This window comes from Lichenostomus cassidix, chromosome 1 (genome assembly GCF_008360975.1).
Source record: "Lichenostomus cassidix isolate B80296 chromosome 1, HeHo_3.0, whole genome shotgun sequence".
Classification (NCBI taxonomy): Eukaryota; Metazoa; Chordata; class Aves; order Passeriformes; family Meliphagidae; genus Lichenostomus; species Lichenostomus cassidix.
This window is the reverse complement of record NC_139479.1, coordinates 2,840,569-2,959,295: the sequence shown is the minus strand read 5'-3', so window position 1 is coordinate 2,959,295 and position 118,727 is coordinate 2,840,569. Positions and strand designations below refer to the sequence as shown.

The following is a 118,727-nucleotide window of genomic DNA, read 5'->3' as shown; positions in this document are numbered from 1 at the left end:
ATGCAGAAAATACATGTGAAATAGAATAGGATCTACTTCATTTATACGCTTTTGCCAGAGGTTTCATTTGGGGAGAAAGAATAAATAACTTCCTGTCCAGTGACAGCATTTTAGCTCACTTTAAAAATAATATATGAATTCAACTAGCAGACCTCCAGCCTGTGTGCAGACACATACCTAAGCACATACCTGCTATGCCAAGGCATATTAGGCTGATTTATTGAATTATTTTGTTATTTTTGTGCTGGCTGCAAAGTGTCAATTTTAAAATTATTCTCTTCCTAGAGAAACAGAAAGCCAATATTTGAAATTATTGTTGCTGTCTTCCTGCTTCAATTCCCTTCAGTGCTGGTGAAATCAGGAAGAATTTATTTTTGCCCAAATGATCCAAGTTTGGGCACTCAAGGATCACATGGATGTGGCTGTAATTTTCTCACACCACACAGGCAAACCAATCCTGCACCTGGTGAGTGAATTTTCTGGTGGGCATGAAGAATGAACTCTGAGTTGAAGTGGCAAAAGGGAACTTTCAGCACCAGGTTTTGTCCTTCTGGGCTTGGATGGGGTGTTGGCACCTCCAGATGTTGGCTGAGCTCAGGACTTCTGGCTGTTGCTTTTCCACGTGTGGTGAGAGCTTTGGAGTGAAACCTCTGTGAGCAGAGACCACGGCAGGCTGTGGCACAATAAAGCTGTCTGGGGAAATGGGAAATTTATGCACAGGACTTAGAGAGAGACCAGAAGTCCATTAAAATCTCAGGGTGCAGACAGAGCAGGGGAGATGGGGAGATGCAGCACAGCAGTTGGATTTTCTGGGGCATTTCAAGGGCATTTTGAGCCAGAATAAGGTCTATTGGGAAGGGGAAGATCCACAGCTGAGCTTCAGAGGTGCTGGAGTGTCCAGAGAAGGGAATGAAGCTGGGAAGGGTCTGGAATATGTGAGGAATGGCTGAGGGAGCTGGGGGAGCTCAGTGTGGAGCAGAGGAGCTCAGGGGAACCTCATTGCTCTGCACAACTCTGACAGGAGGGGCAGTGAGGGGGTCAGGCTGTGCTGAGTGTCCCAAGGGAAAGGAGGAGAGGAAATGGCCTCAGATTGCACCTGGGGAGGCTCAGGTTGGATATTGGGAAAGAAAATTTCCCTGTCAGAGTGGTGAGGCCTTGGAATGAACTGCCCAGGGAGGTCTGCAGTCCCTGTCTCTGGCAGTGTTCAGGAGGAGTCTGGATGTGGCCCTTGGGGACATGGTTTGGGTGATGCTGGTGCTGCTGGGGTGGCACTGGGTGATTCTTAAGGGCTTTTCCAGCCTTGATGATTGTGATATTCCCTGTTAGTGCTGCAGGCACTGCCTTTCCCCACAGACCCTCAGAAGAGATTGTTCATTTTCCTCTGGCTGTGTCCCACAGTTTTCAAGTCCCTGTGTTAACCCCACCATTCCCTATTCCCCAAGGGCTTCCCCTTCTCCCTTGGCTGCTGTTTGATGCCAGAACAGTCTGAACACCTCCCTGACACTTTGTCATGCTGAAGAGGATGTGTGGCTCCACAGAGCTGGAGGAGCAACTCCTGAAGGAAAATGTGTGGTCTAAGCTCTGGCAGGTGGCACTTGGTGTTTGTGTAGCTCTTCCATATTCAGCACACTGGAATAAAACACAAATTCTGTGTCTCCTTCCCATGAAGGTCCTGCCAACAATAAATGCCCAGAGAAGCTGTGGCTGCCCCTGGATCCCTGGCAGTGTCCAAGGCCAGGCTGGACATTGGGCTTGAAGCAGCCTAGGACAGTGGAAGGTGTCCCTGCTCATGGCAGGAGGGGTTTGGAGCTCACAGGCTCTCTGAGGGCTTTGCTGTATTTTCTGTGTGTTCTATTTGGTGTGACCAGCACTGGGCCCATGGGCTGTAAAAACTTCAATGGAAATAATGTGTTCCACACTGCTGGCTATTATTTTTTGGTGCCTAACAAACACTATTTTGAACAGCAGCAGTATTTTTGAAAGTGTGTATGAAGTAGGGTGGAGAGACACCTCGTTTTAGGGCTTTAAATTTGACTTTCTATATAGAAAGAAGAACAAACAGCTCCACCTTGCAGCTGTGGAGGGTGGTGGATGGAGGAGATGTCCCTGCCCGTGGTAGTGTGGTTGGAATTTTAAGATCCCTTTCAACCCAAACCATTCTGGGATTCTGGGAAATGGACAACATGTCCAAAGGGCTTCATCACTCAGAAAAAGGAAAAACACACTATAAGAAAGTGAAAGAGGAAACCAAGCAGTCAATTTGTGTAATGAATATAAAATATAATCTATAAAATAATAGAATCAATGAATGGTTTCTTGGAGGCTGATGAGTGGTTTTAAAACATGCAAAATCACCATCTCAAAATCCTGCACATTCCCTCAACAGGAAAATTTTTATTTTACTGATAGATCTTCTCACTCAAGGATTCCAAAGGCCCTACACTGAACCCAGGTGAGGGACTGAGATAATCCTTTTCATAATAATTTTCATTCTTCTCAGTTATGCAGTATTATAGTGGGCTTTGTTAAAACTCCAGTTCTTACTCTCAGTTCTTCTAAGGCGTGACCTCATCTTGTGCTTCTGCAAAGTCACAGAAGCAGCACAAAATTCATATAATCCCAGGATCATTGAGGGTGGAAAAAGAGCTCCAAGCCCATTGAGTCCCAGCTGTGCCCAATGGCCACCTTGTCCCCAGCCCAGAGCACTGAGTGCCACAGCCAGGCCTTCCTGGGACACCTGCAGGGATGGGGACTGCAAACCTCCCTGGGCAGCTCCTGCCAAGGCCTGAGCACCCCAAAATTGTTCCTAATTCAGTCAAAATCAGCCTCCAAAGGGGATGTCAATTCCATGTGATGTTGTGCCTCCAACCCTCCTGCCTTTTAATTGTTAACAAATTGCTTTTTTGGAGGTTATTTTAGGAGGCTCAGTATTTGGGTACATGATGGAGGAACAGAATTTGCCATGCAAGCACAAACGCTGGGGGAGAGCAAACAACGTGCTGTAGACTGGCTGATTATTTGTCACACAAGCAAATCTGTTTTTAGAGAGCTCCACAAAAAATACAGTTTCCATAGTGAAAAGTGAGAACACCCACCAGCGTTAGGCAGTTGGGAACAACCAGTTTATGTTGCAAGGAGGAGAAACATAAAGAATACCCTTCAGTTTTCCTGAGCACTGTTTTCCTTGGACCACTGAACATTCCTGGGAAAACTGGAAACCTTCTCCAGTGTGCTGAAGAATTCAGATCCACGTCTTTCATTGTCACTGGCTGAGTGAATATATTTACTCGCAGGGCACTTTTACACAGTGTGATGGAGACATCAAGCTGGAGCCTGGGCCAGTATTCTGAAAATAACTCACCATTTGGGAGGAGAATAAAGGGTGTTAATCTCAGCTCCTTGGCTGGAGCTCCAAATAAAGTTTTTACTTCTCCACTGCCCAAGAATAGGCGCAGTGTTCCACAAGAAATAATTCATATTCAGAGTGTTACGCCGTATATAAAATTTCAGCGCACAAGTAATCCTTAGAAGGAAAAGTTGCCCTCAAAAATCCAGCCAGCTCCGCAATGCTTCATGGACACGGACTTGAACGATAGGCAAAATGTTGAAAGAATTAAGTTAAATGTAATTTTTGGGGCAGGGGGGGAACATGAGGGAAAATCTTGGGCAAATCTTTTGCAGATGGCAGACAGCTTAATTGCTGTGGTAAGCTTGTCTGAGATTTCTGGAAAAATTTGGGTGCTGCAGTAATCCGTGGAACCCAACAGGCCCAGGTTTCAGTGGCTCAAAACAAAGATGTGCACGTCTTCAGCTTAGCTGGGTTGCTAAAGTTTCACCCAGGGTTTTGGGAGTGGGTTTTTCCTGCCTTTATTTATTTTTTTTTCCATTTGACTACTTCTAACCAATTAAAAAGTTGTGCACGTATTATTTGAGCAGGAAAGCAACAGAGGCCTTAAATGAAACAAACAAAATTGTAGAATTCCTCTCTTCCAAATGTTTCCCTGGAAAGTTTTATGCTGTCCACAGCTGGACAAAAATAGGAATTTTTTTTTTTCCATGGAGCATTGTGAAGGGCTCAACACTAACCACAGGAGCACTTTGGGGGCAGTGGAAGGGGTCTTGTGGGACTTTTTGGTCCACACTCACCAGTTTGGAGACCAGATTGGCATCAAGTACCATTCATGTCATTCCCGTAATCTCACTACAGGGCAGTGATCACAGCCCCAAGGCTGCCAGAGTTCAAGAAGAGCTTGGAGAACATCCCCAGGCACAGGATGAGATTCCTGGGGTGTCCTGTGCAGGGCCAGGAGTTGGACTTGATGATCCCTGTGGTTCCCTACCTCTTAAAAAAAGAAACATCTCTTATTTTTTGTTTGTCTCAAACATACCTTGCTTTTAAAAGCTGATCAAATGGTGAGTGTGATGTTCTTTTACAGGTGGGGCTTGGTCTGCTCTCTCTCACTGCACATTTTTCCCCTTTCAGGACAACCTTCCTAGAAGTGAGCAATTCCTCAAAGGATATTATGATTTCAAGACAAAAATAAACCTGTCAGGGAGGCTAGGACAAGGTTATGGAGCAGTGTTATTCCTCCAAGTATTAAAAATACCCCAATCCTTGAACATTTAATGAACTATCCAGGTGAACCCCCTAAGAGGTGGCATATTTAGGGTTTTCTTCTGCAGGGTGAGGAATTTGCAGATCAGTGCTTCTTCCACAAGCCATCAAACTGGGGGAATTTTCAGCATCCAAGGTGGATGCTGCATCCCAGAGAAGGGGAATCCATGCTGGGGCACCCCAGGAAAGAGTCTGTGCTACTTTTTGATTTTTTTAATGAAGTTTTGCAGGAGTCCCAGGGGGGCAGGTGTGGTGAGGGAGCTCTGTGGGATCACTGAGGAGGACATGGTGGGGAAGGGGTGATGCCTGAACAGGACTTACCTAAAACAGAATCTAGACAAAGTTAGGAGAATAAAAAAGCAGATTTATTAAAGACCTTCAAGGTGCATTCAGGGCAGACAAAGCCTGCTTGAAAGACTACACCCAAAAGCATGTGGAGTCACGAGTTTGTCATATTTTATAAGTTCTGTCCATTAACATATTGAGCCTGAATCCTCCAGTTACACCTTCAGGTGATGATGTCAATTACCTCAAGCTTGCTCCCCCCAGTTCACTATTATTTACATATCTTGGCGCTCTGAGGCAGTGAAATGTCCTCATTTCTCGAGTTTTAAAGGAATTGTTTTGTCTAAAAATACTGAGAAGAGGAGTTTTAGCACTCTATATGAAGTCCAGAGCCACACTAAAACTACAGACACACAAAAAATATAGCAGCTAAAATCTTAAGGCATCAGGGGCAGCAGAGCTGGTCAGATGTGTCAGGGGGAAACCCATTATCTTGGGGGCAAGGCAGTGGGAAATCCCAGTGTGGGATGGGTTCAGGAGCTTTGGGAGTTCAGGCTGAGGAGGAAAAAGGGCTGCCCAGGGGACCTTGTGACATCCTGCGTCAGCATGGCTATGGTTTCTGGAAAGGACCAAGGTGGGTCACCTTCTCTCTGTGCCTCAGAGTGAGTGAGGGGCTGAACTGCCAGAGAAAGGCAAGCTGGACAATGGGACCAGCACTGGGAAGGGTCATTTCCCACCAGAATCCATGATTATCCCAAGGAAATCCCCCTGAGGTGATTTAGCTATGGCACACTCTGAGCTCAGCTGATGTTTCTGTCTTCAAAAAGCTGAGAAAATTAACAACCCAACAATGATTCCAGACAGGTGCTGCCACCAGTTGCTTTCCGGTTCAGCTGGGAGCAGAATATGAGAAGTTTTTGCTGTCTCCCCTTGCTTTCCCTGCCTCTGCACTCACACTGCTGCCAAAGGCACTGATTTGGGCTTCCCTGCACACTGAACCTGCTTTTCCCCACAGAGTGCACCTGGAGGAGGCAGAGGGTTGTGTTTGCCAAGTGAAGTTAGTTTTCTCTTTACGAACAATCTCAAATAACCGGCACCTTTCTGGGTGTGTTTTTTAACTCCCTAACAGCCTGCTGATACATCTGCTGGTGTGTTTTCAAATGCTCCTTGCCAGGCTAATGAGTTGCAGCTCCTTGTGAGGAGAACAGACCTGGAGAGTTTTGTGGTCCTGTGGGAAACAGGTGTTTCTGTTTCAAAATGCACTTTTTGTCGTTGTTGTTTGCATTTTATCCCCAAGCACGAAGCACAGCCTTCTGCAGAGCAGCTGACAGGGCCACATTCCAGAGCTCAGGCACCTGGAATAGCTGCTCCTGCTGGAGCTTTCCTGCTGCCAGAGGGAGGTGTGTGCTCTCCAGAGGAAATTGGGATTCCTGCACGGTTGTTGTGATTAGCTACAACCCTGAAAAAGGCTGTGTGAGCAGAGCAGGCATTTCTTGTGCTCCTCTTGCTTTTCTTCCATCAGGATCTCTATCCAACGGTGGAGGAGCTCTTTTGGTTGGCATTTCCTTCTCTTCAGACAGCTGAGTTCATGGGTGTGTTGGAAAATATACCAGTTTAAAAATTTTGTATGTTTTTAGTCAAAGGGTTTTGTTTGTCTTTACCCTGAGAAAAGGAATTTTAATTTTCTTTCCAGGCCATTGTTCTACCAGGTGAGGTCTGGTGGACTCAACATATCAACAGACTGGAGGAACCCAAAGCTAAAGAGCTCTCAGCAGAACATCAGCAGCCAGCAGTGGCTATCTACAAACAGCTACCTCAGAGCACCTCCAGCAGGGGTGAAGACATCTGGTCAGGAAAGGACTGAGAGGAAAATTGGAGAATGAAAAATCTAATTAACATCAGAGGCGAGGAGATTCAGATCCAATGGGAAACTGAATACTGGGGGTTTGCTCAGCTTTGGACCAATGAACACTGACCCAATACTTTTGTATACATTTTGACTGTATAAAAATATCTAAAATATCCATGTGTCATGGAATGATTCTCCCTGCACACCTGGGCTTTGTGTGGATGATTGATTTCTGTGGTACATCCTGGCCAGCACAACATCCTGGCCAGATAATAAAGTAATGCCTTGACTCTCTGACATTAAAAATGTTGGAGGATTTTTGTTTTTCCCATAATTTTGGTGACAGGTGCTGCGAGCACCACACAGCCTCCCCAGAGAGGAAGTTCTGGGGAGAGTGGGATGGGAAGTGCAGATTATACCCAAAAAAGGATGAGGAAAGTGCCTCTCTGGCCATCAGGAACTGCTTGATGAGCAACTCTGACTCAGCTGGAGCCCCACAGCAGCTCCTGCAGAAGTCATCCATCCTTTTGGCCTGGCTGTGACACAAACACACATTTTCCATAGCAACACTGGGGGAAACCCTCTCTAGCCACCACATTAAACGGGGTTTTGGTGATGTCCTCACTGGGACTGAGCTGTCACAACAAAAAGCTGTTGTTTACTGTGATGTCTCACATGAAAGCCTTTCTCAAATAAATGGGAAGAGCCAGGAACTTCCAGAGAGTGATTCCCTGCCCATGGTAGGGGGATTAGAACTTGATTTTCTTTCAGGGCCAACCCAGGCCATTTTATTATTCTGCATTCCTAACAGCAAGGAATTCATGGCATTAATTGTGCTGAAACCTATAACAATTTACCCATGTTTAAGGCCTTGTGGGAGAGATTGAATTCTTTACTTATTGTGTGTGTGTGAGATGAATTTGATTTAATAACTAGCAGATTATGGACAGGTGGAAACCAGCACAGAATCCATTGTCATTTACAAATAAAAATACAAATACAGTGTTCTTCATTTATCAAGGGAGGTCAAAATAGCACATCTCTGAATGTATTTCTGTTCCAGGGCCTCTTAAAAGGAAGAAACAAAATCAAAACAGCAAAGCAGAAGATAGTGGCAGCAGATCCAAGTTCTCTGTTGCTTTTTCCTTTGGTGCTAAGCTCTCTGTGGTCTCCAGTCAACCTCACTCTGCTCTACTGGCAACTTGCAAACCAATAATTCTTTGCTATTCACCTGACTATAAAAAACTTTTTAATTTTTTTTTAAAAATATGCACTTCCCAGGCATTTTTGACTACTGGAGTGAGTAGGAGCTTTGTAAAAGGAAATACAATATGATTCAGCTCTCAAAGGTGTGGAAATATCATCCTCAGACAATCAGCAGAAAATGCTCCAAGTTGTTTTTTCCTATGAATTCAGGTCACATTTAATTGACAGCTAATGTTTCTAGCCAGATAATGAGTGTATTTCCCAGAAATTGGACACAGAGGATTTTTTATGGGTTTTCTTCCATCCCTTCTGCTTTTTGCAGTTGCATGTAATTCACAGTACTTCTCTCTCCACAACAATGATGCAGCAGGTGTTCAGTTGAACTGAATGATTGTCAAATGGTTTTAATGGGTAGAGCTGAGAGAAAACATTTTAGGGGTGATTCAGAAAAAAAAAGTTATTTCAAAACAATGGGAGCTTGCTTTGAATGGGGGTCAAATGCTATTGGATTCAATAGAAGAAACACAATGTTTTCATGGAATAATGGAAAAACTGTTCTGTTTATAGAAACTTGAAATATATTTATGTGTTATTAGTACTGCTTTGGACAAAACCAATGGGTGGGTTTGTGTTTAAAAAAAACCCTTTTTCTGCTTTTTGTGAACTTTTTTGTGGACTTTTTATGAACTTTTCTCCACAAAGTGATGAAGTCTGTTTTTATCCCAGGTCAGTTCTTCAGTCTACAACAGCAAAAGGATTGATCAAAATAAACTATTAAATTTTATAAAGGTTACAATGTCTTAAAATCTATCAGTAGAAGAGCTCTTTATTTTCCCCCCTCTTTTTACCCATCACATTTTTATTAGACTTTTCCCTTTCCTTCCTGGTTTCATTCTCCTGGTTTGTGGGGTCAGTGGAGCTGTAGAAAGCAATGCTCCCTTCAGTGGAAAAACTGATGTTTAGTTTTGTACAGACATTTTTATTGTCTTCTTAGTGAGGCTGTTGATCTTTTAAAAAAGCTGTGACAGAAAAAATTCCCCATCAGTTCTCAGATGTGTCCATCTGGTTTTTTGAGCAAAATACTCTGTGCTGGCCTTTCTTAACAAAAGGGAAATTCTTTGTGAAGTTTGAGCAGAGAGAAAACAACTTATCCTTTCTGTTTGTGGTGAAGAGGTGGGAAGTTATTCTCTGTGTGAATATCACTTAAAATCTTCAGGCAGAAACATCATTCTCACCTTATTTTGTGATCATCAAATCTGTGGTCAAGATGGCAGATCTATCCAGAAACTCTAATTTAAAGTTTTGAGTGTTTAAATGGGGCAAGTTTTTCAGTCTCTCTTAGGGCTGGGTGTGTCCTGTTGACTCACAACGTACACAAGAAATTACAGCATGAGGTAAAATGCTGAGCAGGTCCTTGCATTAAATGGGTTTTAACAGAGGATGATGCAATGATTTACCCCAAGGATTTGGGATCAGAGCCAGGGGGGAGGCAACTCCTGTGGTGTTGTGGTTGCCAGAGCAGATATTTAAGAAAAAAAACGTGTGGTTTGGTCAGAGTGGGGTGGGAAAAAGCAACCTTAGTGCTCCCAGCAGGGCCTGAAGAAGTGGCTGGACTGGAAGAAGGGGTGAATCCTCAAGGATGGGAGCAGAAAGCCACAGTGTGAAACTCAGGCCCAAATTTACCAGGAGAAAGAAGAGCAGCTCTGACTGAAGGTGTGGTGAGTCACGAGGAATAGTAGAAGGAAATTTGTGCATTAATTGAATTGCAATTGAAGGATGTGCTCCAAGTGGCAAATCAGTGAAATTAGGTATCTGGTGCATTTGGAGGACGAATAATGGCCCTGAGAGTCCCATGTCACCCATGGGTGGCAGCTCCAACCACTCACCTTAAATTATCTGAAGACTAAGCCTGCACTAGGCAGAAAAGAGTGCAAACTATGAGTGCTGGTATTCCTTAGAAAATGCCCTTCAAATTACTTTGTTGGTTTTTCAGTGGTCCCTTTCAAATTTAAATGGCATCTTCATAAAAAGCTTGACTTCATCTCTAACATTTCTGGGCACCTAAAGCCATGGATGGATGAGAAGGTGAGGAACCTTCCTAAGGCCACCTACATATCAGATAATTTTGCAGAGGCTTTGAGGAAGGAAATTCAGGTTTCTCAGTTCTCCACAGTGATCCCCATCTGCTCTGTCCCGGCCATCTCTTTAGATCAAGCTGATGTGGTCTCTTAGGAGAAACTGGAGAGGCCAGGAGAGGTTTGTGGTGAAAATCCAAAGGTGTTTGATCAAGCAAGGCTGATACTCACAGTCCCAGCTGGTTTTGACAGGGACTCTACCAAAAAATCCCTCTCCCTACAACACCTAGTGAAGTACCTGACCTCATCCTTATAAACCAGAGCCTTTAGGATCACACATTAGGAGACACCTCTTACCAGGTGGGAAGAGCTCTGTGCATGCATTAGAAAAGACAGCAAAGCCCTGTGAGGGTTGTGGTGTGGTCTGATCTCAGTGGGTCAGATATGAAATGAGATTTTGAGTCAGTTTAGCGTGACTGGAAGTTTTATGGTTGTGGTTGCTCTCAGCACATCTTGCTTGCCCTGAGGATGGTGCCATCATCTCATAGTTCATGGGTCTGGAGAGAATTAATCTTGTAACACACAGGACAAGGTGAAGAGGCAGGACCAACTTCATGTACGAAATTATTTGGATTGGATTCACCTGGGAAAGGTTAGCCAACCAAAATGTTACCTCCAGATAATAAATGTGTAAAGAGGACTTGCTGTGAAGTAACAAAATACTCGGAATACAGCCCCAAAGAAACTGCTGCTGAATTGGCACATTTAGCACCTCAGCAAGTTGAATCTTTCAGATTTCTGAGGGCTGGTGAAGGTGTAGAAACAGGATTTCTTTATCTGGGTTGCAGTGGATTCTTTCAATGTTCTAGAACTGAACCAATGAGTTGTTATCCCAGCTGGTGGGATGCTTGGGGCATCAAAGTGTTCCAAATGATGGGAATAAATGTGGACAGTCAATTACAGCTGCTGTCAAACCATGGAGATGACACTGTGCTGTGCTGGTTTTATTGAGAACCCAATGCAAATACAGTGTGTTGGGGAGAATTTCTCTCATTTTAGGAATCTAAGCTTAAAAATTACTGTGTTTCCGGATGTTAACAATGGTACTGCCAAAAATTCCCCAGGTTTTGACAGAATGCTGATTTGACATGGTGGCTGCCTTTTCCCACAAGGAACTTGGGTTCCTGGGTTGGATTAGATCTGGAAGAGCAATGAGTTTTGCAGTCTCATCTTCAGATCTGTAGGTCTTGTCCCTCACCTGCCATGTAACAGACTGTTAAATTTCACCCAGCTAAGGGCTGGAGACTGTAAACATTTCCCCCCAATACAGTGTTTTTTCCCTACTTCTTCCTGCCTGTCTGACTGAGCAACCTGCCACAGTTCACCAGCACTGTGGAAAAGAAGGTGCTGTGTCACCGAGGTAAAGGAGATTTCTTTATTAAACCTTTTAGCAAGCAGCCCTGCCCTCCCTTGGGTGCTGACATGAGAGAAGGGCATGGATGAAGAGCTGAAATCAATTCAGAGCTGTGGCAGGGGGGTCAGGTGGCTGTCCCATCCTTTCTTGCTGCATCGGAGGCACCGAAGCGCTGGCTCTTTGTGAAGAGTGCAATAGTAAGTTCTGTATGCTAACTTAAAACCTAATGTGTTATTCCTGGCTTTTATATACCTGGTTAGCCATGGATAAAGCTATATGATATTTATTACAGCAGGGCAAGACTGCTTTGTAATCTGAATATGCTGCATTCACACCAGCGAGTCGAACAAAGTGTTTCTTCATTTCTCCGGCCATTAATGGTTTTCTCATAAGAAACCATGAAGTCAGTTTTGTTGTGTTTGTCAGCTGGGTTTTTGACTGCGTGTATTTTGTTCCACAAAGGGGTTATTCAAAACCTCCCCTTCAGTCTTAATTAATTGCAGGCCCGGTGGAAGGCGAGCCCAGTGGGGCTGGAGAGGTTCCCGTCTGGTTTCCATTTCGCCCGCGGGCTGTGTGTGGAATCGCGGCTGGCTCCCGGCATGGACCTGGGCTGCTGGGCCCTGAGAGCGCTGGGATTGACAGGCACTGATTGTTTATTTATTTCATTAGTTATTTCTTGGCTTTGATCAGCCTCCAGCCTGCACCCAGGGTGATCACCGGGGGCAGAAAGTGGCTTTGTGCTGGAGAAAGATGATGAAGATGCCAAACAACCCCACCACCTCCACATTATCTCCTTTGGATAAAGGACTGTGGGACTCTTTGGGAGACAAACTCCCTATTCACAGCACTTAAACCCCGTGCTTTTTAGCTGTGCCTGCTTTCAGCTCTCGCTCTGTTCCAGGATTTCTCCTCTGCCAAGGTCTCCTACCAGGGAACCACTCAAAGCGAAGGCATTTCAAAATGCCACCGTGTATTTTACTACAGCTGGGAAAGTCAGACATGGAACAGCAACATTCCCTGTGAAAAAACAACCCCATCCTTAATAAATGTGCGTAGTGTCTGAGTACCCTGGCTGGCTTCAACTCCTCAGAGCCTCTACCTACCCTTTTAATTTATGCATTTCATCTGCCTGCTGTAAATATACCCAGAGCCCGGAGAATGCTCCTGTTTCCCCTGGAGAATATTTTCTATTGAGCTTGGCTGTGCTGAGCTCTCTTTGGCAGATGAGTTATGAAGAGCAGACTCATAAAAGCAGGAGGCTCTTCCAAGCATTGCACAAGGGTTGGGATGAAAGGTGGGCCCACGGTCACACTGCCCTCACAAAAAATCCACCTCGTTGCAAAGCACTAGAATTTAAAAAAAGTCCTGCAGGAACTCTTCCAAAGGAGAGTTCTGTGGAAATGCCACCTCCCCTGCTGGGTAGTACCTGTGGGGAGAGCAAGGTATGGAGACCCACATACTCCAAAACCTGGTGGGAAATCCAATTCCCACCACACACAGCCCCTCAAGGGCTCGTGCTGGGTCAGGTTCCAGGCTAAGAAACAAGGAAAAATATGCTTTCTGCTTCAAGCAGCCTTCAGTGCTGTAAATTAAAAGTCAGACATAAAAAAATGCCTCAGGAAATGCCAGGGATGGCCTGGGCATGGCACAGTACAACAATGTGCTGTTTGGCATTTTGGTGCCTTCTGAACAGACAGACAGGAGGATTTCTGAACGTTGTCCAAAAACTAAATGCTGTAAGAAGGATGAGACAACAGAAAGGACTAGAAATTACCCCAGCAGGTGAGGGACAGCAGAGGCAGAGCACAGAGCTGAGGCAGGATTTACCAAGTGCTAAATTTGATGATGATGTTGTGATATGACATTCCAGGTGAAAACACTTATTCCAGCACCTTCCTCTCACCACAGGCTGTTACACAGGAACACTGCCCATGCTGGGTTGGAGATCTCACAGCCTCCCATCTCACCAAGGGCTGCCCAGCTGCCCAGCTGCCCCAAGGCAGTGAAAGCTGTAAAAAAGCTGTATCCTACTGCAAAGGACCTAGGAAGACCAGCTCGTTCTGGGGGAAGGCAAACAGGAGATTATTCCTGCCACGTGGCTGAGGGGAGCTGAGAGGCTTTTGGAGAGCTGTGCCTGCACATTGCTGCTGAGCAAGAATGGAGCAGAGCTAAAGGAGCTGAGGAAAGGATGTTCAGCAGTGCGTTGGTGTCAGGTGGAGTTCACCAAGATCCATCACATAAAGGTGATGCTGCAAAAAAACTGTGTTGACATCATGTGTAAAAAAGGCATTTCTGTGACCAGGACATGCAAGATGGGTCAGGCTGCTTGGGCTTGGTCTAAGAATATTTTTATGCACATCTCTCGATGGCATCCAGACTGCTCTGAGTGAAATTTCAGTGTTGTCATTCATGGAAAACCTCTTTGTGTCAACGTCTGGGCTCTAATAATAGCCCCAGCTGCTTGCTGGTGTTGGCAGGTGTGGTTCTGGGAGGGATGGTTCTCTGAGAGGGTGATTATTTCACACTCTGTAGCTCCCTTTTCTCCTCTTTTTGCTCCATCAGCACTCAAGATAATGAAATTACAAGTTTCTACTTTGACAGTTCAGAGCTCTCTTGGTTTATTTCTTGTTTCTCAGTGATGTTTCTTGTACCCCAGGTGTGCTGCTGAAGGAATTTGGGTCCCATCATGCTGATGCTGCATGAAAAGCTGCTCCCTGATCTGTTGGATTTTGAGGTGAAAGGAGTTTCCAAGAAAAATGGACTCTCCATGTGTTGTCTACTTAAATTACTAAGCAGCTCTAATTTATTATTAAGCAACCAAACACAAAATTATTAAGCACAAACACCTATTATCGCAACCTGGTGAAAAATGAAATCTTTCAATTAAAATTCTTCTAAAAAGAAAAAACAATACAGTCCCTCTGTACAAAAAGTGAGTGAAGTTCTAAAAAACCATGGCAGGAACAAGAGGCAGCAAAAAATGGGGAAAACCAAGCAGGACAAATGGCAGTCTTCAGCAGAAGAGTGCAGTTTGCCTTCTACACATGCTGCAGAAAAATATTCAATATCCAAATGAAATTACTAAATCCAGAGGGGAAAAGAAGCCTCCAGCCTACTCCTGTTTTCCAGAAATTCAGAGTTCAGGCACTTGAGATCTGCTGATTCCACCGGGTGATTTTGGGAGTTGAGGCGTTTGAGGATCATTTAAAGGTAAAAATTCTGCCTTGGTCAGCCCTGTGGGTGTGCAGACATGGTGACCAATCCAGGATACACAGAACTAAATCCTCTGTGTGCTTGAAAGGTTGGTTCTGTATTGAGGCTTTTGCTGTCATAAAAATGTTGTAACAACAACAGCAAAAAAATCCCATCAGCTAAAGCTGACCACAATTATTAAAGAAAAGCTTAATTGTGGCCATTCAGTTAAAAAAGCACAAAAACCAAACCATGTCTCACAGCCTCAGCATCAGTTTTTGGGATGTGAAAGAATTGTGGCAGGTGAGTTGCAAGTCAGAAAAGCTCAGGGGTTTGTTGTGAGAGTCAAGAAAAAGGAGAAGAAAGGATGGAATGATGCTTTTTAGTGAAATAAAAAATACCTTCACCATCCCAAGTCTTTAGGAGTGATTAATAAAAACCTTACCTCCAGTTTTTAGGAGTTTTTCCAGTTGTTATGTGGTGTATCTTGTACTGAATCAGGACAGGCATGAGGGGCCTCTCACTCAGCTGGGCTGGAATTGTTGGGGCAATTAATTACAATAATTAGCAACTTCTGAAAGCTCTCTTCCCATGAGTTTTCCCCCTTATTGGTAACAGCCTTGAACAGTTGTTGCCATGCAGCCACAGAAGAAGAAATATTTTCTACCTGAGAGGCATTTAATCAGGCTTGGGGCACTGCTCTAATCAGAGCTATTTAGTCTGTGGTTGCAGAGAAAGAGAAAAGCTGCAGCTTACAAATTCTTCTAAAAATCAGATGAAGTTTCTCCCAAGCAGGGCAAAAAAGTAGCTCAAGCCTGAAAGAGATTGCCTGAGGAAAGGAAAAATAACTCCAGAATACACCTGAAAAGACCTTAAAGTAGATGTTGAAGTGATAATATTTCAAAAAGGACATTAAGTCCATGTCCTGTTAACTTCCAATAGGTATGGGCTAAGCTTTTACTGCAAACCACAACACCCAGCACAGAGCTCAGAGGAATTCTCACAAAACAGACAGATAGCCTCAGTGAACTTTAGTTTCAAGGAAGAAAAAAATCCCAGCTAGAAAACAGATAAAGCAGAAGAGTCACATGGAAATAGGACACCCCAGGGTATCAAAAACAATTAACCCAAATTTCTGTAATTATGACTGGAGGATGTTTTCTCAAGGTAGTAGAAGAGGGAACAGAATTATGCTTTCAGGCCTGTGTTTTAGACCACAGAACCACTGAGTGTTCAGCTGGAGGAAGAAAAAACCTGATAGAGCTGAGATGCTGAGGAAAAATGCCTCATCCATCTGCCCAGTGATCAGTGCAGGATTTGGCCTCTAATGCCTGACAAGTGTCAGCACAAGCTGAACCTGAAGACTGAGTGATGTTTTTCTTGACAAGCTGTGTTAACATCACCTCCTCTCAGACACATTTAGTTGTGTTCCCAAAACAGAGATGCTGAAAGCCTGCAGGAGGTTTCTGAACCTCCCCTGAACTGGAGCTGCTCTGTGCAATGGCACCAGGACTTTCTCAGAAGATGATGGGATATGGGAACCCTCAGCTGCTCTGAAATTCAGAGATTTTCACAGAGCCAGAGCAGTCACAGAGTTCCCTTTATGGCTGTGCTGGTCATTGCTGATTTTTTTTTTGTGGGAGTATTTGTGTGTAAACTCAATTTGTCATGCCAGACCTCTCCTCCCAGCAGCAGCTTTTGTGATGGTGTCACCTGCAGAGCAAATTGTGCAGGTAAAATCCAGCAGAGGGATAAGTCTGGATAAGAAAAGAGATTTTGTTTCCAAACAAATCCTTCGGAAAGAAGAAATGATGGATGGAAAAAAAAAAAGAAAAACCCAAACCATGCTCAGGACTTAAGGAAAAAAATATATTTCAAAGTTTGCCAGAGTGTGGCAGTGGTCCTTTAGCAAAGGGAAACACAGTTGAGTTTCAGGCTTCACTGTGGAGGTCAGCTTGGAAGAAAACCCAGACAGCACCTCACAGGGCACACTCAGGATTCAAAACAATCATCCAGACAGCAATTAAATAAAAACACTTTAAACCTCAAAAAATCACTGCAAGATCTACAGTAGCTTGACCTGAGGTGTGACAGAAATGAATTGCTAATAAAACCTTCCAAGGAGGAGCAGTTTAAAGGATGCTTTTGACACTTTTCACAATAAAATAGTTTTCATCAACACCTCATATATCTCCCAGGCTGCTTCGGATGTGCTGCTGCTGAGTGATTCTGCAGTCATTAATGGATTGCAAACCCTCCCTGCCCACTGCAACCAGTGCTGAATAATTAACAACTCAGTACCTTTCCAGGACAATCCCCTTTTTTGAAACATGCCTTGGAATGCACCAGGTTGGAGTAATGGGCAGAGCTGAAAGCCACAAAGGGTTGGGAACCTCACTGCCTTTTGGACCTGGGGAAATTCCTGTGGGAAATCTGCTTTGTTTAAAACTCCAGCTCTCCACTGCAGGGGCACTGCTGTGGCAGCAGCCTCTAAAGCTGGGAGGCAAACACAGGGAAAAGATCCATCTGAGGGCTAAGTTTGAAGCTGTGACCTTGGAAATGTCCATTCAGCTTCTGCCTCAGCCTCTGCCTGCCTCCAGAAGTTTTTGAATGTAAAATGGAGAGATGCTGAGATTCCTTTGTCTGTGTGACTGTCCTAACCCCTGGGACATGGAGAGGGGAGGAGAAATAGAGAGATCAAGCTGTTTGGAAAAGCTGCTGGAAATCAAGATAAAGATTTGCTGGGAGAATAAGACAAAAGGGTGAAAAGCAAGTGGTTACCTTGGCATTGGGGTGGGATGTGCCTGGAAGAGACTCTGTCCACATTTAAAATATTTAAAGGTGGTATGACTTAAACCACCTCTTTTTTTTTTAGGGTGAAAACCCAGTGGAGAACTTTCCTAAGAAGGAAATATCTGAAATGCTTCTGCTGGAACCCCTGGCCTCCCCAGATGGGAAGGACAGCATGTACCTGTCAGCACCTAAGCCCCACTCCCTGCTGGTGGGATCTGGGAGAGAAATGGAAAAGTAAAAGTAGAAAACTTGTGGGTTGAGATGAGGACAGTTTAACAGGTATAGCAAAAGCCACATTCACAAGCAAAGCAAATCCTAGAATCCATTCCCCACTTCCCCTGGGCAGGCAGGTCTTCAGCCATCCCCAAAAAAGCTGGATCTATCACATTTAACAGTGACTTGGGGAGACAAATGCCATCACCACAAACATCCCTCTTTCCTTCTTCTTCTCCCATGTCCATACTCTGACACCATATGGGGTGGGACATCCCTGGGGACAGATGGGTCAGCTGTCCTGGCTGTGTCCCCTCCCAAATCCATGTGCACCCCAGTCTCCTCACCAGTGGGGTGGACTGAGGAGTAGAAAAGGCCTCAGCTCTGTGTAGTTTCTGCTCAGCAAAACATCCCTGAATTATCAACACTGACTCCAGCACAAATCCAAGCCACAGCCCCACACCAGCTACTGCAAAGAAAATTAACTCCACCCCAGCCAAAACCAGCACAAGCAATGATTCCTTTATCACATCATTTTATTGCAGTGATCCAAGTTCAACTGTAAGAAGGACAGAAAGGAAAATATCTAGACTTCCAAAATAGAGACACCTAGCCCTGCAGTGCCTGGCACTTTAGAAAAGAGAACATGAAACCACAGTACTTTAAAAAGCAAGTGGTGAGAAGGGCAGTGGTGTGAGAAAAAAAAATGCACTTGGGTGTCTCTTGGTTTTGAGGAATGAGAGGCTGATTCTCCTGCCAGCTACAGCCAGAGCTCCCTTGGTTGTTTATTCTGAGCTTTACCTCCATGGATCAAGCTGTTCTGTTTCCCTCTTGCAGGGGGGCAGACACAGAGCCTCCTGGATCTTCTCTGATGGTGGTTGAGGCATTGGAATGGCAACCACAGCATTAATGGGACTGGAAACTTTGCCAACCCCAATGTGAGCACAACCCAAGAGCTGTGTCCAGTTCTGGTCCTGCAGGAGAGCCCTGGAGGGGCTGCAGAGTGTCCAGGGCAGGGAACAGAGCTGGGAAGGGGCTGGAAAACTGCTGAGGGAGCTGGGAAAGAGCTGAGGCTGGAGCAAAGGAGGCTCAGGGGAACCTTGTGGCTCTGCACAGCTGCTGCCAGGAGGGGACAGCCGGGGGGTCAGGCTGTGCTCCAGGGAACAGGGACAGCAGGGAGGGAACAGCCTCAGGCTGGGCCAGGGGAGGCTCAGCTTGGGCAGCAGCAGGAATTTCTGCATGGAAAGGGTGCTCAGGCCTTGGCAGGAGCTGCCCAGGGAGGTTTGCAGTCCCCATCCCTGCAGGTGTCCCAGGAAGGCCTGGCTGTGGCACTCAGGGCTCTGGGAAAGGTGGGGACAAGGTGGGGATCAAAGTTTGGATGCAATTCTCCTGGAGGTCTTTTCCAACCTTAATAACTCTGTAATTCTGGGAAGGTGCCCCACACAGTGTCACCCCCATGCTCCATGGCTGTGCTCAGTGCAGGGACACCTGTGGCTGAGAATTGAGCTGAGAATGGAAATATCTCGCTGGGAAATTTGGGGGCTGATGGAGCACTCAGTGAACACGAGCTGTGTCTGAACATAGATGGCGCAAAAGTTTCAGCAATCGCCGAGCTGTGAGTTCCAGCGCTGAGCATCCCGAGCTGCTCTCCTTGAATTTGGTGTCTGCACAGGCACAGCCACCCCGGTTTGAAAAGTGTCAAGGTCACCTCTAAATCCACAGCAGGTCCAGCCACAGCAGCTTGTGTGACCAAGCCTTAAGACCCGAGGCTCTGCCTGACCACAAGCCTGTTGATCCATCCTGCTCCTGCCAACGCAGGAGTGAATTAGTGTTTAAAATCCAGCGAGAGTTTGCCAGAACCCTCAAAACCTTCTCATTCCTCACGGCAATTAAGTGATTTTGCCTTCATCCTCACCCTGTGATAGGGAAAGCATGCGTTCTGCTTTTACCCACTGTAAACAGATCTATGGGATTAAGTGACTGGAACAAGGTCGTGCAGGAAGCTGTGGTGGGACTGGGAATTTTGGGGTGGGTCTGAGAGCCCTGGCCTGCCTCCCTAGTCATGGGCAGACTGCCTGCCCCAACAAATAAGCAAATTTGCATCTTCCAAGGGCCTATCACATTACTGAGCTCGGGGATTTGCATTGCTGTCTCGAGTTCCTGATTTCTATTATTGGGCCTGTTATATATTTCTGTGTGTTCAATTTGCCATAATAGGAGATAATAAAAGATATAAAGAGATGGTGTTGTATCCCCAGATACTATTTCAACAAGACTGTGACAATAAGGGTATGAAAACTGTGCTTAAACCAGACTATTATTTTAACATATCTACTTTAAGAAGCTCTAAAATCCAGAAAGGAGCTATAACTAGAGCTGCCTGCAGTACATATCTGAGTTTCACTGTCAATGAATTGGGAGAAAATTGGGTAGGAACATGGCTGAACGAACAGGGAGATAACAGTGTTGGGTAATTCAATTTTGATTTCCTCCCATTTGGTGGATGTGTGTTCCTTCAGTTGCGCGTGTCAACATTGGGTATTTCACAAGGTGGTTCTTCACGGCTGGGCATGCAGATCTTCCTCCTTGGATAGCACCACACCAGGGGCTTGTTTGGAGAGTGTCTCATCTGAACGAGGAAGAGGATGCCACAAGCTCTCACTTGTTGGTCACACAGAAAATGTCACTCTGCCGAGGTGGGGCATGGCAGAAGAAACGAGGGCATGGGGGCATGCTGATCACTCATCCTGAGGTGTTTATCTGAAGGGAATTCGTGCTGCAAGGCACACCTCTTCCCCTGAGAAAACAGAGATATTTCCTCTATAGTGGTGTTTAACTCTTAAGATTCCCCTCCATGGTTTTCTATAGGAAATATCCAGGAAAATTTGCCCATTTTACCAAGGTAATCAGGATGGTTCTGTTGCACACCAGGCATCCCTTCTGATGCAAAAGCAAATGTGTTTCACTATCCATTCTGCTTTTGCAGAAATTTTCTTCCTTTGCAATCTCTGATTTCATTAATGTGGCTGCTGCCCCTGTTTTAGAGGGAATTTTCAGCTTAGGTCTTTCACAGCTGAATGTTAAATGGGTTAAATTTACAGCTGAAGGTTAAAATGTTTGGCTAAGAAAATTGTGCAAAACAAATCGCAAGGGAAAAGGCAGACCCATCCTAAACAAACTTTGCCGAACAGGAGATTAGATTTCAAGCAGTAACAGAGTTTATAATAGAGAGTATTTGCTCTCAGGGTTGCCAAGGATAAGTCATTTCAGGAAGGAGAAAAGCTCACTAGGTAGCTGAATGAATAGAGGAGATCTTGGGAATATGGGAAGAAAAGGAAAGCACCATGAGATGAAGCTGAACAAAGAAAGGGAACACAAATATAGGAAAGCAGGCTAACAACTGTGATAGAGAACTGGGTGAAGAGTATTAAACCAAAAATCCACTCATACTTGGGCATATAATTGAGGAAATTTGCTGAGTCCTTCTTGCCTTCTATTTGCATGTGCCAGTCGTGAGTGTTTGGCCAACGGAGCCATAATGCCACCAACACTGCAGGTACCCCTATCTGCAAAAACAAATGGAAAAATCAGTGTTAATATTAGCACTGGATAGACTTGCCTTTTCCTCCAGCCAGGAAATGGAAACAAAGGCACAGAACTTTATGTGACCAACAAAAACTTCATTGCCAGCAGCAAACAGTCCCAGGGAACAGTTTGAGAACAATTGATGGATGCTAACTGGGGAGATTGCATCACTTTGAGTCACGAAGGCGTCGATGGAAATAGACCTGTTGCTGGTTATTCCAAGGATAGAAAGTCATGGTGTCACTGGATAAGCTGACATAAACAGGCAAACACCTTCAGCTGGGGGGAAATGGGGTTAATGGTGATGTGGAGGGGAGAAGAACCAGGATCTGAAGTATACTGTGAAGGCAAAATGATTGATGGTGGAGGGAAACCAGGCAATTTGGTAATCTGATAAGAAAACTGGCATCACACTTCTGGCTGTGCTCTTTTTAACCATAGAAGTGCTTGGAAATTGGATAGCCTGTTGTTTCACCAGTGCTAGGATAGCTGGCCTGCCCCCTCCTCTCCCATGGATGAACTTTTTATGGTGTTTACTCCTTTCCAGCACTGCTAGCAGCATCACTGCATCATTTTCTCTGCCTCCTCAGACGACGGGTGACTAAAGATAGGAACTCTTTCCTATGCAGTTCCTTGGCAGCTGGCAGTGATGACCCCTGTCCCTGCAGATGTATTTTTGGTTCAGTTATTCCGTCATTTGTGTTTCACTAATCCTAAGTCCTATTATCTCCCAGGCTCCTGCTCCCTTCACCTGTGCAGTGACTGTAACTGCCCAGGGTTTCCCTCATTCCAACAGTTTCCAAGACCTGAATTCTTAGAGAGTTCTTGTGCTTTTTTCTCTCTCCTCACTCCACTACTTTAATTTCTGTGTATTTCCACTGGATTTCTAAGGTCTTTGAAAAACCCTTCTTTGTGATCTGCCCTGCAGCACTCCTTGCCAGCCCTGCTTTGGAGGTGAGGGACAGAAATGCTGCTCCTGGGGTGTTTTTTGGATTGATTCTCAATGAAAGCTTCAAGAACACCTGGCAAGTGTAGCCAAAATAGTGCTGTTTATTGGTGGGGCAGTGCATACCAGCAAAACACGTGTGACAGTGGCTGAAAAAAGGAAAACCACTTTGATGGAGTATTAAAAGGTTGGTTTACTTTTACAGATTCCACAAAAAAACCCCTTCTCTGCAGCCAGAAACTAAAATACCACTCTGTCCACAATGGCAGGATTGACTCTGTTTGACTTCAGGCGTGGAACGGAGGCACTTTGGCTCACACCACCCTCCTTCTGGGTCTCTTTCTTGACTATATAGGGAATTTGGTCAGCTAACTTTGGTCTTGAATCACACCCACAGCAGATGAGTAATGCTGCCCTAAACAGAGATTTGTAGTATAAACCCTCATCTTTTCCACTGAATGAACCTAGTGCTTTTTCCCGGGCAGATGTGGTGCTGGCGTTACCCAGAGCCATAATTCAGGTGACCTTGGCCAGGTGAGTGTCCCCTCCCTGTCACCCCTGCCACTGGCCTGGGACAGCACAGCTGGCCAGGCAGCTGCAATCCTAACCACTTCTCTCCGTGGATTATTTACTGCTACACTCCCTGCTCAGGTGGATGGTGCTTGTGGGAGCTACAGCATGCTCCTGGGGTTTTTTGGGAGACCAAATGGGGCAGAGCAGCTGGAGAGGCTGGAGACAGGGATGGGAAGGCCTTCAGAGATCTCTGAGGCTTCCCCCCAATCTGGGAACCCCCTAAGGTGGACAGTGCCACCTTACCTAGGTTTTACCCCAGGTTTCCTCAACATCCACCTTGGAGTTTGCATTTTCCTTGTGTGCAGATCTTTTACTTATTTGTCCATTTTTCCATAACAAGCTTGTGGAGTCCCAGCCTCGGAGGTGGGAGGATGGACACAGCCCTGCCCAAGCCCTCATCACCCCTTTTCAAGCCCTGGGCACATTTCCTAGAGAGGAACAAAGTGGGAAAAGGGATAATGGATGGACAGCACAACTGAGGTGTCCACTCAGCGCTGAGGCTGCCCAGGAGGAGGTATTTCATCAGCAAAGATCCCTGAGCAGCCAAGGGTGTGTTCCAGTCACTTCTGGCCCACTTTCCCTGTTAATCCCTTTTCCAGCAGTGCTGTCACACCTTCCCATTCCCCTTTCTCCCAGCCACCTGAGTTTTCCAGCTCTTTGTGGTGAGGATGTAATTATTTAAATTGCTCTCCACAGTTACAGGCAGGCTGTAAACCCCATAACTTGAACCAGTGCCCTAGCCTAGATAATGTGCCCTGGAATCTGAAACCCTGAACTTCAGCACAGGTAAATTTGTAGCTGCCATAGATATGTTACCAGATTTCTGCTGATCCACCAGAATTCCTGAAAAACTTTCTAGTGCACTTGGGTGTATTATTATATTGGTGAATTTCATTTTCATGGACAGGGCTGCAGCCATGTGTCCAAAATCTGTGTCTGACCCAGGGGTGGGAGTGATGTGAGGAAGGAAGGGATTGTTGCTTATTTTTTAATTTAAAAAAATCGCTTGAACATACAATCAAACCAAGCTTTTGAATTGAGAATGCACTCGGTGTAAGGCAGTGTGTTGAGTCAAAACTCACATAAAGAGGCAAAAACCTAGAAAGTCATGGAAGTGTGGCCTGTTCAGAGTTTCCAGCTGTAAAGTGCATGGAATTCTCAGCCTGGCAGGGAAGCTTCAGTGCTGCTGGAGGGCAAACCTTGTGCCAGCTGGGCTCTGCTCACCTGTGCCAGCCCAGCTGCCAGGGGCTTTGCCAGGAATAGCAGATTAGGTGTTTTGCCAGCTTCTATAAATGCTGTTCCCGACAGAAAAACAATAAAGTTGTTCTTTTTTCCCCACCTGTGAGCCATCAGGGAAAGTCACAGTGCTACTTTTACAGCCAGGCTTGCCTTTGATGGCAAACCCTCCTTATCAGCACAGCTCTGCCAAGTGGTGTTTGAGATCACAGAGCTCAGAAATGAATGGAAGTGTGTAAGAATGGGCGGGGCAGCCACTTCTTACAGTTTTTTTCTTGTTTCATTGAGTCGGCTGGTACTTTATCCTTAGGCAATGGGAATTAAAAATTCTAATGGGCAGAAAACACTGGTGCCTGAACAGGCTTACCTGAAACAGAGGCTAGATAAAGTTAGGAGAATAAAAAGCAGATTAATTTATTGAAGCCTTTAGGTACATTCAGGACAGACAAAGCCTACTCGAGAGGCTAAACTCAAAAATGGACAGCAAGTCACGAGTTCTTCACATTTTATAAGTTCTGTCTGTTACAATATTGAGCCTCAATTCTCCAATTACACCTTCAGGTGATGATGTCAATTACCTCAAGCTTGCTCCCCCAGTTCACTGTTGTTTATATATTTTGGGGCTCTGAGGCAGCAAAGTGTCCTTGGATTTTCCAATTGAAAGGAATTGTTTTGTCTAAAATGCTGGCAGCAGAGGTTTTTAGCACTTTATATGGAGCCTAGAGCTACACACCAAGGCTACAGATACATGAAGAATAGAAGCTAAAAATCCTTAAGGCATCAATTCAGGGTGCACAACCCCCTTTCTCCAGTGTAACAGCAGGCAAAGACCTGGCTTTTTGGGCTCGATCCACTTAAGGCAGGGTGGAGGAGCACCAGAGTGGGGATGGGGATGGGGAGGTTGTAAATCCCCCCTTCTGCCCCTCATGGCAGTGAAACCACCCACGAGCTCTGGAAAGTCCTCCCCCATTTTTCACACTCGCCTTTTTAAAAAGCTGAGCTCCAGCACTTCCAGCCCAGAAGGTCGGGGCTGCTCTCAAAAGGTGGGTGTTTCCACACCATGAGAAAGCTGCCCTAACCCAAGTCCCCAGCAGGAAACGTTTCTTACTCATGCTCTGCTCACACGTTACTCTGCCCCGGCAGCCAAGCTCACGGAGAGCAAAATCCTCTGCCAGCAGCAGGGTTGGGCTCCAGGTGTGAGAGGATCCGTGGGTTATGAGCAAACACAGCCCTCTCGTAAAGGGAAAGGAGGCTCAGCAGCTACCAGGCTCAGCCCTGTGGTCCCAGACAAGCTGCTTTCACTTTGTCTCGCTCTTCCCACCCAAGAAAAGAGAATAATATTTGCTCGCCTCCCTCGCCGGGCTGTTGGGAGATGGCAATGAATGTCTGCACAGTGCTGCAAACATAGAAGGTGTTAGAAAAACGTGGAGCCTTTAGGTTCCAGGCAGCATATTTGAGCGCTGCAGGAAAGGGAAATAGGGTGCTCAGACACTTGTGGGGTGAGCAGGACAGGTTTATTGCAGGCAGGAATGTTTAAACTCACAAACACTGGGGTGCCAAAATGCGTTTATGAGGAGGTGATGGACTGCAGGCACTCCATAAAGCACAGCCCTGCTGACCAGTGGCACTGGGAGGAGAGGGGGACGGCGATCCTGAGTGGGCTGTCACATCTGTCACCCTGCTCTGAGCACGGGATGGTGGCAGGGGTGAGGGAGTGTGGAAAGGAGGCTGCTGTGCCCCAGGAGTCACCTCTGACAGAGCCAGAGTGCAGAAGTGGCTGCCACAAGCCCTTGCCTGCAGGCACTTGTTATCAGTGACACGGGAGAGGTGTTTGTGCTCCTGCAGGGCTGGAAGTGCCACTAGCAGCCCTGTGGAGCTGGCACTGCTCCTGGGGGATGTGCTGGCTGCTGTGCTGAGCCCCCAGCCCGCCCTGAGCGTGAGGAGGGGGACAAGAGCCATTCCCCTGTCCTGCTTCCCCTGGCAGGGTGACAATACCATCACGCTGAAGCAGCAGAATTCGGTCCAGGTGCTCCCCAGGTTGGACATGGCCATGTGGACATTGTCCCATGAGGAGTTCTGTGCTGGTGACAGGGATTTCATGGCATGGGTGGCACTCTTTGCCAGGAGCAGCCCAACAGCCTTGTCCCCAACCCTTGCAGCTCTTCTCAAAGGCAGAAAACACTCTGTGGGAAGGGGAGATGTGATGATGCCTCATTGCATCAGGATGCACCAAGCCAGGCACTCAGAGGGACAGGGAGAAAGTTGGGAATGTTCCAGAGCCACTTCCCTGGACTCAGGGACAGGGAGAAGCTGCTCCTCAGCAGGGTCTGGCAGCCACAACCTCCCCATAGCAACTGACACAAACAAACCCCAGGGCTGCAGCAGAGTGATGACTGAAAGGAAAGGGTAGGGGAACAGCCGAACTATTTTTATATTTCCGAACTACGCAGCAGCTATTTTTTCCTTTTCCGTGCTGAATGGCCATGGTGGTGTGAGTGCTTGCTGGGTGATATCTCCCCTCCTTCCCCTGCTTGCTCCCAGCTGCAGTCCCAGCTATTTGTCTGAGAAGTTTCATGTTTATGGGTTTCTGGCTCGTGGACGGTAGTTGTTTCCCTACATTAATTAACAGTGTGAGTTAATTTAGCAGTGTTAAACCCAAACATCTGCCTGGTGCCTCCTGGCAGAGCTGGGACATGCACTGGGGGAATGTGGACACCCTCTTTGGGTTGCTTCATCCCTCCAGGGGCTGGGGACAGCCTGCCAACCCTCAATCTGCAGGGGATCCCAGTGGCTTTGTGCCACCAGGTGCCATCTGGGACATCTCTGCTCCTTAGAGCTTCTCCCAGTGGCCAGTCAGGGTGGCAGAGGGGACAATGGGCAGTGATGGCCCTGCTGAGTGGCAAGAGCTGGGTAGGAAAGCTCTCCTCTCCACACAACTCCTGGAAGTGTGAGAATGTTCTCTTTGGGAAATGAAGAGCCTCTGCAGCTCTTTATGGAGTGTGAGAAGGGATGAGAAGAATCTCCTTGCACAGCCAGCTCGAGGCAGGAGCTGGACCAGGTTCTGGTGGCTGGAGGTGGATTTGACTCACCCACCTGGGCTGCCTCCATCTGCACATCACCCAAGGCTCCCTTTACTGGCAGCAGGAGAAATGGGTGTGATTTGGGCATGAGTCAACTGGCCTCATTTTGCGTTCTGTCTTAGGGTAAGGTGAATTCCTCTGGATTTTCCTCCCCCATTCTGTTGGCTGCTAAGGGACATCAGCTCAGACAAATTGGTGCCTCCAGTGGGTTGATGAATTGCCATGCCAAGTTAGCTGCTGCCCATGTGCTCTCCCCTAGCCTGGGCAAATATAACCCCACTTAGCTTTACTCAAGCTGCAAGGAGCCCTGAGCTGTGACAACTTACTTTTTATCTCAGTGTGAAGAGAGGAGAAATCAGTGGCTCAGACCCCAAAGGCGAGCTGTGACAAAGCCAATGCTGCCATGCTTCCTCCTATTAATCTGATTTTTCTGCTAAAAGGTTCTTCGAGCGTTTTGGTGGAGAGAGTTTCACAGTAAATCAAAATAACACAGAGGGAAGTGAAGGAATCACTTCAGAGGTAGCTGTATTTTTCCTGCCTTCACTTGCTTTTACTTTTCCACTGTATTTACACATCAGGCTGGAAGTCATAGCCAGAGTGCAGAAATGAGGGTATCCAGGATTCCTGGCGCTGCAGCTGCAGTTTATTATCAGGCAGGCTTGGGTTAGGACACCACTGAGTCAGGCAGACAGTCCCTACCCCAATCCATCACCCAAGCAGCAGCAGTTGCTGGTGCTGATCACATGTTTGATGTTTCCCTCCTGGAAGCTCCTGCAGGATGGGCAGCTTCGGTGAGCAGCCACTGGGGCCAGAGGTGAAGCCCTGACCTGGAAAGGAGCCTTTGTGGGGTGGTGATTTATGGCCAAATCGTGCAGCCATCACTGGAGGACGTCACGGCAGCTCCTGCCAACGTCATGGTGCAGAAATCTCTCTCCTTACTGGAAATTTGTTGTTTGTGGAGATGCTGATCAAACCAGTACTTCAGTCTGGAGGTCAAGTTTCAGCATGCAGCGAGTTACGTGCTAACAGGTAACTGAATTAATGAATCAAAGGAAAAATTAATGAGGTTTCAAACGTGGAGACAAGTCAGAGCCACTTCTTTACACCTAAATGCAAATTTTGGTTTAAACCCCACTCCCTCTACGTTACAGCTGCTGGCTCAGTGCTTGTTGAGCAATTGGGTAAAGTACTTTTTGTTCTGCCTGGTGGCACAGACACATCAGCTGAGACATCCACGGCCTGGTGCTGTTTGGAGGAAGGGCTCGGCTCGGTTTGGGTGGGAATGTGTAGGAAATAAAGGAACAATAACCCCATTCTTCACGCGCCCCCGTAAATCGGCCCTTTGTTCTCTCCTCCTTGATGTGCTGGAGGAAAGTCACTGCAAGTGCCATTGTTTTCCCAGAGTGTTTTTGAAGGGCTTCAGTGTGTTTGGTTCTTCTGCTTAATTCAACAGATTTACTTGTTTTCAGAATATTTCAGATGAAACATTCAAGGAGAAAGCCAAGATGTTAATTCTGTTTCTCTGCTTGCGTTAGGAACAACCTCTGGAAGATTTCTAGGCTCGTTTGTTTGCATAGTAAGAGATGCCTGAGAATTATTTGTTGATGATTCCAACCTAGAGAGTCTATAAAGAAGTGGGGGTGGTTGGATGGGGAAAACCATTGCTTTATGCCTGTTAATCTTTGCATTCTAGCCCAGCTAGGGCAGTGCCCATGTCCCCTGGCACTGTTCAGCTGACCTGCACCATCCAAGCAGGCTGTAATTAAGCAGTTCCTAATTTCAGCAGAAGGCTGGGACAGAATTGGAAAGGGTGGTCCTGCTGAAAACTCACAGCCACGCTAATATTCTCAAAGGGATTTTAATTTTTTTTTTTTTTTTTGGCTGTAGGTGAGCTGTACATCCGTTACACATCCTAAAGCAATTATATGAGAAAGAACCCATAAAAAGGGCTCTGTGCCCAAAACCTCACCTGTGTTTTCCAGCTGTGCTAGGGAACCTAAGAAAAGCCATTTCCTCTTTCCACAAACCATCTTTCTTTGAAGGCAGCTATGTGTGGAATAAAAGGTGGGTTTTTTTCAGTGCTGCTGCAGAGTATTTAAGGAAAGCATTAGTAAGAGAGGTCTCCTTCACTGAAGAGCTCTTCAAGAAAAGTCTGCCCTCCACCCACACCACTTCAGGGGAAGGGGAGGTGTTGTTTGCCTGCCACAAAAGCTGTCTGTGCCGAGGATCACAGAGGATGAGACAATTCCATGCCCCTGGCCATGACTGTTGGCACTGTCACTGCTCTCCTGCTCTCCTGGCTGGTCTCACCCGGGGCAAAATTCTCATCACTTCAGTGGCAGAGAGACAGAGACGTTTCAGAGGGAGAAAAGCAGCAAGGGCTTAGTTGCTGCTCTGTGGAGCACTGGAACAAGTAGGAAAAAGTGGTTTAATATTTGGGAAGTTATGGGTCCCTCTGTCTGCCTAGCCACACAAGTCCTGGCTCTCAGCATAACATAAAACAACTTTATTTTTTGCTATAAAATCGACAGGATCAGCAAAGTAGTTGTTGCGTGTGATGTTGATGAGGCAGAACAACAACAAAATAATGGTTCTGAATTAAAACTTTTTGGGAAAGCTTGGCTTTGAGCTTAGAATTGCAGTCAGGAACATGCCCTGGCTCGCTGGGAGGTGATGTAAGGAGTGAAAATACACCTGAGATAGTCCCTGGGGACTTTGTTAACTGCTCCTTGTTCTCTGCTCTGATCTCCAGCTACACAATCCGGGGGGATAAGGCAGGGCTTGATTCCAGGAGAGCTGAGTGAGGAGCCTGAATAAAAATGCTTTTCAAGGAGTCATTGGCTTATCCATTCAAAAGCTGCTGAAGGGTTGGCAAGGTGCAATCCTGAAGAGAAGGGCCTGGAGGCTCTTGTAGGGGTGTAGGAAAGTCTTGTGAGATGATTCAGCCCAGGATGAAAGAGTCTTGGGGGAGGGAAAGAAAACTGGAACTGGCCTCTCTTCAATTTTCACAAGACTCCAGAGGGGCAGGGTGGGGCTGGATGCGAGGAAAGCAGGACTGGATGCAACAAATAGGATTAAAAAAGAGGAGCTCCTGAGCTGGACAGTGCTCAGATGGAGATGCTCTGGCTCTTCTCATTGCTGATTTGCCAGGAAAGTGGGAAAACATGAGCAGGAGGCATTAGTCATGCCATTCCAGGTAGTCCTCAAATACATTGGATTACTGGAGGATTCAATAATAGAGAGGTGGGTGATGACTTATAAACAAAGAGCTTTTAGGGCAGGAAGTCCCAGTTGTTGAGTGATAATAATTGATGGGGCTGGTAATTATTTTTAATGGAACACTGCGAAAGAATGAAAAACAGTGCAATTCCCTCTTGTTGGACAGGGCTTTAGGCATCCAAAAATGAATGCTGCACAAGGAAAAATGCCTTTCCTGCCAAACCTGCCAGGCCAAGACACTCAGCTTTTGTGAGCCCATGGGGAAAAATTTCTAAAAATGGTTTATGTATCTATTATCACCACTGTACACCTGTAGGGCACTGTGGAACCACAGCAACCAGACAGATGGGAAACAACTCCTGAGCCTCTTGCAGCTGTCTCAGTGGTGAATGGGAAAAATCTGTTGTGCTCAAAATTTGCTGTGGAAAAAGACCAAGGACAGCATGTAAAATAAAAGTATTCAAAGTCTTTACTACTCCCAGTTCTTTCAGTAGGGTTTTTAAAAGACCTTGCTGCAGTCAGAATTTTTTTCTTCTGTTGAAGTGGTTTGGACCTGCCTTTGAAATTTCACTTTCATACTCTGTGTGCTAATTTATACGTAGAAACCTGAGTCCACACTCTGCAATCCTCTGCAGGCAAATGCCTTCAAATGTCTTTTGAAAGCAGAGAAAAAGCTGGAGCTTCAAAGCTTCATGTTTTATCACTCATGTTATTGATGGATGGCACTGAGGAACAGTGTTAGGGCAGGGGAAGGGATTAAAGAAGACTTTTTGGATCACCTGGTCCAGGTATATTCTTCCTTTTCTAACTCCACAAAGAGTAGGTGGATTATTTGGCTCTGTGATCTTATAGGAAGCCCTTCCCAATATCTGGTTATCCCAGTGGTTTAAACACTTCATCTAATTTACAGCCTAAATAAACTGGTGGCCAGTGTATATCCAAATGTCCTTATGAGGAAACCATCCTGGCAGCTCTTCCCAAGAGTTTGTGCCCAGAACACTTATAGAGAACACCTGACTTATAGAACTATAGGACCACAGAATATCCTGATTGGAAAGGATCCACAAGGATCATCCAGTGCCACCCCAGCCCTGCCCAGACCCCAGCAATGCCACCCTGTCATCCCTGGCAGTGCTGTCCAAAGGCTCCTGGAGCTCTGGCAGTTTTGGGAATGTTCCCATTCCCTGGGGAGCCTGGGCAGTGCCAGCACCCTCTGGGGGAAGAACTTAATCCTAAAATGCAGCCTTCAGATCCCCCTTTTGAGTTTTTATTCTGCTCTTTTCCCAAGGCAAAGCTTTTAGCAAAAGTGTTCTGGTAGTGCAGCTTTTTTTCTTCTATTATCCTGATTACCCTTCTCCACCCCTATTTTGTGTCCCTTGGGAATTCATGCTGGGAACTGGAAGGAAGAACTGTACCTGCCATTGCAAAGGGAATTTAATCCAAAGCTTTCACAGTGGCATTACTTCAGCCCTTCCTGGGGGATCCCTAACAGAGGCACCTCTTGGGAAGCATTTTAAGGCTGAAATTTCCCCTTCACATCTGCATCATGTTATCATTCCTAACTGCCCTTTCCTCAGGGGAAAAAGCTCCATTGCTGCCAGGTGATGAATTCCTTGCTAGAAGCAAAAAAAATCAGTATTTCCCAAATGTGTGACCTTGTGCTACTGAATTTCCTCCCTTTTCTGCTACTTTGGATCATGAGGCCTTACTGTAACATACCCTAACAGTCTGAACTGAAGCTGCTTCCCAGTCCTGTGTCATCAGCAAATTTTATTAAGCACATGCTGACGTTCTGAGCCAAGGGTATGAGGAAAATTATTGAGTCAGATCAGCCTTGGAATCAGTCCTGGGGAAGGAACCTCTGTTGCTCTGCCTCTTCTCCCCACTGCCTGAAGCTCCAACCCTTTGGTTTTGCCCATCTCAGCCTCCTCCTTTTCCAGCTAAACCCATCCCTTGCCCTGCAGCGTCTTTGGAACTCCGAGAGGAAAAGTTTATCGCAGATCTGATCTCTAGGAAATCAGATACCAGGCGTGACAGGAATAATCTGCCCCGTGGTGAACCTGTCTTGCACCTTGCTGCATCCACCTCGGTGCCTTCAGCTGCACGTTTTGTTTCCTCCTTTAAAACACAAGCAGAGGAATTGCTTGCAAGGAGATGAGCCCAGCAGGCTGACAGCTGGACAAATGTGTATTTTTACCTGGAACAGCCCTGGCATGAGCTTGGCTCTGCTCTGGGCTGTGGTCACAAAGAGATTCCACCCTGCAGCTGTACAAATCGCCTTTTCCCTGCCCTCCAGAGAGGATTTGAGTTGCTCCTGTTAAAAAATACATCTCCATCCCAGGCTAGATGGGCATGCTTGGAATTCCTGTGGGAGCAGAGCCACAGTTTCAGCAGTGCTTGGATAACCTGTGTTTCACTGGTGCCTGAAACACCCCAAGCTGTGCTCTTTCCCCCTCACTGCTGAGAGTGTTTGAGGAAAACTTCAGGTAAGAGGTGACATTTCAGCTTTTAAAAACAAAAATAAGTGACTGCCACTTTTGTCCCTGAACACACACACAACAGAGAAACATCACTTTTTTGGGTAGCATGGTGTGTTATTTCTGTACTGATTTCCAAACAATCCATCAAATGAGGAATCTGAGGGAATTTACTTCCAGAATTCGTTTTAAATAAAAAACCCAACAAACAAACCAAACCCAGCCTCCAGACTTCACTGTAACATGACGGGGACAAACAGGCACATTGCAAGGCTCCTTGTGACACAAGACTTTCCTCTGCAGCATCTTTTAGGCTCACCAGGCTCCTTCCAGACACACCACACCCAGCCTGATATTCCCTCCCGTTCCTTCTGTGCTGCTGCAAAGGCAGATTTAACCTTTCCCAGATGCAGACACACACAAATGGTTGGTCATTTCCTAAATGAGCAGCATCACCCCGTTGCTCGGTGACAGTCCCGGGTTGTTTGTCTGCAGGAGCAGATGCAGAACAGACCCAGAGCTCAGCTCTGTGAGTGACCCACGGCCAGCCAGGCTGCTCCAGAGAATTCCTTGGCACTCAGACTGGCAGAGATCAAAGGGAGGTTTGGAGCTGGTGGGTCCTGCATTTCCCATCCCATCTCCTCAGCATTACCCTGGACAAACGGTGTGGTTGCAGCTTCTGAGCAGGGATTTCATCTGGATGAGCAGAGGGATGGAGCAGCTCTGCTGGGAGGAAAGGCTGGCAGAGCTGGGATTGTTCAGCCTGGAGAGGAGAAGCTTTGGGGTGACCTCATTGTGGCCTTTTGGTGCCTGAAGGAGCTGCAGGAAACATGGAGAGAGACAATTGCCAAGGGCTGCAGGGACAGGACACAGGGAATGGCTGCAAAGTGCCAGAGGGCAGGGAGAGATGGGATCTTGGGAATTAGGAATTGTTCCCTGGCAGGGTGAGGAGGCCCTGGGATGGAATTCCCAGAGAAGCTGTGGCTGCCCCTGGATCCCTGGCAGTGTCCAAGGCCAGGTTGGACACTGGGGCTTGGAGCAGCCTGGGACAGTGGAAGGGGTCCCTGCCATGGCTGGGGTTGGAATGAGGTGTTCACTGTGCTGTTTGATTTTTAGTTGGCAAAAAGGACAGGGAAGAACACATGATAAAACCATCAGGTCTACCTGGCTGCATGACACAAGTCCAAAATAATTTCCAAATACTCAAATCACTCAGGAATGAAGAAAAATATAAATTCCATTGTTTATGTCAAAGGAACAGCAGTATCAACTGCTACATTTTTGGAGAAGCAGAAAATCAACACTCTGCTCATATTACTTCTGATCTGAGGTTTTTTTATAAACCTGTCATACCCAAAGAAGTTTAGAACATTACAGAACTTTTATTGCCACTTTTGGGCCACATAATGTAGCATTTACCTCGTGGTAAGGATGTAGCACACTTTCCAAATAAATACACCCATGTCTACACTCAGCAGCTCCCTCCCATTATGTCTCCATTGCCAGGTTATTTATGAGTATGTGTTACATTATTTACGTGTTCTGGTGGCTGACATGAGTGAAAATGGCTTTATTTAGTAGCTGGGTATTAAAAGTGAGTCTTTCTTTGAGGAGAAGGAGGCTCTCCTGGAGCACCATTGTTCATTTTTTAAGATGCTGCTTGGAAAGGGTCAGTGAGACAAGACAGCAGCTCTTGCTCACACTAGCCTGAACATTTTCAGGGCACCCTGAGAGTTGGATGTAGCCTTTGTTCCTGCTCCCTAAACCCAGAAAAACTCTGTGCTGGCTGCTGTAGCTGTCAGGCATTAACCTACTATTCCCAAGTGAAACCCAGTGAGAGGCATCAGGAGAACAGACTTTCCATGATCTTCTACCTCCAAACCTCATCCCCTATGATCCCAAGTCCTTGGATGGGGAGTGAGGATGGAGTAAGATGTGATGGGAATTATTTATCCCATTCTGCCTTGGGATTGTTAACCAAGTCAGCATCAAAGGAATCTCAGAACTATTAATGGGCATGGGCAAGATGAGGAACTTGTAATAAAAGATAAAGAGAGTATTCACAGCAACTTCTTTTAGAGTAGCTCACTTCTTATTCCTGGTAACATCCCAAATCCAGGGAAAGGGGTAGCTTCCTGCAAAATAAATCATGGGACTCACAGCACTGTGCAGAGACATTCTTTGTCTACAGAGGTTCTGGAGTACAGATTTCAATCAAAGAGTAAAGTGCAAATCTGCTCCTAAAAAATTAGTTTCCATAGTACAGAAGAACACAGAGACTGCATTTGGGTAGCATGTGCATGGGTAGCCTGCAATTCAAAAATGCTGAAGTTAAGCACTGAGAAAACATCAGAAAAGATGTCAGGGAGCAGTAAGAGGAGCAGGCTCAGCAGTCAGACATCATCTGACATAACCTGGAGACATTGCATAAGCTGCAGAACAAGAGGTGACACCTAGGCAGTCACGAGAGGCAGCCAAAGATGTGATAATTCACTCAGCCTTCCAAGCCTGCTCTCTGACTGGCAGCTTTACCCACACCTAGTACAAATTTAGTGTCTATTGCTCACTCACCTGCTCCTTGCTGGGGGTGGAGGATCCTCCTACTGCACTCTCAGCTGTTTGCCAGGAGCTCAGCACAGCAGCACTGAGTTAAATCGATGCCTAAATTAACCTGTTATTGATGCACTGCAGCTGCTACTATCCCAGGCCCAAAAGAAAGGAGTTTTAGAAGCTTGCCTTTGGGTGAGGTGAAATTTGAACTTCTGAAATTTGGGGGTGCAGAGGTGGAGTGCTGTGAGCAATATTGCATCAAATAGGTGATTTAAATACTCAGTGAAGGGGTGTAGGGGATGGATAGCTCTGGTTTTGATTATTTCTTGGAAGGTTTTTTGGGTTATAGTTCTTTTTTTTTTTTTTTTTTAAGTCTGAGATAGGCCTTTTCACTGAGCCCACTAAATGTGAGCCTGTTGAATAATTGTGCTGCTGAGAAACAAATAATTTGCTTTGCTGCTTTATTCTGCAGATGCATTCCGGTATTTACCCTGTGCTGCTGCTGAAGCAGAATATTCATGTGACAATTTCAAACGGAAAGAGGGTAGATTTAGATTAGCAATTAGGAAGAAATTCTTTCCTGTGAGGGTGGTGAGGCCCTGGAACAAGGTGTCTAGGGAAATTGTGGATGCCCTATCCAAGAAAATTATCAAAGTCAGGCTGGATGGATCTTGGAACAACCTGGGATATAGGAAGGTGTTCCTCCCCAAGGCAGGGAGTGAAAAGAGATGATTTTTAAGGTCCCTTCCAGCCCAAACCATTCTATGATATGATTCTGTGAATTTCTTCATTGGAAAAACTTAATGCATTTATGTGATTGACCACTGGAAACAATAAATCAAGTATATATTTGAGTTTTCAGAGCTTGGATAGTTCTCCTGTTGCAAAGTAGTGACTGTAGTAGGTTTCATTATCTGGCTGAGAGGTCCTAAAGAAAAAAAAAAAACCAAACCAACCAACTGCAGAAAACAAGTCTGACTTGAACATCTGGAGGACGAGGAGCAGGAAAACAAATGAAAGGGCCTGCTGTGTTCTGTGCCAGGAGGATTTGCAATCCAGAAAGAGATGCAAATGACTAAGGCTGAGTGATCCACTTTCTGTAAGCAATCAGCACGACAGACTTAACCCCTTTTCTTGTTTGCAAATTATCCTGGGCTAAGCGCTGCTGCTTACAGATGTGTTTGCTATTTGCATACACTTTGTGAATAAACTCCTGCTCGGGGGTTAGTCATGAGCCACTCAGCGTGACTATTGCCTGAGTGGGATAGTGTGGAGAATGTTTGCAGCCTGTGATTCATCAGGGCTGCAAGGGAGCTGGGAGGAAGGCTGTGTGAGCACGGCTGGAAATATGTGTACGGCTGCATATTCACAAATTGTCAGCGTGTTTGCCATGCTTTTCATCTCTCTGCAAACAATCTGCTCTCCAAAGAAAACTTTGCGCCCGAAAAGCGCTTCTCGCTTCATTTTTTAATTTATCTTTTAATTTTTTTTAATTTTTTTTTTTTTTGGTGCTTGGTTGTAACTTTCTGGGGGGAAATGGTGATAGGAAACTTCTTGAAAGCAGTTATATCTGTCTGTGTATCTCTGGTAATCTGTTACACAGAGCAAAGTGGCAAGTGGCCACCAAGTGTGTGTGACAGTGAGTGCCACAAGCTCTTGAGGCACACGGTGCTGCCCTGGGGGATCCATGAATTATTCTTTACTGCTGCAGGGTGTCCTGACACATCTCAGGTGTCCTGAGGGATCTCTGCCCTCGGGGTTTGCTCCTGGTAGGGTGATTGGGGCAGAGGTTGTGGAATTGTGGGGATGACCTTGGTCCAGGAGGTGAGAGCAGGGTAAATGTGAGAAATTCTGTCTGTCTGGTTACAGGACACAGAAATGCCTCAATATGGGTGCACTGGATATCCCAGCTTCAGGTCAAGTTATGGTTTGGTTTGCACTGGGAAAATGCACAGTGTCCACACTTTGTGTCCTCAGAAAAAACCCTCATCTTCCAAAAAACCCAACCACCAGGAGAAATCAGAGACACTCAAGTGCCCCAGCCTGGCAGAATGACCCAGCTCAACTTACTGCTGAGTTTTAGCAAAGTTTTGCTATTTGAGTGCAAAAGAGTGTCAAAAGGTGAGTTTACCTTTCCCATGAGGGTCATGCAACAAATGCCATGCAACTTACTTTGAGAGCTACTTTTGGTGTCGTTTTAACAGCTTTGCTCACTGGGAGATGAGCTGATATCATCACCCTGATATCATTTTGGGGTGAATCCAAGAGATGCCCCCTTTCCCCTGGCCTGGTGAGGCAAACCATGGGGGATCTGTGGGGTTCAGGTGCCCCATGGATCAGCTCTCCCCATGTGGAGAGGGGGAATTGTGTGCAGGGCTGATTTCCCCAGCGTGGTACCAGCTCATAAATCCCACTGCACCTCACTAGTGCACAGGCAGATGCAGTTCCCAGTCCTTGGGATTTCTCAGCCTAGCTGGGGTTGTGATGTAACCAGGGTTCTGGAATAATTTACACATTCAATTAAAAAATAGACTTAAATGCAAACTGTCTGTGCTTCAGGTGCCTTCCTTCCCTTGGCCTAATATTCATTAAGAAACCAATCAGTTCTGTTTGAGGCTGTCTTTTTTGGGATAAGGAAAAGGGGAAGAAGAACCTGAAGAAGAGCCTTTCTACTTAATTTTAAACCATGAAAAGAAAACAAAACACATGGCAGGGGATTTGTCCCAGCCCCAGCAGCCCTCTTATCTTCCTTTTTTTAAAATTTTTTTCTGCTGACTTCCTGCTCTACACTCCTTGGCAGCTCCGGGGACAACATCTAAACTCTGCAAACGTGAAGGAATTCAGATGGAAGCCTGGATGTCATAAATCAGGGTTTGTTATGGTCGTTCTCTGGCGAGGCAGAACATGTGCGAGGAGATAAGAGCCTGCAGGAAGGAGAGGCAGAGGGCATCTCGGGAGAAAAGAAACACCGGGAGGAAAGACCCCATCAGAAATGTTTTGACAGCCTGAATTGAGCTGAACAGCCATTGAGAGGGGCTGGGGTGGGTTCTCATTGTTGAGGGAACAGGACCACGCCTGATTTGAAGTGAATTTTCTGTGGGGCTGGAAGGGAGGCCTTTCCCTTTGCCATTGAGGTTTCGTGTCCCTGGGAGAGGATTTTCCCGGTGAGGCAGTATTTTCCAACCACAGCAACGGGGTGATTCATCAGCCAGATCCTCGGGTGATATTAATAGACACAACCTCCAGTGGTCTTGCACTGACTTGCATCAGCACAAGGAAGTCTGGATGGGATGTTCCCATTGCTTTGGCCTATCCCAGCCACTGCCAGCTGGGCTCTTGCTGCACATCAGTCCTGGCTGGAGTGAGGAACAGCTAGAGAATCATCCCAAGCAAAGTGGAAAACTCACTTTTTCTTAGTCAACAGGTGGTATAGGTTGGTTTCCTCTCAGGAAGCTTTATCTTATATACTTTTTTTTTTTTACTTTGCTTTGACCCCATTTTTAATAGAATTCCAGAGTGGTTTGGGTTTTAAAGGACCTTAAATCCCATCCAGTGCCACCCCAGCCATGGCAGGGACACCTTCCACTGTCCCAGGCTGCTCCAAGCCCCAGTGTCCAACCTGGCCTTGGACACTGCCAGGGATCCAGGGGCAGCCACAGCTTCTCTGGGAATTCTATCCCAGGGCCTCCCCACCCTCAAAGTAAAAAAAAAACCAACAAAAAAGCCTAATATCCAATCTAACCCTATTCTGTTAGTTTGAAGGCATTCCCCCTTGTCCTCTGTCTTACACACTCCTGTAAATTTGATTGTTTGGATGTTTGGGGTGTGGAATGTTTTGTTTGCTCTCCATCACAAAACTGAGCACTCCAGGGATCCACTGGGGAATTGCTAAAGCCTGGATTTAGCAGTGGATTTAAGGTTTTTAAATACCAATAATTTTAACTGGGGAGGTGACTGGTGGGAGGTTAACCTGGGCAGCAGCTCCAGACAAGGAGGTAATTCTGTTTATTCCTTGGCTGCATTGTGTGGAATGCAGATGAGGGTTGGAGTGGCTGTAATTAGCTGTGCAAGGTGTCATTCCTATTTCACAGCAACAGCAGCAAGGTCAGCCCAGCCTGGACCTGCTGCCTTGGCTGGGCTTGAGTTTCCAAGCATCTTCTTTTCCCTGCTTGTCCAGAATATTTCCCAGGAAGAGGACCCTGTTAAGCTCTGTTCAGAGGTGTTTTTACTTCCCCTGGTGCTCTGTTATTTGCTCCATTAGGATGTCACATCATGGACGAGGATGAAAATAACTAGTTTGTTATTTTCAGAGCTATTCAGTGAGGCATTTTTTGCATCTCTGTTATACTCAGGCCTCTCAGGAGGGGAAGCATCCCTATAATTTTGCTGAACTTGCTTCTTCCTTGTGAAGGATGGCTTCAATAATCTCTCCAACTTCCAGAAATAAAATACAGGGAGACCTGTTGTCTTTATGTTGGGTTCCAGGGGAAAAAAAAAAAAAAGGAAAAGGAAAAATAGGGAGATTCCTGAAATGCCAGCAGGAATTTGGTTTTGGGGAGAGTGGGCAAACCTCTACTCCAACTACAGCCAGCCTGTGATTAACACCAAGAATCCAAACCAAGAATGCAGTGGTCAAATGGGGCCCACAAAGCAGCTTGTGTCCCTTCCATAATCATGTTTCTGCCTGCCAAAGCCCTCCTATGGACATGGGATCAGCAGGGATGCCACTTTAAAGGGCTCCATTTGCTCTGCTGTGCCTAATTCCTTGGCCTGTGTCCTGGATCTGTGAAGTTCCCCGCTCCATGCCATGGATACTGGGCAAGCTGACCCAAAATGGACATCCTGGAGCTCCCAGGCAAGCAGCAGTGACTCCTGCAGTGATGGAAGCCTGAAGCTGGCTTGTGAACAGGAAAATTTGGGAGGTACTGTCAGAGCTGTAAGAGAAGTGAGGAGACAGGATGGTTTTTGTGGGTCCTGCTGAAGTGGGGCAGGGTTGGGAGGCTTGGGGGGCTGCAGGGAGGAGGAGGAGGAGGAAGAACATTTCACTAGGTGGCATTCTGCCCTCTGACTGCAGATGGGAACATGGAAATTGGGGTTGGGAAGCAGGAGCAGCTTCCCACAAGAATCCTATAGCCCATCCTATAGCCCCAAGGCTCATGGTCAACCTGGGAGGCATGGCTTGTTTGTTGGGACTTCAGGCAAGGGATTGCCTGCCCTCTGGTCCCTTCAACAAAACCTGGCTCTAGATCTCATATTTTTGGGAGAAAGTTCAAACTGGTGACCAGAATATGCCTGCAGAGTTAATAAACCAAATAACTGGTCAGGATGAAGGTTTAGGAAACTCCAGGTCCAAGCTGTGGGTCATGGTTTTTTCATTGTTACTGCTTATTTTTGGAGCTGGCAGACCTGCTAGCATCAGTCCTCACCTCAGTCCCACCAGTTGTTCTGTTGCTTCCAAATTTCTGGTTGCCTAAATCGCTGGTATTTCATTTGGACAGCCTTCCCCTCGGGTTCTGCACTGCTGTGTGCTGTTTAAAGGCTGTCAGGCCTGATTCTCATTTACACTCTGGCAGCACAAACCTTCACACCCACTCGAGGGTCCTTTTCTTCTTCCGGAGTGTTGCAAGGAGGATTTGGATGTAGGATTCAGATATCTCCATCAAACAGGGCTGTGTGTTATGCAATTCCTCTGGTTTGGAGTCAGCCTGCAGCATCCTCAGTGATCCTGCTGCATGGAAAACCAGGTGCAAAATGTCAGCTGGGATTTATTCCTGCAGTTGGTGGAGCCTCAGCCCTGCTGGCTGCTCCCACCTGGGATTCCCACTGATCCAAGAGATGCTGGGGATGAGGGAAGCACCTGGTAGCAATTTCTGCATTGGAGCTGCAGGAAAACCTCCCTGTGTTTCACGTTCTGTGTGATCCTGTCACCGAAATTATGGGAAAAACAAAAAAACCTCCAACAACATTTTTAATGTTAGAGAGTCAAGGCATTACTTTATTATCTGGCCAGGATGTTGTTCTGGCCAGGATGTACCTCAGGAATCATCTCATTCACACACAGCCCGGGTGTGCAGGGAGGATCATTTCATGATAAATCACTTCTACCAGATTCCTCAGATATTTTATACAGTAAAAATATACAGGCAAGTATTGGGTCGGTGTTCATTGGTCCAAAGTTGAACAAACCCCCAGTATTCAGTTTCCCATTGGATCCAAATCTCCTCACCTCTGATGTTAATTAGATTTTTCATTCTTCAGTTTTCCTGTAAGTCCTTTCCTGACCAGATGTCTTCACCCCTGGTGCAGGTAGATGTTTGTAGATAGCCACTGATGTTCTGCTGATAGCCCTCTATCTTTTAGGTTACCCCCAGTCTGTTTATATGCTGAGTTTATCAGACCTCACCTGGTAGAACAATCCCCTGGAAAGAAACCTAAAATTCCTTTTCCTGGGGTAAAGGCAAACAGAACCCTTTGACTAAAGTCATACAAAATTTTTTAAACTGGTGTATTTTCCAACACTCCCAGCTTTCTCTCCAGCTGTGAGAAACAGCCCAATGGCATGCCAAGGGTTTGTCCTGGAGCTCCAGGGAGACCCCAAGGAGATGCAGGATGGATGAATCCAGTTGTTCTCTGTGCAGCAGCAGTGCTCCCAGCGTTCGTCACGCTCCCGTGGTTCACCGTGGATCCAACGTAAAATTAGTGGGTGTGTCTTATAAACAAAAAGCAATAATCCCGTGAGTCAGAGTTGAAAATTTTCCCTTCTGTGCGGAGTGTTCATTATTCTGGAATTTTAAGTGAGGGGAAGGGCTGGCTGGAGAGGGTTTGTGCTCGCTGGCTGCTTCCTCCAGCAGCTGGGGACATGGCCAGCCATGGCTCTTGTGATGTCCCATCCTCTGCACACATTTTTAGGGCTGCTGCTGATGTCTTAAGGTGGCAATTTCCCTTCCTGAATGTGAGACTGAGGACAAAAGGTTTTGTTTTTTTTTTTTAATTTGCTTTTGCCCATCTTGTTTATAAGTGGGTTTGGAAAAACACCCCAGATTCATAACAGATATATTTCTCCAGAGATGTTGGCATCACGTTTAGGCATAAGTCATAAGAGGGGCTTCAAATACTTCTGTGCTTTTGGGAATGTTCTGCTCCAGAGCCCAGACTGGCACAGGTGTATTTGATCCTCAGCTCTGTAATTCCCTGAGGGAAGGTGCTGGATCTGCTTAGATATTTAGAGAGTAGATCATACAAGGAGAAGCTGAGGGAGCTGGGAAAGAGCTGAGCCTGGAGCAAAGGAGGCTCAAAGGAGCCCTCCATGGGCTGGGAGGGCTTTTCCAGCCTCAGGAATTCTGGGATTCTCTGATCTTTATTATGGTAAATAGCTACACCCTGTCAGTATCTAAGTCAGAGGAGAATCCCTTTTCTAACCCTGACAAAGTCCTGCAGAAAAGAGTCTGGTGGAAAACACAGCAGCAGCTTCCCTGCCAGCCCAGCCAAAGACCCTTGGAGCAACTCGGTGGAATTCCTGATGTGTAAGACCTGAAAGTCTGGAACCATCACCCTGTGCTTTTAGGCTTTTTGTCAGCTGGAAGCCTCTGCCAGAGCTGCAGTGTGGCGAGGAGTCTGCTTCTCATCTCCTCACATCTGGACCTTGTGACATTAATGGCAAAAGCAACTCTTTTGCAACTCCATCCAAAAACTGCAAGCATCAGCCCTTCACAGCTAATGAGAGCTGAGCTGGGGGAGAGAGTTTCTCCTACAGTGCCCCGTGACAAGTCAGCTGCATGCCTCTTGATCCATGTAATTTTATTCCTTGTGGAGACCTCACATAGGCACAAACAGAGAGATTTGAAAATAGTGTGACTCTTGCTTATTTATCTTGCAGTGAATTCAATGTATTAAATCACTGCCCTGCTAAAAGCCTGTCTTTCTCCAAGATTGCATCCTATGAGGTCAACTCAAGCAAATGAAATGGCTATTAAATCTTTGGTTGTCACTGCAACGCTTTTTTGTTTCATTATTTTTATTTTTTAAAAACAACAGAACACTCCAGTATTCATTCTAGTGCCATAAACATGTTAAGTAATTGAGTATTTATCTGAAGAGAGTGAGAAGTGTGGAATTTATTTCTAGGACTCGAGGTTTAAATAAACAAGACACTTTTAAACACAACTCAGTTTTGGATAATGAGATGTTTTCATGGACATCATGGCTATTTTCAGTGTGTTTTCCCATGACTTTTTTTTTTTACAATATGACATTTAAATCAGATTAGTACAGCATCTTTGTGCATTAATAGAGGTCAGCTCTCCTCAGGAGTAAATATTTGTATTTATGTGGGTGTGTGTGATACGTAAGAACTGTGTGCAGCAGTGGGAGTTAATTTGGTTTAATAATCAAGCTGTAAAAATCTAACAGATTGATCAAACTCACAGATTGGTTTCCTGGTACCAAAGGCATTGCATAAGTATGTTTCCCTATTAAATATTCCTTATGTAAATATACGGATACACCTAAGGAAGCATTGTGTATCTGTCACCAAAGGGGTGCAATTGCTGTCCTTAGGTGTGGAAAAATTCATTGCTGTCCCATGAAAGTAAAACACCACACAGACATCTGTATTTTCATGTTGTGTGACACTTTTTATTTAATCCACACTGCAGCACTGACTCCCTGCACTGCTGGAGGGATCAGCTGCTTACAGCCACCAGCAGAACCACCCTGAGAGGACAAAAAGGGAGATTTCTGCCATCTGGCTAGCGAGGGGTCCACAGCATTCCTGTTTTCCATAGGCATGGAACGTTTTCAGCCATGCATGTTCCTCTGCTGAATCATCCCTGACACACCTACACAGAGCTGTGATTTGCCTCCAATAAGCACCGATGCCTGAAATAGATCTGAGCAGACATGTGCAGCAGTGTTTGTCAAAGGAGAGAAAGGCATTTTGTGTTTCGTTTTATATTTAGTGCGAGCTGCAGCCAGACCCTGTTGGAAGAGAAGTTTCAGTCCTTGTTTTCCAAGAATTGGTGGGTTTTTTTCCTTGTGTTTGTGTGAGTGACCTGCAGAGAGGTCGTGGCAGTGATTCCCCATCCTGTACCTTCTGATGAGCATGGCCTGATGCACTCGAATGAGAAGGAATAAAAAGGGGTGTTGGGAAAGTGTCTTGGGGTGGAAAAATACATTAAGGTATGGGATGGAGGGAGATGAGGTGATTTTATTCACACCAGGCATAAATCAAAGTTGAGCTCTGGCATTTGCCACTGCAAAAAAAGAGGGATTCAGGGATGTTTGTGGGTGAGAGTTGGATATGCCCTGGCTGTGTTTGCTGGGACCAGAACCCCCAATGTACTGGGCTGATTCTACAGCCTGGGCAGCAGGAGAGGGATTGGGATTGTGTCCCTGTGCTCAGGTGAGAGCTCACCTGCAGAGCTGCTCCAGCCCTGGGGCTCAGCACAGCAAGGAGCTGGAGCTGCTGGAGAGAGTGCAGAGGAGGCAGCAGGATGAGCAGAGGGATGGAGCAGCTCTGCTGGGAGGAAAGGCTGGCAGAGCTGGGATTGTTCAGCCTGGAGAGGAGAAGCTTTGGGGTGACCTCATTGTGGCCTTTTGGTGCCTGAAGGAGCTGCAGGAAACATGGAGAGAGACAATTGCCAAGGGCTGCAGGGACAGGACACAGGGAATGGCTGCAAAGTGCCAGAGGGCAGGGAGAGATGGGATCTTGGGAATTAGGAATTATTCCTTGGCAGGGTGGGGAGGCCCTGGGATGGAATTCCCAGAGAAGCTGTGGCTGCCCCTGGATCCCTGGCAGTGTCCAAGGCCAGGCTGGACATTGGGGTTGGAGCAGCCTGGGACAGTGGAAGGTGTCCCTGCCCACAGCTTGGAACTGCATGATCTTTATGGTCCCTTGCAGCCCAAACCATTCTATGATTTCATGTTCCTGTTTGGGGGACAGTCCTGCTCCTAAGCATCAATCCCTGTCCTGACCTGGACACGTCTCCCTGCAGGATTCCCTGCAGAATTCCAACCAGCAGTGTGCCAGGGCAGCAGATCCTCACTAGAGATGAGTGACCTGATCCACTTCCCCATTTAAATAATATCTGCCACCATGGGCTTTACCTCTGTCACACCACGAGTGTCCTTGCCCAGTTGCAGCTGCTGGGTCAGTGAAATTTTGTTTTGGCAAGGGCCTGTCTCCTCCCCACCCTCTTGCTAACCCACTTTTGGGCAAAGCTTCCCACTTGGAAACCAGCCAGCCCCATTAACCTTTGCAAGCAGGGCAATGATCCCAAGTGCTGGAGCATTTTAGGAGCCTCTCCCAGGGGAAAGCAATGCCTGCTGCCCAAGGAGACATCACTCTTGGGCAGCTCCAAGCTGCAGGAGGGGGACAACCAGCCTGGACACGGAGAGTCCAGTGCCACCTGCCCTGGCCTCTTGAGGAACCAGTAAAAAACTGGTTTTTCTCCCAGCCAAGAATCCCCATCTCCAGCAATGTTGCCGCATGTGTTCAGGTCCAAGATATCCACACTTCTTATTTTCCAGATAACTAATTATAGATATAATTCCCTAGCAAACCTTCCCAGTTGTGAATTCACCCCTTAGAGCTTGGAAGTGACATTTGGTCACTAAGGGTCACTCAGAAAATCTGTGCTAAGAAACATCCCAGTCCCACATTTCCCAGGAAAATCCCCACTAATATCAGAGCAGGGCAGGCTGGTGGTGATGGGATTGTGTGAGCACAGTGGAGGTGGAACAGTGGGGTTTTTTTCCCCCCTTCTCTTTCCTTGGAGATGAAAGAGAAACATCAGAAGAGGGTTGAATCCCTTGCATGACTCGTAGGTGTGTGTGTGTGTGTGTGTACCTGGTACTTATTTACGTTGGCGTCTGTGTACAGCAGGGCAGATTAAAAAAAAAAAGAATTTAGGACATATCTGGCACGACCACACACACTTTTAGAACACAAGATAAACAATAGATGATTGCATGTTTAAAGCATTTTCCTTGATAACAGATTGGATAATTTACCAGTAATGACAGGGAGGGATGGAGTGGTCAGTGAACCACATTGCACTGCAATTGCACCACACCAGCTCCAGCCATGTTTTGGGGCTATTTTGTTTGTTTATCTTGGATATAATTTTTTTGGCAACCCGTGTGTTGCCTTTACAACAGAGCAGATCCAGTGGGAAACACCCCTGGGAAAGCTAGAATGGGGTGTGATTGTCAAAGCGGAGTGGAGGGAAAGTGGGCATTTATTTTGTGTGATTATTTATTTAGTTTTATTTTGAAGGAGATGCACTGAACTGGGGAATGTGAATGGGCACATCTGGTAGAAATAGAACCAGGAGCAGGATTATCCTACCTGATCCCAACAATGCCTTTGTTGACCAGGAAATACAGAATTGGAGAATGATTAAAATTGGAAAAGACCTTCAAGATTGTTTAGTCCAACCCCTGATTAATCCCCACCTTGTCATCTAAACCAGAGCACTGAGTGCCACAGCCAGGCCTTCCTGGGACACCTGCAGGCATGGGGACTGCAAACCTCCCTGGGCAGCTCCTGCCAAGGCCTGAGCACCCTTTCCATGCAGAAATTCCTGCTGCTGGCCAAGCTGAGCCTCCCCTGGTGCAGCTTTAGGCCATTTCCTCTTGTTCTGCTGCTGGTACTCTGTGAGAAGAAGCAGCCAACCCCCACCCTGCCCACAGAACAGTGCTGCTGTGCTATTTTTTGAGCTTTCTTTGCCATGGCTGAGGCCCAGGGCACTAGGAGTTCATCCATTTTATGCTGTCAGCTTAGTTAGATGACGCCAAGCCGTGTGAGCTCATGGGTTCAACCCCTTCAGCTTGCTGGAGCTGATAGAAAATCACTAGCTTTGTCTAAATTACAGCTTGGCCCTCGGTCAGGTGTCAGGGAGTCAGGTCAGTGTGTGGGTGCTGCTGTGACCTGGGTCAGTGGCTGCCTGCACCCTGCAGAACTTTAAGGACGTGTTTTTGGGCTCCTTCCTCATGCCCTGGCTGCAGGCTCGAGCCCCAGTGACCCAGATCTCGAGGGGTTTTATCTTGAGGGACACTGTGAGCAAGCCTGGCCTCCAGATCTGACTGGGGAAAGGTCTTAACAGATGGTTCAGACTTGCAAAGTACTCACATTTCACTGAAGAACAGGATTTATGGCGTATCAGACATGTGTAGGACTATTTTTGTTCATCTTTGCTTTAGATTCACTTAACTCTTTTTTTGCTTTGCTTGGTTTGTCTTTGGGAGCATCCTGACCCAGCTCCAGGTTGTCCCAGCAGGGGAATCAGGATTTCACTGATCTTGGCTGTCCCAGCTGGGCTTTACAGATATTCTTCCTCCATCCCTGCTTGAAAGACAGAGGCAGCAAAATTTTCCCCAAAATTTTCCCATCTGTTTACAGTCACCTTGTGTGGGAGAGCCAATCTAATCGATGGGGAATTTTAAGGCAGGGGAAAAAGGTTTCTGTGGCTTTTAAAGCTGAGATTGCAGATATAGAAGGAAGAGGAACCCCAAGGCTGCAGAGGATGAGCAAGTGCACTGAGAAACACGAGTGTGAGAGCAGGTCTGAGATCTTTTTATTTCCTTCTCCCTTCTCTTTGAAGGGAGTGAGATGATTTGAGGTACACCCTGCCCATCTCACATGGGATTTCAGTGTTTCAAATGTGAAGGGTTCCACCCAGCCCTGCTGCAGGAGGCTGAGAAGTTGTTTGCTCCTCCACCAGAAGCTCCTATTCCTGTAGCAGAAAAGCAGGAGGGTTTATGACTCATCCATTCAAGTTTATGTATTAATTAATAAGGTGGACTTTGAGCCTTGGCAGCTGAGAGGCAGAACATGTTTGCCAGCTCTGTTACAGGGGTGACATTGGGAAACCTGGGCATTTACACAGTGACTTGTGGGCTAAGGAAAACCTTCAGCAGGAGGAGGGGAGATGATGGAAATCAGGAGCTTGGCTTATCATGGAAAAATCCTTTTGTTACCTCTAAAATAGATCAGTCAGAAACAGGGAGATTTGTAGGTATTTGATGGTGTTTGTGCTGACCTGGGATTCATCCTGTGAGTGAGAGAGAAAGAGAAAACCTTGCTGAAACTGGAGGGACAAAATGTCGGTTCAGAGCAAATGATGGGAGGATTACTGTCCTGGTCTAGGTTTAATTAATTAATATTCCTGAAGAGGAGAGCTGCTCCTTGATGTTTATCATGGAATCATGGAATGGTTTGGGTTGGAATGGGCCTTAAAGAAATATCATCTCATTCCAACCCCCTGCCATGGGCAGAGACACCTTCCACTATCCCAGAGTCCCATCCAGCCTGGTCTTGGACACTTCCAGGGATCCAGAGGCAGCCACAACTTCTCTGGGAAATCTGTTTAAACCTTTTATGGTTTCTGCTGGTGAGGCTATGGCCATGCAGAAATATTTGTTTCTGGCCTTTACATCTTCACCCACAGCAGATTCAGCTGTTTCACTGTGGCTTACAGAGCGTGGGCTTTTCAAACTTGCATTTCTAATTTTTCTCTTTGCAGACCTTTTGTTGTGGCTTGGGTGTTTCCCCTGGGCCTGCTGCCTGCAGCAAGCACAGCAATAACCCTCAGTGCTGTGGGCCTGTTGAAGATTTAGGGTTAATTTGTCTTGGAAAGCAGCTGCAATATCAGCCAGGGGATGAATTTATATTTTCTGCAGTGGTCATGCCAGGCTAACACTGCAGAAAATATAAAATAAAATCTGCTGCAGGCAGATTTCCATTTGAAGTAAAGCTAAAATGGCAGTGAAGACAAAGCAGCCTGAGATGTAACAGTTTGAGATAAAAAGACTGAACTTGAGTTTATTAACCAGTGGTTTTCAAACCTTCCTTTCTACTCCAATCCAAACAAGCTCTGGCTACCCATCTGTGTTATTCTCTCTGCAAACACACACCCAGGCTCGTGAAGCACCATTTCTCCATGCAGAGGTGGAGTTTGCTGCTGTGGACTTGAAACTGGACCAGCAAGAAGGGGGCAAAAGTTAATGTCACAATGTTCCTGTTTGAACAACAAAAAAAAATTCTGCTACGTTTGCTGAGGCTGATGAGGTTTGACTCTGACAACTTGGTGCCATGTGATGTATTTTGAGCAAGAATTCGCTGCTGCCTGGCAGCTGTGGTGTAATCATCCAGGATGGTGCTGTCTTGCCCAGCTGTGTGTGAGGCAGATGCTGGCTGGGGATGTTTCCCTGAGCACACATCTGCACTGCTGTCTGTCAGTCACGAGATCTGCTGGGCTGCTCTGAGCCTGCGGGGAGCTCTTCTGGCACCAGGTTTTCCTGCGTGTTCTTGCCAAGTGTTCCGGCAGGAGTGAGGGCTCCACGCTCTGACAGCTCCCCACTGCTCACACATATGGCTCCAAAATCATCTGAGCAGATTATTTCCCCTCCTCTGACAAAGCTAGGTGTCTTTACGCCACGGTGCAGTTAGGTTTTCACTGGGAAGATTGTTTCAAAAATAAACCTCAGTGTTCCTCACTCACCAGTCATTCCTGAAAACAAAGTGATTTTTCTTTCTCAGTTTTATTTAGCTGGAATTTGCACTGTAGCACCACAGCAGTGAGGACAGGCATTGCCATAAAATCGTGTTTATTAGTAAACTCAGTGACCTGCCCTGGCAAAAATCCCATTCCAAAGTTCCACCCTGCTCCTTGCCAGTAGGTGCAACCACCGAGTGACGTTAGTTTTGTAGTTTGAGGCTTAAAAAAAACCCCCAAACTAAACCAACATGTAATAATTCGCAGATGTTGGCAGCCGGCGATGATGCATGAGTTGAAGCTCTCTTTGGGTGCCAAACCACAAATATATATATCATTTTTTTACAGTCTCCCATTCCTGGAACTGAAAGAGGCTTCAAAACAATCAATGTGTAAACACAAATACAGAGCACTCCCTTCTGAGCATCACCAGTGCTGCTACTGCTGTCTGCTTTTTCACACACAGAGGGCTTTTTCTTGGTGGCTGAGTCCTTCTTCAGAGCTGCTTTTTGTCCTTTATTTAGAGGCCCAGGTCTGCAGGGCCAGTGCAGGACGAGGGGAGGTGTTCACACTTTCTGACCTTTCCAAGTTGCTGAGCAGTGTAGGCTGTTTCAAGGTGAAACCAGGAAAAGGTTCCATGTGATTTACTGCTGCATTTCCTTATGGGCTTTCTAGGTTAACACCACCATGTCCCAGGGCTTTGAAAACTGAAGTTTTCTCTTTATTCCTTGAACTCTTTTTCCCAAGAGTGCTCCTTTCCCTCTCCATGGATTTTTTACTTCTAAACCAAAGGCACCACTTTAGAAGATGAGTTTTCCTTTCACATGAGAGTCATGCAGCAAGTGCCATCATATTTACCTTGACAGTTAATTTTGGTGTGTTTTTAACAGCTTTGCACACTGGGAAGTGAGCTGATACCATCACCCTGGGAGGTGCCAGGTTGTGGTCAAATGCAAACAGCTTGCAGCCACTTGCTATCAGAGCTGACTTTCCAGTATGGTCTGCCACGATTCTGGGGGATTTGTGGTTAGATTGTGTCTAGGACAGCAGTCAGAAACTGGGACACCACTGGACTAGGTTTTGTACAAGCAGATATAGGAGAGAGAGGCTCCTTCCCAAAAAAATCATGATTTGAAGTACAGGGCAGCAGCTGGCAGGTGAAGGAGGGAGATGAGGAAACAATAATCAGGAGGGTATTTGGTGCTCTCAGCACACCAAGCATTCACTGTTGTATTCACTTCCGCATTTTTTTAGTGTAGCTTTCCTAACAAAGACAATTTTTTAAAAGAGTTTAAAGAAGGTAATGAAGTTCCTGGGAGTTCTTTCTTGAAATCTGGCCTGGAGCAGACAGGGAACTTAGGAGAAAACCCAGAAGAAGGGATGATGTGTGAAGGGATGATGAGATGCTGATGGTTTGGTGTGGTTTTGAGGGTGAGGGAACTCCCCAGGGACAGGGTGTACCAAGGTGAGAACCCTGGTGAGAAAAACCATCTCTCCAGCAGTATTAGAAATGTGTGAAAGCAGAAGAAGCTTTTATTTGTGAAGTCTAAAGAAAAATGTGCTGTCTGAACACAGATGTGAGGGACTGAAAGGCCACAGAGGGGATTTTTAGCTGCTGGGTGGGTGGGAGACCATGTAATTTAGAGAGATGATACTGAGAGTTTGTGTAAGCTGGACATAGCAAGAGCTCTCAGTGAGCCACAGGGATCTGGTGAAATCCCAAATGACACAAAGGTGTCAGAGAAACCAGGTGAAAAATGGGATTTTGTTCAACACGGTCTTATGTAAAGTACTGGGCTTAGCTGGGAACAAAACAGCACTGTAGCTCTCCCTGCTCTCTGGAAATTTTTCAGGGGAAAAAACAATTCTTCAACTCTGGGCTATGTGGAGCAAAAGAGGACCTTTGAACTCATCTGTTTGCTGTAGTGAGCACTAATAAAGATGTGAATGAACTGTGCTCCAGAAAAAATCCACAGCTGAAACGGAGACCAAGGAGAGCAGGGATTAGGTAAACGTGGTTGTGTAGGAATTGGGGTTGTTTGGGCTAGAAAAGTGAGGGATGGGGGCAAGATCATAATATCAAAGAATGTTGCAAAGATGAAAAGAAGAATCCATTCTCCTTCTCTGTGGTCATTAGTGCAAGAAGTCCCAGGCTCAAATTGTGGTAGGAATAAGTCAGACATCAGGAAAAAAACACTTTTTACCAGACTGAATAGCAAAATTAGGCTTAAAAAGGCTGGAGAACCTCTGCAGTCTCTGTCATTGGAGGTTGTTTCAACCTAGGTAGTCAAAATAAGTTCCTAAATGATGGCTGGGGCTGCCCTGCTCCCAGGGATGGGCTGACATCCCCCTGAGGTCTCTCCCAGCCCTTAGGATTCTTCCTAAAGATGAGGTTGCCCACAAGAATTAACATGTAGGATTAAAGGCAAAGCTACACATGGGATGGGCTCTGCTGAAGTTTAGAATCTAGGGAGAGGATCAACAGGGAACTGCAGCTCAGGGTAAAGGGTGGTGTAAGTAAAAACACTGGCTGGGTGAAGGCTTGGAAAAGCTCATTTAATGAGATTGAGAAGGATATCCAGTGTGTTTCCATGGCAGGAAATTGTTAGAAAAGGGTCTAGAATGAGAAAGGAAGAAAGGAACCACTCAAAATGGTGACTGCAATGGGCTTGGAGATGGAAGAAAAGAAGAGACCAGTCAACAGCTGGAGAGGGAGAGAGATTTTTTAAAAAAAACTGGTACTAGTGGAAAGAATAAAGTGCATTTATAATGTGAAAAGAAAGATGTCGGAAGAGGCATGGCTCTTCCTTTCAAAGGAAATCAGCAGGCAGTTTAAGAGAAGGATCCCAAGCAGATAAGCCACCAACAAATCTCATCTCTTTGTGCTCAGTCCCACAGTGCAGTCACAGGAGAAGTGGAACCGAAAGTGACAGAAGGGTCTGTGGGCTCCTTGTTCATCTTCTGTCATGGGAAACTGGGAAACTTCACTCTGGAGAAGTGGAGACAGATGGGATAGTGATGAGTCAGAGGTGATGAGAAGAAATCTAGGCTTTCTGGTATGAGATCCAGAGTAGATTCCTAGGTAGGAATCTCTCAGGACAGCTGGAAGACAGAACAGGGCAATGATGGAGGGAAGTCAGTGGAGCTGTGGGACCAAAGTAGTGTAAGAACAGAGAAAAGAGGTGTCAGATGTGAGCAAGGGCTGACAGGGGCCAGGGCAGACCTTGTGCTGGGAAGCAGGAGCCAGCAAGAGGGATTTGGAGGCTTGTGAGAAGCAATCACAGCCGTGCCTTTGCCTTAAAGGGAGGAAGGAGCTCGGAGTGGGTCCCAGCAAAATAAAAGTAGTCAGCAGTGACAGGTTGGAAACTGTAGAAACACATATGTATGGTGACTGGGTGTGAAGAGAGGGATTGAGAGATGATGCACAAGGGAAGTGGGAAACAGATGGGAAGTTGTGATCTGGGGAGAGGGATGGGAAAGGGCAAAGTGCAGTGACCAGGCTTTGGGAGAAAGGGAGAGAACAGCCAGCAGCAGGGTGAGGGAAATGGGAGATGAAGGAGAAGAGGATGGGATATGGATGGAGGATGCCAAGAATGGAACAAGGGTGAGGGATGAAGGAGTGGGGATTTAACCTCGGGAATGAAAGTGAAAACAAGTGAGAAAGGGAGGAGCAGGGTGTAGAACTGCATTTCTGGAGAGAGCTGAAGGTAACCCTGAGGGGCCTGAGACTGAACGGATTCTGGCCAGAATTTCACCTGGCAGGGCCCTGCAACCCTGAAATCATTCACCCTCAGGGAATATACTTTCCAGCTCTGTCTTTCTGCCCAGTACCTAATCAGAACCAGCCTCTGAAATTCCAAATTCCCAACTGGAAGCTTCTTTAGTGGGGACAGCCAGCCCCTTCCCCACTTGAAACAGTGCCAGATGATGCTGCTGCTGGAGACTAACAGGAATTTGCCTTTCGTGTTGAAAGCCCAGATACTCATCCCCAAGGTGAATCAGGGCACTTCTGTGTTTCAGAAAGGAAAACTCAAGCCAGCAACTTTAAATCATGGCCAAGCCTCCAGAGACCTGTATCTCTCTGTGCATTATCCTGAGCCCAAATAGCACAAGTGTTCGAGCAAAAGGCCATAAAGGCTTTCTGGGTAAATACTACAGACTTTCTAATAAGTTTCAATGGCTGCTGTGTTCCTCTCCAGCTGGTGGGTGAAGGCAGCCCTCTGTGCAGACTGTGTTCATTGCCTGGAATCTGCTGGCACCTGCAGCAACCTTTCTTTGGCTGTGCCCAGGAGCTGAGCTGCAGCCCCCGAGCTGGCTGGGACCCCCAGAGGGTGACACTTCCTTGGCAGGGCTGCCTGCACAGCCTGTGCCAGGGGCTCTGTGGGAAGCCTGAGGAAGCTGCAGCTCTTCTCCTCAGGCTGTAGCACAGTCCTGCCTCCGGGAAAGCTGAACCACAGTCCTGCCTCCGGGAAGACTGCACCACGTCACTGTCAGGGTGAGCATCAGTGACATCTCCTCCTCTCTTATCCCCAAGTTTATTCTGAGGAATAGCAGCTCACTCCAACAAAAAGTGCCCTGTTTATGGGACGAAAAATGCATTTCACTATAATTTCATTATAGTGAAAAATGCATTGAGCTTGGCCAGAGTTCACAGCACATGAGAGCACCAAGGTGTAAGCAGGGAGGTTCATATCCAACAAGTATTTGAAAGAATGTGAAGTGATTCCAACCTGAATCCCTTTCTCATGGCCCACCTCTGAGAAAGACCGTGGGTGCTCAGACTTTGCCCAGCAGCAGAGATCTTTGTCAAAATCAGGTTAATTTATTTTTTTGTTTTTCAAAGGAAGCGGTGCCATCAGGACTTTGCTTCTTTCTCAGCAGTTCAGCCGCATCAGGTCAGTGGTGTCTGAGGCATGCAGTGATGATGCACAATCTTGCACAACGACCTCTTGTTCTGGGACTAAAAGCTGTTTGTTTACATAGTATAAGATGGCCTTTCAGACGTACAATGTTGGTTCAGTTTAATGATACTTCTGAGTTTCCCTCAGATCACGATGCAGGAGAGCAGCGCTCATGTTGCTCAACCCAGAGGGAAGTTTCCCATGCGTGCTGTGACTCAGTGTGCTCCTGGTGTCTTGGAAATACAAATAAGGGAGCAGGGCATCACATCCTAGCCCTGTGTAAGTCAGGGTGCTGTGCTTTGGTTTTGTTCTTCTTCTTCTTTTTTTTTTAATTTAAATTATCTTCTCTCCCAGAGCTCACAACCTGCTAATTCTCATTAGAACCTCTAATTCTCATGCAGAACGAGAGTGCTCCGTGTGTTTCCAGGGAGCAGCACCAGGAGACTTATCAGGCAGGATTCCTCTGGACTAGTCACCCTTAATCCCTTTTACAGGAGAGAAACTAATGCAAATAAGATGCAATTCCCCTCTTCTGGAGCGTCTGCAAGGTGCTCTGCCATTAATTACAGTGGAGCTCAAAGCAGCTTTAGACACCAAGCCAGGGGAGCTCAAAGATCAACCCCAGGTGTGTGTTTGCTCTTCAGCTGAAATGTCAGGAGTGCTGAATTGTCTCTCTGAATGCTTTAGCTGCTGTGGGATATCACCTGGCTCCTCCCCATGCCTTTCCTCTGGGCATGGAGGGATGTTGGAACAACTCCGCTGAGCTTCAGCTTCTTCTGCTAGAACACAGAGCCTCATCCAGCCTGGCCTTGAACACTGCCATGCTGCCCCTTGATGGTTTATATTGTTGTTTAATATCTAAATAACAGTGCAGAATGCTCAGGGAGTGCATTTAATGAGCTGTCATCAGTCAGAGGGATTCCACACTGCTGGTGAGTCTGAGCATTTACAGTGCCTGGTGTCACGAGGGCGTCACATGGAGAAAGCACTTGCAAAAAAAAAGGTTAAGAGTTGAACAGACAAAAGAAACATTATGATGACCATTTCAGCAGAGTGAAGCAAGCCCCTGAGACAGTGGTTACTCAGAAAGTCTGTGTCAGAGTCAGGAGCAGAAAGAATAAAACCCTTTCCAGTTTTACAGAAATTCAGATTTTGTTATTCACCATTATGTCTTGAGCACCTGTAATGCTGAGATCTGATTTACTCCGAAAGTCAGTAAGTTGCTTCTCAGAGCTGTGATTAATGTTTTGGCCCTAAATTTAAGTGTTTGCTTGGACTAGTACAAATTTCTGAAGTCTGGAGCTGCCTCTGATTGTCCCAGTTTCTTCTGAGCCCCATTCACTGCAGACAGATATTTGGTGACTGCATAAGCAGCTGGGTGTGGCTGTCCAGTAATTTCATTTTTTCCCTTTTTTTTCCTGGATAAAATTTGATATATTTCACAAAATAATTTTCACCATGAAGACCCACAGCTCTTTGAACTAAACAATAATCTAAATAACTAAGTTGATTCTGTAGCAGCCTTCTCAGCAGGTTGGCATTGATGCTTGAAAATGCATTTCCTTTCTGTTTGTTTTTCCTCATTCTTTCTTTAAAGGACTTTTTCTTTAAAAACTTTTATATATATATATTTGTGGGATTTTTTTTCCCAGAGTGCAACATCTAGAGCTCTACTACAATTTAGCTGCTTTTTTCCAAGTTCATGTCTTGGCTCTACAAAGCAGCTGCACTCCCTGGAGATCCTTCATTGTAACAGTGCAAAACATTATTAAGTGTGGGAAAAATCTTGATCTCTTGTTTTTGTATTTCTTTGTGGAGGGGAAGTTTTCCTCCCCCCCCTCAGGACAATTAATTTATGAGAGAGGCCTCAGCCAGCCCTTCTCATTACCTCAGGGTTCCTTTATGGTTTTCATGATACGAAATACAACCAGCATTTAAAAATCTTTCCTCGACTCCTCACCCAACAGTACCCCCCGTGCTGGGGGATGTTTTCTCTTCCCTCCTCTCCTTTCCTTGGGATGTTTGCTTCCAGATTTGCTGCTGGATGGGGAAATGCTCCTCCATGGCTTTGGATAAGGCTCACTTGGCTTCACTCACCCTTCACACACTGATGGTGCTGTTCCCTTCCTCTCTCGCTTCCTGCACTTGGTTGGTTGATTTCTTATTTGATTTTCCTCCTTCTTTTTATGATTCTGGAAACATATTCCTCCTGACTGTTAGAGAGTCAATACACCAGGCTATCGTTTTTCTCACACACCTTCACTCTGCCAGAGGTCATGACTTTTTGACTCAAATAACAAAAAAAAAAAAAAAAAAAAAAAAAAAGAGAGAGAGAGAAGGGAAAAAATGGGATGTGAGAGAAATTAATAGGTTGGGCTGGGGTTAGGGAGTTGCATTTCCTCTCAGGATGGGGTCTCTGGTATGAGTGCAGCTGCACATGTAATGGGCTAGGTACTGCTGAACGGCCAAAGACTATAAAATTCTGCTTGAATACGTAAATGTGGAGGAAAAAATTAGCAAGGGATGTCTCAGAAATGTTTCTGATTGCAGGGCTGGCTGGAATCCTTGATCCCCCTCTGGGCAGGGATGGGAAGCACAGAGGATGAGCTTTGCTACCCCCAGGGTGACCAATGCTTGCAGGGCTGAGCCCTCATGCTGAAGGTACCTTAGACAAAAACTGCAATTTTATGCTAATTTAGCCATTTTTCCTTCTTTTCTTTCACATTTCCACGGAGTTTTGTTAATTTTGTATTTGAGGAACTGGGGATGTCCCCAGTGAATAAATGCCATAATTCTTTCTCTATCCTGAACTCCAAATTCTATGCTAATTTAGCCATTTTTACTTCTTCTTTTCTTTCACATTTTCCACAGTTTTGTAAATTCTGTATTTGAGGAACAGGGGACATCCCCAGTGACTAAATGCCATAATTCTTTCTCTATCCTGAACTCCAAAGACCCTTGCAAACACTTGGACAGGTGGGAGGGTGAAATCACACAGGTTCAAGATATTTATGTGCTGCTTTAAAAATACACACTGAAGGTCTAAAAGGCCTGTGAAGCTTGACTTTTTGTTCTTATAAAATTTATGCAAGATATTTAAGAAGGTGGAGTGATTTAAAGTGAAATTCAAACCTAAATCTAAATTTTCAAGTGTAATCACACTAAAGCTCAGCACAGAAGGCCTGTTTTGTTGGTTTGGGTTGTTTTTTTTCCTGAACTACTGCTGAAAGTGCCAAGCCAGCACAGCCTCTGTTTCATGGGAAATCTTGTGAAAGTTTTGATTTAATTTAATTCCATTTCATTCCTATTTCCCAGAAACTGGAAATTTACTTTTTGAAAGCACTGGCAACATGGTGTTTACTAATGAAATAAATAATAGCAGATGGGAGGCCGAGGACAGAGCCGATTTCACAAGTGGCTGCCAGGATGGAGAAGAGCTGTGGCTCCAGAGCAATCCTGCTGCCAGCACTGTTTTCAGAGCAAATCCAACTCCAGCTCAGCACAAAGCCTGGGAGATCTTGGTGCCACCAAGAATTTCCATGTCTGTAGGAGAAAAACAATGAAGATTTCTACCTGAAAGGAGGGGACAGCCGGGGGGTCAGGCTGTGCTCCAGGGAACAGGGACAGCAGGAGAGGGAACAGCCTCAGGCTGGGCCAGGGGAGGCTCAGCTTGGCCAGCAGCAGGAATTTCTGCATGGAAAGGGTGCTCAGGCCTTGGCAGGAGCTGCCCAGGGAGGTTTGCAGTCCCCATCCCTGCAGGTGTCCCAGGAAGGCCTGGCTGTGGCACTCAGTGCTCTGGGCTGGGGACAAGGTGCCCATTGGGCACAGCTTGGCCTCCACGGGCTGGGAGGGTTTTGCCAACCCAAATGATTCTGGGATTCTGTGGTCAGGACTAAATTGGACCTTAAAGATGATTCAGCTTCAATCCCCTGGCATAGGCAGAACACCTTCCACCAGACCACGCTGTTCAATCCCAATCCAACCTGGCCTTGAACTCCCAGGAGTGGACCAGCCACAGAAAGAAAGTTGATAACAAAAAAGCACGTGCTTGACATGCCCTATTTCTATGAAAAGGTGCATTTTGAATAATATAATTTTTTACTTTTTTTCACTTTTCTGATGGTTCAAGTCTTAGCAACCATGAGGCAGCCTGCTTTAGGTCATGCTCCTTTCCTCAATCTGTTAGGGCAATATTTGGTAATTTTTTACTCCCTTACTCACATTAATGCCCCACACAAAGATGAGTCAAATAAACAGGAATGTCCCCTACAGTGATGCCAAATACTGAAAACTGGCTCGGCAGCAATCAAAGAAAGTTTTTGATTTTATAGAGATATTTTCTTAGAGCATTTAAGGGTTTACACTTTCATTTTAGAGGGCTGGAACAATAACACATCACTTCCTGCCAAGGGCTGGTGAACACAGACAGGATTGCCATTATTTACATGTATTTACATAATTCACAGACCAAGAATCACTTGATGCAGTGATAAATGATATAAAATGAGATAAGCTGTAGCAAAATTTGCAGTTCAACTTGTGGTCATCCTGAGGCAGATAGGGGCAGGATTTATTGTATTTTAAATATTTGCTTTCAGGTTATCCCCACAGGTCTCCTCATTTTGTGCTGTGTTTCCTATCTGTCCTTGGTATCCAACACTTCCAGACAGATCCAGGGCAGAGAACAAAGTTGGTTATGGTGGTTTTTAATTAAGTGAATGGTGCAAGCATGTGTTGGTAAATTTTTTTTTTTTTGCTTTAAAGGTACCAAGGTTTTGACTTCTGGAGGTGGAATGTGGTCCTGCTTTGCTTCCATCCCACTCAGAGCAGGTTAATGCTCCGGAGGCCTCTCTGCTTTAGATCTGCCTTCGTTCCCAAAGCTCTGCCTCTGGTGTGAGGTGATGGATGCCTGGAAATGAACTGTGGGGGGATTTATTCCGGGAGAGGAGATAAAAATAATTCAGCCTGTTTCTCTTTGCCCTCAAACATGGGACATTTGTGTGAATTATGAGCAGTCAATATGTCTTGCTCTCGAGAGGGTCAGGTAGGGAAAGAGTTTAGAGCTGGCAAGATAAGCCTTCCCTAGAAACTGGGGTGGACTTACACATCCAGAAATAACCCAGAGTTTTCAAAGTTTGGGGGGCTGTCCAGTGATTTAGGGGGGAAAAAAATTCCCTAGGATATGAAATCCAAACAAAAAAAAGGGCAACACTTTCTGCAGCACAGCTAAATTGAGAGGCAAAGAGAAAATACCAGGAAGGGCTACTATAAAATAGGGCCACTGGAATTAAATAGATAACTGGGGAGGCAGGGAATTTCCCCAGACAGGACTTGGCTGCGTGCCTGCCCCAGTAAAGCACTTTTTGACATCAAGGCAACAGCAGAGAGAAACTGGGACTTTCAAAGGCAGTTTATCTCCAATTGTTCTTTTTTTTCTAATTGGCCTGGACTCTGGGCCATTAAGAGAGCTGACAAATGCTACAGGAGTAAGAGTATTACTAACTAATGCACTTAATGATCTTGAATAGACTTAGTACATGAGGAATGAATTCTCCTTTATTTCTCAGGAATGCAAAGGAACCTTGCCATAGGCATTAATTGCATTTAATTCCATGTTAGGGCCCATTCATCCTTCCAACAACTTGGATAACCGCCCAGGAGTAAATGTGATTCTCTCTGGAAGTGTTTCTTCTGATCAAATACTTCAGATACATGAAACGGAAAATATTTTCGTGGCATCGCTTTGAGTTTTTTAATGTTTTTAAATGCAGTCTTAAAACAACCTGCTTTCCTGAGTGTAGAAATTGGCTCTCCAAAACAAGTAGGAGTACAGATGGACGCAATATTTTTATTTTGTGCTTCAGATGATACCATATGCCAAGCCTTAGGAGGTGCTCAGCTGCCAACAAGGTACAAATAGAGATTTACACAAGGTGAAACTGAAAGGTGAAACTGCCACATTTTCACACAGCCTGTCCTCAGAGAAATGGTGGCTTCTCAGTCAAGAAATTTTAGTTTTGCTCTGTGTCACGGTGTTTTCTCTTGAATTACCTTCTCTGTGACCCCTCAAGCTACCTGGGAGTGTTCAGGTTTAGCTGAGGGAGGAAGGGAGGATATTTGTGAGGGTGGGTAGAGGGTTTAGAAGGTGGCTAATGGCTTCAAAAATTCATATATTTGAGGGTGGGTAATGGCTGAGGATTCCCAAGGAGTTTAGGGACCATCACTGTATTTACAGAGCACATCTCCTGTAAATTAATCAGGCAGGGAGCTATCCTAAGATATTCACCTCATACCAAGCCCACAAGCAGCATCTATTGTGTGATATTCCCTGGTGAGTATGGAAACTGTTCAGAAAACAGGGGGTCAGATGGTCCCTTTTGGGGCCAGCAGGTTTATTCAGCTTTCCCACCGGAGAGGCTACAGGCAGCTGAGCCATTTCCATAACACCTACCTTGTCATTTAGTGGGGTTTGTTTGTAGCCCTTTCCCACAGTTGGGATGATGGTGGCAGGGCTTGGGAAGGTAGTTACCCTAAAATTTAGTGCAACTTTGACCACTCCTTAAAATCTAAACTTGTGAACTGCTTCTGTCACTGCAGCTATATTAAGCTATTAATTATTGGTTTTTGTAGCGAATTCATTATCTCCTCTTTTTTCAATAATTTGCTGCAATTTTATATTATGCCTCTGCTGCTTATTGGCAGGTCATCTTTGGATGGACAGAGAATGGAAATAGAATAAAGGAGTAATTTTTGTAAAATTGTAAATTTACAGAGCTTTAAATTATTCCAGAAAGTGCTGAGAAGCACAAGTGCTGGATTTTAACATGCCAAGGTCTCCCCAAAGCCCAGAGCTGTGGACAGAGGAAAGGAACATCCCCCAGGAATTACTTTGTGATATTTCACTGCCACCCTTGGAACAAACCCATCTGCAGCCGTGTGGCTTTGCTGGACAATTTGTTTGCAGGAAAGATGGAGGAATAATTGTGGTCACCCACAGAACCATTAGATGGTACATTCGATGCTCTCGCCGCTCGTTGTGGGTGTTTTCCTTGTTCAGCTCACCACAATTTAGCAATTATTCATTCCAGCCTTTTAAATGCTGCCCAGACAATGGGTTTGCTGGTGGGATGAGGAATTATTGCATCTTCCCAGGCCCTACTGTGGGTGGGGGGAGCTCCCCATGGGGTTCCAGCAGGAATTGGGCTGATTTGAGGAAAAATAGCCACTCTGGGCTTTCCCTCTGCGATGTGTGGTACAAGAGATCCTCTCCTGGTGTCTGTTCATAACCCCCATCACTCCCCAGCTTAAAAACGCAAACCCAGATGGAGAAATAAAGGCTGGGACCCTGCAGCTCCCTCCCTGCCTGGAGCTGGATGGAATGTGGGAGGGAACACAAGGACAGTGACTCGGGACCATGATGCCCATGCTGGAAAACACCTTTTCCCCTGAATCTGTGTAAGCACACAGCTGAGACAGGATTTTTGGCCACCATAATCCCCTTGGGTAGAGATCTGTGTGCTCCCAGGGAGGTCAGCAGGTCCTCTGCATGGCCATGGGACAAGAGGCAGGCGTGGATGTCTCAGATCTTCACTGCAGTCACCAGAGCTTGATAAAAATGCGTTGTTTGTTCCTTGAATTTACAGTATCTCTCATGAAAAAGTGTGCCAAGATGCTCCCCAGCTTCTTTGAGAAAATAAAAACAGAAGTTTAAAAAAAAACCCACCCTGAAACATGCTGCTGCTGAGGGTGCTTTGGCACAGAGGAAATGTTGAAGGTGACACCCAAATGAGTGGTGCCAGGAGGTGCACAGGCAGAACACACCAGGCCACAGGAAGATTTAAGTTCTGCTGAAGGTCAGACTTACAGCAGCAGGAAAAAAAAGCCCAAAAAGGATCAATTCTAATTTTCCAGTGCCCTAGAGGCCAAGACCTGTGGTTGCACAGCTCAACTCTTCCCTGCAGCCTTGCAAAACAGGATTGCTTTGCTTCTGGTGTGCCTGAGCATGAGGAGGGAGCCCTAAGGGCATTGCTGGGGGCCAGGTCCTCATGGGCAGGAGCAGCCTGCCATTCCTGAGCCACTTGTCCCTGCTGATGGGGAGAAGGTGCCCCGAAAATGCCCTCACGAGTGGCCTCTGTGTCACCTGGGTTTGGCTTTAAAGCCCTGCAAAATGAGGGAACAGCCCTGCGGAATGGTTAAGGCTGTCACTCAAGTTTGTTTCTTGTACCCCTGAGAAGGCTGCTGCTTTACACTGGGTGTTTTTTAGAATGATTCTATAACCAGAATAATCCCTTTGGAGCTGGTGGCCTGGCCACAGGCTGCCATGCTGTCCCCATGCCATGTCTTCCACCTGCCTGGCCCTGGGCTTTTTTCTGCATGGCAACAGCCTCAGAGTTCAGAGGTACCTCACGGCAGCAATATAACTCAGTTACCAGCACTGATAACTGAGATACACTGATACAGCAGAGCAGATGTTAAAGTGCAAACACAGTTTCAGGCCATGCGTGCACAGGTTCCCCCAGGTGGCCTTGTGGGGCCACTCTGCCATGGATTTGGTGACGTTGTGCTGACTGGAGAGTCCCTCCTGCTATCAGAGAGCTGAGAAACGCCACTGGCTCTTTGCCGTGATGAAAGCTTTTAATCAACATCTCTTGCTGGATATTCCCTTTCCCAGAATCATGGGATAACAGAATGGTTTGGGTTGGAAGGGACCTTAAATCTCATCCAGTGCCACCCCTGCCATGGCAGGGACACCTTCCACTGTCCCAGGCTGCTCCAAGCCCCAGTGTCCAACCTGGCCTTGGACACTGCCAGGGATCCAGGGGCAGCCACAGCTTCTCTGGGAATTCCATCCCAGTCCCTCCCCACCCTGCCAGGGAACAATTTCCTCTGTATATCTAACCTAAATTTCCACTCTTTCAGCTTAAACCATTTGGTACATAAATTACCTCCAAAAATAACCTGGCCTGAACACAATGTCCTGTTTTTCCAGTCTCCAAGAAAAGAGCGGGAAAAAGAAACCCCAAAACCAAACATACAATTCTGGAGCACAAATTTGTGGAATGTGTATTCCCAGCTTGGCACAGTGAACGACCTCCTTCCATGGGGTTAAGGCTCAGCAAACACAACGTGTGAGGAATGGCTGGGGGATATTGTTAGAATGTGTGGCTGGCACTCGGGGAAAGGAGAGATGAAATATCTGACTTGTATTTTCCAGTCCTTCCCATCTCCCATCAAAATAAACTTTTCCTTGTGTAAACGGAGATAATTAGTTAATCCACATGCTGCCAGGATCTGCTTTGATGCAAAATCAAACCCTGTGCTGCATCCAGGGTATTTTTCCTGCAACAGAAACAACAACAGAAGTGATATATTCAAGTCCTGTGAAATGGACTGGAACATTTGGCGATGCGTGCAGGTCTTGGAATATGTGTTTTACTAAGACTAAACTGTGCTGAATATAATCCTTTGAATTCCCAATCTCACACACATTTAAAAAAAAATCCCAACCAACCCCCCTCCCAAAAAAGAAAAACAGTGGAGTGTTTATTGAGCAACTGTCTTGGCCCCTCAAGTCAAAGGAGGCTTTGTGCTGTCCACCTGCAGATCTTCTTAACTTTCCTCCTGCTTTCTCCTCTTTTGTGATGATGAAAGCTTTTCCACTCCAAAGCACAAAAAGGGCATTTATTGTTTTCACGTGCAACTGCAGATCTTCCTATGCAGAGTTTCCAGGCAGTACAGTCAAGATACAGAAGGCCCTCAATTTTTAAAAATAAATAGCATCCCCCTTTTTTTTTAAACACAGCAGAGCAATTTCTGAAGAGCTGAGGAAACCCCTGGGTGCCTGCATTGGTGTCTCGTTCCTATGCAAATAGGAACTCCTCCTGCCACCCCGACAGGTTGCTAAAACACAAATCTCATCATCACCAAACCCTAAATATGTTGGGGAAGTTCCTCAGCTGCTCTTTGGTAGCTGCAATGGTTTCGTGCAACTCTTCCACTGAAACTCTCCCTCTTTCTCCAGCAGGAACAGTGGCTACTTTGTGAGGTTTAAAATACATCTGCTGAAGGAATTTCTTGTAGAAATTCAAGGTCTGAGTGAGCTCATTGCTGCTGCTGCTTGATCTTGGGTTGTCACTGGCACGGAGCGATGCCAAGGATTTGCCACAGGCCCGTGGGTGGCACGAGTGCTTAGCCAGGCAATTTCTGGGCTAATGCAAAATTAGTGAGTCATATAAGCTACTTCTTAAGAAGATCAAGCCTCTCTGGCTCATTAAAACCCAAACGGAATGGGAAGAACACAGACACGACAGCTCGATGAGTCGGACGGACTCTTACGACATTTATTTTGATACTGTAAAAACTACAGCCAAAAAAGTGACGCCGAGCCTCAATATGGAGCTATTTGGGGATATTTGTCCTAATTTCATCCCAGCAACCACTAAAACCACCACCTGCAGGTCGATCTCTTGGCCAAAAATCTGGGCACAAGCCTCTTGTGTTAACTTCTTATCTGCAGGATTGAAAAGTCTGCTGCTCCTATAACCTTTTTTTTTTTCCCCCTTATTTTAATAGGTGTTAATGTTTCTGGATACACTTTAAAGGAGACTTTACAGATGTATATGATAGTACTTACCAGCACATCTGCAATTGTAAACCAGGCATGCCCTGCAAATTGCACAATCCATCCCTGCTATTACTAAGCCCTGATAAAACAGCTACTTCTGCGATAAGTGTTTGAGCCCTTTCATATGTTACTTGAGTCAATGATAAAAGCTGCAGTTAAATTTTAATAGGGCATGTTTACAGAGGCATTTTTTAACTAATGCCAAAATACACAATCTGTAGTCTGTATTTTTATACACCCCAAGGTGGAGTCTAGGTTATTTTTATGGTAAACATATGGAAGCTTGTTTTACTTACTATTTTTTTTTTCCATATAAAGTTGCCTTACTTTTTTTTTTTTTTTTTTCATTAGACTAGGCCCTTTTGTTGATGTTTTCAGGCTGTTGGAAGAATTGGAAATGATGGATTTTTTGTGATGAAGTTTCTCCCCCTTTTTTGGAAAGATAAAGGGCTGGCATGCATTCATGGCTTTACTTCAGTTAGAAACAAAGTGTACAAGAAAAAAGAGAAAAATTGGGCATATGGCTAATGATCTGAATCTGACAAGCTTTTTCATGGAAAAGCTATTTTTACCTGCTGGAGAACTCCTGAATCTTTGTCCCTAAATAAAAATTCCAGCTCCTTTCCTGGGAGCATTTTAGTGGGGGAAATATCACTTCTGGTGTGCTATTTTTTTTTTAATTGTGATCCACACACAAAAGGATCAAAAATAAAGGGTCCACAAAAATCCCTTCTCCTGGGGGCTTGATCCAAAGCTTATTTCAGCTGAGGGAGATCTCTTTTTGACTTAGCAGACTGGATCAGGACTGAATTCCTGAAAAAGCCAAAAACCTTTGAAACTCTTTGCAGAAATAGGAAGAGCCATTCTCTGGAATGAGGAAAGGGGAAGGGAACGAGGGAAATGTTCTGTGGGATGCTTTGGCTCTCACTTCCATCTCCCCCAGCTGTCTCAGAGCTCAGTGAGGCAGCAGCACCTGAGGCAGACACCTGCATTAAGCAGTCTTTATCCCTGTCTGAGTATCCTGATGCTTTGTGTGTGAACCTTTTGGTCTCTGCCTGCACAGTTTATCACAATAACAATGGTTTGGTGCTGAGTGAGTTCACAGGAGATACCGTTAAGTGAGAGGAAAGTGTCTGTCTTAAAAGCTGTAAAATGTTACAGCTCAGTCCTGGCTAATAACCGTGGTGAGGATGAATGTTAATATGCAGGGATCACTGGGATTTATTTCCAGCTTGATCCCATGCCAGTGTGGGCCACTTGTGCACCAGGATGGGACCAAGAGACATCTGGCTGCTGGATTTCCACAGCATCACAGGATGGTTTGGGTTGGAAGGGACCTTACACACCATCTAGTTCCACCTCCCTGCCATGAGCAGGGACACCTTCCACTAGATTTTTAAAAATTTTATATTTGTGCTCTCTATTTCTTTCTCATTTTGAGGTTCCCTGAGCCTGCCTGGGCTTCGGGGCCACAAAACTCTGTGTTTTCCTGTTTTCCCTGTTTGTGAGAACAGAGGCTGCTCTGGGATGGAACAGAGCTCCAGACCCAGAGTTGCAAAGGGTCTTTTTGGGGCCGTGGGTTTGTGGCACGTGTTTGCCTTCCCACATGGGCACAGTCCCCGTGCAGGTCACACCACTCAGGGGTGCAATTAAACAGGTATGTGCCTGCTCATGGGGTTGAGGCCAAAATTCAGATCCTACTGGCTTAGCAAGGGTAAATTTGGCCAGTGTTTTTACCAACCCTATGACATCACATTCGCTTGACCTGCCGTGAGTAATGTAATTACAGCCTGGGATGAGTGAGGTGAGGAAAATAGGATAAGAGAGAAGAAAGAAGATTGCAAGGCAGTGATGAGACAGAAGAGTTAACTTTGGAGGCAGGTCCAGCAGCAGTCCAGAGATCTGGGGAGATGGTGGCAAGAGGTGGTTCTTGAGGGGAGGAGTGACCCAGATGTGTTCCATTTTCTTTGACACCAGCAGTCACCCAGTGATCTGTCCTCACCCAGCTCCTCCTGCCAAGCACAAGGGGAAATGGGGGACTCAGAGGCCTGGGCATCCTTCCAGTCCTAGACAACAATCTATTGATTTAAATGAGAATTTTGAGCTGAGACTTGGACCTTCTTAGATGACAAAACTATTTAGGTGAGATATATTCTGTACAAAATCACATAACACAGGAGGGAGCCAGCAGCTGGGACTGAGATGTGAATTAATTAGCTGGAGCTCCATGGGTCCCTTGAAACAAAGGTGGTTGGGACCTTTGGCATCTAGAGGTGTGGAGGGAGAAGTGAAGGGGGAAGGAAAATTGTAGGGATGAGCAGGGAGGCTGATGTGCATCTCTAGGGGAGCAGAATTCCAACTGGGGGGTCAGCAATGGGGATGAGGAGCCGCAGGGGAGAACAGAGAACCTGAGTGAGAGTGAGGATGGAACAAAATCCCAGGTGTGTTCTGGGGTGAGAGGAGATGCTGAGCTGGAGGGGGAATGCTGGGCTTTTTCCTTCCCCAGGCAGGACAAGGGTGTCTACAGGTGTCCCAAAAGAAAGGTTTTCTTCAAGAGCTCTGGCAACTCACACTCACAAACTGCATCCCAAAAACCACCTGGTTGCTGAGCTTGCATGAGGAGAATCCACTGAGAGGATGCAAACAGATTTCCAAGAGGTTCAAAATTTATCAGGAGTAATATATATAAATATAATGCATAAAGGAATATAAAGGAAACCCCCAGATGACTCTCCCCACCATGATGAAACAGGTATTTTTAAAAATACCTCTCCAATTTCATTAACTTTCTGTGGGGGTGGGACACATCTGGCCAGAGAGGAGTTCAGCAGTTGTGAGGACATTGGAGGAAATATGTAAAAGCAGATGAGGAGGCTTCAGGCACAAACCATTGTTGTTATTGCACCTATTGAATGTGTGGCAGTATAAATTACATGGGCAAAAAAAACAACAAAAGAAAAAAAACAGGGATTTGTTATGTATATATTGGTGAATTAATATATTTTTAGGAATGTGTGAATATTGTCCTGGCAACCAGGGATAGGTCTGAAGCTGTGGAACCTATAACTGAATCCATGGAGATGCTACAGCTTCAGAGGATTGTATTCCCAGGGCTGTCCACTCCACCTGCCCTGACAGGTGATACTTCACCTGCCCTTTATTTTTCCAAAAAGAGGGGGGAGAATTTTAGTGACAATATATCCATCATTTCCAATTCCACCAGCAGCCTGAAAACGTCAACAAAAGGGCCTAGTCTAATGGAAAAAAAACCCCCAAACTGTGGCATCAAAGCTCCCATCAGCCTGGCAGGGGTGAGCTGAGGAGAGTTACGTGTCCTGGTGTCTTGGTGACAGCGACTGAAAGCCACAGCAAGCCGAGAGTGGCTGTGAGTGATGCTGGTGTAACCGCGGGATGCTCCCTTCGCCAGGATGATATCACCACATGGGATGGTCTGGTGCAACTCCCACTGGCTAATTCTTCATTAGCAACCATTACACACCTGATAAAAACATCTCACTCTGCCTGTAGCAGGATGTGGCCTGAAGTGTCACTGAACGAGGCAGTTTGCTCGGACAGCCCCTATGGAGTGGAAGTTTTTCAGGCACGTGCTTGCTCTGGAAAAATGTTGCAATGCTTGTCCAGCCTTTGCTGGTAGGCAGCACTGCTGGGGTGGCAAACGTGATGAGGCCACTGGTAGCCATCAGTGTGTGGGGCAGGATGTTGTGATGAGCAGCACAGTCCTCACTTTGCTATGTAAATGTCAGTGTAAGGATGGTAGTCAGGGTGGGGAGGGGAGGAAAACCAAACCGAGCAACAAGACACCTGCCCTGGAATTGAGACTGGTGTGGATTTCAATCAGCTGCAGTGGTTGAGACCTTCTTGGCTTTGTGTCATCCTCCAGGACATTGTGGTGTTGATGCCTGAACAGGCTTACCTGAAACAGAGGCTAGACAAAGTTGGGAGAATAAAAAGCAGATTAATTTATTAAAGGCCTTTAGGTACTTTAGGGCAGACAGAGCCTACTCCAGAGGATACACCCAAAATGGACAGCAAGTCACGAGTTCTTCACAATTTATAAGTTCTGTCCATTAATATATTGGTCCTTAATCCTCCAATTACACCTTCAGTTGATGATGTCAATTACTCCAAGCCTGCTCCCCGCAATTCTCTGTTGTTTACATATTTTGGGGCTCTGAGGCAGTGAAATGTCATTGGATTCCCAACTTAGAGGAAATGTTTTGTCTAAAGATGCTCAGAACAGAAGCATTAGCACTTTATATGGAGTCCAGAGCTACACACTAAAACTACAGATACACAAAAAATATAGAAGCTCAAAATCCTAAGGCATCAGTGTCAGGCTCAGGACATCACTGTGCTCAGAATATCACTGTGCTGGTGGCAGAGCAAGCAGGGATGAGGCTGGGATAGCTGGTGTAGTTTTCCAGCTAAAGTGAGCAATGTCTGTACCTCATGGCTGGTAACTGAACTGAGGTGACCTGGCCAGAAAGAGCTGAAGTGACTGAAATTTTACTAAATATTATCTAAACTTTGATTTCTGATGGGCTTTGGGCTACTTTGAAGTTTAGTGCAATGACACGGGATGATGAACATCCATCACTGTAATGTGTAAAATGCTCCTGTAAAATGACACCCAGGGCTCCCAACCACTGGTTGAGTCCCCAAAAACCAGTGCCAGATGTTGTGGGCAGACTCTCCTGGCAGGTGCCAGGCTTTCAGTTGACAGGAGATGCATCCAAACCTTGTGGTGAAGGTACCAGATCAAGCCACTGCTCTTCAGTGTGGCCCTTCCAGGACTAAACACTAATAATTGAAGCAGCAGTCTCAGGGATGTGACCACCTGAAATTACAAAGTGACCATTGATTTAGTCCGGCTCAGGACTGGACTGTGCATATTCCTGCATTCCCATGGGCTGTGGGATGTATGTGGCAGCTCCAGTTTAAGATTGTTTCCACAGGTGGCAGCTGCTCATGCTTTTTGCTCTGGAGTGTCTCAAGTTAGTCCTTGGCACGTTGGCTGGGAAGCCAAGAACTCCTGAAAATTCTCTTAGATCTTGCAAAAGTGCATTTTTTTTCCCCTCCTGTAGTTCTCAGTTCCCAATTATAGGAAGAAATTTTGTGTGTGTTTGTGTCTGTGGGGGTGGGCTGTATGTACTGTGAAGTTTCTGGTCTTGATGAGATCAGAGGAAAATGGAAACTGCACACCCAGAAGGCTAGAAAAGCAGAAAGGAAATAAAAGGAACATTATATTAGCATGAAAATTAAATGGGTCTTGAAAGTAAAAAAATAATGTTTTGAGTTTGGAGCTTTCCAGCTCATGCTTTTTTTTTTTGGTAAGTTTGCAATCAACCATATTGGTCTTGTCTACTGTAAAATTGAATGATAGAAGCTTTTTCCAGTTGTTTTTCCTTCTGAGTGACGAGAAGCAGTTTCCAGTAAATGAGCAGCAATCAGCTGCTGAATCATCACCGTTGAGCAGAGGTTTCAAAACCTGAGCCAGATAATTGTGTGAGTGCTGCTGGCACCGTGTTGTGTTCCTGCTCTGTGACTGACAGAGCCAACCTTGGGCTCACCTTTCCTGGGCACGAGGTTTCCTTGGCTTTGGGATCACTGTGGAGAGTGGAAGCTGCCAGAGCCAACCCCAGGAGGTGAGGAATGAAGGACCTGGAGGTATTTGTCAGCCCATTCAGTGAGGCAGTTCTGCTAATGTTCCCTTCACTTGGCAGCTGTTCCCTCCATATGCCGAAAATATTTACTCTAAAAAGAGGACAACTTCAGGCTGGGTTTGGTGTTTGCAGTCAGGAAATAACAGGCCTTGATTTCAGTCCTGTGTTCCTAAAATGTGCAAATATGGGACTAACAGGGAAATAATAACACCTAACACAAAATGATGTGCATTCAAGTCTTTTCCTGTAGAAGCACCGAATGGTTTGGGTTGGAAGAGACCTTAAAGATCATCCAGTTCCACCTCCTGCTCCTTCCACTATCCCAGGTGCCTCCAAACCTTATCCAACCTGGCTTTGAACACTTCCAAGGATGATACATACATCCATAATTTCTCTGGGCAACCTGTGCCAGGCCTGTTAGGTCACCTGTTTTTTGGACAAGAGGGAAGATTCAGACATTCACACCATGAATGTCTCCAGCTCATCTATTCCAGGCTGCCTTCAAAGACAAAAGAAGGAGACCATGTCCTCCCAGAGCATGATTTGCTCCATTTCCTGATGAATTTGATGGGTGGGTCACACAATTTGAACCAGCAGCAGCCAGAAATGCCTGTGAAGTGGCATCAAAAAGCATCTACCAAACGTCCCGCCTCAGGTTTAGCTGGGATGATGTTTTCCTGAATCCAGGATCTGCCTCTTTCTGCTGAAAGTTAATTTTACTAGAGCAACACTGAAATGTTTCTGTGGGGGTCCCTTTTCCAGCACCATCAGTGGGGAGAACATGGTACTTCTGTCAGAAGGACTGGATTTCCTGGTTCTTATTTGTCTTCAAGGGAGATCAAAATGTGACTCAGGAAAGGGATTTTCCCTTAGAAAGTCCCCCTGAGTGGAATTCCAAGGTGTATCTATTTATTCATTACAGTGACTTGGTACCTTTACTCAACCTCCTTTAAAAGTCCATTTTTATAAATTGTAATCCACCCACAGAACCAACAGGATTGGTTTAGATTCAAATTTAGGTTCAAATTGTGGCACATTGTACACACCTGTGACTAAGCAGAAACTGTTTTCCATAACTAATTTTTCTCTGCATTTCACGTAGAAGACCAAACAAAAAGGAAGACAATTGATTAGAATGAGGCTTAATGACACTTAATTACTCCCAATAATTTGGATTCCTTGAGTTTTTGCCAGAAGTGGTGCAGGGTCATAAAAATAACTCGGGAAGTTACAATAGTCCAAGTTTAAAATGGTCAGACAGAATAGGGATTTCCAGTTGTGGTAGCAAGCAAGAGATAATAGTTTCTTCTTATTATTCTCAGGCTGTGCTCCAGGGAACAGGGACAGCAGGAGAGGGAACAGCCTCAGGCTGGGCCAGGGGAGGCTCAGCTTGGACAGCAGCAGGAATTTCTGCATGGAAAGGATTTGGAAGGGGATGTGCAGGGAGGTTTGCAGTCCCCATCCCTGCAGGTGTCCAAGGAACACTCCTGGGCTGGGGACAAGGTGGGCATTGGGCACAGCTTGGCCTCCATGAGCTGGGAGGGCTTTTCCGACTTTAATGATCCTGTGAAAACTTAAGACCTAAGCAGAAACACAGGGAGAGAAACACAAAACAAGACACATGGGAGAAGCACAACAACGAGCTTTGGCCGAAGGGCAAGGGGTCACTCAACACGTGGGGGTTGTGCAAGACCTGAAATGTCTCAGAGATGGCAGCGATAGGAGAGACACAGCAGTGCCAGAATTTGTGCTCTGAGTGACGCAGAGAGGAGCTTGACTGAGCATGTCCTCTCCTATCAGAATCTGAGATGTTGATAACTTTTCCCTGTAACATTTTTTCAATGCTGTGAATCAGGGTGGTTTTCAAATTCAACCGTTTGACATACAGGAGAGGTGGGCAGACTTTGTATTGCCAGATTAGAAACTCCATTTATGCGTCATTTGGCAGAGGTGAGGCACAGATTAATGAGTGAAGACACTTTTTTCCAGGCTGTCAGAAATTCAGTAAGACTTAGAGTCATGAAATCATAGAATAGTTTGGGTTGGAAGGGATCTTAAAGATCATCTCATTCCAATTCCCCTGCCATGGACAGAGACATCTTCCACTGGACCAGGTTGCTCAGAGCCCCACCTTGAACACCTCCAGGGATGGAGAGTCCACAACTTCTCTGGGCAACCTGTGTTCTGACAGCAATCTAGACTTCTCACTGATTACAGAAAGTTTGAATTAATTTACTATGAAAAACAACAGGGAAAGAAAAGAGGAAAAAAGAAAGATAAACCCAGAAAGAATGGAAAACTCAAGGTTGGCACCAAGGTTGTAGAGGTCAGAGTTAGGGAGATCAAAGCTGTGCTGGTGTTGGTGTCTGCTGCACACAGAAGGTGATGTCAATAGGAAAAGGAGGTGGAGAGATCAGACTCCAGGAGGAATAGGTGATGGAGACAGGTGAGGATCAATGAGCTGGAGATGACCTCTGCCTCCAGTGGTGACTCACAAACCAACCAGGTAGTTTAGACAGACGTGACACCAGGTCCATCGAGAGGGAAAAATACATATCTGTGAGGGGTGTTGTGTGCAATTCCCAGGAATTGCAGCAGCAGCCTTACTCATGGACATCATCAACAGGGATGAATAAAGTAATCCTAATGAGGGAAAAAGCCAGGGAGCAGCTGGCCACGCCCTGGGAGCAGTGTGTGTCTGCCTTGCCTCATCGGGGAGGAGCATCCCGGGATAGCAGATCCCATTTCTGCTGAGATCCATACCAAGTGGGAAAGGGCTGTGGGTTTGGCAGCAAAAGAGAGGTGGTACTATGTGAAGGAAGGCAGTGGAGTGTCTCTGGGGTGTGTGTGGCTCTCCCTGGCTGCAGCAGAGGTGGTGAGGGCTGGGTTGGAGGTCTGGCAGGGCTGTGTGGTCATTCAGGGGTGCTCTGGTCAGCCTTCCCCACACCCAGAGCAGAGCAGGCCAGGGAGGGTGCAGATGTTCCTGGTGGGATGAACCCAGTGATGGTGACTGCATTTGGCTGATCCTTTGGCACCAGCGGTTGAAATCCTGGTGGGAATTCCTCAGTAGCTCCTGTGGGACATGGGACATCCCCTCCTGGAACCTCCTGCCACTGCTGGAACATCCTTGTGGACATCATCCCCTTGTGTCACCACCAGCCAGCCCCAGAGAGCTGGGACAGTCAGCTTGAAACTGGGGAGAACAGTGGTTTTGTTTGTGCATTATTGTTCCCTTGTGTAAACCCAAATTTTCCTTTTCCCCGTGCTCTCTTTTTGTTTTAAACAGAATCTTACATTCTTCTGCTTCCCCATAATTCTAGGACTTGGGTATGGTACATTTCGTGGGCCTGAGAGCTCATGATAAGATCAAGCTGTAAAAAATAAAGCGAATTCCAGAGAATTTTCCACTGTAGAGCCCCATCTAAGTGGTGTTTGCTAAGACATGGTCCCCCTTGTCACCACTGAAATTCAGCTATATTTCCCCACTCTTCTGGCAGACACTGTTTACATCTTCCAAAGTTTCGAAAGGAATGGCAATTAGCAAAGCTATTTATGTGCCTAAGTAAATTAAAAGAAAAATAAAGCCATGTCATAACATATTTGTTGTATCAGCATCATCTGCTTAGCCCGGATTTTTGAGCAGCATTTGCTGGGAGTGTATTTTGAAAGATGTCCAGAAGATGTGGCAGTGCTGTCCAGTGGCACAGGAGACCTTTCTAACCCCGGGCTGAGGCAATTCTTGTGCCCTCCTCTGCCTTAAATCACCTTTATCTGATCCAATCCCGTTTACAAAGGGCTCAAGAGCCTCTTCAGCCCTATCTGGATGGAGATAAACTGCTCCTGGGTGGAGTGCTGCTAGGAAGAGCGAACTTCCTCCCCTCCATGGATGGCTGAAATATATAATCTTTGGGAATTAAAGGCTCTAATTACCTGGCAGGGAGCTGTGTCCACGGGAGCACTTCCCACAGGGGTGGAGGAGAGCCAGGATGCCTCAGCAGGGACATCTCCTCCCTGGATTGTGCTCTGGGTGCCCATGCAGGGGCCAAGACCTAGGGAAAGGGAAGGAACCACAAAGTTTCACAGGAGAACAGTGGAAATCACCTGGAAAAGGCAAGGCAGCTTCCCTTTGTGATTTTTTTCAGCACATTCCCTTGCTAGAAAGCCATGGGGATGTGGAGGTTGTTCCATTGATGTTGCACCATCCAAAAGACAGAAAAGGTACAGCTCTGGTGGCTTTTTGCTGTTTGCTCACCTGAGCTGTGAAAAAAGAGTGTAAAAAGTGTGACCAGCAGGTCAGGAGAGAGAATTCTGCCCCTGTGCCCCTGTGCTCAGGTGAGACCTCCAGCCCTGGGGCTTAGCACAGGAAGGAGCTGGAGCTGCTGGAGAGAATCCAGAGGAGGCAGCAGGATGGTTAAAAAAATTCTAAATGATGATCCCAAAGGTGGAGGTTTATCTTGAGTTAATTAAATGCTCCAGGTGAATGTGCTCAAGGAGAAGAAAGGCAATTCCATCCAGAAAAATCAGTGGAGAGAAAAAATCCTTCATACTGAAAGGAAAACATCACCCATGTGGTGCTGTGGGTGAAACTCAGCCTGGCTGCCTGGATGGGCAGGGACAGCCAGACCCTGGGATGCTCCTGGTAAAGGGAGATACTCCAGATCCTGGAAGCACTGACATTTCTCCCTAATTTCGGTGGTGAATTCGAAACTGGCAACAAAACTGAGTTCTGGCTGCCTGGGTCTAGCAAAGGCATGGACCAGTCAGGGCTACTCAGATGAAAGCATTCTTGCAGGAAGCTGAAAATGCCAAAAATAGCAGTGTTTGGGTAAATCTTTGTGTTTGCTTACAGATTTTGTGAGTGTTTTCAAAGCCCCAAGGAGATGAATATGGTCATTTCTACCTTTGAGCCAAGCTTGCCCTGCTCAGGGTAAGAATGACCACAAGGAGATCTGGTTTTGTGTTGTGCTGGACACAAAATTTGCTCCCTCCACCTTTAGCTGACTCTGAGCAAAATGTAGATAAGCACCCAAACCATGAAACTCTTTGTGCAAGGATGTTTTCAACATTCACACTCTTCTTCCTCTTCTTCCCAAATCCCCCTTAACCCTTCTAGAAGGTCTTTTTTGATTCCATCCAAGCTTATTTAAGGACAGGCTATTTTTTCCCCTGGGGCAGCTGAAGACAAAGGCCACTTGTCCTTTTTTTTGCTTTTAAAGGGACACAGTGTCCATTCTTAGAATGCCAAGAGCTGGTTAGGGCTTTCCAAGAAAAAAAAAAATATAAATCACTGGTGAGCTAAAATTAATCCTGGGAAATTTCAAACCAACTGGAACATCCTTGAGAAAGCCAGAGCATAAACAAGGGGTGAGAAAACAAACATTGCTTTGAACGCTGCTGCTTGTGATGTTGCTTGGACAGAAGGAAACAGGCTGAGGCTTTAATGGATCAAAAGAAACAAAGGACTGGCTCAGCTTCACTCACCAAAGCCAGCAGGCTGTGTATGCTCAGCAACAGCTACAAACAGACTATTTCTTTCCTCCTGCAAGTAAAACAAATGTCTAGACCGCCTATAAGTTATAAACCATGGTGGGGCAATAGTTTCTGAATCAGGGGACAGGTTTTTAGTGCAGGTCAGGGTGAGCAGGTGGCTTCAGTGCATGGCAGGTTTGGTAAAATGCTGTGGGATTCTGGGCTGAAAGTCATGGCACTCAGATGTGAATTTTAGCAGAGTGCTGAGTGTACAGCAAGTTCATTTTAGGTTGTGCATGATTGTGTTTGCCTAAAAGGGTGACAGCCTAACTTTTGTAGTGCCAGCATGACTTTTAATTTACATACAAAGACTTTAGGAGATTGCAATAGCAAGGAAATAATACAACAGGAATATACATATCACTTAAAAAAACCCCCAAAGATGGTTTAAAAATATTGCAGCTCCCTGTGCAGCCTTGCTGTGAACACCTTTTGTTCTGTAATTGAAGAGCATCACCATAAATACACCGCTTTTTTCCATATTCCTTGGCCCAATGGAGTGCACAGCGTGGCTGGTGGTCTTAAAAGATCTTGAAGAGTCAGGTCCAATTGTAATATTAATTTTGCAACTAACACAGTCAAAACAACCGCTGCTGCTAAACATGGTTGCACAAGCTCAAATTAAAGCACTCTCTAATTTACCCAGAGCCATGCCATATATCATGTTTTATACTGGTTATCATCAACTACCCAGTTTGTCCAACACTTTAGATGTTATTACTTCAAGGAGGGGCCACAGTGCTCTGTGCCAAAATTGCCAGTTGTCCTGGGTTGAGACAACCATTAAACTCCTGCAGACTGAAGCCAATTTCATTATGAATCATGGATTTTGTGGATTACCACATGCTTACTTAAAAGGACAAATAGCTTTGCTACTACAGGAATAACAGTCTCACTGAGATCAAAAGCTTGAAGGAAAAAAAAATGCCTCCAGTTATGAAGAACACTCAAAGCAAGTGGTGGCACAAGGATTATATATTACCCGTGCATGTAGAGCAAAGCAAACTGTCATTAAATATTCCCAGGAATGCAGCTGAGGAGTGTTGGCAAACTCTTTTAGCAGTGGAGGTTTGGGAGGCCAACATTTTTATTTTTAATTTTTAAATGGAGTCTTTCTGTTAAGCTCCTTGCAGCAGCTTAAGGAGGATGTCAGGCTTGCCTTGGGCTTTTATGAACTTTTTTGAAAATCAGGGCCAGGGCTGATGATCTGCTGCTTAAGGATTTGGGAGCTCAACACTGAATAGGAGGAGGAGATGGCTGGAGTTTCACTCTGGCTGACACATATGACACTCTAGATACTTACCCTAACTTAGAAGTACAAATTCAGTCTTTAACTGCAAATATTGAAATCCTGCATACCTCCCACTCCTGGGAATGTGGGAGAAGAAACTGAAGAAACAGCTATTTTGCCCCAGTGGCAACATACCCTGAGTGAAGATCTTCCCAGAAAAGGGCTTTTCAGAAAGCCAGCTTTCTTTGAAAAAATTACAGATATATAATATGGTGTCCCTTAAGAGCTATACATGTGGCTGCTGCAGGGACAACTCTTCCTGTCTGCACAGTCTTCAGGAATAATGCAGGAGTTTCAGGCATTTTTCTTTCCAGGGCCTATTTTTAAAATGTTTAAGAAAAAAAACGAAACCCAAGAGCAAAATAACAAATATGACAATTTAGCCACAGGTTACTTGAAGATATCCCTGAACTGCAGCATTTCCCAGGACCTCTCTTTGTGTTCATCAGGGCAACAGAACTGCACAGAGACCAAAAGCTACCACTGAGACCAAGGATTTTGTTTTCTTTCAGTGCTGTGACACTCTTCCCAACCATTTAGGTATAGTTCAGGACAGAATGAGAGAGTGGCAACTTCTCTTTTATTTCTTTTCCAGCTTGAAGGGAGAAGAGTTTGAAATGTTTTTGAGGGTCCTCCTGCCCAGTCCAGATTTCACAGAATCACAAAATGCTTTGACTTGTAAGGTACCTCAAAGATTATCTTGTTCCAGTAAGAACAGACATGGGCAGGATCTCTAGGGTTCCTTCCAACCCAAACCATTCTATGATTTTATGTCTCTTCGATGAGCAACCTCAGCTAGCTGCAAGGAGATTTAACTCCTTCCCATTCCAGTGCTTTCCCACCTGTAGATAAGGGGTTTTGTGGTCCCATTGCATCTGTTTGCACAGCCTGGTCATGGATGTCACACAGATTGTTTGGCTTGGGCAGCTGAAAGTGCTGTGTTGGATCGGGTGAGAGCACTTTGCTTTGGGATGTGTAGAGAGCCCTGAGCAATTCTCCTGGGGGAGAGTGAATCACCAGAGATAAGTGAGTGACAGCACACAGCCCTGTGACCTGTGCAGAGCTTGTTAGGTCACAGTTTTGCCTCCTTCAGATCCAGAAAAGGCACTGATGGGATTTCTACACTCCTTGTCACAGCCAGCGACATCACGGTTGGGTGTTCTTTGTGACAGACATGACAGGGTGTTTGTCCCCCAGACAAACCCTGGGGTGGTGCAGCAGGACACTGTGTCCTGGTGGTGCTGCACCATCCCTGTGCTGCTACAAAACACCACACAGAAACTTGGAGGCTTTGACAAGGAGCTCTTGGCTCATCCTCCCTGGCTGCATCTGACTGAGTGCAGAGCCCTGCCTGGGCTGCAGGATTGCTTCCAGCCCAACCAGCCCAGAGCAGGGGCTGAGGGGCTGCAGTGTGAATCTGAGCAGCTGCACAGCCAGAGAAGGCTCAGAGCTGTGCTGGCTCATGTCCCACCAGCTCAGGCCAAGGTCACAACTCCTCGTGTCTGGCCTTTGTAAATACAGCACTGGTGAGCGCTGCATTGCTGTTCTGGCTGTGAATCCCTCTGGACCTTTCTCCCAAAATCACTGTTCCTCATCTGCCCACTGCTGCAGCCACTTTCTGTTGCCTCTGGCCACCCCTGAGCCTGTCCCAGCCCTCCTGTGCACTCTGGGGCACCTCTGTCCTGACAGTGACATCACTCTATGTCAGGACGAGCTGTGCTGGCAGGTTCCCTGATTTTGCTTTATGAAGGATCAGCCAGGACACCTCTGTGTGCTCCAGAGAGGCTGAAAGGACAAAGTCCCCTGTGTGGGTGACATGGCTCGTCTGGCAGCCCTGAACCCTGCGCACACCTCCCACACTGCTGGGCATTTGGCCAGGAGCTGCACCCTCACAGAGCCCACACCAGCATGAAAAAATCAGCTTTCTGCTGGCATGGGGTTCCTCTGGGTTGTGGGGTTTTTTTCCTTCTAACCCCTCTCTTTCTCTTTTTTTAACAGCAGTTCAATTTTGCTGCCTGATCTCATCCTCGCTCTTCTTTCCCTCTGCAAGAAACCTGCCCACATCCTTCCCAATTGCATTAAAAACCTTCTCCAGCTTGTAAATGAACATGAGAAAAGCCAAAGTTGTAATGATAGCTGTTAATGCTTGATTGTAAAGCATCCACCAGGCAACACACAGGTGCTGAGAGCAGCTAAATGCTGGCTTGGGCAGATCTTGTGCTGTTTCCTGCAATGCCCTCTGCATCTTATCAGAATTGTGTTGCATGGCTGCCTGTCCTGGAAGTCCTGTGCAGCTCTGGGGCACCACTCCCTCTGTTCAGTGCCACTCTTTACCTAGGTCCTGCCTCAGAGGGGATGACTTGGCCCTTCTCTACACCTGCTGTGTGTAATCTTTTCTCCAGGTGTGTCCAGATGGATGGTGAGGAGGACAATTCAAAGAGGCAGAGAGCTGGCTGTACACAAGTGGCTGGAGATAAGAGCCCAGACAGTGATAGGGGTATGATTCAGGTGATGAATGAGGGCTGCTCCCTCTGCCACTGCTGAAACCTTTGCTCCCTCAGACAGAGAAATGGAAAGCTGACATGCTCTGTGCTCCCAGCAGCTCTGAGGACAAGGCTGCTCCCTGTCCTGGATTTACTCACAGGTCAGGACCTCAGGTGTTAAGCCCCACTTCTGAGGCGACTCATAAAATGGATTTATGAAGGCCAGAGAGTACTGTAAAACTTGACACACCCTTGGCCTTCCCTTTGTGCATCTGCAAGAAGGTGCTGCCTCAGGAATTGCCACCTTGTAAAGGGATTTGGCTCCAGCTGCCACCCTCTGCATGTCCCCTGCTCCCCCTGGCAGGGATGGTCACTCATCCCCTGAGCATCTCCTTGGTGCCCAAAGAAAATTCCCTCCTTCAGCACCTGTGCTTGTGTCACACAGGTGGGACACAGCAAGTCCTGGCTGTGGGGAGCACTGATGGGTTATGACAAAAGGCTGGGTTTGGGTGGGTTGCAGAGTCCTGCAGCAAGGTCAGCAAAAGGCCAGCAAAGCCAAGAGTATCTAATTGTGCTCTTCAAACCAACACAGGCTTAGTCACCTTCTCTGGGTTGTTTTGGAAAATGTGCTGTGACAGAACAGCTCAGCTGGAGTGACCTCATGGGGTCAATCCTCCTCTCAAACCCTGACCAGTCCTAGACTTTTCCAGGCAGGGCTCAGCCTCCAAAACTGGAGGTGAAGGCCAGGTTCATGTGGGTGCTTTCATTCTTGCTGACACCTTTTCAGTGTATAATCTATGGGTGTTATCATGGGAGACACTCAGAGGGCAGAAATCCCACTCTGGTGACTGGCAAAGAGGGTTTCCAGTGGGCAGTGGAAGTTTTCTCCAGCTTTGTACACCTCCATCCTGTTTTCTGACAATGCAGGGCAGGAGGAGAATACCTGCAGAGTGGAGCCAAAGCAGATGCTCAGCCCTCAGGCCATGGGTGCAGCAGGAGAGGGGAAACCACCCCTAGTGTCCAAAGGGTCAGTTTTTGGCCAGGGCAGCTTGGATCAGTGGGTCACTGCAGGAGCTTAGGCCTGGACATCTTCCTTGCTGGGCTTCTGCCTCCCCTCCACCACTGCAAATAAAAAAAAAATAAACAATTTCTGGATATTATGAGCAGCTTGTACCAAGTTTTATTGGGTTTTACTAACCTTGCAGAGCTCAGCTGAGCAGGTAGACTGTCAAAGCTGCATGTGCACACAGTGCTCTGCTTCTGCAGGTCTCGCTGCATGCTTCCAGTCTGCAGGGAATGCTGACTTAGGAGGGAAGGATGCTATTCTTAGAGGGCAAGGAAGAAGCTTCATGCTCCAGAGAGGCTTCAGCTTGCAAAAGCTTGTTCCTCCATCATCACTTTCAAGTAAGTTGAGGGCTGATTTAACTGTCAAAGATAATTACTGGAATGGGCTTGCTTTTCCCGGAAAGATTATACTCACTCCAAACCAGCTCCTTCTGAAAACACTTTGCAGACAATAAAAGGTTATTGGCAGCTATTAAGTCCTAAATATTATCTACCTGCTGCAGAGCAGGGCCACAGGAGCAGCAAGGGTTCAAATTCCATGGCAGGGGCATGGCTGCACCTCTCTGGTGTCCCCTGGGCTTGCATGGGGGATCCTCAGCTGGCCCAAACTCTGGCTCAAGCTCCCATGGCTTGGGGGTTCTCAGACCCTGGGGTGCCATCCTTTCCAAAGGAGGATGGGTTTGGGTTGGAAGAGACCTTAAAGATCAGCCAGTGCCACTCTGCCATGGGCAGGGACACCTTCCACTGTCCCAGGCTGCTCCAAGCCCCAATGTCCAACCTGGCCTTGGACACTGCCAGGGATCCAGGGGCAGCCACAGCTTCTCTGGCAATTCCATCCCAGGGCCTCCCCACCCTGCCAGGGAACAATTCCTTCCCAATATCCCATCTAAACCTATAATTTTTCAGTCTGCAGCCATTCCTTGTGTCCTATCCCTCCAGCCCTTGGAAATTGTCTCTCTCCAGGCCCTGCAAGGCCACAATGAGGTCACCCCAAAGCTTCTCTTCTCCAGGCTGAACAATCCCAACTCTCTCCTTGCATAAGTCTATATTTGCATCACATGTGCTTTCCCTATTCACTTTTTTGGTTTATGAAAGAGGACCATAATCCAGCAGTCTTGATTAGGCATCCTAATGTAATTTAAAACAGCCATATGTAATTTTATTTTAAATACAAGTATTTTTATAAAAATATAGCCATACATAAATTTAGAAGTTGTTCATATATAGATATGTTCATACATACTGTCTCTCTATATTTTTTTTAATAAAGGCTATTGGGCATGCTTACAAATTTGTTAACTATTCAGCCTTTGTGTTTACTCACCCCTACATGCTTTGGAAACAGTTAAATGAAAAAAGTCTGATTTCAATTAAAAAAAAAAAAGGACAGGAAGAAGTTATCCTGGTACTGTAGGACCTTGTAGGCTGGTTGGATTTCAGTGCCAAACTACATTTTTTTTTAGCCAACATGGAAACTTTTCTTTTTTCCAGTGGGTTGGCTGAGACTTTGCTTGGGAAATTAACTGTGCCAAGTCAGTTGCCACAAACATTTATCTCTTCTCCCTCCAGGACCACAGGGTACTCCATGTTCCACACTGGCACCAAATGGGTGGAAGAACTGAACTCAGTTCAAAACCTGCTTTAACAAAGGAGCAGCACAGATTGAGCCCACATTGGTAAATTAAACATGACCAGGGATATTGCCAGGCTCTGACACCACAAGGGACACACCAGCCCATGTCTGTGCTGCTGAACTGCCTCACCACCCAAAACAAGGTGCCCTTGTGCAATCCACCTTTTGGGAACACTCCCTGAAATACTCTACCTGCCAAATCATGCCCCAGAGTTATTTAGGGTTAGTGCTGGCAGCAGCTCCAAATTTAGGTCAGGAAGCATCCCTTTAGTTTACCAGCATAAAGGATATCATGAGGGCCTAATAATGCTTGAGGGAATTGTCATAATCTTGCATCTTCTGACCAGTACATGGCTCAAATCTTCAGCTGATGGGCAGCATGTGGAGAATTTAAGCCAAATTTCCACACCAATTTACCCACACTTCTCTCAGTGCATTGTGCAGGGCACTGGTGCTGCCAGCACAGGAACACCATCACATCCCAAAATCTCTTCCTGGTTAGGTGGTGCATTTCCATCTGGAGAGCAGGAACACTCAGAGTGCACAAAGTCTGAGGGAAAGACAAGCTGTATCTCCAGGAACTGCACTCAGGGTGAGCTGCAGTGGGAATAATAGGCATTACTGGGGTTCCCTTATGAAACAACACATTTCCTCTGGCCTCTGCAAAAAATCTGCTATTCTCTGTTAGCCACTTCCCCACAGCCAGAAGTTTATCCCCAGAGGTTTATCTCCGTGATGTATTTGCAGAATGAGTGCAAAAGAGACTCTCAAGGAATGTGCTTCTGATTTACTCCTCCATCACACTGCTGCATAATCATAAACCCAGGGGTCACCAAAAGGACCCCTTTGGCTCTCCATGTGTCTCATGGGGAACAATTCAGTGCAGACAGCAGCACGTCCTCACTTCATCCCCACAGGGAATAAGGGACCGAAGGGAAGTTAGCGTGGGCGCAGGAAAGAATGCACACAAACTTCCCTTTATTTGATTTAGCCAGGAAACAATGCACTTCTGCTCCACCAAAACAGTGAGATCCAAAGACAGTTTTCAGCAGGAGTACTGGGACAACTTCTTTCCAACCCTGGATATTTTTTAAGTTGAGTTTATTGTTGTTTCTAAGTGATATTATTTCAAAGGTTAGTAAGAAAGCATATACCAAGCAGTCCACAGATCTCAAGTCATACATTCCTGCTGGCAACCCAGAGATGAAAGGCTTGGAAATCTATCCCCAGACTGCTTTCTGGATTTCTTGGCATCAGGATAATTCAACTGGGAATACCAAGGGTTTTACTAAATAGCTGCTGGAAGGATCCAGCAGCCGAAAACCCTGCTTCAGTCAGCAAACCAAACGGTTTAATGGGCATCACATGAGAAGCAAAACCAGAAGTTAATCAAAAGCAAAATAGGATGTCCTGACCGGGAATTCAACTCTGCCCCGTGATAGTTTGGTATCATATCTACAGTGAACTTCTGCAGCTGAGCTGCACAGCACATTTTACCCCTAACTCAAGTGTCAACAGAACTCACTGAGCACTAAAAAGGTAGAAACATTTTTCCTCACTTCTGCTCGGGTCTGTGAATGTACAATGAGCTGAAGTCTGCGGAAGAAGTCTGCATCTTTTTCTTTAGACTTCATTATTTTTATTTTTTTTATTTTTATTATTTTTAAGTTATGTAAGATTCTTCTACTTCTAAAGTAACCTCTTGATAGAAAGAAAACAAAACACCACTTGCTTCCTAAAATCATACATTTATAATTGTAAAGTCATGCCCTACTACAGGGAAGCAGCTCCTAGTAAGATCAATTCACATAAATTACATGCAGGAAAAAAATGCTAAAAGCATTGGCTCTTATTGTTGCTCTCCCCCTTGCCTCCACTCCCCACAGCTTGACATTTGTTAATGGTTTTTCTTGACTGAGTGGTTCTTCTCTCAGGCATTCTGGGAAGAGTTTCAGCTTTGTCCTCCACTGTGCCCATGCAAGGAGTCTCGGAGGGAGGTGCTTGGAAGAAAGTGGAAGGAGTTTTTCCAGGGTCAGAGAAGCTGATCCAGCTGGGCTAAAGCTGGACTTGTTTGTGCCAGGAATCCTTTGGGGAAGCAGACTCACAGGTAGCTTTTGAAAGGCTCAGGAGATTTTTAGTTTAATTTCCATGACAAAAATGTTTCTGGTATTTTTATGACCTTGGTTTCTGGTCACCTCTGGTTGACACCTCAGATGTTCTTGGCTTCCACCTCAGTTGGCTACCTGAGAGGTGAGTCACAGCCTAGTTTCACCTGAGGGCAGGTTTCAAAGAAAAGTCCCTTGTGTGGAGGTTTTTTGTTGCTCTCGGGTATCACAGTGAGAAGTGGTTTAGACAAAGAAAGCCACCATAATCCCCCACAGGTTAAACAGCGTGTCTTGTGGGTGTAAAAGAAGATTAGTACTCTTTATGAGGGACATGGAGACAGGAAAAAGGTGTATTTCCTAAAGAGGTTGTGTTTGGTTTGAGGTTTTTCCTTTTTTGAAGTGAGTTCAAACCATTTGTGTAATTTTCCTGGAGACATCCCATTTATGGCCCAGCTCTGGGCAGTTCATTTGCCTGCTATTTCATAGTGAAAGACTCCTGTTTCACAATGTTTTAACTCCCAGGGCTTGGAATAACCTGTTATTTGTCTTCAGCAGTATTTCAGTCAAGATTCTTGTGCTGATCAAGAGAAGAGCACAGGAGTATCCCCCTCAAACAGTGGCAGCAATTTTCAGTGACAAAGCTGTGAAATGAGATTCAGTGCACTGGCAAACCTGCCTTTGCTTTGCTTTGTAGGAAGTGTTTGTGATTCAAGAATCCATTTGATTTGTGATCCTTAACCGGAATGAAACAGACCATGCAATCCACAAGCTGCTTTTTTTTTTATTTCCTTCTCCTCTCCGTTTTGCTTTGAGAGAACACGACTCCACCACTGGAAGAGCTCGTGGCATGTCGTGAGCTGCCCCAACAGATGCATATGCAAGAAATGTGTGTCCAATCTTCACAACAGCAGCTGATTATAATTTATCCCCTTATCGTGAGGGATTTGTCAGCCTTTGGAATCCCTGGCTGACAGGGGTCTGTGCATGATGGATCACAGTGGCTGTCTAGGCCTGATTCAGAGAGAGATGTTGACACACACAGCTCACTTCTGAGAAAAGTAGATTTTTATGGGGCATGGACTGCTGTTTACCTTGCTGCACCCTTCAATCTTGTGACAGAAATGATCCAGCCTCTTTTTGAGAGGGTTTGGATCCAAAGCTCAGCACAGACGCTCCTGCTGTGTTTTTCTGCTGCCCCAGGCTTGGAAACTGGTGCAAGAATGAAACCAAAGAGCACTTTTGCGTGTGTGTTGTGGCTTCTGCTGCCTGCTCAGCCCTGCCCAGGTGGACCCCAGCACTAGGAATGTGCAGCTGAGCTCACCTGGGAGTGCCACCTCTGCTGGTATTTCTCCCCTTGTCCCCACTATCAGTTAAGCAGAGGGGTTGATCTGTGATCAGATATCCTAATTGTCGTCATATTGCTGTTCAGGTGAGGCTGCTCCTGAGTTGGGCAATGGTGCCATACCCAAGTGTCTAGGCCTGGCAAGCTGCCTGCTCCTTACAGCACCTGCAAATTCCCTGAGTGTCTGGAGGGTGAGTAATCCCGGGGTGGTATTGAGATGGGGCTTTCCACACTGCAGAATCACAGAACAGGCTGGGTTGGAAGGACACACAGGGGTCATCGAGTCCAGCTCCTGGCCCTGCACAGGACCATCCCCAGCAGTCACACCCTGTGCATCCCTGAGATGATGTCCAAACTCTTGGGCTCTGTCAGGCTGGCGCTGTGATCACTTCTCTGGGGAGCTGTTCAGTGCCCAAACACACTCTGGGTGAAGCACCTTTCCCTAATATCCAACCTAAGCCTGCCCTGACCCAACTTCAGGCCATTTCCTCAGGCCCTGTCACTGGTAAGATCAATTTACCAGTGAAGAGGTCTGTACCAGCCCCTTCTCTTCCTCTCACGAGGAAGCTGTGACTGCAATGAGGTCTATCCTGAGTCTCTTCTTCTCCAGGCTGAACAGACCAAGTGCCTTCAGCTGCTCCTCACACAGCTTCCCCTCCAGGCCCTTCACCATCTTCATTGCCCTTCTTTGGACACTCTCTAATACCTTTTTTACATTGTGGTGCCCAAAACTGTCCCCAGCACGTGAGGTGAGGCCACCCCAGCTCAGAGCAGAGCAGGACAATCCTCTCCAGTGCCTGGCTAGAGATGTTCAGCCTGATGCCCCCAGGACTTGGCTGTTCCTCCTGGCTCCAGGGCACTGCTGACTCATGTTCAGTTTGCCATCACCCAGGACCCTCCTGTGACTCTGTTTTCCAGCATCTCATTCCCCATTTGTACGGAATCTGGCACTTTCCCTTGCTGAGCTTCATACAGTTGGTGATGCCCCTGATCATCCTCTGGAGCAGCTCTGAGCCCCTGGACAACCCCACTGCTCCCAGAGGAACTTTGTCCACACTAGATGCACCGAGTGCTGAGTTTGGCTGCTGGAGGCCTGATTTTGGTTTAGAACCAGAGTTTTGTATGATCCCACTTGCAATTTTGTGCCCATTAAACCCCTGGCTGTGACAAATGCCAGCCCTGCAGCTTGTTCCTGAGCTGATCACGCAGCTGGCTCCTGGGAGATGAACCACTGCTCGTGTGGTCTCAGCCTGGCACGGCATCAGGAGCACTCCCCTGACCAGTGGTTCCTCTGTAGTTATAATTTAGAGACACACACCCAAAACACAGAAATCCAGCGCTGCAGGCAGAGTTACGCAGCCTCAAAATTGCACCTATTAAGGGTGAGACCGCCACGAAACTCAACAGGAAACTGAAGAGTACAAACACTTCCAGAAACAAAACCTGCCCCCTTTCCTTGAAGTGTCATTGTTTTTCAAGGCACGGAAAGAATGAGGATTAAGCAGCGGTGTCTCTTTAATGACACAAATGATCTTGAGCAACAGCAAGAGCTGCATGTTTGGGCATTGCTTTGGATGTTTGGTAGGAACAGTTTATAGAAGGTCTTTCCAGGCATTTGCACAAACAGAGCTCCATTAAATTGCATTCCAAGCTGGAGCCTCCATTTGGTGAGAAAAGCCAGGAGAATGTAGGGGAATCACAGAAACTGTGCTGGGTGGGGGGAGAGAACAGCAAAAGAAAGAATGTGGGGGTATTTCAGCCTCATTTTTTTATTGCAATACTCCATAAATTGAAGTTCCTGTTGAAGGGTTGTAGGTTGTGTCACTGTCACCCCATAAAAGGCCAAATCTTAGAGACAGTCCCACTGCTGGCTGGGGATCTTTCCTGCTCAAAGAGAAACAGTGGTCAACCTGATCTCACAATCTGATGTCAGACCCATCACGTCGTCTCTTGGATTTCCTTGAACTGAATTTTCCTTTAACTGATTCTCATCTGAGCCTGAGCACATCAGCTGAACAAACCCCTTCCTGTCTTGATGATGGCATTTCTAGAAGTGAAGAATCCAGTAGACATCACGAAGTATTGTTTCCATCGGTTAATTCCCTTCACTGTGAAAAATGTGTTTATTTTCCATAGAACACTCATATCTGGCTTTAGTTTTTAGACACTGAGTTTTGTTGAATCTTTATCAGCTACTCTATCATCAAATTTGCATTTTCCAGAGATGCATTTTTTACCATATGGCTCAGGAGGGTTTATGGGGAGTTCATCCTGTGAAAAAGAGACAATTTCCAAGAACCCGGAGTGACAGGACACAGGGAATGGCTTCAAACTGACAGAGGGCAGGGCTAGATGGGATTTTGGGAAGGAATTGTTCCTGGGAGGGTGGGGAAGGGCTGGGATAGAATTCCCTGAGAAGCTGTGGCTGCCCCTGGATCCCTGGAAGTGTCCAAAGCCAAGATGGATGACCCAGAGCAACCTGGGCTCATGAAGATTCCCTGTCCATGGCAGAGGGTTGGAACTGGATGATCTTCAGAGTCCATTCCAACCCAAACCAGTCCATGATTCCATGAATATGCACAACTCTTCTAGAAAGCAACATCATCATGGTCAAAGTTTCTTCTTCCCTAGCCTACTTTTTTACCCCCCAGGCTTTATGGTTTTACACACAGTTATCTCAAGTTTATGGAGTTCAGCTTCCCAGCTGTCTGTCTATCAGGAATCTGTCCTGTCTGTTCCCCTCCCTGATGATTAGCAGCTCTCAGAAATAATCCGCAAGGCTGAGTTTTCTGCGCCAGACTTGTTTTCCTCCTGAGAGAGAAATTTCAGGATGAGTTTTTTCACAGAAAGGGCTGTCAGGCATTGGAAGGGGCTGCCCAGGGAGGTGGTGGAGTCCCCATCCCTGGAGGTGTTCAAATGTCTCTGAGCTCTGTGCATTCCCTGAGTCTCCTGCCATATCCAGAAATTTGGTTTCCAGGCTAGAACACAAATTTCACAAATATTTCTGAGAATTTGTGTTTGGTCACAGTTTGTTTCATTTCAGCAATGGGATGTTTTCCAAGCTGATAAACTTTCCAAACCTGGAAAACGCTTAAAATGTTTGCAGTTGTGAGTTTACCCTTGGCTTTGAATCCAAATCCAGACAATTTTCCTGTTAGTAATGCTTTGTGTACTGGGATTGAATTAGTGGATAATTATAGGATTTCTTAATGATGCCACCTGAAGTTTCAAATAGGAAGACACCAGTAATAAAATAATCACAAACCTGACTCACAAAGCTAAAAAGCAGATTTAACACTCTCCAGATCTAAGGAGAAAACCCAATTAAAATCCTCATGCTATCTGTTGAGGGCTGCTTGTGAATTGCTACACAGTTGTTTGTTTCCTTTTAAATACGCAAACAACCAAAGAACAGACTACTTCCCTAAATGAGATTTTTCAATGTTTGTTTGTCTTTTTCCGTAGAAATTCAGGCCTTGTCCAGACTTGGGACGTGTAACAAGGTCTAATTTCATATCCTGAGAGTGGAGAAAGATGAACACAGCTGAGGAAAGGCTGTCAGGACTTCCTTGGGTTGAGCTACACTGCCTTGGTTTTATTTGCCTTTTCCATCAATAGAAGAGACAATTTGCATTAGAACTGAAGACACGATGCTGCAAGTAGTTTGTTTCTTTATTTCCCATAAATATGTCACATTAAAATGTAAAGCTTAAACTGTTTTGTACATTGCAAGAACAAACACCCCATCCCCAGCAAGGGAAATATGTAAACCACCTTATCTTGGTTTTTCCTGTACTCCTAAGTAATTCAAATGAAAGGGTGATAAACATCAAACAGTCTTAGTTTAAAACACAAGAATTAAAACTTTTTTTGGTATTGTTTTGATGTTTTTTCCCCACCCCCAAACACACAGTTTCCTTTTGACCAGATAAAACCTTTCATTCATAAAGTAAGTGATGTTCTGTTTTCAGTTCTCGTTTTTGGCAAAATCAGGGAGGGACAGAAATATTGAAATTGAAAAGCAGATCTTTCAGTAGAACATTTTGAAACATAAGACTACAAACACATCCTCAACATTTTTTCCCCCCAGCTGAAACAAGGACAAGTCTGGCACAAATCTGAATCATCTAAACTGGCTTTACATGCATTTTTTGACAGATAAATATTCAACCAAGAAAGGTCTCCTGCTCACAAAGCATCTTCCCTGGGAGTGCTGCATTTAGAAACACCTAAACTTTAGATCTTGACACTACAGGTATGGGAAAAAAGACATCTTAAAACAATTAAAAAACTTAAAATGCTATAAGCAACTTCTCCTTGTGACGCTGTTGAATCTCCAGCCAGGTTTTCTGTGTGCTGACACACATGGTTGCTCAAGAGCTGAGCACTTGTTCCTGACATGCAGACCTGCCAAAGCCAGAATGGTGAAGACATTTACAATACAGTGATGTAATCTTCTCCCACATTTTGTAAATGTGGTTTTCTGTTGCAAACTTCCTTGGTTTTTAATAGTAAAGCAGCAGTGTTGAGTGTGTAGAGGCTATGCTGCAACGTTAAACCTCTTTCCTAGCAGCTCAGCTGGGATTTCATAACTTGGTGGAGAACTCTGTGTTCACAGTTATCACTCATGACTTCACCCAGGGACGACTTTCGGTTCCTCTATTTATTTTTGGGAACAGGGCTGACCAACACTGCTCTTTCATTTACAGTGGATGGTGGCTTCATTTCAGCCCTGAAATCCAAGGATATGAAGAGTTGTCCCATCCACAGACAAATTCATGTGTCCCACAGAGGCAGAACAGGACAAAATATCCACAAGGACACCTTGTGTGCCTCTTCATGCTCCCTCTGCATTCCTATTCCAGACCCAAGAGAAAAGCAGGAACTGTTTTAAATTTCGTCTTTTCTCTGTGGGGAATAAATCAGAAGAGCAGCAGTGCAATATTCCCCACTTTACCCCATCCTGGGAGCAGTTACTCCAGAATGCAAACCCCACTTGATGTCTAACCCCTGTTTCATCATCTGATTGTCTCCCTCCCTGCAGACAGAGGTTCTGCATGGTCCTCCAAGAGCTCTGGCAGCATGGAGCAGCCAAAGGCAGTCCCTGTCCCTTCCTCTCCCTCCGTGCTTGCCAGGAAGGGCAGGAGGGAGCTGGGTCTGCTGTCAGGGAACGATAACATGCTCTGGGTGTTTCCTGGATGGAGCTGCTCTGATTTATAGCCAGGCCAAAGAGGCTGCTAAGGACCAGCTCACTCAATTCTCCTGCCGCCCACACACAGGAACAAGGAACAATAAAGATCATGACCCTCTTTCCCCTTGCATTCCCAGCCCCTTCCATGTTGTCCAGAAATGGGAAAAACAAACATTGTAGGAAATGAGAAGTCAAGTGGTGGCGACAGGGCAGGGAAAGGCTTTGCCAGGCTGCAGTGACGAGGCAGAAGCCACGTTCTCCCTTCTCCCTGCTTTGTTTTAGTGTTTGCAGATCCTCAGCTGAAAGAGTCTGGGACTTAAAACCAAAGCAAAGAGCCTCTGTGAGCAATTTGAGACTCACAGAATCGTTGAATCATAGAATGATTTGGGTTGGGAGGGACCTTAAAGATGATCTTGTACAATCTCCCTGCCATGGCAGGGACACCTTCCACTGTCCCAGGCTGCTCCAACCCCAATGTCCAACCTGGCCTTGGACACTGCCAGGGATCCAGGGGCAGCCACAGCTTCTCTGGGAATTCCATCCCAGGGCCTCCCCACCCTCCCAGAGAACAATTCCTAATTCCCAATCTCCCATCTCTCCCTGCCCTCTGGCAATGGGAATCCATTCCCCCCTCTCCTGTCCCTCCATGCTCTTCTAAGAGAAGTCAGTCCCTGCAGTGAAGGAACTGCCGGAATGCAGCTGCAGTGCCCACTTCCTTTTCCAAGCCATGTTTAAACTCTGTTTCTGGGGAGCTGTGGGAACTCCCAGCCAACACCACCTTTGCTGCTGCAATGGAGACTTGCAACAGCAGCAGAATCTCACTCGGATCTCAGCTGGATCCTCTGCAAATCCCTCTCAAGCAGAGGGAAATGCAGGGACAGTAGTTGGCATGAAGCAGCAGCTCGGCTGTGCTGGTGATGGAGGATACAGTGGGAGATATTAAGGGGCTGCTGTTAAGGTACTACTAATAATTTTCAGAATCATTTCCATTCGTATTCTTCCCCTGACGGCCCGAAACTGCTGTGGGTCCTTTTAAAGCCATTCTGCCCGCGAAGAGTTTATTGTTTTATTTGATAGGTTGCTTAGGGATATCTCGGCACCTCCTGTGCTTTATTTCCCCCCTTCCCTTCAAAGAGTGAGAGCATTTTAATATTTCTTGGAGAGAAATGGATGTAATAAAATATGAACATCTCAGGCCCAATCTCGCTGCAGAGGAAAGCTCTTCCCTAAGAGGCTGTTCTGTGCTGGCTTTTCCGGTTGCTGTGCTCTGCAGAGAGCTGGCAGCACCATCGGCGCTCTCGCTTCCCATAAACATCTTTCTCCTGCTAGCAGAAAGCTTTGCTCACTTAGGATGGGAAGATGGAGCAGAGATGGATCTCTGTGGTCTCCACTGATGGGGTTTTTTTTGAATGAGTCACTGCACATGGCTGAGCTGGGTAAAGTCACACGATGATTGTCAAAATTGCCCAAGCACTGGAGTTACAAACTGACAAGGGTCATTTCATAGAATCATGGAATGGTTTAGGTTGGAAGGGACCTTAAATCCCATCCAGTGCCACCCCTGCCATGGCAGGGACACCTTCCACTGTCCCAGGCTGCTCCAAGCCCCAATGTCCAACCTGGCCTTGGACACTGCCAGGGATCCAGGGGCAGCCACAGCTTCTCTGGGCACCCTGGGCTAGGGCCTCCCCACCCTCACAGGGAGGAATTTTTTTCCTAATCTCCCATCCAACCCTGCCCTCCTTCAGTTTAAGGCCATTCCCCTTGTCCTGTCCCTCCATCCCTTGTCCCAAGTCCCTCTCCAGCTCTCCTGGAGCCCCTTTAGGCCCTGGCAGGAGCTCTGAGATCTCCTTGGATCCTTCTCTTCTCCAAGTGAAAACCTCAATCTCTCCCAGCCTATCCCAGAGCAGAGGTGCTCCAGCCCTGGGATCAACTCCTCTGGCCTTGTGACAGCAAGTCCACATCTTTCCTGTGTTGGAGACCCTAGACCAGAACGCAGAACTCCTGGTGGGTCTCACAAGAGCAGAGTAGATGGGGAGAATCAGCTTCCTCAACCTACAGTTTGGCACTGTAGTCCTCAAGGTTTGGAAAACAACCAGGTGAGAACAAGGCCACCACTGAGAACTGGCTGTGCTGACCCCTGGAGAAGTGACCTCATAGAAGCCACCATGAACCCAAACAGCACTGACTGAGCACCTGGGTAAGGTGTACACAGAGATCCTCCAAGGGGAGTGGAAAATCCCCCAGTTATGAGCTGCTTCAGGCTGGAAAGAGAAACAGGGAGAGCTGTGGAGGCACCAGTGTCACTGTCCACTCCTCCCTAGCAGGAATCTCCTTCCCTGTCAGAGTCAGGGGATGAGGACTCAATCACAGCCCTGGGCTTAGCTGGGGATGTTAGAGATTGTTTAAAAACCTGTAATGAAAAGTGTTCATGGGCACGAAAGAGAGAAGGAGTGATCTGTAAATTCTGTGGAAAAGATACATCCCTAGCCTTTGGATCCTGGCAAAGCCCCTTGAGGAGAAAGTGGAATTTTCCCTGCATAAACAACAATGGTTGTATTTGTTTAAGAAAAGGAAAAAAAAAAAAGTTGGGAAGCCAGCAGACGTAGAGCCCTGATGAGGAAGAAAAGGAGCGTTGTGCACAAGACATTGGGGAAACTGTTCCAAACCAGTCCATCCTCAGGCAGAGATGTTCCTGCTGGCTCAGCAGTGGCTCCAGGGAGGACTGGCAGTGGGATGGGCAGTGTGGGAGAAGGGGATTTGGGACCAACTCCTGGCTTCTGCAAGATGCGTGTTCCTGGCATCTCCCAGGGGCTGGCGCTCAAACGGGGAAAAACAAACAAACAGGTCTGTTCAAAGGCACGTAGGAGGAATGATATTTCTCTTGGAAGAGCTCCTCTTCTTCTGCAGGGCAAAAAAAAGCACCCTGCAGGAGAACGAGAGCTCCCTGTGAACAGGAGGAGGCTAAATGGGAGAGCTGCATCTGCTGGGCTGTTCTTTGCCTTCTGTCAGGGGAAAAAAAAAAAGTTTGACAAAGAAATGAAGTTTGATTCTAGATACAGCAGGCCAAGGAGAGGCAGCCAAGTAAGAACAGGTTTCTTTAGCTTAAGACTCATAGAATGATTTGGGTAGGAAGGAACCTTAAAGCTCATCCAGTTCCAAACCCCTGCTGTGGGCAGGGACACCTTCCACTGCCCCAGGTTCAAACATTTAGGTGAAGGAGAGGGGGAATTATAGTCACCACATCTGACATGGAATTTTAACCTGCAACCACTTCATGGAAAACGCTTTCCTTCCTTTCTGCATTTCTCTCAGATGGCCAAGGTGGGAGATGGGCTCTGGAAACCCTCCTGTGGCAGAGCAATCCCAGCCAGACCTCACCACAGGTGAGTGAGTTGTACACAGAGCAGGTCAGGAGCTGTCACTCCACCACTGCACCCCTTGGCTTCAGGAGGATGAGCCCAGCTTGGTTTTCCAGACAGGAAGGGGATGGCCACCAGCTTTCCAGAGGGACTGAAGGTTTTATCCCTTCTGTGTGTTGCCTTTGGCCCCTGGGATGGGGTTGGGAGAGCAGGGTGAGCCAGCCCTGATACACACTCTGGGTGGTTTCTCCCTCCATTTCCAAACCAAATGCTTTTGGCTCAGCTTGCCCACCTCCCTCTGAGCTCTGGATTTCCCTCCACAGCCCAAGGAATGCATAGACAAACCTGTTTTCCTTTGTGGTTCTGCTCATAGTGGAGGAAAATGAAGAACAAACAGTTTTTGGGTATGCAGGCTTTAGAGGAATTGTGTCAGGACTTTTGCATTTGCTCTCATTTTTTGTTATGATGCAGAAAATCATGGTAAACATTCTATATATGGGATTTTGGGCCATTTTTTGAGCTATTTAGATTGCAGGTGGGAAAAATATCTTCCAAACCCAATCATTTGCACATGCAGAGATTTCATTACATTTGTTATACTAGCTACTCATATTTTGTTGAGTTCGTCATTCACCTCATTGTAAATGCCAAGAGAGGTAGAGGCAGAAGGAAGAAAAACATCAAGCTCTGATGCTTCTTCCCCAAACCACACAATTATCTTACAACTCTTTTATTCATACCCAAGACTTATCACTTGAAAATCTCAATTTGCACGGAGCAAATTGCGCTGTTACTGGCCAGCATATTTTATTTATTTTTAATAACTCCCCTCATTGTGTGGCTGCAGACTGCACATCACACGACACACATTGGACATGAGATCCTGGATATCTTTCCCAAAGACTGTGAACCCTAGGCTGATTTTTTCCTTCTTCTGGCTTACAGGGACAGCTTTTATTCCCTCTTTAGCCTTTTGAGCATTCATGTGTCCAGCATATGAGCATTGCTGCAGTCACATGGTGGTGTGAACACAGAGGGGTCAACTTGTGCTCCACTTCACACAGAGAGAAAGAGAAACATGAGAAAAACACTGCCATGGCCAAGATCTGGCAATTCTTTACCCTGTCAAAATTTGGGCTATCCTTGGAAAGGGCATCAAAAGCTGTGGAAGATATTGGCACTGGAAGCAGAAGAAAGGCTGAATGCTGCATCAACTCTTTTGGTCCTTGGCATAGTAACAGCCAGCAGGGCCAGAAATTCCAGGGCTGTAAAACTTCCAGGTCTGCAGATAATGCTGAGTGGTTTCAGTAGCCAAGTGCCACAGTGCTGGTGAGGAACTCCAGGAGGACCTCACAACACACAAAAATGTGGCAGGTGAGCATCACTGAAGGTTAATTTAAAGAAATCCACCCAAGGGAAAATAACCCAGCCTGGGTGTATGTGATGCTAAACTTGGAAATGGTAGCTACCAGGAAATGGATCACTGACAGCTCTCTGAAATCATCAGCTCAATGTGCAGGGACTGCCAAAAAGCCAAAAAAGCATGAAGGTACCGAGAAAACAGCTTTGTTATGCTGCTGAGCTGAACATTGGTGTGCCCTCAGCTCAGAGCCTGGGTGAGGTGCTGGTCTCCAGGGCTTGAGGACAAGTCAGTAGAGAGCAGCCAAGGAGGCTCCTTCCTTTTAGGCTGGACAAGGTAAGAAGTCCTAAAATCAGTAATAATGGGGAAGGTGTCCCCTCCAAGAGGCTGAACACTGTGAGGGGATGGGAATTCACTTGGGAACCACCAGCAGAGAGTGGCCAGGTTTACTCAATCCTCCTCACACTGCTGGAGATAAGGGATAAAGGATAAAGGGCTGGGATGAGTGATCCATCATCTGCCCCATTCTCCTGCCCCTCACCTGTACCTGACCGTGGCTGACAGCTCAGACCTAAGGTGGGTATGAGAACGAGGAGCAGCTGACAGATGTTTCCCAGAAAAGTCCCCTGGACACTGAGCATTTGCAGCTCACAGATTTCCCAGCCCAGAGGTGTTTTACTTGGGATGGCATTCTACTTTTTCCTTTTTTTTTTTTTTAATTAAAAAGAGCAAAGAAGACTTTGAAGTCAAACTCTTGTTATTAGAGGTGATATGCCAGCCGTGGGTAGGTTGCCAGCTGCAAGACTTTATTTTGACTGCTGTCTCATGAGGAAAGCTGGCAGCTGGAAGCACAGGGAGGCACGTCCTGAAGAAGGTGAAGAATTCAGCCAGGCTGCTTTCAACAGCCTCTTTGATGCTGGGTGGCTGAGAACACAGAGTGGAGCTTTCTCCGTGCACTGTGACAAAATATCCTTTAATCATTGTTTTCTGGGTCACCCTGGGCTACAGCTTGAAGCCCTGGAGGACCCAGTTGAGTGCAGGAGAGCAGGTTTTTGTGAATAGGTCACACAGAAAGCCCTCCCAGCCCATGGAGTCCCAGCTGTGCCCAATCTCCACCTTGTCCCCAGCCCAGAGCACTGAGTGCCACAGCCAGGCCTTCCTGGGACACCTGCAGGGGTGGGGACTGCAAACCTCCCTGGGCAGCTCTTTCCAATGCTTTTTCTGGAACATTTTTGCTTCTGGAAGACACACTAGTGTGGGTTGCATGTGTCAGGGTACTTCCACTACCATGAAATTTCTTTTTTTCCTGCTGGGGGAGGAAAACAAACAACTTTGCTTTAGCCTCTAATTTGGAGCCATCACTGATCACCCACGCAAGAGGCAACTGAGCTTTCAGCCTAAATGAAGAAACAGTTCTGTGTTCAGGGAAAAGAGGCTGCAAATGAGACTTGCACAGGTTGAGCCATGGTGTGAGAAAGACACTCAGAAGAAAAATCCCACATTCACCATGACAGCCCATACTTTATTTTCATGCATAACAAGTGACTCCCCCAGGATTAGGATCACAGGCACTGTGTAGCACTACCCCCATCCATAGCAGGGGCTTGGAAATTATCTTTTAAGGTCCCTTCCAACCCAAACCATTCTGTGACTCTTTTCCTTCACAGGAACAAGGAAAAGCAAGGCTGAAGGGCAAGCAAATCTGCAGCTGATCAGGAGAAAAGCCACATGCCTGCCCTTCCAGCTCCTCCCATTGAGAAAGGCACATTCCCCAAAAAATCTCAAGCCCATGCTTTTTCACAGGGTGACTACACCAAAAGCAACACCGAGACACAGCTTGGTAGAAAGATCAAGAGGCTTAGGGGCAGCATTATTTAATAACTACATTTTTTTCTTTTTAAATGTGTGCAAATGTTTCTGCATTTCCTGCTTCTCTGGAAGGTGGAGGGATGAAGAAGAGTATGATGGAGACAGCAGAGTTCATTTGCACAGGGCAGGAACAGTTCAAGCTGAAGTTGTCTTCCCACCTCTGTTTTTCCATATCTTCCCCCATCACTTTACATGCTGATTCACACCACAGAACTGAAGAATTTTCTTTCAGAGGCACAACAAAAAGGTGTTAACTTGAATTTATATCCAAAGAGAGAGTGGTTGCTTCCATCCACCTTGGCTCAAGACCATCAGCCTATGCACTCCTGCAGTATTTTCTCCAATAACCCTCAAGTCTGGCTGTTTTGGGGGTTTTTTGGGGATTTTTTTTTTCATCCTGAAGATGTTGAGGGTGGTGGTAGCAGGATGGACAAGGGTTGAACCAACAACAAACCAAGAAAGGAACTCCTCTGAAACTTCAAAAAAAACCACACAAAATTTTCTTTTCAAGAGGTTTTAATGAAGACTCATATTTTTAAACCTCTCACACTGTATAACACATTGAACTGTACATCAAGCTCAGATAAAAAATAAAGCTTTCTTACAAAGTACGTTTTTCCAGTGATTTTTTTCCTTTTTTTTTTTTTTTGCAGTAAAAATAGCTGCTACATAAAACCCTCCTGATCTTTGAAAAGGAGTCACAGTTATTTCCAAAAATAGAATTCATTATTTTAATCATACAGAATAAACTGCAGGAAGAGACAAGTGAACTGAAAAAATAAGGCTTGTATATAAATTTTTTTTTAAAAGTACATGCATAGAAGTTGAAAAACATATGCCATTTATAAAGAAAAAAAGGTAATTTTACCCATATTAATATTTTCATTTTTCAGTTACAGAAGAAACCACAAACAGGCCCTTTTATGTCCCAGAATACAACATTAGTTTCCTGTAAAAATGCCAAAATGCACAAAGAATTGCCAGCTTCAGTCTTGGCAAAATCCTGAGCTCGGCTTCCCTCCCTGCATGCCCCCCCAAATGCATGCACACTGAGCATACAACCTCTGCTGTCTCTCAGGCCAATTAAATATTTGCAGAAGGTTGTATATCCTAGACAAACATGGAAAAAAAAAAAAAAAACACATTTGATAAGTTTACATTCATCCTATTTCAAAACACACATACAATTAGTTTAATTTACACTATACAGTATCTGTTAAATAGGAACATCAGAGTTTCCAAAGGAATCACAGAATATATACAAACTGAATATTGAAATGGTATGATTTTCCTCCCCTTCTTTATAAAAGGGTGGGTTGTTTTTTTTTGTTAACAGTTGCTACATCTGGTTTTGGACACAGAGTGTTTATGTACCTATGCAGCACATTTCTGGAGTAGTAACAATAATAACAACAATAAAACGTGCTTTAAAACAAAACTAATACCAATCTCCTTACCGCTCATTTGAAATAAATTAGTCCATTTGTTTTTTTTTTTTTGTTTTGTTTTGTTTAAACAAACTGCATGATACAAGATGTAAGCGAGGACGGCGGCGCTTTAGAACATCCGAGCAAGAGCTCTGCTGCGTCACTGGCTTCTCCCAGCCAACCTTTGGTTTCGAAGCCACCCCATCCTCACGCGGCAAAAACGCTTCGCGGGGCAGCTGAAACGCCGACCCCAAGGGCATTCCTATATTTCCATGCCAGACCTGGAAGCCATTCCCACTCCCACAGAGCCCCGCGACGACACGAGGCGCTTCCTTCCCAGCTCCTCCGCGGTTACAAAATGCGTGAAGGTCCCGCTTTGCCCCGAGCACGGCGGGCCACTGTCCCCACACGAGATTCCAGCCTGCGGCGCGGGCGGCCGGGATCAGTCCTCGGTGTCGGGCTGGACGCCCAGCATGGCGTGCAGCTCCTCGGGGGTGTAGCCCAGCAGGTTGTGGAGGTCGCAGACGAAGCGGTAGACGTAGCGCTTCCCCGACGTCTTGTGGATGATGTTCTTGTCGTAATAGTAGCGCAGACCGCGGCTCAGCTTCTCGTAGTTCATCTTGGGCTTGTTTTTCCTCCTGCCCCACCGCCGTGCCACCTGACAGGGAGCAAAGTCAATGTTTACTCGACTCTTCTTCTTCTTGGGGGCTGATTAAATAGAACTCTTTCTCTGTCAGAGCGTTTTATTTGCTTTGGATGTCCCAAGCTCACAAGAGGAGAGCTCGTGACTGATCCCACCACAGACAACAGCAGCAAGGGACACCCATTTGTAGTGGACAGGCCAAAACATGCTTAAGGAGGTCAGGTTTATGGAGGAATCACAGAATATCCCAAATTGGCAGTGTCCCATAGGGATCAGTCTGATTCCTGGCCTTGCACTGGGCAACCCCAAGAAACACAGAATATCCTGAGCTGGATGGGACCCACAAGGATCACAGAATCAACCAGGCTGGAAAAGATCTTTGAGATCATGGAATCCAACCTATGACCTAACACCACCTTGTCACCCAGACCATGGCACTCAGTGCCACATCTACTCTTTTCCTAAAGGCCTCCAGGGATGACTCCACCACCAGCCCAGCTCCTGGCCCTGCACACAGCAACCCCAAGAATCACAGAATATCCTGATTTGGAAGATCCCTATGAGGATCATCAATGTCCTGGCCCTGCACAGGACAACCCAAACAATCCCACCCTGTGCCTGAGAGCATTGTCCCAGCACTCCTGGTGCTCTGGCACAGTCTGCTCTCTCAAAAAAACACTATTTTACCACTGATTTGCTATAAGGCAGCAGGGGAAAACTCTTTACTGGAAGTCGAATGCTATGAAGTTCCTTGGAGTTAACAATTTAATAATTTCTCTCCCCTCTTCTTTTTTTTTTTTACTTAAAAAAAAGTTTCACTGGACTTTTTATCCCATCTATTAATACAACGATTTTCCTACTGGAAACAGTATAATAAAATCAAAATGCATTCTATTTCCTTTTAATGACTAAACCTCCCAAAATACTTCAAAAGCAGCACTACCCTATTTGATGTGTAGCTGAACACACATCCATACCCAAGACTGAGCCCACAGATGTCAGATCAGACCCCAAATCTTTGTGTTCACCCCAATTAGCCACATACCTCATCTGGATCAGCAAGTTTGAATTCCCATCCATCTCCTGTCCAGCTGATGAATGACTGACAGGACTTGTCAGTCAGTAACTCCAGAAGGAATTGCCATAGCTGTATAGGTCCACTGCCTGTTGGGAAAGAGGAGACACGGAAAAACCACAAATTAATACTTCTCCCAGCTCTAACCACAACCAATGTATGTGATCAGACTTGTATCACAGACCTGGTAATTAATATGATTTATCTTTTTTATAGATCAGAAAGAAACCCTTGTAGAAATTAAGTCATGTTTTTCACGGAAACAAAGGATTTGACACAAGTTATGGCTTTCCCTCTCACGTGGATCCTTTAACCCTCACTCCCACCTCCCAACAGCTGCATTTCCAGCTCCAGGGCTTGTCCTGAAGTCTCTGGCTTGGCAAACGTTCTACAGGAAAACCCCAATTTCTGCAAGGACTACAGGAACAGGCCTTAACAACACCTGTGGGAATTCCCAAATCAGGGAGATTTGTCCAGGTTTCCCTTTTTTTTCAAACAGATCAAAAAGCGCATTTGATTTTTACTTGATCTGACATGCCTGCCTGTTCTTGCTTTGGATAATCCACGAGACTTTGTTTAATAACATTTAAAACTGAAATTATTTGTGTCTCTACCCCCATGGCACACACTTTACAGGCAATACTGACGTTACATAAGAAAGGAGTGACCATTTTGCCTCACTACTCACCAGTAAAGCCAGCCAGGATGGCTGCTGGTATAACTGGTTTCCCTTGCTCCACAGGATCACTCCGCTCTTGGATGTAGTCTTTGAAGGACATGGTAGGTTTGCTCAGACACAGGGACTGGCTGCAGTCATCCTCAAAGCTCTCGTAGGATGGCACACGCTGCAAATCCACCAGGGAGGATTGGCTGTTCCAGGACTGCAGCATGGAGTCTGAGCTTTCGTAGCTCTCAGCACCACTGTCGCTGGATTCGTGTTCTCTCAGCTTGCCTTTATCAAATAAAAAACCAAAATAAATAAAATAGAAAGTGTTGGTTGGTTTTTTTTTCCCTCCCCTTTAATCAAGCCTGTCCATATAAATCATGCAAAGGAGGAAGAGAAATTCCGAATATGGCCCCGTGTTTATCATGCAGATAATGACTCACCAGAGTTATCCATCAGCAAATTGAGATTGCTCCTTGGGAAATCCTGATTTACTGCACAGTAGTTTACACCAACAGCATCTGCTTGGGTTTTAGGGAACAATGGGAACTCTTGTTCCGGGTTGAGGAGATTCGGTGCCGTGGAAGTCTGACAGACGTCAGTCAGGAGACTGGGTTTGGGATAACTGAGGGGTTTAGGGTATCCAGGCATTTGCATTCCATAGGAATTCTGATCTACGTTAACAGCTGAAAAAAAAAAAAAAACCCAAAAGAATTAGATGATTTTTCCCTGGAGACCCTTAAACAAACTAATACACTAAATACACCAAATCAGATTCTGTAAATCCCCCTCTGTAACTTGCCAGCCACAAATGTCCATTGTTTGTTCTTTAAGGAAACTACAGCAAAAAAATGGGGAAGTTTAAGTGGTTTTGAGCAAAGCTCTCACCATTAAGTGGTGTAATCAGGTTGAGCTGAAGCCTGACTGTGGCAGAATAAAAAACACAACATCAATCAAACAATCCGAGGGAGCCAGCACTGCATCCCACACACTTCCAGCAGCTCTAGCACACTCCCAGAGCCTTGAAAAAAGCCTAAACATAACTCTTGCTGCTTCCCAGTTCTTGATTTGCTTGGTTTGCTAGAGATGGGAGTGGTCATTCTGCTCCACAGATGTAGGGTTTGGCATAGCAAGAGGAAATTTCATTTTCTCAAAGGCTTTGCTCTTCAAAAGATTTCCGATATAAATTAGATGACAATTGAACAATACAAGGAAAGAAGGCTGCAGCAGCTGAAGTCAAATGTTCTCCTCAAGCACAGTAACTATTCTGGTGCTTTTTGCTTTTACCCTGGAATCTGTTACATGCTTAGAACAAACTGAGAGATGCAAAATACGAATTTTTAAAAATACTTACTTAAGGAATTATTATTGACCCAGTGAGGAACTGAGGTGAGGTGAGAGTTCTCCACATATTGATCCTGGGTTTTCTCTTGGCTGTCTGGGGAGAGGAAAAAAAGATAAAATTTGGGTTTATAATTTTAAAGATTTGACATGTATGCCATGGAAAGCTTCTGACTATTGTGAGTATTTTGGGGTCACCATTCACAAAAAATTTACTATGATGCTGTATTTCATTCTCTCTCATGACAGAAATCACACAAAAAAACCCCCTAACCAACTTCCAGCAGGCTTTAAAACCATCACAGCAATTTAATTTTAACATAAAACTTAAAACCAACAATAACTGCAGTGTGCTTTTAGAGTTAACTCTTGGTTAACGTTGCATTTATGGGGTTACCTATTTTATTTAGATTTACAGTGGTCACACCCCAATCTCATTTATTCCAATGATTTTCCCAAATAGAACCTGCCTACAAATGTACTCAGCCTGCACACAGAATTTCTCCAGCTATCTGCATCTGTGCTTTGCATATCAAGGATGTACTGATAACGCTCTTATTAACCAAGTTTTAAAGTTCATTTTGAGTTTCCATATGCAATAAAAGCCCTTCATAGTGAAACCAGTGTCGAAATAGAGCTCAATTTCTGTTTCTGTTAGGAGAGCCCTAAACCAAAAGCTCTTTCTGGCTCTCTAATTACCTTTTATCATCTGCTCCAAGTGCTCCCACAGAATATCCCCCACATAGTCAGGGGCCAGCTCCAGGAAACGCTCCTTGCCCAGGTTGCACAAGTCTTGGCCACTCATAAGAAACTGATGGAAGTTCACGTTTGCCAAGCTGAACTCATTGGTAGCCCATGAAAGCCACTGGCAAACTTGTTGCTCAGTCCACAGCCAGGGATCTGCAAGACAGGAAGGATCCAATATTTAGAGATAGCTCCTGTTAAATAACCTTCCTTAGAAAGCACTGAATTAAAAAAAAAAATTGTTTAGCCAAGTTATTTAGTTCTGAATGAATTCAGAATGAATGCATTCTTGAATTCAAAAAAAAAAAAAAAAAGAAAAACCCAGTCCTCTTTTTTCTTTCTGCATTCACTTGCAACCAGAGATGCCCTCAGCTTGCTTGATTCTCTCTCATGCTGCCAAAGCATGAGCTCTCCATGCACCCATTTTTAACACCAGCAAGTCTGGCCTTTTCCAAGGCAAGCTGTGCCAGATTCACATAGGATCCATTCTTGTATTTCCTACTGACATCATTCTTTCCTTTCCAAAGAGCAGCTATTCAGCCTCCTCCTTAGCATTAAAAAAAAAAAAAAAAAAAAAAAAAAAAGCTTATAAATAGCAAACACTTACTATTTGGGATACCCAGCCGACACTGTTCCTTTGTGAAGCCACTGAAAGTATCTTTCAGGGCCTGACTCATCACAGCCTTGCTGCACGGGGTTAACAGAGGCAATTCACAGTTGTTCGACTCTGCAAGAAAAGAAAAGGGGTGGAGGGGAGGAAGAAGACACATTGACTTCAGGCCACTGAAAGGAGTGACTGGCTTTTTGCTATTTCAAGAATTGAAAAAAAATTTGAAAAAAAGGATGCTAGGAAGTTGGTGTTTTAAAAACAGAAATTACTGTGTTCTAAAATTTCTGTGCTACTTGTTTGATAAGATTGCATCACTAATTAGAGCTTTGCAGCTTTCCATGCATAGATCCTTATTTACTCTCAGTAGTTACATAAAGTGCCTTTGTTGCAGGGAAACTTTACTATTACTTTTTTTTTTTTTTAAGGAAGTGAGACTGCTTATTCCTATTTTGCCACCTATAATTTGACCTCAGGCTTCTTTACAACTCCTGACAATCTTTATTTAGTTTGATTAACTGGCAATGGGGTTGTAAAGAGCCAGCTTGCACTATTCAACACTGCATTTCAGGCCTCATCATATCTCATCACCCAAGGACATGGTGCAATGGATTATTCCATCATCTGGACCAAACAAGTGTGACTGGTAACAAGCTGGGGGTGAATAATGCACCAAACCACAAAGCTGGCACCATTACATGTCAGTATAAATTACTAATCTACTTCACTGACTCCCAAATTTACAAGCAGGTTCTATTTAAGGATAAATTTGGCTCCCACTCAGTTTTTCTTAGTGGTCAGTTTTTACCAGAAGATGCCTCATTTTATCACAGAATGATGTCACAGAGTGGTTTGGAGTGGAAGTCACCCTGAATATCATCCAGTGCCACCCCAGCCATGGCAGGGACACCTTCCACTGTCCCAGGCTGCTCTTGGCAGATCCCAGGTCAGTTCAGAGCTGTGCAGCTCTTCTTGCTCTCCCAGACTATCTACAGGCTCCACTCATATTAAACTTCTGTTTTTACCACACCCTTCCTCATATCTGCAAGGACTTGCTTTGCTGACCAGAGCAGGTGACTGATTAGAATCACACTAGAACAAAGGACCTGTGGTTTTCTGGGTTTGAGGCTTGGAGGTTTTTTTTCCCTTCCCTAAGGGGAGATAAAAGCAGCATCAGGTAAAATATCTGCATTTTGTCAGGGGTTTTAGGCAAGGATTTGCAGGGCACTCTTGGTGGGGTATTGTGCTATACACACACAAAAATAATAATTAAGAAAAATCTTTAAATGTCCCCAACCCTGTTTTTTAAGGTATGGAATAAAGCATACTGAGATTTAACACCAGAGGATGAAAAAAGAGCTTGCAGAATATATGCACTTTAATTATGGTCGAGGTGTTGCAAATTTAAATGCACAAAAAACTTTTCTTAAAGATTTTTAAACTCCTAGCTCTGCTTTAAATCCTACTGAGGCTTCTTCCACGAAAAACCAGTTTATGAGGCTACTGCATCCCAGTTCCTATTTCTTTTCAGTACAGGAAACAACAACTATCACAAAGAAACTCACATGAATAAAATTGAGTACATACACAGAAGTCTGTGTACTAAACCACTTATTTTTAGGGAAATCCACATTGCACTTGTAAAAATACACCCAAGAAATGTTAGCTAGACCCCACAAATCTCCCATCTGCTGACCAGACTAAGGCAAAAAGTGAAAAGTTACCATAAGAAGTGGAGTCAAATCCCGTTGGCACTTCCTGCAGCGTCTGGTCCTCATTCAGGGAGAAGAAATACCCAGCAAAAAGCGAGTTGGAGCTGTCAAAGGTGTCAAACGCCGGCTGACGCTGCAGAGCAACGGAACAAACACACAACAACATCAGCATTTCGCTAGAGAACTGTGAGCTGCACTGCTAGGAAGTGTCTGGGTTTGGTTTCCTAGATCATGCACCACCATTATCTTGATTCAGGCAGCTTTGAAAACGTAACCACAAGGAGGGCACAGCTTCTGGTACGAGAATAAACCCAGCGATAAGGGCGAGCTGGGGGATGTTCTGCCTGTTACAGTAAAGCCAAATAAGGATATTCTTAGTTTTTCCTGTAATTGAGGCTTTTAACAATAGAGAATACACGTCTGTGTGTGTGTGTATAAACACGTATTTATTTCCAGGTACCTTTTAAAGAAATGCTTATTTCCTGAACCCTTTGAATTGATTATTCACTCGGTGAGTATTTGATGGCAGATCTGTAAATTATGGGAAAACTGCCAGTGCAAGACCTACAGTAGATTTATGCAGCTTTTTTTTTTTTCCTCTAAAGGAGAAGAATTCATCTGAACCACATCACTTGAAGCTGTACCAGCTTTACAGGGCTTGAGGAAGGATGTTGCAGCAACTTTGATACTTCTGCCTTACTGGATTTGCCAGCAACCACATTTTGAAGTCTTTCAAGTGCTCAGATGCTCAGTGAAACACTGCTACTTTCATTTTACAGAAAGGGATAAGCAAGACTGATAAAAATGTTCCAGATAAAAGCAGATTCTACTGATATTCTGACAACATTCAAAAAATACTGTTATATTTTGAAAACCTAACTCCTTTCCAACTTGACTTGTGCCAGCTGTGTGTGCCAGAAATACTGGCATAAATTTATTAAATTCCCCCAATCACTTTAGTCTTTGGGGGGGCAGAAGGAATGTGAACAGAGGAGGAAATAACTTCAAAAACAACTTATGAAACTTGCCTGTTAAGTCACAGGGAAACCATATCTGCAATATCTCGAGGCAAAGATGGATAAAAGTTGCCACTGAGGTTTTTTTTTTAAAGGCACCTGAGGATAGAACATTGCTCTGGAAAGCTGCAGCTTGCTCATGGCAGCTCATGGCATTTCTCTGCCCTTCAGGGAGCTGGAAATGTTTATTTGGTTTAGGCAAACACTGATTTGCCAGTTTGTGCCAAAGGAGTGGATTTAGCTGAGGACAAGGCAAGGATTTTTCAGGGCAGTATTCATATGCAATGCAAAAACAAGTTAAACTATATCCCTGGAACAGCAAATTAGGATTAATTTTCCCTCACATTCCCAAACTTTTCATCTCACCACAAAGAGTATCATGCCTTATTTAATGGGTTCAGAAACCTCCTGGCCAGCAAATTGTAAATCTCTAGTTTGGGTACCCCCAAAAAGAGCCAGAGCAAACCCCTGGAAAGGCTCATGTCTGAATAAAACAAGTTAATAACAGCTGCCAAATCTGCTGGTAAAAGATTCTTTAAACATTACTAGATAAAAGCTCTGACTCATCACTAGCACCTAAAAGAAAGGGCAAGTTCTTTCAACACAATCTGGAAACTCCTGAATTTTGTGTAAATAGCTGACCCTTATCCTGAGTCACTGGAAAAAATGCTGTGGCATGTGAATGAGTAAAATCCATACCGTGCTAGTTTCATATTTCAAAAGGGAGAGAATTAATGTGTAGGCACGTTCTTGATTTAATAGTAGTAAAGGAGGAAAAACACAATGCAGAATGAGTTCTGCTTGTCCTATCAGTTACACAACCACTTCACTTGGCTTTTCAATACATGTAATTATTGCAGAAGGAGATAAAATGGAATGTGAGCAGCTACAGCATAGCAGAATACAAGTCTCTGATTTAATTCTGTGACAACTGAACACTGAGTAACCACTTCCAGCAACCACTGTGTTAAGAACACACAGATGTTAAACTGGGGGATCTCTTGGATTTTTTTTATGAGGAAGAAAAAAGGTAAGAGGGGACATAAAGCATCAGAGCAGCAATGATCCTTCATCAAATATTCTTCAAATCATGGCAATTCCTCAAAGATAATGAGGGAAGAAAGGGTCTCCCTAACCTTTATTTGGTTTACATTAATCAATGCTGTGTAAAAAATTGATAACTGGGATTAAAAAGCAACTTGCATGAATGGGGAGGTGGGAAGCCCTTTGAGACTGAGCCTTTATAGTCTGCTGCTCATTTGGCCTCAGTTTGTAAATTCCTTTCAGAGCAAGGTAACAGACACAGTCTACCTAAAGATAAATTTAATAATTATCTTGGGGTTTTTACAATGTGTTTGACTTCCATTAATAACAGCTGTAAGTGAATAACCCACTTTTATTCCACACAAGGCTCAGGAAAGCCAAACCTGACCAGTCCCATCAGAACAGCCCTCTGCCAGTCTCATCGAGTTAAAGACACAAACCCACCCCTGCTGCCCATCCTTTAACCTTTATTTGGGTAATTTTCAGCAACACCAGCGAATTTGAGCTCAGCTCTTGTCTACCTCTTACTTTCAAATTCTTAGGATTAAGGGAATGGAGAGAGGGAGCCTCACTGGGGGAGAAGGTTGAGGGTGCAGGATTTACACCTTCCTATTTCAGCTCTGCTTTTCACATCTCTGTGGAAATACTCTGGCAGGAGATTACAAGGGGGCAATCAAACCTGGGTTAAGAACACAGCAAACACTGGGAGATGCCCCAGTTTGGAAGGTGGCAGCTCCAGAGCACTCACCTTGAGCATTCCTCTGTACATATTCGACACAGGAGCGACCTGATCCATGTTCCTGATCCCAAAATCACTCATCTGAAAAACCAGAGGGATTACATTAAAAACTGCCACGGAGGGAGGAAGGAAGCAGATGTTGACAGATGTATCTGCCTGTGGAGCAGCTCTGGGAATGAGATACAGGGAAAGCTTTCCTTCTCCCTGCCAGCATCCCAATCACACAGTTCCCACCTTATTTCTCAAATAGGAGAACTTTCACAAAAATGCTGTTAGCCTGAGAAGCCCACAGAAATCCCTTGCCCACCGAGTACCTGTCTCTTTGGGATATTTCCCAGCTTTTCACCCATTATCCTGAGCAGTCAGTTTTGTGTTATTTTTGCTTACTGTATTCCCTCTCCCAGGCCATGATTCACTTCAGGCTTTGGCTTTCAGAGGAAGGAAGAGGAGTGACAGAGTGACACCGTGATACACCTTCACCTCCTCATTCACCCCTTTCATGAATAATCAGTGCAGCCAATACCCAGCAACCTCCTGCCTTGACTACTTTACTCCAAACCAAGTTATCTTGCATATTTCCTAAACACAGGATTAACATATTTATAAAGCTTTAGAGGGCCTAAGTTTTAATTGAAAAGGGGTTTATGCAGTAAAATACCCTTTTTAAAGGGCTGATAATGGGACCACTATCAGTATGTTCGTGGCACTGAAGTCAAAGCTTTATCAAATTGCCTTTATTACCAGGAACAGGGTTGTGTGAGGCCTGTGTAACTTTTCTCCTATATATCACTTAGGGAAAAGAGTGATAAGATTCCTATCCTCTGACTGACCTATGGGAGAGATCAAACATAAGGAATAAAGCCAGTTTTACGGCCACTGTTGAGGTTTATCGTGATGCTGCAATTCAGGTGTCAGTGACTGATACCTTATCAAACCACAATCTGAATTTTCCTTCCCTTTTTTTCACAGCATTGGGTTAAATTCTCTTGCTTCACAGAAACTGCCTGAAAATATGCACTTGTATTTAAATAGCCACAGAGGACACTATCAAGATTTCCACAAAACTGTGATCACTTATAACAAGCCAGATCTATCACTCCTGAGTTAACACAAACTAAAATAAAAAAATAAATTAAATTTAGAAAAAAAATGCAAATTAGGAGCTCAACAAAATAAGCCCAGCTTGTTAAAAATGGCAACACATTCATATAAACAGAGAGGAAAATAAAAACATCCAAAAGCCAAAGACAAGGAACCCTTTCATCCTCCTAAATAGCTGATCACTTAAAAAAAAAAAAAAAAAGCAACAGTCCTCAACCTGAAAGGCCTATTTCAACTTCACTGTTATCAATTGAGTGGGCCTTCTAATTGAAATAAACTAAGTCAACTGACTCTGAAAAGAATCTTCATTAATGTTACTCAAAAAGTGCAATCTGCTGAATGATGTTTTTTACCTCAAACAGCACGTACAAATATTTGATCTAAATTACACATCTCATTGAGCAGCAAAGAATTTCACACAGCATGAGTCTCACTCAGCAAGCATCCTAATCTGTTCATTAAATTTGCCACAGTTTAAACAACTGTTTATCCTTGCATTTGGCTGGGCTTTTAAAAAAGTATAGGGCAATTTCTAACACCCTTTGTTTTGCCTTTGAATCCTGCCCTGCTGTCCAGGGATAACTGACTTAGGGATTTGAGTATTTGTGAAAATTTTGTATGTATATTCAGTAAGTTTGGGTCTGATCCCTGGTGAGGAGTACAAATAAGATTCCTGGCACTTGTGTGCAATTCTGACCTCTCCACAAATCCTGTTAGGCACTTCCCCACCGACTGAAAGGGCTGGGATCCTCTCCTTCCTGGTTTTTTTTTTGTTTCTTTAGAGATGTTTAGGGCCCTAAGACAAAAGGTTTATACCGAGTGTTGATTACACAGCATTGCTCATTAACCCAAGCCCCTGTTTCTCCATGCTACATTTGTTCTGTTTCCTTCCAGCCTTGCCTGGAAGAAAAGCTTTGAGAAAACCATGGAGCTCTGGCTGAACACCACATGGAGATCCTCAGCGTGTTTTGCAACCCTCCAGCTTTCTTCCTCCAACCAAACATCTCGAGCAGAGGAATTTCTACATCCTTTGCTCATCCCGCATCAGCTCTCTCCCCATCTGCAGCACAAATTTCCAGCCCTGAGATATGAAATCCATGCAGAGATACCGCAAGGCAAACAGAGCTGGGAAGGCAACACGGATTTTAATGGCACTGAGGGTTAAATCTGGACTTGGAAAGCTGCTGTTTTGAGTTCAGAAAAGCCACTACGGCCCGACACGGTGTGCCTGGGCCTCACCTCCAGCTCCTCCACTAATGCTGATGACTGCGACTTGCCAGCTATAATTGGTTTAACTGGCAGGACACCTTCCTCAACACCCCCGCATAGCTGAGTGGGTGAACCAGAACAGGGTCAACAGGATCAGGCACTTATTAACTAATACTCCTGAATTCTGATCGCCTTCTTTTCAGCAGCAGCCAGGTGCCTGCGCACAGCTGGACGCAGCTGGGCAGCATCCCCATGCAGAACTGAAGCGCTGCTGTCCCCAAAGCAGATCATGAACCTCCAGTGTTATTTTTCCTGGTTGCTTTGGGGTTTTTTCGGGGGCAGAGCGGGTGGGGTGTGGGGGGATATTATGCCTGGTTGTTGTTTTTCTTCTACATGGCTATTTTTTCAGGAAAACCCATCCTCCACAGGAACAGGGCAGGAGAGAACAGCGTGCCCCGCCGGGAGATAGCCAAGAGCCTGCCTGGCTCCTCACACATGACACACGCTTCGCCCACAGGAAAAAAAAAAAAAGTTCGGTGGGGAGATCACACAGCCCAACATTTTTTTTTTTTTTAAAGTCCCTTTAAAGTCCTAACCAAATCCAGAGCGCGCTGCCCATTAACCCCTTCCTGCCGGGGCGCGCATCCATCCGAACCTCACCGCCCGCGGGGGAGGCTGATCGGGGGGGCTGTGGGAGAGAGCACGGCGAGGATGGGTCAGCGAGGATGGGGACAGGAAGATCAGCGTGGAGGGGTCCGGGGGGATCAACGAGGATGGGTCGGGGAGCGTCAGCATGGAGGAGTCCGGGGGGATCAGTGAGGATGGGTCGCGGAGGATCAGCATGGGGGGTTCCGGGAGGATCAGCAAGAAGGGGTCCAGGAGCACCGATGAGCCACCCCCCTTTCCCCTTTTCCCCCCTCCCGCCTCACCTGCCCCTCCGCGGGCTCTCCGCGGGCTCTCCGCCGCTCCTGCGCTCCCTCCGAGCGAACGCGCCGCCGCTCCGATGCCAAAATATCCTCGATGCGGCCGCGCCGGCCAACAACAACAACCGCGCCGATCCCGGCGGACAGTCCCGGCCGGAGAGCGGGGAGAAGGGGCGGGATGCCGGGGGGAGAAGGCAGTGCTTGCCCGCGGTGCTGTGCCCGGGGGATGCTCTGGGTTCGGTGCGGGTCTCGGTGCCGCCCGGCTCCGCGCTATGCCGTGCCGTGCCGTGCCGTGCCGTGCTGTGCCGTGCCGCCCGCGCTCGCAGGCGCTTTCAGCGGGCGGGGGGAGCGGCAGGACCCGCCTCCCGCAAGCCCTGCCCTCCGCTTGGTGTCGTAGCTGGTACCGGCACAGCCCAGCGCCGGGGATGCCGAGAGCTCCGGGAGGGAAAGGGGAAAAAAAACCAGAGCAAAAAGCAGCTTGGTGTCGTTGCGAGAGATGGATGGTGTTTTTTGTTTCCCCCTCTCCCCACCCGGTTGTGCGTGAGATGCTGGATTATTTCCATGCTTGTTTTTTGATACCTCTCGTCGAGATGGGTGAGATTAGGAATTAACCCCTAAAATTCCGAATGCATAGTCTGTTTGGACAGAACAGTCTGTTAGGAAGGATTTCTTGGATTTCTTCACAGAAAGGGTGATTAGGCATTCGAGCTGCTCAGGGAGCTGGTGGTGTCACCATCCCTGAAAGTGTTCAAGGAACACCAGGACATGACCATGGTTTCATTGACAAAGAGGTGGCCTGTCAAAAGTTGGACCTGATGTTCTCAAGACATCTTTTCCAACCTGGTTCTGTGTGATTTTCCAGAAGCAAACTGCGACACTTGGAGCCGTGGAACTTGAGCGATGATGTCATGTCGCACCTTCCGCAATTATTTTGGGGAGTTCTTAATATAAACGGGATGCGACAGGAAAAAGCTGCAGCCTGCGAATTGCAGATCCTGTGAAACAGAGTTGGCGTTCCTCACACCTTGGGGAAAAAAAATTTGGTGGCCCTTGGAAAGTTGCGAGGAGCTCGGCGACACCGAAATATAAAGTTGCTTTCTGCTGTGTTTATTTGGTCAGAGTTGCCCCTGAGGGGTTGGAGAGGCTTTGTGGACAGACAGGCTGGGGCCTGGGTGGTTTTTTTTAGGTTAACATCCCTGATTCTCTTGCCACATCACCTGCAACTGATTTATAGGTGATATTAAACATTTTGGGTGCATTCAAACAAGGGGATCCATGTGCCCTTCCCAGCTGCCCAGCCTGGCTGACCATTTAACCACCACTTCTTCTTGCCTCCCCCTTGACTTGCCATGGTTTTCAGTGAACACCAGGGATCCAAATTGCACCCAGAGAGCTGTTCTTGAAGCTTGCTATTACACCTTGCTTTATTTAAACTAACTCCCAGTTCAAATTAACACTTGTGTCATATGGTTGTAACTTTTCTTATAATAGGAGCCCACTAACTGCTACTTCTCAGCTCCACCAGATTTCAGCTGATCCTCTACCTTTGCCTGTGAATATTTTTGCCATTAAAAAGTCTTTGGCCTTGCTGGTGCAGTTGTCAGGGCTCCCTCCTCTATTTTCCAGCTCTTTCTGGCTGTAGCAAAACCCGGATTTTTTCAGTATTTCTTTCAAACTCCTCAGAAAACTTTCTCCTTAGAAAAGCAGGATACATTTCATCCCTTGGGGTCAAATGTTACTGGGAAAATTGTGACAGTCTGCTTTGAGAAATTTAAAGAAGTGTCTTGATTATGCCAATGACATTTCTTACTCCAGGAGAGCCCTGATCTAATAAGGCAACATCTGTTACAATCCTAGGGGAAACCATTAAAAACTGTATGTCAGCTGCATAGCAATTTTAATTATAACACTGACAAAAACAATTATGACACCCTTTTTATAGGGGAAACATCTGTCAGAAAGATAAGATGAAAGGCTGGGAGTTATTTATTTCTTGCTAAATTAACATTCTGGGACCCAGAGCAAAATTATTAACCTGGCCATATTTTGCTCTATTGAAAGGTCTTATTTTTAGAGCAGCTCTTCTTATGTAAGAGTGTTTAAGTTCATTAAATTATATTTATTGTTAGTGTACAGATAGAGTATTGCTTCATTAGAAGTGGTTTGTGCCTAGTGGGCTGGATGATGTATGAGGAGGGGCTGGGGGAGCTGGGTTTCATTAGTTTGGAGAAAAGCAGGCTAATGGGGAAGCTCAGTGCTATTTTCAACCCCTTAATGGGAGGTTGGAGCAAAGGGTGAGCCAGACTCCTCCAGAGGTGCTCAGTGGCAGCAGGGAAAATGCCAATTCGATATTTGGGAATGAAGGTTCCCAGTGTGAGTGAAAGCTTTGTCTGGGGGAGTCTGATCTGGAGTGGCCAAAGCTCAGAGCAAGCCCAGCAGAAGGTCAGGGTAGAGATCTGCAATTTTGCTCTCCAGCCCAAGATCCTCTTTAATTCAGTGATCCCTCTGTGCAGCTCCAAAATGTAACATCATCAAGTTAGAGAGCTAAAGAAAAACTAGGTTTGGTTTTGTTTGGTTTTTGAATGTACCCCTGTGTTTGGTTCTATTTTAGGAGTTGGCCATCCTCCTCGCAATTTTCTCTGTTTTCATTCCTGCCTGTGTTGGCACACTGTGAGCCAGAGACAAAAGGGGGAGTTTTGTATCAATTTAAGAATAATCAAATCAGCATCTAGCTGCAAACGTCTGAGGTTTTGTTGTTGTTGTTGTGGAAAACCTACTGCTGCATTATTATTTTTGTAGGAATGAGGGAAAACTAGCAGAGGTGCTCAAGAGTGAAGTGGCTAGAAAGGGAAAAGGAAAGAAAAGGGATAAAGACTAAAGAAATAAATGTTGCCAACTTCTCTTTTCTGCGGTAGTCCATATAGATAAGACTTTTTTTAATCCTTCCTGAGAATAAAACTTTTTCTTTGAATGAGGCCTCATGCTGAAAATGAGTGCTAAGGAGTTATTTCTTCTTTTTTTAAACCACCTTTCTCTGCAACAATATCTCTGAAATAAGCAGAAGAGTTGCTTTCTTGTAGTGAATTGAAATAAAGGAACCTGTTAGATTTTTTTTTAAGTACCTAAATAGCTGGCATTGGATGGTTGTCCAAGGGGATCCTATTTCTGATCTGAGCAGAATTGTGAGCTCACTGGGGTGAGAGAAGAGCAGCAGCTGATGCTCAGGGCATCTCAGCTTCACCCTCTGTCTGCACAACACATTCCCACTGGGGACAACAAAGAGGGGGAATAAGATCCTAAAAATGTGGAGGTTTAAAGCGTGGAATAAAGGGGGAATGTGAGGAGGCAGGTATGTGGCAGAGCTGCATTGCAGCTCCGCAGCAGCTGTGACTTAACTCCTCCAGAATTCCTCTTGCGCCACAGGGGCAGAGGACAGACAGGAGTGAAAATCCCTGTCGTGCTGCCCCGGAGTGCGTGGCACCCTCATCTGCATGTTGGCTCAGCTCCCCTGGCTGGGGAGCTTTGGGTTGCACGTGTTTCTCCTCCTCCTCCTCCTCTTCCTCCTCCTCCTGCAGCTGTCCTGGGGAGGGCTGGATGGAGCAGCTCTTTCCTGGGATCTCCAGGAGGCTCTGGGATGCTCTCAGGGTCCAGGACAGCCCCACATCTCCTCCTGCAGCTGTCCTGGGGAGGGCTGGATGGAGCAGCTCTTTCCTAGGATCTCCAGGAGGCTCTGGGATGCTCTCAGGCTCCAGGACAGCCCCACATGTCCTCCCACTGCTCCTGACATCCCTGCAGCACCAGGGATGCCTCCCCGAGCTTTTGCATTCAGCAGCGTAAATAAACAGAGCCATCCTGAATTTGAAAGGAGAGGCTGTATATTTGTGCCCCTGAAAAAGACAATTAACAATGAAGCTCCAGTGGGGAGCGGCTGTAAGTTCAGAGAGTAAAGGGTCTCAGGAAATAACATCTTTGAAAAAATAAAGGCTTGAAATAGCAACTTCAAACAAGGCACTGTTATGGTTGAAACAAAGGATGAAACTCATTTACTCTGCCATTCAAACACGGCTGAAACAAAATATTTATACAGGTTTGGGGGGAAAGGGGGCTATCCAATGGCTTTTCACTGGGATGTAGATTGTTCACAGCTAAAATAAAACACCACTGATTGTCCCCACTGAAAAGTTGTCCCCACGGTGTTTGGTGCAGCAAGTGTGACCAAGATAATTTCTGCGAAGGCATCCCAGTGAGTCACAAAGTGCACTGAGTTATTTGTGTGTGTGTGTGTGTCATTACTCTGAGCACATGCAAACCAGCACGGGTAATTACTGCCCAGAAAAAAAAAACAAAACAAACTGTGTCAAAGTTTGAGCAGCAGCAGAAATTGCTACGTTTTGCCCAAAAGCGCTGCGTTTCACCTTCATAACTTTGAAAGAAGTTGGGTAAACTCTCTGCTCCATAAAATACAAAAGTTCAAAGTGGTTATGCATCTGATTTTTTGCTTTTTTTTTCTTAATTAAGTGAAAACGTTGCAAGCATGCCTCAAATAATGTTGCCAGTGGACAGGAGAGATGCCTAACGCATGAACTGTAGGATGATGCCTCATATGATTGAAAAACCTAAACCTTTACCTTTTGTACTAAAGCAGAGGATTAGTTGTTAAACTGGCTAGTGCTTGAGGGATTGCTCATACCATTTTGGGTGTATTTAATTCATTTCATGCAGTCTGAGGCATAAAACAAAAAGCACATGTTAATATTTTAAGGCCAAGTGTATTCAGAAACAACAGAGCTTAATAATTGCTTTTGGATGACTGGGCTCAAAAAAGTCTGTTTGAGCTTCCTTTAGCAGCAGAGCTTTTTCTTTTATTCCCTGCTGGTTTCATTTAAGAATTACTTTGCTTGTGCACAAGCTTGTGATTCTCCTGGTCAGCTCACTAATCACTGTGATGTGCCCTTCAGTGCAGCCAGGGCAGGAATTCATCTTGCTGGGCATGGGCCTCTCTTTTCTTCCCCCCTCACCAAAAAATAGAGGAGTTTGGCATCATTGTTCAGTAAAAGCTGAGTGCTGGCACTTTGGAGAGGCGTGACAGCTGTTTGAAAACTTTTCCTTGGCCCTAGGTGTGTAGATAATGATGTTCACAGCACAGAGTGAGAGAGCCCTGCTTGGAGCTTTGTCACTGCTGCTCTTGTGCTTCTCTGAGTGGGAACTGTCAGTGTGAACGCTGGGAATATTTTTGGAATAATGACTTAAGATTATTTCTTTCATGCTGACATATTCTACTGTGTCAGTGCTCGAGCCTTGGCATCAGAGAATTTGTTCATCTTTTATGTTTTCTTTTACATTCTTTATTATTCTCCACTGACTTCATTCTCATTCTGGAGGAGACTGAGGTCAGACCTCCCTGGGGGCTGCAGGGGCAGCTCTGATCTCTGCTCGGGGACAGGGACAGCATCCTGGCTGGAGCTGGGCAGGGCAGCTCAGGCTGGAGAGCAGGAAATGTTGTTCCCCCAGAGGGTGCTGGCACTGCCCAGGCTCCCCAGGGAATGGGCACAGCCTGAGGCTGCCAGAGCTCCAGGAGCATTTGGACAATGCCCTCAATAACACGATGGAGTTCTTGGGGTTTTCCTGTGCTGGGCCAAAATCTGGACTTTGATATTCCTTGTGGGTCCCTTCCAGCTGTGATTAATCCCTTACCTCCCAGAGCAAACTCCCATTTCTCTGTTTTACCTCGTTGTGTGTGGAGTGAGCAGGGCAAGGCAAGTGCTGGCTAGTGGCAGAACTTGTGGCACTGAAAGTGAGCACAGAGTCACATCTAATCACTTGATTTCTTTTGGCAAGTGAAGGCCATGATTTCATCCATGGATCCCTCTTACTGCCTGCTCAGTGCATATACACATCCTTACAAAAAGGGCAGCAGTGACTCTCATTGTGGTCAGTGAATAAGAATATTTCTGTTTAAAAAATATTTTAAAATTCATTCCAGGCAGGTGCTATGTGTTGGGACCTGAGGGAGCTGGGGTTGTTCAGACTGGAGCAAAGGAGGCTCAGGGGAACCTTGTGGCTCTGCACAGCTGCTGCCAGGAGGGGACAGCCGGGGGGTCAGGCTGTGCTCCAGGGAACAGGGACAGCAGGAGAGGGAACAGCCTCAGGCTGGGCCAGGGGAGGCTCAGCTTGGCCAGCAGCAGGAATTTCTGCATGGAAAGGGTGCTCAGGCCTTGGCAGGAGCTGCCCAGGGAGGTT

The 118,727-nt window shown here is 45.8% G+C and overlaps 1 protein-coding gene and 2 long non-coding RNA genes across 3 annotated transcripts; 2 read left to right on the top strand and 1 right to left on the bottom strand.

The window, feature by feature from the left end:
* The first annotated feature begins 27,791 nt into the window (after nucleotides 1-27,791).
* On the top strand, nucleotides 27,792-99,750 carry LOC146444072 (uncharacterized). The gene is made up of 2 exons (XR_014856259.1): nucleotides 27,792-28,091; nucleotides 98,041-99,750. It is a non-coding gene; the product is annotated as an uncharacterized LOC146444072 (long non-coding RNA).
* Nucleotides 79,035-79,955, top strand: LOC146444073 (uncharacterized). Its single transcript, XR_014849878.1, has 2 exons — nucleotides 79,035-79,358; nucleotides 79,831-79,955. It is a non-coding gene; the product is annotated as an uncharacterized LOC146444073 (long non-coding RNA).
* On the bottom strand, nucleotides 98,741-112,819 carry ETS2 (ETS proto-oncogene 2, transcription factor). The gene is made up of 10 exons (XM_085080830.1): nucleotides 112,494-112,819; nucleotides 109,264-109,335; nucleotides 106,468-106,588; nucleotides 104,744-104,863; nucleotides 104,092-104,292; nucleotides 103,406-103,489; nucleotides 102,495-102,737; nucleotides 102,076-102,339; nucleotides 101,358-101,476; nucleotides 98,741-100,327 (listed from the first exon to the last, which is right to left on the bottom strand). Exons 2-10 carry the CDS (start codon nucleotides 109,333-109,335, stop codon nucleotides 100,112-100,114), a joined length of 1,440 nt encoding a protein of 479 aa, XP_084936956.1. The 5' UTR covers nucleotides 112,494-112,819; the 3' UTR covers nucleotides 98,741-100,111.
* Between the last annotated feature and the right edge of the window lie 5,908 nt (nucleotides 112,820-118,727).

Coding starts and splice junctions, on each gene's coding strand:
- ETS2 (XM_085080830.1), bottom strand. CDS start 109,335: ATGAGTGATTTTGGGATCAGGAACATGGATCAGGTCGCTCCTGTGTCG. Junction 104,293..104,743: donor TCGGCTGGGTATCCCAAATA/GTAAGTGTTTGC, acceptor CCTGTCTTGCAG/ATCCCTGGCTGTGGACTGAG. Junction 100,328..101,357: donor AACTTGCTGATCCAGATGAG/GTATGTGGCTAA, acceptor GCTCCCTGTCAG/GTGGCACGGCGGTGGGGCAG.